Source organism: Chanos chanos, chromosome 1 (assembly GCF_902362185.1).
Source record: "Chanos chanos chromosome 1, fChaCha1.1, whole genome shotgun sequence".
In the NCBI taxonomy this organism is placed as follows: Eukaryota; Metazoa; Chordata; class Actinopteri; order Gonorynchiformes; family Chanidae; genus Chanos; species Chanos chanos.
The window spans coordinates 13,678,975-13,795,274 of record NC_044495.1 but is presented as its reverse complement, the minus strand read 5'-3'; the positions used below and the strand labels follow the sequence as shown (position 1 = coordinate 13,795,274).

General features: G+C 39.6%; 5 protein-coding genes across 6 annotated transcripts; 1 reads left to right on the top strand and 4 right to left on the bottom strand.

The window, feature by feature from the left end:
- Nucleotides 1-8,787: 8,787 nt before the first annotated feature.
- ttll5 (tubulin tyrosine ligase-like family, member 5) lies at nucleotides 8,788-67,102 on the bottom strand. The gene is made up of 30 exons (XM_030794244.1): nucleotides 67,044-67,102; nucleotides 63,656-63,762; nucleotides 63,315-63,397; nucleotides 61,640-61,746; nucleotides 61,042-61,172; nucleotides 60,807-60,889; nucleotides 59,383-59,452; nucleotides 58,988-59,072; nucleotides 57,749-57,850; nucleotides 57,293-57,384; nucleotides 56,763-56,870; nucleotides 46,034-46,115; nucleotides 44,097-44,158; nucleotides 41,674-41,759; nucleotides 38,185-38,280; nucleotides 37,934-38,025; nucleotides 36,303-36,365; nucleotides 35,565-35,716; nucleotides 35,158-35,425; nucleotides 33,360-33,477; nucleotides 32,253-32,399; nucleotides 31,911-32,005; nucleotides 31,588-31,682; nucleotides 30,398-31,177; nucleotides 29,922-30,109; nucleotides 25,620-25,741; nucleotides 17,402-17,594; nucleotides 13,445-13,683; nucleotides 8,977-9,056; nucleotides 8,788-8,804 (listed from the first exon to the last, which is right to left on the bottom strand). Exons 1-30 carry the CDS (start codon nucleotides 67,100-67,102, stop codon nucleotides 8,788-8,790), a joined length of 4,002 nt encoding a protein of 1,333 aa, XP_030650104.1.
- Nucleotides 67,103-68,315: 1,213 nt separating this feature from the next.
- erg28 (ergosterol biosynthesis 28 homolog) lies at nucleotides 68,316-70,861 on the top strand. 2 transcript variants are annotated; one of them, XM_030772223.1, is made up of 5 exons: nucleotides 68,316-68,407; nucleotides 68,700-68,875; nucleotides 69,424-69,514; nucleotides 69,674-69,792; nucleotides 70,159-70,861. In XM_030772223.1, the coding sequence occupies exons 2-5, from the start codon at nucleotides 68,743-68,745 to the stop codon at nucleotides 70,245-70,247; spliced, it is 432 nt and encodes a 143-aa protein (XP_030628083.1). In that variant the 5' UTR covers nucleotides 68,316-68,407; nucleotides 68,700-68,742; the 3' UTR covers nucleotides 70,248-70,861. The 2 variants fall into 2 exon arrangements, with proteins under 2 accessions (XP_030628083.1, XP_030628090.1); XM_030772230.1 differs by lacking the exon at nucleotides 68,316-68,407 and adding an exon at nucleotides 68,433-68,518.
- A 7,559-nt stretch (nucleotides 70,862-78,420) lies between these two features.
- On the bottom strand, nucleotides 78,421-98,904 carry flvcr2a (FLVCR choline and putative heme transporter 2a). Its single transcript, XM_030794132.1, has 12 exons — nucleotides 98,305-98,904; nucleotides 94,014-94,122; nucleotides 93,349-93,917; nucleotides 90,538-90,679; nucleotides 85,932-86,072; nucleotides 84,689-84,756; nucleotides 83,897-84,000; nucleotides 80,991-81,101; nucleotides 80,030-80,135; nucleotides 79,376-79,487; nucleotides 78,652-78,716; nucleotides 78,421-78,441 (listed from the first exon to the last, which is right to left on the bottom strand). The coding sequence occupies exons 1-12, from the start codon at nucleotides 98,902-98,904 to the stop codon at nucleotides 78,421-78,423; spliced, it is 2,148 nt and encodes a 715-aa protein (XP_030649992.1).
- A 3,607-nt stretch (nucleotides 98,905-102,511) lies between these two features.
- Nucleotides 102,512-111,357, bottom strand: jdp2a (Jun dimerization protein 2a). The gene is made up of 4 exons (XM_030788159.1): nucleotides 111,271-111,357; nucleotides 105,244-105,461; nucleotides 103,415-103,519; nucleotides 102,512-102,793 (listed from the first exon to the last, which is right to left on the bottom strand). Exons 2-4 carry the CDS (start codon nucleotides 105,436-105,438, stop codon nucleotides 102,608-102,610), a joined length of 486 nt encoding a protein of 161 aa, XP_030644019.1. The 5' UTR covers nucleotides 105,439-105,461; nucleotides 111,271-111,357; the 3' UTR covers nucleotides 102,512-102,607.
- A 1,780-nt stretch (nucleotides 111,358-113,137) lies between these two features.
- Nucleotides 113,138-115,577, bottom strand: fosaa (v-fos FBJ murine osteosarcoma viral oncogene homolog Aa). Its single transcript, XM_030783306.1, has 4 exons — nucleotides 115,431-115,577; nucleotides 114,343-114,570; nucleotides 113,926-114,033; nucleotides 113,138-113,809 (listed from the first exon to the last, which is right to left on the bottom strand). The coding sequence occupies exons 1-4, from the start codon at nucleotides 115,575-115,577 to the stop codon at nucleotides 113,138-113,140; spliced, it is 1,155 nt and encodes a 384-aa protein (XP_030639166.1).
- Nucleotides 115,578-116,300: the final 723 nt, after the last annotated feature.

Sequence of the window (116,300 nt, the reverse complement as noted above, 5' to 3'; positions counted from 1 at the left end):
AACATGAATGGAGACATTACAATGGACTGCACAGAGAGAAACTACCTTGAAATTTCAGCCTCGTATCATAATAACAACTGCATTTTAACACAAATGACAAATTTCAAAAAGCACTCAACACAAGAGCAAAATCAAAATAACAACTGAAAAACACAAGAAAGGTCATTAAAAAATATCTAATTCCAAATAAAGCCCTGAGAAAGTACAGTGAAATCTGGCAACAAATAAAATTTATTTCTGTAAATGTAAAAGACACATCTTGATCTACAAAAACCTCAGAACAACCACAAAAATTTTTGGACAGTACAAATTTGAGGAGGCAAAAAAAATCAGTGGACAAGATCACAATTGACTGAGGGACCAAAAAAAAGACTGTATTATTATTACAATGCATTTCAGATTCAGCTTGGTGACAGTGTAACAGATATACACTGCACCTTTAGGCATATGAAAAAGTGTAATTAATGGAATTGCTGTGGAAAAAAGACAAACAATTTTACAGTATCTGACATATTTTTATGCGCCATCTGGAATTGTGCGGGGTTATCAAGGATGACTCTAATTGGCATGTGTTTGATTCTCAACATGTTTTTGGTAATATTAAAATGTTATGGGAGAATAATTAATTGTACCTCCTAACTAGCTTTAGATGAGACAGATGAGCCAATGAATAATTTAAAGAACAAGTAGCTAATAACAGAGGAGCAATACATTTAACATTCTAGAAAATATCAATGCAAAAAAAAGGTGGGACAGAGAAAAAAATCTGATGAGCTACATTAAAAACACTTTCCACATGCTCACAAAACATTTCTTCGTATCTGCATGAGGCACTTACAAAGCAACCATGACGAACTACTGTTCATGTATAATTGAGTGTTTCAAGGTGTTCCATTTTTCCAGTGTGGAAAACTGAGTTCTTGGAGGTTGTTTAGGACATTTTGTGAAGTCTTACAGCACTTCAGAAATGCATGATCTAGCTCTCACTTGCATGATCTAGCTCTCACTTGCAGACCAGACTTAAGAAGACCTGAGCAGACCTTACGTGTGCTTCACATACACTGTATGGATGTTTTATGAAGAGCTTAGGCAGGCTACATGCAGGTCTTACATAGGCTTTATGCAGGCCTTGTGGATGCATTTTATAAAACTTATGCATTCCTTATATATTCATTCACACGCATAACTTATTCATGCTTTACAAAGACAACACACAAGCAGACCTTATCATGCTTTATGTAGGACCTCTTGTTAAGTCACACCCACCTTCTCCTAGTTCTTATCAGATGTATTTTTGACACACAATAAGAATTTGAAAGACTAGTATTTATATGCTTTCACTGTATCACCCATTGCATTTATATGCAGCATGTCCCTGAGAACAGCTGCTGTTACCTGTCCATCAGTGCAGAGTTTCAGGAGTGAATATCAGGTCTGGACAACTGCAGCACACCAGAGGGGGAAGGACTGAAGGCCACCGGAAAGTCTAGGGGCCATGGAACAGATCCCAACCAAAGTCAAAGCCAAGGATTTCCAACACTGCAGGCTATCTTGTTGCACACCCACATCATCTCCAGGAAAATAAATAGGGCCAGTTCTGATGTCACGCAATGTCTCCAAACGTTAAAAGCACTGTCAGCTCTTGTGGATGGAAGATACTGAATGAGACAATCTGATCTGCGTGCAATGTGTGGGACTATACACTTTGTTTGGGCAGTGTTTTGATTTTCAAAGAAGCTTCTTGCTTTACTCTTCTGGCTGCAACAGTCATCAAAGTACATCTGAAGCTGTCAGTTTGTCCCAAGAGTTCACTTAAGCAGTTTAAATATGAACTGGTGGTCAAATGTTAAGTGGTCCCAGGGTTTGGTCTTGGTCAACTCTTTTTGGACCTCTGAGTCTGGAACAGCCTGCTATACACAGACAAACCTGTGCAGAGGAAATAAAGATACAAAGCAATAAATAAAAGGCAAAAACAAAGAGTTCAGCACTTATGCACAAGCAGTTCCGGCATGGTTTTGCATTTGTTGAAATATATCATATTACTGAAAGACACTATGGGTGCACACAGACACAGAAACAGACACAAACACAAACCTGCAATGTTTTATTCTGAAATTGTACATGTTTCATATCAGTTCCTGTTCACACTCGTGGCTCTTCAGACAGTCACAACCAAAACATGTAATAAGCAAATATTGACCAGGACTAATCACTTGCCCTCTTAATATCTGCTGAATAAAGTAATGAATCAAGCTATAAATAAACGAATGTGCGTGCATCCCATCTAACGAGGAATGAGAATCTCTCCGAGGTCTTAGATAACGGCTCAAGCAGTAGCAGAAGTCATAGCTCTCTTGACCTTATCCTTTCTCTCCCTCCCTATATGCTCGCTCCCTTTCTCTCTCCGGCCTATCGCCTGGCCCAGCGCCAGCCTTCCAGGAGAAAAGAAATTCCAAGTGCAGTCAGAGCTGCTGTATTTGTGCTCCCAAACAGTATTCCCTTTCATTCTGCCTCGGCAGTCTCTGTTTATTTTGGTGCTCTTTTACACCGTGAGGCCTTACGGCGCAGGAGAACGAAAACATCAGGCCCAACTTCCAATCCAGTGACATGGCTGCTGGAAGCCACTTTTCCAAGCTCAGCAAGAAGTCAGAGGTGGAAAAAAAGAGCGGGGAGAAAATACTTCCCCTTTATATGGTATATTCCATTCTCAACATATCTCAAGTGAAGTTGCTGTGACTAGTTGCAGAATTCCACATTCAAAGAGAATAAAGCAAATAAAGGTGGCTCTGATTAAAGAAACACCATCTCTAACACAATCACATAGGCCACCAAATATCAAACTGGAGACAGATGCATGCAGTTTCTGGTTTGGAAGTCGATACCCATCAGTATTTGCCAAACTCCAGTGAAAAGTTTGAAAACGAAGTGTAATTTGTCTGTTGGATTAAGATTTTTTTGGGGGCTACGTGGTAAATGTTCTCAAATAATGAGACATTTTTTACTGACAGAGGCAGACCATGTCTCCTCTGCCTTCTGGCTGACTCCACGTCCTTCCAGGGGATCGAGACAATCGTAACTAAGTCAATATAAGACTTACTCAGCATCACACAGACCGCAACTTGCGATGACACACTTCAACTGTGGGAGACATAATTCAGTTATATAATTCTGCTTTCTAGTTTAGTTTGTGAAGTACTAAGGCCAATAAGGACAAAAAGGCACTAGAAACAGTATCAACACACCTGCCTCTTTGAAAAACCTCGACATGACTGAAATCTCATCTGACCAGTGGCTGTATACAGAATAGTTTGGCTTATGCTGCTGTATTCATTTCCTGTTGAAATGGAATAAACTCATTTACCTTCTTTCCTCTTGTCTGCTTGCTATGAGATCTTTAGTAGAAAATTAAAAGTGTGAATTCCAAAGTAGAAGAGCTGAGTATATAATGTCAAGCAGGAAAGTAAAAAGTAAGAGAGGTGATACACAGTAAACAAGATGAAATATAGTACAGAAAACAAACAAACAAAAGCAAAACAAAACAAAAAAAAAAAAACTGAACGGCAAGCAAGACAGAAATAAATGAGAGGGATGTATTGAAAGAGGAGAAGAGAGAGACAGAATGGCAGAGAGGGAGTGTAGTGACTGATGCATTTTGACGGCTGATCACAGAGAATGCTGCCTGTATGGATGGGCCCTAACTCGCTGTCACAACCAATCAGGGAAGGGTAGTCATCTTCTCTCAGAGACACTGGGCCCTTTCTCCAAAAGCTCAAGCAAAGCCACGGTCCCTCTCAAAACAAAGCAGCCAAAACACAACCAACAGCACGTAAACACATCCAATGCATGGCTGAGCTGGAGCAGTACACGTTGTTTGGCACATTGTGTTGGTCTCTTTACACTTTTTTTTTTCATCGCGCTCTCTCTCTCTCTCTTTCTCTCGTTTTGTTATTACACAGGGGCCAAGTACCTCCCAACCCCGACCCTGAAATGGAAAAAATGCATTCATGAAATTCAGAAGCAGCTCCCCACAGATCGAGTTGCAGTTATTGATGAGTTTAGAAGACGTCTGCAGAGTTTTGCCAAAGGACATACTTAAAAAAAAAAAAAAAGTGTAATGAAAGAAAGAAGTTATTTTGCTTGCTGTGATGCACAGCACACATTTTTTGGTCAGTACACAACTATTGTCATATTTCTCGCCGAGTTTCTCAGAGCTATGCTGCATTTTTTGTGTGTGTGTGTGTGTGTGTGTGTGTGCGCGTGCGTGCGTGTGTGTGTGTGTGTGCGTGCCTGACATCCCATTGATGAATGGCATTATATGCATACTAACGGTATAGCAGCAGTTTTGGGAAAGGTCCTGATCAGACAAACAGATGTGCAGCAGCTTAAGCTGCTTAATATCACTGTTACTGCCATAAAATCAACAGTTCCTCCCCACGTTCAGGCTCCAGGGTGGAAAGAGTTGTGCAACGCAGGAATAAAAGAAGCAAGCATGTGTGTGTGCGTGTGTGTATTCACATACACACACACACACACACACACTCTCATAACAGAAGGAAGGTGCAGAGACATGCAGAGGACCGACATATCTCAACACTTAAGGGAACATCATAAATAGATGCTAATTATTATTTCATTATGAAAATGACACCTGATTATCAAATCTAATTATCACAAAAGTCGGTGGTAATTTCCAAAAAACATATTTTAAGATCACAGACCCCAGTCCTAATTTAGTCTCAACACGTTCTAAGTTTTTGTGACTTAGGAGGAAGTCATAGATTTGGACGAGGTGTAGCATTTTTAGATTCAAACATCATCCTAAAACAGTGACTACAGAGGGTGGTGTTTCTTTACTGAAGTAAAAAACCAACTTTCCTGCATTAGCTGAAGAGAAGAGAGGATCCAGTAACTCTGTCCTGCTGTGATATGTTAAGCACAACAGGGGTAGGATTTCCATGGTTGTGTGGTGATTACCCTGGAAAGATGTTCCCAACAGCTGAGAATGGCCAACATTTGTGCGTTTCACACAGCCGTGTGTTAGACAACAGTTAAGTCTACGTCCAGCAGGCCGATGACCATTTGACCTCTACCCACACTAATTCGCTTACTCAATATCTCCATTTCAGACTCACTTAAGAATGCTAGGTCTCCTTAGCTTCTTCTCTTGAATTATTAAAAACATATATTTTTTTAATAACTGACCGTAAGAAGAACACTGTGAAGCCAAATGCTTTTAGTCAAAAGTGGATGTTCTGTTAACACACCAAGAACATCTGTTAAACAATTACTTCACAATTAGCCATGATGCTCCACTGCTGTTGTGTCGTATACTCTGACATGACTGCTGTTCTGTTGTATATTCTGACATAACTGCTGTTGTGTTGTATACTCTCACATGACTGCTGCTGTGTTGTATACTCTGACATGACTGCTGTTGTGTTGTATACTCTGACATGACTGTTGTTGTGTTGTATACTCTGACATGACTGTTGTTGTGTCGTATACTCTGATATGACTGTTGTTGTGTTGTATACTCTCATATGACTGCTGTTGTGTTGTATACTCTGACATGACTGTTGTTGTGTTGTATACTCTGATGTGACTGTTGCTGTGTCCTATACTCTGACATGACTGTTGTTGTGTTGTATACTCTGACGTGACTGTTGTTGTGTTGTATACTCTGACATGACTGTTGTTGTGTTGTATACTCTGACATGACTGTTTTTGTGTCGTATACTCTGACGTGACTGTTTTTGTTTCGTATACTCTGACGTGACTGTTTTTGTTTCGTATACTCTGATGTGACTGTTGTTGTGTCGTATACTCTGATGTGACTGTTTTTGTGTCGTATACTCTGACGTGACTGTTTTTGTGTCGTATACTCTGACATGACTGTTGTTGTGTTGTATACTCTGACGTGACTGCTGTTGTGTCGTATACTCTGACATGACTGTTGTTGTGTTGTATACTCTGACATGACTGTTGTTGTGTTGTATACTCTGACATGACTGTTGTTGTGTTGTATACTCTGATGTGACTGTTGTTGTGTCGTATACTCTGACGTGACTGTTTTTGTGTCGTATACTCTGACGTGACTGTTTTTGTGTCGTATACTCTGATGTGACTGTTGTTGTGTCGTATACTCTGACGTGACTGTTTTTGTGTCGTATACTCTGACGTGACTGTTTTTGTGTCGTATACTCTGATGTGACTGTTGTTGTGTCGTATACTCTGATGTGACTGTTTTTGTGTCGTATACTCTGATGTGACTGTTTTTGTGTCGTATACTCTGACATGACTGTTGTTGTGTCGTATACTCTGACGTGACTGTTTTTGTGTCGTATACTCTGACGTGACTGTTTTTGTGTCGTATACTCTGACGTGACTGTTTTTGTGTCGTATACTCTGACGTGACTGTTGTTGTGTTGAATACTCTGACATGACTGTTGTTGTGTTGTATACTCTGACATGACTGTTGTTGTGTTGTATACTCTGACGTGACTGTTGTTGTTGTGTTGTATACTCTGACATGACTGTTGTTGTTGTGTTGTATAGTCTGACATGACTGCTGTTGTTGTGTTGTATATTCTGACGTGACTGTTGTTGTGTTGTATACTCTGACGTGACTGCTGTTGTGTTGCATACTCTGACATGACTGTTGTTGTGTTGTATACTCTGACGTGACTGCTGTTGTGTCCTATACTCTGACATGACTGTTGTTGTGTTGAATACTCTGACATGACTGTTGTTGTGTTGTATACTCTGACATGACTGTTGTTGTGTTGAATACTCTGACATGACTGTTGTTGTGTTGTATACTCTGACGTGACTGCTGTTGTGTCGTATACTCTGACGTGACTGCTGTTGTGTCGTATACTCTGACGTGACTGCTGTTGTGTCCTATACTCTGACATGACTGTTGTTGTGTTGTATACTCTGACATGACTGTTGTTGTGTTGTATACTCTGACATGACTGCTGTTGTGTTGTATACTCTGACATGACTGTTGTTGTGTTGTATATTCTGACGTGACTGCTGTTGTGTCGTATACTCTGACATGACTGTTGTTGTGTTGAATACTCTGACATGACTGTTGTTGTGTTGTATACTCTGACATGACTGTTGTTGTGTTGTATACTCTGACGTGACTGCTGTTGTGTCGTATACTCTGACGTGACTGCTGTTGTGTCCTATACTCTGACATGACTGTTGTTGTGTTGTATACTCTGACATGACTGTTGTTGTGTTGTATACTCTGACGTGACTGCTGTTGTGTCCTATACTCTGACATGACTGTTGTTGTGTTGTATATTCTGACGTGACTGCTGTTGTGTCCTATACTCTGACATGACTGTTGTTGTGTTGAATACTCTGACATGACTGTTGTTGTGTTGTATACTCTGACATGACTGTTGTTGTGTTGTATACTCTGACATGACTGTTGTTGTGTTGAATACTCTGACATGACTGCTGTTGTGTTGTATACTCTGACATGACTGTTGTTGTGTTGTATACTCTGACGTGACTGCTGTTGTGTCCTATACTCTGACATGACTGTTGTTGTGTTGAATACTCTGACATGACTGTTGTTGTGTTGTATACTCTGACATGACTGTTGTGTTGTATACCCTGACATGACTGTTGTTGTGTTGAATACTCTGACATGACTGTTGTTGTGTTGTATACTCTGACATGACTGCTGTTGTGTCCTATACTCTGACATGACTGCTGTTGTGTTGAATACTCTGACGTGACTGTTGTTGTGTTGTATACTCTGACGTGACTGCTGTTGTGTTGAATACTCTGACATGACTGCTGTTGGGTCCTATACTCTGACATGACTGCTGTTGTGTTGTATACTCTGACATGACTGTTGTTGTGTCGTATACTCTGACATGACTGTTGTTGTGTTGTATACTCTGACGTGACTGCTGTTGTGTCGTATACTCTGACGTGACTGTTGTTGTGTTGAATACTCTGACGTGACTGCTGTTGTGTTGAATACTCTGACATGACTGTTGTTGTGTTGTATACTCTGACGTGACTGCTGTTGTGTTGAATACTCTGACATGACTGTTGTTGTGTTGTATACTCTGACGTGACTGTTGTTGTGTTGAATACTCTGACGTGACTGTTGTTGTGTTGAATACTCTGACGTGACTGCTGTTGTGTTGTATACTCTGATGTGACTGCTGTTAGGTCCTATACTCTGAGAAAGGTCACTGGATCCAGTCTGAGCATTTGTCATACATGATGAGAATAAAATCAGCTCTGAATAGTTAATCAGTGTCTCATGCTGCTGTGATCCTTCTGCCAAGCTGAATACCACTAACACTGCCAGGGTAAGCCACCTGGGGAGGGCACACTTTTCATGGGCAGTCTACGCCAAGGCTGCCTCTTAATACACTGCAGGGTATATTAGCATCTTTATAGTCCAACATCTCACTCAGTACATTAGCGAGAACACAATTATTTAGTAATCTTTTCATCTGTTGACACAGACCTTTGGTTTCCATTTTAAAAAGGTGTACAAAGAGAAATTATATCCCATCTTACACAGAGGGATCAGTGAGAATGAAACATAAGTCATTACTTCAGGTCAAAAGTTTCAGGCCCTCAAATTAAATTAAGTATTCTAACTTCAATAAGTTCTCTGTTGCAGCACAACATATCCGCATATTTTCATCAGCAGTTCTCTGATGGCTCTATTTTTTCTCTACAATGAATCACTGTATGTCCTTTCAACACCACAGAGAACTTTTCTCAAAGTATTATTCAGTAAATGCCTCAGCAGGGCTGGAGGTCTGGAGTCAAACCAGCCCATCAGTTAGAAGGGTAGAGACTCATTCTGGAGGCTGTGTTTGCTGTTGTGTGAATTTCAGCTTACACATGTGTGCGCATGTTCATACAAAAGACAGAGAAAGTGAAAGAGGAGAGAAAGACAGAGAGATAGAGAGACAGAGAGTGTCCTCCCACCTGTTTTCCCACACATAGTGTCATATACTATGTGTGCGCTGGGTCCACTGCTGCTTGGTGGACTCTCAGATGGTATCTGCCTGTGAACAGCAAGATAAGAGAACGAGTTTTATCTTTAACCCACCAGTCCGGCGTCATTTTTGCTATTACCAACATACAAGCAAAGATAACTCACTTATCTGCATAAAAGCTGATATCAGCTTTCACAGATCAATCTGACAGATTCACCTATCTCCACAAAAAACATAATGTGCTTTTAAAGATCAGTTTTACAGGCTTAATCTGACTCAAAAACTCGTTACACCCAACTTGTCTTAACCAGATTCAAAGCTCAAAACATTCCAGACCCATAGTGAAGGCAGTTCCAAGTCTGACATTTGAGGCTATGCAGTCCTAGATATCTGTAGGCACTATATGTGGGGGTGCCTGAGATGCAGCCTGAAATGTTAAGGGGGGAGTTTGGAGTTGGTAGACACTCTGAGAAGTAAAGTGTTTACCAAGTGCTTTTCATGAGTGGCTAGTATTGGGCCAGCAAACATTCCTGCTGCTCCTCAAGTCTCAGTTCCCTATACTGACTGTGATCCACTGTAGCTATGTTTCTCTTATGTGCTTGACTAGGAGCGTACAAACAATAGTGCAAACCTATAACTCCAGAAAATAAGAGATATTCTAGATTGGGGAAACCACTCGAACTAATGCCAATCACTCTCAGCTGGGAATAACTCACCACTGCCAGTCTCAGCTGCTCTCTGCACACCAGATTATGAGACCGTGACATAACCCTGTGATCAGGTATCACACGCATAAAAGAAAATGTTCCTGCACATCTGAATTTTTTTGTCACTGCTGTCAGATATCCCAACGCAGGCATAAAAGAACCTGTGACAAGCATCTCTCCACGGCGGCAAGCTGAACAGATAACGTCATTCTCGCCTGCTGCAAAAGGGGAAAATATGCCTCTTTACAGTCCAAGTGAAGTGTAAATCATTATATCTGGATGGGGGGTAGGGAGGAACACGCCTGTAACTCTATACGTTAAATCCTCTAAATATTTTTGGAACAATAAATAAAGCTTAGCTGGTATGAAGCCCCAGGCTCTGAGTAGTGGTCTGCCAGAGGAGCATTAGTTAGGTAATGAGGGTATACAGAGCTGCCTTATAGGGGCCACACAGTTGTCCTTTCATATGATTACGCAACCCCCCCCAGGGCACCACCGTCACCAGAACTGAGCCAATTAAAAGCCCAACTTGACTGGGCAGGAAGCAACACTTTAACCTTGCATTAGCTGTTTGAGAAAGTTGGTAAGTACTTTGAGATGTTGGATGGAGTGGTGGAATGCAGTGACCCAATAAGAGTGTTCACAATCCAAAGACTACCAGAGGGAAATAAAGGATTCACTAACAAACTTAAGAAAGTTATTCATTTTATTTATGTTGAAGCAAAGTCATTTTTGGTTGTTGTCTCTTCCTGCATTGTGTGCTTACCTTTCAATAAGCCATAACCTGGTCCCATACACCCTCATTGTTTCTAAATGAGGATGCTAATTAAACTATTGGAATTCTGACATTCAGCTACAGCAATGAACTGCGGCGACCTCCCATCCGTAGCACTGTTTTACAATAAGCTCGTATTGGGAAAACGATGAAAAACTGGTTAACTTTTACTTTGAGCCATAAAATTTCCTTCGCCAAAAAAAATGCTTTCTGCATGTATAGCTGGTATAGCTGGTTTCTGCTTGTGAAGACTGTGCTGGCCATGCTTGAAATAGCTACAGAAATAGCTATGTGCCTATGTGAATATTGCATAATATTCTCACATTCTTAGAGGAAAGAAATGGGAACAGTTTAGTTTCTTACTCTCTAGGCAACACAAGAGCTTAGCAATTCCTTATGACTTTTCATAGGCATTTGAAGTGGCAGCAGACCAGACATTTACGGTGCTGCTGTAATTGTCACCCTATTAGTTACGCCATCTGCAACCCCTGTTTCCTTAGCTACCCAAAATGCTTTGCAAACAAAACACACACAATCGCGTAATTTATTTTAACAAATTACCCCCTTTAGCCAATGCATGCTGTATGACAATGCAAGCTTGTCTGTGTGTGTGTGTGTGTGTGTGTGTATGTGTGTGTGTGTGTGTGTGTGTTTGAGAGAGAGGGAGAAAGTTTTGCATGAGTGTGTGTGTGTGTGTGTTTGTGTATGCATAGACAGCGCGATACTACATTAGTCATGGACATGTCGCCTGTTTATTTCACTCTATGTACTCACTGCCTTAAAAGCCTTCCAGTGAAATCAAGTTAAAAGCCTATTGATCTGAATTAGTTTCTCATTTGTCTAATTAACTTCTGATCTGTCTCAGAGAAGGATAATTGGTTGGCTGCCTGCACTCAGTTCCACACAGACCATGATTCAGCATCTTTAGAGCCTACTCAGACAATCTGGAGGCACCGGCCATTACATTCATTACCATTCACCCCGAAATCACCAGAACAACTAACAACTACTCACTTTACTTTGTCACGCCAGCCCTTAATATCACACATTTAAAAGTATGGGGATTCAATTGAGCATTGTATTTTAAAAAGTCAAAGAGAAAAACACATGGTTAAGATAAGGACCCAGTGGTTTATAGGCTGAAGATGTAAAAATAATGATGCATATTAAAACATGATGACAACAGGACTAATAGAAGGCTATCTATAAGGCAGCAGAAAAACTGGAACATTCGTTTGCTGTGCCGTTCCAAAAATGGGAGCAAAATTTAAGGAAACAGTTTAATACTCATTTTCTGTTAACAATCATCTGTTCTCTCAGAGGTACAAACCTCCTCTCCCTTCTTCTCTCTTTCTTTGTTCCTCTTTTAGTTTAAAGGGCTCCTTTTCCTTTTCTGCCTGTGAATCAGTTTCTTTCTTTCTTACACGCCAACCTTTCCTCTCTTTACCTCAATCTAACTTTGTTTCTCCTGCTCCTCTCTTTTCCCTTTCATCTCTCTTTCCATTTTTCTCTCTTTCTTTCTTTTCCATCATGCATTTTTGGTCTTTGAGCTTCCGTTTTTCCCACACTCTCCCCTGTCACACAGGCCGACCACAAAAATGCAGGACGGTGGAGAGAGAGAGGGGCTCTGGAATTCCACATGCTGAGGGTAAACACAGCCAGGGCCAGAAAGGCACACACAGAGGAGCAAATACTGCACCTTCCCTCCCCAATGCTTTTCTACCAACCTCTTCACTAGATATGCCATTAACTCTACTCTCCCCAGTGCTGTTCCACCATCCTCTAAACAGCCAACTATCAATTATCCCTTACATAAATTAGTCTTTAACCCTGCTGTTCCCAGTTCTCACTAGCCTCATGTCTCCAGTTTTATACCGCTCCTTCATAAAACCATCAACGGCTACATCAACCCTTCAGTTAAAAGTAATACTATTGAACTTTACTACTAAACTTTATCACTTTATCGACAGGGCTCCATTTTGTCTTCACCAAAACCACAGTGAAATGAGGAAAAATATTCATACCTTATGAGAGAGTCCAATGAGTTCAGTGTACTTTTGAACTTTCCTTCAGTGATGGGTGATATATTTTCTTAAATTTTATACTGATTTTAGTCAATGCTACTTTTCCTCAAGGGGATTTTTCAATCCTAACTATCCTTTGACTCCCAATGCTCCACATAATAATGGTTGTAACTTAGAAATTAACTTTACCTCTGTCTACAAGAATGTTACCAACCCCTCTGGTGCAGTTACTCACAAACTTCATGTTTTCAATACATGATCTATTACGTGCTTATCTGCTCACGCTAATAGCCGAAATTATGTATAAATTGTTTGAGCTAATGAAGGGGAGTAAATGAAAAGGGTTGTATTCAGAATGGAAGGACCAGATAAACACTCAATACATAACACAAACCCCCCCACCACTACTATCACAGTGCCCAATTTACTCTCAGCCAATATTTAAAAAACCACACCACAGCTATCACAGAGATTTGCTATTGTTGTGTAATTTGGCCAGATGTGCTGTAATAAAGTTATGCTGAAGCGTGGGAAACAGATGACAGTTTAGGCTTGTTCTTTCTCCTTTCCTTTCTTTTCTCTTTCTCTCTTTTCTCTTTCTTTCTTTCTTTCTTTCTTTCTAATGTTGCAGCTAACACTCCAGCTCCCACCCCCAAACCCTTTTGACCGTTAATCTCCAAACAAAATAACGTTTCCACAGCATTTATAAACAGTGGCCGGCAACTGAACCACACTCTGTTTACTGAAGCGGCAGAATCCAGAGCACAGTGTGATGTCTACGTGTGTATAAGTGTATGTTTGAGAGACAGAGTCGAAGAGATGCAGTGGGTGGAATGAGCAGGTATGGCATGCTCTCTTTAAGTGGCATTGAATCTATACAGCAAATTATATAAGAGATATGTCGATAAACAAAAATAAATAAATAAATAAATAAATAAAAGCAGGCCTCACTTGTTGAGACGATGCGTGGCTGTTTTCCGTGAAAAGCCATCTTTGGGGGTGCTGCTAGGAGGCTTAGGAGCCAGAAAGGTGCCCCCTTGGGGATGGCTCTGGGGTTTAGTCTGACCCTGGGTCATCTGGTTCTGGATGACAGGGTGTCCGTGTCCATGGCTCATTTGGGGACTTGATATGGAAGCCGGGGTACATGACACCACATCAGGAGCAGATAGAGTATGTGCTGCCAGAATAGCCTGGAAACAAAAACACAAACATGGACATAAATACAGATTTGTGAGATTTGTCCATTCAAAAACACAGAACAATTTTTTTTTGTATTCCAACTGCCCATAGCATTGATAGAACTACCCTGCAATGGTAAATCATGAATGATCAAGATCACTGCTACTTCAGAAAGATAAAAAAAAATGGGCAATAATTGTGGGACTTATTTTCAAATCTTGATCAAATCAAACAAATGTACGCAGCAAAAATGTGTATATGTGTACTTTTAGACCTTACATATTTTAATTTACAAAGCAAAGATTCTTCTGAAAGTATGTGGTCCTGGGTCCCCATTAAACTTTGCCTTCCTGAGAAGAGACTGTCTAACAAGGAGCTCAGGAGATACCACATCATAAGATATCCAGTTGGGCTAAACCCAGTTTTCTCATTAACGCCCAGTAAGAGGGGAGCTCACACCATTTGAGTTCAATATCCATTTGACATTCAGTGATGTAATGCAGAGTTCCGGTAAAAACTTTGAGGAGCACTTCACAATTGGGTGACTCCTCTCATCAAAATTACTGTGCCGGAAAAGTTAGCCAGTTAGCAAACTTACCCTTCAGTATCACTCTGACATGGACTATCAACCATCTACTTTCCTGAACCTGTGCCATTTTTCCATTTAGGCACCATTCACTTAAGTTATAACTGTAGTCATCTTGTTAGCTATCTGAGAGGTTCCTTTTTTCCCCCAAAGTAGATATTTTGGATAGAGTGGGAGCCATCACATATGGACTGAGTTTGAATTTGGACTAATCTACCTAGAGGTGAGTGAGGAACCTTTTCTGAAGGTTACATGGAGGGAAACGTTTCCCAATTCAGAAGTGATATAAGAAACCGATGAACACCAATGGTTACAGAGCTAGCTCTTTGCCATGTTATTAGAGTTGTACCGTTCTGATGGAAAGTCAAGGGGCACTGCGAGGATGGAAATGAATGGTTTTGTTTTGCTAAAGGAAAGTCTTTATTCTTTTATCTTAAAGTTTCTATTATAAACAGAATTCTTCCGGGACGTCACATGAAGTCAAACAGAACTACGTTCCAAAGTGTCATTGCATTTATTTCCACATAAGAAAAGTCATTACTTCTCAAAACAGGCACTAAATGCTTTCTAATCTGACCCACTGAAACCCAGAAATTCTTCACATTTCATGCTTGTTTATACAAGATTTCTAAAGTTGAATATAAAAAAAGAATTTCAACTTGGTAAACACGTTTTCGTACTTAACATGGCTATTTAATGGCTGCTGTTCATTCATTTGCATGAATTAGGAATGCTAAGTATTCCATCCACTTCACATCCCTTTGATTTTAATGGCACTTTACACAGTTAATCTCACAGTCTTGTTTTATAGCTTCTTTAAAGAAATTGCGTGTTTGTGTGAGTACAAGTGTTTATTTATGCAGTGTGTGCGTGTGTGTGTTCAAAAGGAGCCGGCAGCGTGACAGCGAGCGTTTTTGAGGCTGTTTTTGGTTTTGATGAATGAGAGGCCTGGTTTTGCAGGTTGGAGGGTCTGGGTCTACGCTGCAGTTGAGCAGGGCCAGGAAAGGGCACCTTTCTTTGGCTGCCAGGTGGCCCCTGGCCAAGCCTGTAGAGGAGCCGAGGAGTCTGCGCCCAGCAACTGGAACACGCAGCTGAGCACCGGAATAAGAGACATTTGATTACTTTATTCGAATTCACAATGAAACACACTTACACGGCAGAAAGATCCATTTTTCTGATATCATGCTGCATGTGAGTTTGTGCTCTTTTAATCATGGTTCTAGACAGCGAGAGTTTGGTTTTTTGAGAAATGGAATTACACACACACACACACACACCCACTCACTAACACTCACACAAACGCACAAAAAAGAAATGTGATCGCATCATACGTGTGCTCACAGGGAGTGTCTATATGAGTATGTGTAAGTAAACCCTCTCTGAACATACAAAGAATCATGACTGGACACACAAATTAATCAAGACTTGGGAAGATTGCCAGAAAGATGTTATCTGTGACACAAATAGCCATCATTCATGCTCTTGCTCACTAAGCAGGCAAACTCAGAGGAGTCAAGTATACATGTGTATTATTAACAATTCTGCAACAGGTACAAATAAGATACAATGAGAATCAATCTCACAAGACAGTCTTAATCTGGTAGCTCTAAATTCACTCATTTTAGGGTCATTGCTAACAGACTTATCCCTGTCTTCCATCTCTGTTATTTTATTGGCCAGGTTGATGGACGAAGTAACAACACACTGGTTATTAGTAATACAGCATTAGAGAGAGGGGACTTTTGCAGGTAGTAGTGGAGTGAGCTCATGGTTAAAATGTTTAAATGACTCTTTATGTGTAAATGTCTGTCGGGGTGAGGCCAATGAAAACACACTCTTTTAAACAACATTGGTGATGGGGGGAGAGAAATAACAGGCCCATTCTATTCTGGAGAACGCATTACAGAACAGTGCTCTGTGGTTTGATGAATAAGCGTTTGGTCAAACAGAGAGAAAGAAAGAGAAGAGCAGGGGTGAAATCTGGAGAGCTCAGGGAGTATCAACTAGTTGTGTTTCAACTCGGCTACAATACCACCTTCTCGCCACACACACACACAGACACACACAAATGCAAACACACACATACAAAAACAATCTACATGGATAAACAGATAGACATATGTGATGCGCCATTTGCCTGATGAGGAGAAAAGCAGACCCTGTTCATTCTACAATGAAAGCCTAATTATTGTGGGATACTGACAAATGTTCATTGCCACCATTGCCATTGACTATTTCCTGTAATCTAGAATGGTAATCAGGCAATCAGAGGAGGCAAAACTCTCTTGTGCTTTCCACACGGATTCTTCTAGAGAGTTCACGGCGATTCTGCAGTCATGGATCCAATGCCTTAAAAATCAGTGCACCAGGGAGGAGACCTCCAGACAACAAAGGTTGAGGCAAGATGACTTTCACACAAACCATTGGGTAATCCCATACAGCTTGACCAAGAAAAACAAGCCCCCCCTCGATCATATTAATTAAGATGGGGCTTGACAGAGAGCGGTGATGTCAGTTCAACTGCATTTCCAAAGTAAAATAAATGAATTACAAAACTTATGCGAACTGAAACAGAGCAGGCGGATTGTGCAAGGGAAACATCTATAAACCCTCGGGTTTGGGAGAAAAAGACAACGTGTAAATAGAACACACTCAGCTGAATCCCACTCCTCAATACATTCAAAGATACAAAAGCTAGGCAATTTCTGCCAATATAAGTGGTGGTATCTACAAAAGTGAATCCATGTGTGCACTCTTGATAAGACTCATTTTGTGAAGTAGCTGCTGACAAAACTGTACTAATATTTTGAGCCATACGGCATAGGCCAACAGTATGAGTACCCTCACAGCAGAAGAACTGGATATCTATATGAGGTGAAACCATAAAGGCCATTCTTACAGCAACCCCTTACAATGACTGAAATCAGGTTTCATGTCCACCATAACAAGGCCACAGAATCAGATTATTGGCACTGACAGGACATGTTTCATGTTGCTGGAAAGCTAAATTCATGATGGATATCTTGAATCATGCTACTTAACCAATTGTTGTCTCTTTATACTGACATAAACTCATGACCCTGACAGTGAGAAGAGGGGGATTTAAAAAATGTTTGATTTTGACGCAAGTGTGTGAGCCTCACCCTGTGTCGACTGCGGCTCTGGTCCAGCAGCTGTTTGGACTGGAGTTTCTGCTGCCGCAGCTGCTGGATTGCAAACTGAAGCTGGTAACTGCCTGTGGAGGGCTGGTAGCTGGGCTGAGGAAACACACCGCTGATCAGGTTATATGCGTTTTGGACCTCTCGGTCATGGACACTCTTGTCATCAGACGCAGATCTGGGATGGCAGGAGGAAGAGAAGGAAAAGGAGAGATACTGAGTGGAAGAAGTATGGAAAACTGGAAAATATGGATAATTATGGAAAAAACTCTCTCATTAAAGGAAATATACAGCATAATCACAAACACAGCTTTGACTTGGTTGCAGTTTCATAACTGTGGGTTGTTAAAAAAAAAAAAAAAGGGGGGGGGGGGGTCAGACAGAAAGTACTTTGCGTTTGCCTACACATTCTGTGGTCAAATCAAGGTCAACTTTAAACTGAAGTTACACAGTAGCACGCAGTAGCCACAGTGGGCTTTACTACTATGGACTACTTTTCTTTACTAACATGTGTTTCCTATTATATTAGGATGATACAATTCTTATAGGAGGATATTTTAAAAACTGCAAGTATGTGCTAATGAATAGGATTTAAACTGGAGCAATCCTGAATAGTATACATTGTTGGTAAATAACACATCTTGTGACATTGCAATCAAAAACACAGAGAGCTAACAAAGAAACTCCATTTCGTACTTCCTGCAAATGTCTACAATGTGACTGACGAATTCAGCTCAGTTCAATTCAATTTGTATGATCTTTTTTTTTTTTTTTTACAATAGACACAGTCACAATGTAACTGTATAGAGCACCATGCCTGGAGGCAGTGGCAAGAGAAAAATTCCCTTTGGCCGTGTTATGAAGAGGCCTTGAGGGGAAACTGAGAAAAGGGGAGACTGGAAAAGGGGAATCCATCCCTCTTGAGTGGGCACCAGTTCATCCGCATATAAGGTTAAGCTGGTTAGTCCACTTTAGAGAACAAAAGGACAGAAATAAGTAGGAGATACAAGATCAGTCACAGGACATTGGTTGTACAAGTGCGTGACAGCTTGAGTTTACCAAATTGAAACGTATGAACCAGTGCAAAACAGGTAGTTCTCGCAAGAGAGGGAGCCTGGCAAACATGCAGAGAGTCCTGCAACGTTAAAGCACTGCTCTCAGGACCTGACGGCTGAATGCACTGCATCTGGCAGGTTACTCATCACAAAATCCCCACTAAAAACATACAGTTGCCTGGAATAGTTAGGCAGGGCCGATTCTCTGTTTGTAATTTCTCTGGGTATGTGTGTCACAGTCCTCTGAGAGCTTGCATTTGGAACAAAGAAACTGTTATGAGAGAGAGCAATAAAAGGGATATGTCACTATGCACGCACTAACATATTTAAAATGGACTGTAATATAAATATAAAAATGGAAGCATAATGTTTTACCCTATGGCTACAGAGAACACTTTTGACTGTGTAAATCATTTTTCCCATATGTAATTATGATCAGCCGTTCACATCCTATTAAAATCTATTTTGATACAAAAACGTCTAAGCCAATGCCCAATAGCATTGTTGATTTTGTGTTTGAATAATTAAATTCCCTGATTCATTCTCATCCTTTTACTGATTTCTAAAATATTTGTACTTTAGATATCTACATAGTTTTTATATAAAAAAAATAGTGATAGAAAAAAGTTTGAGGGCTATCAACAGCAAGTACCCCATTGTCAACTATACCAACTTACTTAGGTAGTTAAACATGAACTGTGCTATATCTCCTCCTCAGACTAATCAAAAACTTTTCATCATTCACACATAAACTGCTATACCTCCACTTGTTTCACAAATATTTTGAACTGAATTGTGCTTTGTCAACATTATGAACAAATCATTCTGGGTGAGGGCGAATCATTTTATTTTGTAAAGATGGCACTGGTATAAAGTTCTCCTCAAAGGAAACATGTGCTTCATAATCATTCTATAACACGACGACACCACACAGTGGTCAGACGTGCCAAGCGTATCAATCCAACATAACAAAGATACTGGATAAGCTGGCACATGACGCAGAGTAAGATATCCGCTTTAAAATTAAAAATGATGATCCCAGTGCGGGCTGTTAAAAATGATGATTCCAGCGTCGGGGAAAGAGGATGATGTGGAAAAGTGCTCTCTGAACTCTTTTTCCTTTATTTTCTCATTAACATACATAAATAAATGTCTCATTTTCTCGCAGCTAAATGGTTTTTCCCAATGTATCGAGATTTGCACTTTTACATTCATATATTTACTTCTACTCATCCGCGGTTTGTACACTTTAGTATCTATTATATGGTGTTCTGCACTATTAGATGTTTTTGCCATCAGGCTTCCAAAAGAAAAATAACAACTGAAACGCGGTGTTTATGTTAGAAGACAAACACAGGAAAATTTTGCCATTTGTGTAGTAAAGCAAAGTATCCTTGAGGCATCTATTTAGGCTCCCAAAAACATAGTAGAGGCATGAACTAGTTGTGACACCTTTGAATAATGTTTGGCACTAAGAGGTATTGCGAAAGGTCTGGCAGTTCCAGTGTTCACAAACACTGACTCAAACTATCACTCTATTCTCTCACTGACTCTCCGGACTAAACTGCAACTAAGTTAAAGGCCAGTGCTGTGAACCCCACCTCTCCTCTGCAGCCTGTCTCTGTCAAAGCACTGCCATTTAAGAGTCAGAGTGGCGTGTGGATTTGCGGCAAGCACCAGCCGCAACAAAAACACAGCCTCTTACTGCTTTGCTCACAACTTGTCGCGTTCCATCGTCGTCACAGATGAGGTGCCCAAAAAAGCAAATCTTTGAGTGGCTCTGTGTGTTACTAACTGGATTAGCTTTCACTAGAGCCAAGATTATGCCAGTCTTTTGGCTTTTTGTCCACCTCTAAAGCTACAGGGCGTCAGACCAGGCCTCTGTGCACAGGCTCAATGGACAGGCTGTGAACAGACCGGGCACAGAGGCCCCTCAGCCAACATGTCTTAAAGTCATGTTTAAAGAGCAATCCAAGCATACAGAGCAAAGAGAGAGAGAGAGAGAAAGAGAAAGACAGAGAAAGAGAGAGAGAGAGAGAGAGAGAGAGAGAGAGAGTCTGTGCGAGCGTATCTGTGAGGAAGAGAGGGGGAGAGAAAGAAAGACAGAGACAAAGAAATAGATAAAGGATGACAGAAAGACTGGGAAAGAGACAGAGAAAAAGGTTGACAGTGAGCACGAGACAGACAGAGACAGAGGGAAAGCCCCAAGGGGTCAAATAAAGAAAGAAAAAAAAAATGGCTGGAAATTCGTCCAACATATAATACATTTGCGTACACGGTCTGAGTTAAAGAAAACATTATCAGAGCTGAAATACAACAATCTGTTTAAATAATTTTAGAACACAGTCAAGATAAGGTCTAAATTTAGAATTCAATTAATCCTGTATAACAATGCAAACAGCAGAAGGAAAGGCAGTTCCTGTGCAGTAGGCCCTCCATGAGAAAAAAAAAACACAGCTCTCACTGTATTACATGGCCAAACAAAGACACGAGGGATCGCAAAGCTCATGTGAAAGAACCATACGCCCATGCATTTCTCATATCTGTTAATGGTATGATTACAGCAGAAACAACGGGAGACCCAGGGCTTCTCGAACGATCTACCTCACTGCTGCTCACAGACAGACCGCTGAGTGAACCCGCGCTGAAAATAAATAAGGAGAACATGACTCTAAAACAGGTTTCATGTATATCCGTGTCGTGCGTTTAGGTCTTATCATTGAAAGAATCTATTTGATCTTTATTCATTCCAACTCTGCAAATTTCTCCATACATGTGCTTTTGAGCTGCGCCATATGTCAATATGCAGGTTCATTTACCACAAAAGTTCCACATGAGGGACCCCAGCATCCTGGACAGTTAGTTCCAAACACAGTAAATAACACAGAAAGAGTTTAAACAGCTACGCCTGGACTTCCCATCAAAGTAACTGTAGAGGACTGACATGTAAGACCTGTAAGTTCAGTCTAGCTGGGCTCTTATTGGCCAGCTTTCTCTGCCATATGCTGATATGTATTTTATGAATAAAACCATGACTGGCTGCGCATATGTGAAGTTTTCATCCAGCTGAGAGTGCTAAATGTGAGAAAACGACCTCCGCTCTGGGGTGTCTACATTTGGAGCTAGCTCCATGTGCCCTGTAGACTGTCTCTGAAGTTGCTACAATGATCGACAATGACAAACTCACAACCCAAACAATTAATGGTGTGTTCTTTTGTCTCTCTCTCTCTCCAGATCAGAGAAGCCAGACCACAGAGAGTAACAGAGCACCAAACATGAACTGTTGACAGTAGATGAGTCAGAGATACTTGAGAGAGACAGTGAGGGGAGCCTGGGGGTCAGGACAAAGCAGGGAGACCATGCTGATCACAGGCATATGAGACCAAAGAGCCTGTGGATACACCTCCTCTGTGCTGAAAGAATGCAATTCAGTCATCACCCTACTTGTTGGGGATGACCAAGAAAGACAAGACTCAATGAATGTGCGTGCTAGGGTGGTGTGTGTGTGTGTGTGTTATAACTAGGGCAAAGGGAATTTAATTCCACCCCTGCTCCTGTTGCACAGCCCCAGCACTGTCAAATCATTAACACAGTACTGTTATCTTAGAGTGGAATTTCTCACTGACTAAACCCAACAGGGATGCCCTGTGTCCTCCTCTCCATATGGGTCCAATTAAGGTGAATGAAAGCTTTTTTTTTTTATCATTTTATTAAAAGGAAGACATCAGACACTGTCTGGCCTCCAATGACTTTTTTACAGAAAAGTACACCTCATGTTTTCTCCATCTGTAATATTTGAGGGGTTTCAAAAGATCTGAGGATGGATACATAGACAGACAGCCATAAGCCATGGATTACTTTCAAATTCAAGGTCAGATTTCAGAAGATAATAATATCAGGTTATGAGCAGCATACAATCATAAATAGATGTTAGAGTTGACAGAGTCTCTAAACTTAAAATATGTTCTCCTCTGCTGTAAGTGATGAGGAGATTTGGCATTTCAGTTGAGTGAAACGGTTTGGGGTGAGGGGTTCTTTGAATAAATATGTGGAAATCTATTTGTGTAAAGAACATTCTCAACTTCATATGGTGAATGATACCAAAACTGTATAAAAATTAAAAAGAAAAAACCCTCCATAACCACATGCCCCACACTAGGATACATACAGGTCAGATTAGATACATAAAAAAAAGTTCACCATTAATGGGAATATAAAGATATGACAAACTATCATTTCATACCATTTCTTAGAATTTCCTCTAACTCTGCCTGATATATCATACTCTAATTGAAAAATAAATAAATAAACAGTTATGACGACACCCCATGGTAACAATGCAGAGGGAAGACAGCAAACCATCACAGAGCAAAGTCTGTTGGTTTCATGGTTATCAAGATGAAAGACAATCCACTGAAGAGAGAAATGCAGTTAGTAAAAGGAGCCAAGGTAAAGCAGACAGTCAAACTCTGCATTCTCCTCTCAGCTGGGCTTCAAAATTCCTCCTGCCGTGACATACTCCAAAACCTAAATATCCAATAATTATGACATTCCATCACAATCCGAACCCACGTCTATTATTACAGTTTGAGAGAAGTACCCAATAACTTACTGGAAATTAATCTTTACCTAAGCCAAGAGAGAGGGGAGCTGCCCGAGCCTCCTTCCAGACAAAATTACCAAAATATTTCACAGACTTAGGACAGAACTGCCATTAACATGGCTCACTGAACACGCACAGGGGAACTCTGGTGATGCAACGTTGACACTCCATCCTGGTCATTCTTTGCACTATTGGCCATTACTGGTAGAGATCAGTCCCAGAGTCAGTCCCAGATGAGATTGACAGTTTTCCAAAAATCATCAACGCACATGGTTACTGCCTCCTGTCAATAAGTCATGTCAATGCATACTAAATGACTGTGAGGTGACAGTTCATTGAATCAGGCACCGTCTCAGCTTAAAGAAAGAGCTTTAGAGCTAAACAGAAAGGAGGTAATTTGAAGAGTGAAGAGGAGGGGGAGAAAGACAGGTTTTGAAATTGCTGATGCAGCAAACCTGGCCAGTCTTAGTGAGGAGAACTTCAAAGAGCTCCACTCCTCTATGAAAGCAATCACATTTCACTCCACTCACCTCAAGCACCCCCATGGAGCCTTAAAGAAGCCGCTTAACAGCTTCAATGTGTTCGGCGCACATTGCCAGTCTTTGTGGTGGGGTGGGGGATGAGGTGGAATGAAGCAGTTCAGGGAATCTTACACTCAATAAATAACATTTAGTCAAAAAAGCATTCCAATACTTCATTAAAATAATGTGCACGCTTGGCTTGCTATGATTCGTTAAATACACAGTGAAGGATGATCTCCAGTTGGGTTGTGCTCAGATACATCAAAACAAAAGTTATAAATACTTTTTTAAGAAAACGTTCTAACAGATAAAAAGATCTGTTGCCAAACTTTTCTCGGTATGACGGTCCAGGAAAATCCTTAATTTCCTTACTCTTTATCACTGACAGCATTGCAATTAATTACTCACTAATCTTAACGGTGGCAAAAAAGCCAAGGACAGAAATCGACCAAATCACTGCTGTTTTATTTTTGTCAGTTTCCGGTCAAAGCAACGGAAACAGCCCTCATGTGAACTGGAATTCAACTCCACAATTTAAGCTTACAAGATGACACATCAAAAAGATAAGAAAGAGATAGAGAAGAGAGGGAAAATAAAATACCATTATTTCTGTAGGCATCACTGCACAATTATAGGAGGAAAAAAAACCCCAGAAATAAATTGTCATAAAATTGTATTTATTTTTGGAGGAAATAAAAAGGTTTTAAAAAGGGGAAAAAGCCAGACATTCCAGGAATTCCATGACAGTTCCATACATAAGGAAGGGTTGGACTAGAAAAACATAGAGAAGGAGATGAGGGCCAAAGTGTCTGAGACATTGTCACTCACATATCACTACAAAAATAAAGGAAAATCCACATAACTTAACCCTCTGACTGCCAACAACAGCAGTGGATGCACTGGAGTAACTATCATCTATCAACTATCAAGTTTCTGACAGTCGTGTACTGTCAGAGACTTACATGTTTAACTCTGCAATTATCTCTGTCAGCAGGAAATGATTGTGATCGTGTAGGAGAGGGCTATAATTAACTATATAGATGGGAGAGCAATTACATTACATTGCCTACTGCCTAGATGCCTAAATCCGGGCCAGAAAGATGTCTTCTACACCACCACACACAGATATGCAATGCTTACTCTTAGTAAGAACCTACTGAAATAATGCAAGCTTTTTAAAGATCAAATAAAACTGCTTAAATTGTAGGGGTGATAATGAATTTTATTACAAGTCTACAAGTCCCTCAACTTAAATGCCTTCTTTTCCACCCAAACACTGACTTCCAGCTCTCTTTAAAGATTCTTCAGAGACCATTAAACTGGCCTTTAAGTTTTATTGCCTGTGACCGATTTGGCCAACACAAACTAAGCACCTATAAAATTGTCCAAAGATGATTACAGTGAAAAAGCCGACAGAATGTTAATTCGCCCCTCAATGAAGCACTTTAAGTCAGCCACGATAAATTGCGCTTTGGAAGTAAGGAGAGGTTTTTGTGTAATTCTAAAGAGACAAGGCTCTCATTAACACAGACAAGATGGAAGGGGCTTGGGGGCATCGAGGACCAAGCAGAAAAAGGGAGGTAGGGCGAAAAAGTAGTAGAGGATGCAGTTGGAGGATATTTGCCTTAAAATGCTCTCTTTTTGTATCTCTGTCATGAAAGACAAGGCTACAGGGACACAACATGACAACTGTAGTCAACAGACTCAAGAAAAACATAGGCACAGAAGAAGCTTTAATGAAATGATGAAATGTTTAGTCAAATGTTTCCCCCCTCTCCCAATGTTCAGTTACTTAGTTCTATGGGGTAAAAAGTAGAAAATACAATTCACAGTAGAATACAGTACAGAGGATGAGACCTGAAAAGTGACTCTAAAACTCAAACTTTCTGTTGCTCTGGTAGAATGAAAGGATGTCTAAGTGGAGACTCTGAATACCTTCACTGAGCATTACGTTTAGACCTAGTAAGTATCATCCAAGTGTATGATCATGTGTGTGTGTTTGTGTGTATGTGTATAAAACTTACCCCTTGGCGGTAGCGGGGTCTGTATCAGACTGACTTGGTTTATCTCTTCCATGCTGGACCCCTCGGTTCAGAGACAGACCCCCTCTGCTTAGAATGCCATTGGTCAAATTCAGATTGGTCAACTGGAGTAAAACAAAAATGATTCGATTATAAATTAGTAACTTGTAAATATAAATTGTAAATAAACAGCAACAAAAGTAAAACAGTTAAACAAATCATATGATTTCAGATGAAGCATCGTGTGATTACATGCAGTGAAGTGTAAACTCTCGCTCGAATCTTTCTTTGCCTTAACTTTGTAGAGGTAAAACAACTTATCAACTTATAACACCATGTCGGCAGCATGACCTGACAAATAGACATGATCAGTTTCTAAAGGAATGGCTTGACACTGTTCATTTATACACCACATTATCACTCCATCACAAGAAGAAACAAAACCACAGCTTCAGAAATCTGGGCTCACAGCTTGTTACAACCAGAATGTTATAATTAGTGATTAAAAGAGGAAAACACACACAGCAAGTCGTACGTGATAATAAAAGACACGCTGTAAACACACACAATCCATTTTCACCACAAACACATCCATGAAGACGAAGAGAAGAGAACGAGACACAGACAGAAAGAGAACAAGAGAGTATTGGTGGGGCGAGGATCTGGCAGTGTCTGCCTGTCTAGCCTGCAGTAATTTCGAGATTTTTTCAGCAAAAAGCAGGGGGTTTACCCAACAGCCATTATTAAGAACAAATAAAGTGGAAATTAAGAATTACACAGATCGCCCAGGAAGGAGACTGTAATTATACACAGTATTTTCCCTCTGTCTATCTTTCCTGCTCTAATCAGTAGCACACATAAACAAACACAGGGGTCGAGAAAAGCAATTGGACCAGTACAGAGGAAAGAGAGGGAAAAAAAAGATGGAGTGAAAATGTAAAACAGGCAGAGTTGATAGAGAAACAGTAGATGGATTAAAAACTCAATAAAAACAGCTCCAGTCTTATGACTGTGACCTCCTCTTGTGGGTGTGCTGTTTTCTGTAGAGTTGGACCGACATTGAGGCTCTTTTCAGACCCATCTCTCTCTCTCCCTTTTGAACTGACAGGCCTGTTTATTTTCCCAGCGTTCTAAGCTGGGTTTCTGGGCAGGTGGACAGCTTGTTTGTCTGGTGGTCATGCCAGAGAGAGGGAAATGTCAAACATTCTTTAATGACAGGTGTTTAAATTAATGCACAGTCTGACAGAGCACAGTCAGGCCCTGAAAACTTCCCAAGGCCTCAAAGTAAGAAGTTTATTTTCTAACCGTACAGAAATTTGCTCTGGATGCTCCACTCTCTGTCAATAGATATCAAAGATGGGGGCTTCAAAACTCTGATGGCATAGCAGCCTAATGACGTCAGTTTGCCCTATTTTTAGCTATTTATATAAATGTTAAAAAGCGGGGTGGGGGTGTGAGATGGCTGAGTAAAGCTGTATCCTTTTTCCCACTGCTTCCAAGAAACTGTACAAACACTAACCTACATTCAGTTCTGCTGCCATTCGAATCAAGAACCTTTGAACTTGTTCTACTTCCACATGTACATGGCTAAACATTCTTGAGTTAAAATATGAGTGTACAAGACCCATTTATTAAAATGTCCACTTTACAGTTTGCTTCAGGCACACTGCCCTGCTTTGTTTTAGAGGAGATAGTGAAAGAAAAGAAAGAAGGAGTGCAAAAAATAGTGAAAGAAACTGTTTTCTTTACGTGACTGTATTAAGCTGTCTTGGAGGGAAAATCAGTATCTTAGTCTTTTGAGGGAACACTATGCATATGTGATAATGATCTGTGTTGAAGCTGAAGAGCTATTTCACCATGGCTATCATATTACCCTTGACCTCCTATCCATGGACAAAAGGGACCCAAACCGCCTCTTCAGTTCTCTAGTTCTTCAGGGGAACGAGGGCTTTGATTATGTTCTCTTCCCTGTCGACTCATCACTAAAAACTATTACATTCTCTCATACAGATCATACCTTCCCAGGGATGGCTTTGAAGTGGCATCCTGTGGCATCTCCTTGATTTTCTACAACTACCACTACATATACCACTAGTAACACAACTACAGCTACTATTGACACCACTACTACCAACACTGCTGCTGCTATTGCTACCCTCATAATTTCTACTGCTACTGCTCGTTATTACTATTACTATTATTATTATTATTATTATTATTATAATTATTATCAGGAGTGGCAGTAATAGAAGTATTCATCTACTATTAACAGTCAAAGATGACATTATCAATTGTACTCAATTAGTAATTTATTAAAAACGCAAGCTGAATTTTGACAATTGTAGTCAACAAATTAATTCAGTATATTTGATTGTTACTGAGCATATATATCAAAAAGTGTGTCCTTCACCATTTATATCAAACACTGTACCCCAATGTTTTATACCACTGTCAAACACTAGGCTATATTCATATATAGTTTATCCTCATGAACATAACATGAATTAGAATAGCAGTGATGTGACTGTCTCCAACTACCACAATGCCCTGCACCTGAGGTTCTCTGTTACACATTCTTTTCATAGAGGAGGTGAAAAACACTGCTGAGACAGGAATCACTTATGTGAAATGCTTATAACCACAGCCAAGCCTGTCTGTCCAAACATCCAGTATCTTTGGCACACTTTCAATATCTCTAATTGAGACAGAAATTACTTGAATGAGGTGTTTAATATGGCTAAAGGAAAAACACACTGATGGGCTGGCGCAATGCCGTTTTACAACCAGAAACATCCAAAGGACATGAGCTTTCATTCAGCAGGATGATACATGAATTCATGTCAAGCCTGGACAGTGCAAACGATGTAAATCTGGTGTTGTTTACATTCATCCATTAAGCATCAGTGACCATTTATCCAATTTTCAAACAGTTCACCAAGAACTGCAAAGGAAACACATGCATTGAAATTGCATTGAAGCATCCGCAGACTTTCGCTACCCTCGGGGAAAATGTATCTTGTACACTGAACATAAGAACTGCTGTTTATAAAACATTCTATAAGGAATCCAAGATGTTTGATTTCATTCCAGGAGCAAAAAGAATGCAGACGATTAATTTGTTCTTGTGTCTGTTCAAACCACAGGACTTCAAGTTGGGGAGAAAGCCTCTGCCATGACTAGAATGAACTCTCCATGGGAAACAGAGCCAACACCTTTCAGTGTAACAGTATACAGTAGATCGGGGGGAGCCATAAAACACACTGTCTGTGTGGTCTAGTGCCATCACAAAAAAGAAAAGAGTAGGGAGAATGAGAGGGAAAATGAGCGAGGGAGTACAAGCAACTAGCTTCCAACTGAAAACAGCAAAAAAAAAAAAAATAAAAACTACATCAATAGAATGAATGAGAGAAAATGAGAGAGGTAGCACAAACACTTCTCTTATTCCTCCCTAAGATTTAGTGCCAATTTGCCACATTCTTGTATTTATAAGCATCAATTACCAGCACAAAATCTGCCTGCCTGTTAAATATCAGCCCAAAGCACCTCCCCAGAGGAGCATCAGATAATGAGACCGCACACCAAGCTATAGACCTGCCTCAAATTCTACCAGCCTCAGACTCTGAGCAGCCTACCCAAACGCTCAAATCCTCTGTCTCCAGACCCAGGCAGGGAGCTTGTCAGTGGCCAGTGTTCAGGCAGACTGCACACGGCACTTCAGCACTGTGGCACAGGACATTACTCTGTCAACACTGTAAAGACTGGGCCGTAGTGAGCAACGGCAGGACAACCAGTGAACTCTTTGCCCCTTGCAAAGCAGTGGAAACAAGTCATACGTACATTTTCAGAAGACTAGCGGCAGATGTCTCAAGTCAAGTCACGGTCCCAATCATAAGTCATATATGTCATATGCAAAATGATACCCTCCACCAGTTTGATTAGGTCACAGGCAAATACATGGTGACAGCTTTGGAAACCTAAGACCATCCAGCTTATCAACGCTGAATACTAAACAAACTGAAACTTACAGAATCCAGTGCCAGAACTGTGTGCCCACCTAATGAGACTGTAGCATAGCACCCAGAACCTTACACGAGAGATCATCTATATTCATTTGAAAGTCAGTCTGTATTTATTAGAAAATTAGCTTAGAAAATTAGCCCTACCCAGTTCCCAGCAGAGTTTCATTCTAGCCTTGCATTAAGACACCTGATTCTACCATCAGGTGCTCAGACTGAACTCAGTGTGATTCCTATTAAGTCTGCAGGGTTAGGGGAGCTGGGAGACACAGATTTCAAGGGCACTCACATGCTGTGTGAGAAGGCTTATGTGACTGGAGGTGTTGTACTGGTGAGCTGCCTGTTTCTCCACCAGCTTCTGCAGGGCAGATACTATAGCCTTCTGGTTAGACTGGGCCTGGGCTGATAGAGAGTCCAGTTCCTTAGGCACTCCAGCAGAACCGGGCCGTGATTTAACCGGACTGTTTTTACGGATTACTGCAGGAGAGGAAAAGAAGAAAAACAAGTGATGAAATGGAGGAAAAACTTGATTCAAAAAGCCAAAAAAATGGCTATTTTAACATCATAATTTGAGGAGGTATAATGTCACTGGCAATGAGTCGTAGTACATATAAAAGGATCTTTCTTATCTAGAGAGACCTGTCTTTGGAACTGTGAAGCTCTGCATTTATTGTTAACTCCCCCTTGGTTCTAAAAATAACCTTTTTAAAATGTACCTCCTTATTCCCACTGTACATAGCTGTTATTTACAAGGGATTAAACTACCTTGACCTGCAGAGGTGGGGCGAGACAGTCTCTGGCTGTAGATATGCACGGCGCTTGGAACAGATGACGTTAGCACAGATGATGCATTGGTGGTTGCCAGCATTAAACGGGAGGCCTGAGTCCGCTGTTGAGACTCAGAAACAGGTGGCATCGTTGCACTGGCAGGATGGGTAGAAGTCCATATAACACGTGGACCCACTGGGACATTTGTGGATGACGATGACAAGGAGGAGTCTAGTTTGTTTTGCCGTTCAGAAAGCGGATGAGGAGGAGGGTGAGGATAAGGTGGAGGTTGGAGCAATGACTGGCTTTCAGTTATGCATGAAGGAGCACAGTGCTGTAGATGGATGTGTTCACAGTCTAAGGCTGCAGGGTAAAGAGAGGTATGCTGGGAGCCCAGGACTCCAGGTTGGGCTTTGACACCTTTGTGGAATCCTGGCTGTATCTCACCACTGACTTTGACAGCTGGTGACTGGATTTTGTTGATTTTCAGTTCTCCAGTTTTAGTTTTGCTATTACTTTGGATTTTGCTATTACTTTGGATTTTGGTTGGTTTACAGTCTCCATTTTGAACTTCATGGCTTTTCACATCTCCATTTAGAGGCTGGTTGTGTCTTTTACCTTCTCGGGGTGAGGTAATACATTTACTGTCAGCACTTTTGGTTGTACAAATTTTGTGGTCAACCATTTCAGCTGCAGCAATACGGGTGTCTTCATTCTGTGTCTTGCTGATTGGAGAGGAATCAGAGGCGCTAGACATCTCCTTGGTTGTTGAAGGAGCTAAAATAAACCATGTTTTTTTATTAGCAAACGCAACGCCACAGTTATTACATTTTCAAATTATGCAGAACCATTTAGCCTTGATCTCTAACTCGACCCTAACCACTTTCATACTGATAGACACAAATTATCTATTTATAATTGTCTAACTCTGGAATATCTCCAAGAAGACCTCCCAAGCGTTCTGCACATAGCCCTGCCTGAGTTACTGATTTTTATTGTTGATAAACAGTTTAAAATTAATAATCAGGCAAGCATTTTCAGCAACTGCATCAATTAATTGTATTTAATAGTGCATTCCTGTGGTAGCCAGCTACAGTATAACCAAAAATAAAGATTGCTCCAGTCACTATTTCTATTTAGAAGGTTAATTGTTTCTCTGGTGTCTTTGTTGCAATGACTGCTGTTACCTGTTTCGGTGCTCCAACATTTGGTCCCCAGAAATACACTGGCTGACTTGTTTTTATGGGTGTAAAATGTGAGGACCTCTTCTAAATCAATCTCACTTTAAGAGGGAAAAGAATAAACCAGGATATAACAAAAAGAAGACAGATCACATGACCTAAAACCACTAAAATTACAAAATCAGTGATGGGACATTTACAAAGGAAAAGTGATAGCAAAGACAGTGAGCAAACAAAAATATTTAATGCTAGACTGACAGACAAGAGAAAGAGAAAGAGAAAGAGAAAGAGAAAGAGAAAGAGAAAGAGAAAGAGAAATGCATACTGACCTGGCCTCCAAGATAAACTCCTGAAACACATTTGGGTTGATGCATCGATCCTCCTCTTTAAACCTGTCTAGTTTCTTCACCATTTGCTCTGTCTCCTTAATGACAGTTATTGAAACAAATCAAGTTGAGCACGACTCAGAAAACGCATCTACTGACCAATTCCTCACAAAACTCAACACCGCGAATAAAGCACAATCTACGCAATGATAATGTCAGATAAAACATTAACTCAAGTAATTGCAAGGTCTTTTTTTGCACACCTTTTAAAAATTGCTAAATTAATTTATAAAGGCATTTATAAGCAAGTTATTACATATGTGGGGGATACATCTGAAAAATAACCTTGTTGTAGTAGTGGATGAATTCTCCCAGTTGGTGGGACAGAATGCGCCGACGGTCACACAAGGGCAGCTCACTGTTGGGCACCCCTACCCTCATGTCCTGATGAAGATTACCTGCAGCTCGCTTCAGGAAACGGATAACTAACTCCTACACAAGGATAAGAGAGACAGAGACTATGGATCCTCGTATTTCAAGTCTAAAACAAATAGATATGCTGAGGACTCTAGCTGTCAGCCTAAAATCCTTCTTAGATCCTCTATGCTAGAAATACTCCACGTTTCACACGGAGAATTTCTGTAGAAACAGGGAAGACAAAGGTGAAGAAGGAAAGGCACATTTTTTAGCACAGAAAAGGTAGACTTTCCACCTTCCTGCAGGTAAAACAATTTATCTGTGTTTACAGAAGTTAGGCTTTTTTCCTGTAGTGTTACATCCATCAAACTGACCCTGGCAAAATGTATAACTATTACGTGAAGATATTCTATCACTTTGGACATATCACATCACAGAAGGCCAACCTGTCATGATTCATTTTTCCCATATGCCTAGTGAATGACGCTGATTCATTTCTCTGTAGCAGGGAAAAACATTCCAATGGGAACAATGCTGATGCAACAGCAATGCCATGTCATTTTCCCACTGTTGTGACCACAAAATGTATTTTGCAGTTTTATACACTTGCAGCACATCTTATACCAGTAAACGTAACCACAGTTGATAAACGGAAAAAAACGGAAAACCAAAAAAAAATTGTGTGGGAGTGGAGAGTTCCTTTTTTGTTCCACTGTGAGGCATGTTGGCATTAGTGAAATCTGTTAACATTTAAACTGAACAACAGACATCTTCATAGCCTTAAGACCAATCATCTTCCAATAATTTTCCCTTTACTTGAAACTATTCTCCTGGAGGAACTAATGTGTATCAATAGCTTTTTCTGTCTTTTTCCCATCCATATCTCTACCTTATGGGAGCATGAGTAAACTGCATGTCTTTGTTGTAATGGTCTGGTTTCCTATAAACACACTGTTAGCAAATATCAAAAATATTTCTGTATTTAAAACCTAAAAAAATTATCCCATTTGAATGTCTTTAAAAAGCCTCTATTACCATTTGGGCGCTGTCCTTCTCCGGCCAGGCTGAGCTACTGTTTGTTCTGCTCTCTGTAAGCAGTCTCATCTGGACCCGGTGCAGGTAGGAGGAAAAAGCCATTCGTGCCTGCACTTTACTGCAGATGAAAGTGAGAGTGGGAGGGAGAGAGGGAGGGAGAGGAAGAGAGAGATGATTGAGGAGGACATGAAAGACAGAGGTGCAGGAAGGAGAGAAAATGTGGGAGAAAAGGAAAAACTTACAAGTTTGTAAAAGTAAAAATGTGCTAGGAAAGACAAATGAAACATAAAAAGTGACGGTAAATAAAGTAAGACACACACATTCTCGCAAAAACACATGCCTATAAACCTAAATAGAGTAACTAAACTAAAACTTCAGTGAAAATGAAAATAAAAAATAACATTTCAAAAAGTCTTTCCACCAAACAGGAACAAATGTAGACCACACCTTCAGGGACTTCAAACACTTCAGCAGGGATACATACTCTCACTTTTCATACTGTTGAGCATGGCATATAGCATGAGAAATGTAGCAAACACAAGCATATGCCAGTCCACATACAAAACAAACGCAAATGTGTTTGTTCATCTCAATCTGGTATATTCTGGCAAAGACTGATGGACTGTTTTGATGTCCTCGTTGAAGTTGGGACTGGTAGTGCTCTTACAACGCAATGTAAATGTTTTGGAAAAAGCTGTCAAATACAAACAATGATACACTGTACTCTAATTGCCCAGGTTCCGACTCAGCCCTGGCAAGCACAGAGGAATTTCTACAAACCTAGACTTGTCATTATAGTTCTCCACTCAAATTACAATTTCAGACGCACTTTTAGAAGTCAAGGGGAGACTGGTGTCTTTGTTACACTTTCGACAGGAGTATGCAGTATTCATTAATGTCACTGCAGGGGGAAAAAAAGGGTTTAAAGATTTTTTTTGTAGAACTCTTGCATAACAAAATGGAGGAGGAATGTATTTCAAGTCTTTCCAGGACTTCTGCAGAATGTTAAACAAAGGAAAGACAATCTGACTCCAGCAATTAAGTGGCCAATTGCAGCCAGCAACTCTACATGGAGCTCAAGGCTGACATGCAGGGATCTGCTGGCAGAGGAGGGATCCACTTCCTGTGTGAATGAGGTAGACACGGAGGAGTCATGCTAAAAGAAGAGGTGAGAACATCCTGAGGCTTTGAATAAAAGGGACACAGCGGCCATGCCAGAGGGTTTTATTACTTTTTTTCTCCCCTGAGGTTTTTTGGCCTTCTCACTCTGAGAAAAGAGTTTCTCTCAAAAGGTTCTGAAATGGGGTCTTCAAGAAGAGATTTGTAGTCAGTGTGTGTGTGTGTGTGTGTGTGTGTGTGTGTGTTTATACATATGAGAACCTAGTATGTATGCTTTCTTGGCCTCATTTTCTCCAAGCCATTTGTTTTTCCTTAAACATGCTCACCTTCTATTTTCAGAAGGGTAGGGGTGAAAGGGGAAGGAAAGGTAGTCAGTGGAAACGTGGAAGAACTGCCAAAATAGAAGTAGATTCCTGAAATGCATTCAACGAGGCAAACACCAGCGAATATTTACCAAAAATAAGACACACAGTTAGATAATGTTGGTGCAAGGTAGCACAAAAAAACTGCACAAACAATGGTAACTGAGATCACAGTTAACCGTCCATCATAACCTTCCGCCAAAGTAAACGCACTGTTAACACTTAAAACTAGTTCAAAATACAACAGTAAAATGCGAACTTTGGCTCTCCCAGAACATTTGCCTTTTAAAAGTCTTGTTTGTTTTATCCAAACTGACCTGAGATCCCAGCCCTGCTGAAGAATGTGAAGCAAGTTGACTTTGGATTTGGTGATTTTGGCAGGACTGTCTGTTGGTGGCGCTTCTTTCTGGAGCATTTTGACAGAGGTTGTGGTAGTGCCACTCTGTGCCACGGTTGCTGTATGACATGAGTATGATTCAGACGGTCTCTTCCGAAATTCCTCTTCCTCTGGCCTTTGCTCCTCATCTTCCTCATGTCCCTCATCATCCTCACTACAGTCTGGGGAAGATGTCTTAGGTCCTTTACCTGGACACAGATATTTTAGCGTTCTAAAGTTGCTCTGTTATCTCTGCACGAGTACATTCAACTGTTTTCTGTTCATCACTTTTCAGTAATGTGTAGCTGAGTGAAAGATGACGTGGAGCAAATCTGAGAAAAGCAAAACCTGGTTTCTTTCTTCTAATTCCTGCATGTTCGGCCCGGTGTCTCTGTCTTCGCCTCCGTGCCTCCAGAGTTAGCAATTTCCTCTCATACTGTATGACATGGCAACTTTGGATACTTTCCACCTCCAAAGGTACATTACCTTTCTGTTTCTTCCTATGAACAGAACAACAGATGATGAGGGGGTGATACTGTGGTGACATCACAGACTTAAAATAACAGATTCAGCATGGTTTGCACATTTATGCTCTTTTGTTTCTTCAAACTAAAATACAAACCTTGACTGTGATGTGACGTAATGTATCCCTGAATGTAATCTAAATGTAAACACACATACACATGCACACACAAACATGTAAAGGTATGCATAACAAACCCCTCTGCGAGAAAGCTTTAATGTTAGCTGTAATGTCACACATGCATCATACAGTTACGTATCTCTTATGTATCCTTTTACCAAGAGATGTCTAAGCATTTATTTCCAATGCTTGTAAGATAATGTGAGGTTATCTCATGATCTGCTCTGCTTACCTATTCCCAACTATTGAATCTTTATGTTTTCATGACTTAGGGAACAGCCACAGCTAGTCAAGTCCAGAAAACCTCATACTATAATGCTAGCATATTTTTATCATCAAACGTTCACCTGACTTTAATTGAAGACAAAACATCAACTAAAAACCATGAAACCAACCCCACATTCTCTGAAACATACAGGAATGTTCCCAACCACAAAGCTCACCTTCCATGGAAAAGATGATTAGCCAACATGGAATTCATAGATGTCTTGTACTCCAAGTAACCACTGAAAAAAAGAAGTGATACACACAGAATAAAATGTAATGCTATTACAAAATTTTAACATGACAATAGTTTTTAAAAGTCAGTATAGCTCCTGATCAGTCCATGAACCTGTGCTGTGTAACAAATGGCAACAAAAGCCACAGAGTTAATCCAAAGCTACTTTTTGACTCTGAGAGACACACAGGACCAACCTGGAGGAGAACCAGAACTCTTCTGATGTTTACAATACAGTTGTATGAGTATTAGTAGTTTTTCCTGGCATGTGTAGACCTCATAGAATGAATGAGTGAATGAATGAATGGATGAATGAATGCAATGGCTTTGTATGGTTGGCCAAAAAATAAAAATGATGGACCTAATTCAACTGTTCTTAAGAAAAAATTCATTCTTAAAACCCACTTACGCAGTTTTCTGACATCCACCAATGTTTTCTTATTTGGGTTTTGTTCTCAGGTAGGAACAGAATCTACGCACACTCAAGAGCACACTTAAGCACATTTGAGTGCTGACATGTTTGTGCAAAATAATGGTTTATTGTGTTTTCTTTAATTCTAGTAGTATAATAGAATATGATTTAAATTGCAATCATATTTTTAGCATTTACAATTTTTTTTTAATAATTATTTTCATTATTTTACAAAGCATTATGGTCTTTTAAAATGAACACTACACTAACACTTCATGTAACTCTCCAGAATGTAGTGTATATTTACTCACACTTTTGTACAATAAACAAAAATAGCAATATGAGAATGTAACAGTTGATGGAGACTGTGATAAGTGAGCAGTAGTTTTACATACACTACTTATGGGTCATCCCATCTGAAACCAGACAGGTTGTAAAGCAGGTGTGTGAGAAACAGTCAGGTTTACTTTTACATATGGATAAATATTAAAATACCTGGACAGAGCAGATACAGCCATTGTAGCCTTCGCTCCTGTCTGCTACTGTACATGCATTGCATTGAACCATTAAAGTGGGAGCAGAAGTGATGGCTCAAGCCACTTCTTGGCTGTTAGAATAGAACTCAGAATTCCTCGGAATTCCGAGAAATAGACGGAATTGTCAGAAATAAAGCTGGAATTCCATGAAATAAAGTCGAAATTCTGCGAAATAAGGATGGAATTACACGAAATAAAGTCGCAATTAAGCAAACTTTTGCCTTTTTTAAAGTGGCCGAAAGGGGTTCCATAGATTTCTGTGTGTGCACACAACCCTGTAGTCCCATGTCCTTGAGTGGAATTGGCAGGGTGTTTACCTATGCTAACCTGGAACAACTGGCACACGCTTTCAAATTACGAGGACAATGGGATTCATCATTATAAGAGCAAAGATGCGAACAATTCTGCAGTTTAAGAACATGTCATGAATCTGATGTAGACTTTTTCTTAAGACCTTTCTCAAGAACAAATCAAACAAAAAAACTTAGGAAGATATTGGTGAATGAGGCCCGATGTTTTCTTCAAGTTATATTCATAATTATACATTTAATTCTTTCTACGGACTTTTCTCCTCTTCTCTCCTCCTGTTTTACATGCAAATGTTCCTTTGCCTAGTCCCTCTCTAACCTGTACAGTTCCCAAGTTTCCGGAGTTGGAAAGATCCGGATGAATCCGCCTCTTCTTTCATACTCCTCCTGTATCTGCCTGAGGACTTTCATCTATTCAGGTTAAACAATAAAACAGAAAATGATGTCAAGAGCATATTAACAGCTACAAATGTACAAAAACACTTAAGTGAACACAATTATGCAAAAAAAATCCCAACAACAAAAACTTTGAAACATAGATATAACATATTTGTACAGTTGCATGATTACCTCCTCTGCAGTCAGGCCCAACGTGCTTTCTGCATGTTTGCTTCCGTGTTTCTCTTTCTGTCCCTCCATGTCACTGTTGCTGGCAGACAGTGGCCTCTGATATCGGGGAAACAGAGACAGCAGAGTGTTAAACAGCTCAATGACAACACCATCAGTCAAATCAACAACTGAGTCAGTAAATCCTTGTTGATTAGCACTGCACGGATTTGTGGAAGATGTTTTTGAAGGCTACATCAATACACATGAAACAGAACCTCAGTGTGAACTTTAACACTTTTATGCTTTTTACAGTGTTTTTTTGCCTAACAGGAAACATTCTGAAAATACTGGGTTGGTTTTTTTTTTTTTATAAAGTTAAGACCAAATTTTATGATAGGAATGTTCCAAGGATGTTCTGAATATGTCTCAAATTAACAATAATAGACGTGGTTTTGCACAAAACGTTCTCTCAGGAAAACTACACCAAATTTTGTTCCCACTACATTCACCCATGACATTCCCAATACTCCGGGATTCCTGGAACTTTCTCTGGACCAAAAAACTGGGAGCTGGGTGCATTCTTTGGAAAATATTTATTCATAAAATTTCATATGGTAAACTCAGGATTCTAGTCATATGTCAGGTAAGATTTCCAGCCAGGAGAAACTTTAATGGATTGGGTGTTGCTGTTGTATTTTCAGATATGTTTAACCCTGAGTAATGCTGCCTTAAGCACAAATGCATAAATCTGTCACACATAATTCATGCCTACAAGTCCTTGGTAAATAGAGGCAACAACCTAGTGAAAGAGATACACTAAAGTCATTTCAGTATTCAGTATTGTCTGGTGGTTAAATGTATTCAACAGACACAACATAACAATAACAATATTCATCATCATCATCATCATTTTGCTGAACGTCTTTGCTGAAGACTGTCAACACCATCTGACAGGTTCATAGTTCATTTGGGGGAGCAGACACCATACTGATCTCAGATGACTGTTAATTACAATATTAATGAGTTTGTGTGGTTTTGTATTTTTTAGAGAATTATCCAAACAAACTTTTACATCCACTAAATCTAGTCTCTCCCTTCCCTGACTCACTTGGTTAAATAAATGTCACCCATTCCAACTCCCTGGCATTCCTGCCTGGCATTCCTCACTACCTCCCCCACTGATGGCATGCACTGCCGCGGGAGATTGACGGCTTTGGCTCAGGTTTTGAGCAAGCGCCAGGCAACAGCGCCCGAGCCCCTCAGGATCGCTGACTGAATTTGTCATCTTAAATAACAGGAGGATTACATTTAATTTGCCAGACTGGTGCACAGCTATCAGAGCAGCCAAAAGACGGCGGGCCTTAATCTCTTAGAACAATTTTAAAAGAAGTTTCTCTTCAAAGAATAAGGAGACAGAGGCAGGTTAACTGAGAGCTGATGGATTGTAAAGCACCATTTCTATGACAAAAGGACTGGAGGGAAGAACTGAGTTTGAAAAAATTAGTCATCATTTTGCCTTCTGATTCCAGAGCCCTCAAGGGCTTTAAATCATGTTTTCTATAAATATACACACACACTCTCCACATAAATGTATACATTCTGGTTATGAATAGGGTTGGGTGTCATCCATCCATTGTTTTTAGGACTCAAGACCAAGTGATTTGATCCTAATAGAACTTCATTATTTCGCACATTTTGATTCCTCATTTTGACTCTCTGCACACTCTCACTATGTGCTCTGTAATTCCTGTCTATGTCAGATAGTCCTGTGCATGCCCACACACACTTATTTTTTCCTCATGCCGTAGTGATACCTGAAGAGCTGCATATTTGCAGCGCTGACAGCAATGCCTAAGCGAAGCTTTCTAAAGCATGAGTGCATTTTACTCAATATACAGTTGATGGCAATATGTGCCTTAAAGAAATATCATGCATTAACTCTTCATCATATGTGATTGTTCTCCTGCTGCTGTTTCTTTCTGGTAAGGTATCAGTTTCAGAATCGTTTAGGAATCAGAACCATTTCAAAAAATGATCAGAGGTATCGGAATCTGTGAATTTCAAACAACACTCATTCCTAGTTATGAAAATACATAGTGTAATTAGAAACAGCAATTAAACAGCATAAGTCCTGTGTCATGTCGTATTTTGACATGAACAAGAATAACATTAATGGTTTTGTTGATGCCAATATTACATCAAAGCCATGCAGTGAAAAAGTACCAAAATAGTAGTAACAATCTATAATCTGTACACTACAAACAGCATCACTACAGGTCTTCTTTTTTCTGCTACCTGTAATGTGCCATTTGCACAATGAAGCAGTAAAAGAGGACAGAGAGAGAGAGAGAGGGAGAGAGGGAGAGAGAGAGAGAGATTACTTTATATGGACAGGTGACACACACACACAAACACACACACACACACACACACACACACACCTACCCCTTTTCCTTTGGCAGAACTTGACTGTGCTGAAAAAGGGTGCTAAGAGGTAATGAGAGGTGAGACACACAGGACACTTATGATATGACACCAAACAACATCACAGAACATACCAAGCACGCTTTCACTGGACAAGTGATAGAACACACTGACAAAAAACCCAAACACACAAATCACTCAGTTCGACTATGTTTCTCATATGGATAAGTACACAGGGAACACATACATTAATGTGAGTAAGATACATCTGCACTGTATGCACATGCTCATACATCTGTATGGACTGGTGCACCACCTAAGATGGGAGCAGAGTATCAGAAATCTGTCTGCTCTAGCAGTAATTCCTTAGACATAGTTGTCTGGGTGCAGCCATTGTTGGATCAGGCCAAAAGCTTTAGTCATGGTGGCTTCATTAATCAAATTAGGTTTTGTGTTTGCATCAGTCACTTCAACCAAAAATGATACAATAATCACTGACACAGAAAAGCACACATGCACCTAAAAAACATCACAGTTGCATTAACGAGGCCCTTTTCTATAAGAATACAAAGGCCTGACTTAAACAGCTAAAGGCCAATGAGGTAACACTTAACTAGAGGTAGCATGCTGCATACCAGACGTGTTACACATGTTGTCAAAAAAACTATAATGACACGCTAAATCAAGTATGCTTGTTAAATCATGCTTATGATAGTTTTGTGGGCATTACAACAAGCCACTGTAAGGTATTTCCAAATCTTAAGTTCAGTTGTGTTGGGTATTTGAGTCTTCTTGTACTGTAGAAGGTTTGTTATTATTGGAGTGAAAGCAGCTCATGCAGGCCTAGGCTAACAGATCTTAGATAGTGCAGAGACATTTACGTAATCAGATGTTCCTGCCATGTTAAAGTGTCTTCTCCTGTGTTTCAATCATGTTGCAATTAAAACTCTGCAGCTCTCCAGAAGAGTCGAACACTTCAAGCAATATGAAGCCACAGTCTAATGGTCGGGCTAGACCGCCTTCAAACTGAAATTGCAAGAATTTACTATGCGTAGGGCAAGTTTCTCAGAAGTTTGCCACACATACCTTACGGATTTGGTTCTTCAGACCCAGGTCAAGCCCAGCTCGATCAGATCGCAGCTGTCGAAGCAGAGGGTCCTGGCACACAAAGCCTGATGTGGGGAACAAAACGTGTTATATTTCCTCTGCCACATGTAATCAAATGGAAGCAGGTGAAGCTTGGTTCCCGCTTTTATTCTGAGCGGACACTCTGCAGTCCTCGCTTTGGGCATGCAGACCACTAGCTAACCACCAGAAGGGCCAATTTTTTTATATAAAAAGTGCACACACTAATTTTACTGTGCATGGACAGCAGTGGCCAACAGGACCTGTGAACATCGGTCCCTAATCACAAAGTATATCACCCTTTACGTGTCTGCAAGAAATAGACACTGCAGCTCTGTGAACCAGTCACATGGGGAAAAGTAAGAATACAAATATGTTGCTGCTGTTACCGGCGTAAAGTAAAGTCTAATCTCTCTAAGTCCGTGATTGTGATGGAAAAAAAAGTGGAGCCAGGCTGGCAGTCTTAAGCCTTGTCTTGGTTCCATACACTCCACGTGACTGTGGAAAAACAGCACTAGTTACACTTTATTGAAGGTGTCAGCTAATCAAATTTGGTTTGTTTATTTCAAGGTGCTATTAAACCCTACTCAAAGCGACAAACGACTACCTCTTAAATGTTAACAGCTTGTTTTTGTGCTTGTTTCATTGTGGTTCCATCAACAGCAGGAGGAGTGACTTGTCCTTTAGGCTTTGAAAATTTAACATGTTTCATGCCCTACATGTCTGCCACTGGCCTTAACTGTAGGATGTCCCATTTTCTGTGCTCAGGCGTGAGTCAGAAAATTTAAGAGGCAGGAGGGAAGCCTGAAACAAAAACATATCAAAGCAAAGGTTTGTCCCACAACTGGCTATGAATCCTGGTTGTGCCACGATTGTCAGTTGAGCCCATAGGTTCCAATGATATTGTCCACATTTTCTCTAGTGAGCAACAGCAAATTCTTTAACATTTTTACAGAAAAATGTAAAAGTAGTTTCTGATAACCCCACTAGAGACAAAAAACGCTATGGGGTCTAGCAAGCCAATGTATTTCTTAGGCTACATGGCTAAACAGATGAAGTGCTCCACTAACTGGTCACCTATTTAGTTCAAGTGAACCATTAGATGCTTTGTGACTACAGCCAAATATTGCGCAGATTTAAACAGGGCAAACGGGATATAAAATTTTGTTCAGTTACAATAAATACATATTACAGTAGGCTTTCTTCTTTAAAAACCAAGAAAAGAAAAAACATACACAAGCCTCAATATTTCCAAAATGGTGAAACTATATTGTGTAAGCAACAGCTAACTTTGTCATTAGCTATCACTATTTTTGCCTGTGCGCTGGAGAGTTCTGTGAATTAATAAATGATGCATCAAACCTCCTTTTGGCATAACCACAACTGAAAGAAAAATGAAACACAACTAATCTTCTGCTGACAGCTCCGTGATGAAAATAATCATATGTGGATTAACAATACCTGTGGTTTTCTCTGGAATACTGCTAGGCTGTTGCGCCATTCTACCACTACTCCTCAACAGGCAATATTAGATAAATACGAGCTAATCTACACGAGTAAAACAGCGTCTGGCTGTCTCTGCTTTAAAACTCACAGCTAAAAAGTTGGTGACATCCTTTTAAATCTCACATTATGAATTTAAGCACATAGATAATTCAGTAAATCGGAAGCACCCTGTACTGGAAAGACACACATGGCGGAATCTGCTTCAGGCTACATCCTGTAGATCAAAAGAATGCCAGAGCATTTTTTCCATTTGGGTCCTGGCAGCCCTTAATATGTCTTTGATTCAGAGTTATGGGTGAAGTTTTAAAAAAAATGATGAGCATTTGCCATCTCGGATAGCATTTACCATGAATCACTGGTGGCCTCATACTATATTTCCGCAAGTCTAAAATAAAGCACTATCACTGACTTGGGCATGGATTCATGAGTTGTAGAGAGGGACAATCAAAGGAAAAATAATCTATTAGCCAATTATTCCCACACTTGGCACTAAATGATTTGTGTCCAATTCAAAAATTCATGTGTACAACCAGGAAATACAATACTGAAAAGAAAATAAAAACCACATCACTCGACTAACATTATGATTTCCAGAGATTTAGTCCATTTCAGGAGTGCCTCTCAACAGATGTGTCCAATAAATAAGAGTCAGTCCTGAACAGACTTTTAGAAAATCCATAACTGGTTTCAGGTGGTCCTGTGCAAAGATGGCCTGCATTTAAACCTTTGAAATCCTTTATATTTCCAACACTAGCTAACAGGTGGATGGCTAAATTGGAAGCGGGTTAGTCAAGACAGAATGTGTTATGTTATTTGGAAGCTATTGGAAAATAGTTAATAAAGACAGAAAGGAGTGGACTGCTGGCAAGGTCACTCACCCACAAGAGAAAACATGTCTGAAATCATGCTTGCCTTAATCTTCAGGTCAATCGGTGCATCACTGAAACATCAAACAGAGACATCGTCATCTTTACACTGGAAGCCCAAAAGCATAAATCTGAACCACACTAGTGTCATTCCAAAAATACAGAGCCCAAGGCAACAATCAAAACTTTGATTTTAACTATGATCAATAAAGTTAAGTAACAGAGTACGCAGAAAGTGAACACACAGGGAAGAGTGGCTTTAGTGGTTTAAAAAGACTTGAAAGTAACAAGAACAGTTTTAAGAGACACGCACATTTGCCATGAAACAGAATATTTACAAAACTAATGTAAAAGCAAATACATCAAGATATTTATTACACTAATAGATTCAACAGTCTGTGTTCAAAAGACTGCAATGGTGAGTGGGTCAACAGAAGACCTCATGGTTAGATATTCTCTGCTGATATCAGAAAAGAATATAAACACGTAAAATCAAAGATACACACACGGAGACACACCACACACTGAAACTGACAGAAGAGGGAGAAGCCAAAAACAGTAGGCAATAAGGCTGTTATAGTGTAATGATGGGCACAAAAGTCAGTTTACTGCTGTGAATAAAAGGGCTAAGTTGCGTTTTAAAATGGATATGACATAAAAACTTCAATTAGAATTTATTAGCACTTCAAAGTAAAAAAGTTTTACTTGCCCATGTCTTTACATGTGACAAAACAAAAGCCAATGTTATTTTTAGCAACAGCATCTAAAATGTTTATAAGCATGCTTACAGGCAGAGAGTCATATGAAAGTGAGACACCCACTTGACTCATCTGGGTCTTTATTACAAGTGAAAATTTTTCCATGTGCCATTAAATATGGACAGTTTCCCTCAGTCCAACAATCGGATGGAAATTATTTGTCATAGAACTATATTTAGTCACATAACAATGGATCAAAATATACATCTCTGGGAAAAGAGAAGGGCAATTGGCCCACTGTAATTCTTTAGTGTCCTTGTGAAGTGTTGCATTTATTGTCTTATTGGTATGTAAGAAACTTTGAAAAGGCAGTTAGTAAAACAGACTGTTGATTTAGGACAACAACTGATGTGGTGGGCAAGAAAAAAAACAAACTATGGGTTCAAACCCTTTCCAAAACCAACTCAATAAAGCGTTAGTGATTGTGCAAAAACACCACAAAGACAACATGTCTGATGTTAGTGAGGTCTGAAGAGACAGACAGACAGTGAGAGAAAGAGAGAGAGAGAGACAGACAGTGAGAGAAAGAGAGAGAGAGAGAGAGAGAGAGAGAGAGAGAGAGAGAGAGAGAGAGAGAGAGAGAGAGAGAGAGTGTAATTTACAGCCAGGTTTACAAGTGAACTCAATAACAGGTCTTTTTAACAATATTTCTTCAAATTTACCACAAATAGAATAGGGAGACATTCAGTTTACAGATCTTTCTCTCTATAAATCAAACCAGACACAGCCACAATAGGAAGAGTTAATGAATGGAAATTTTAGCAGGTCTTAACTAAAAGTACAGCAGTACTGCTGAGGTCTGTGAGTAACGCGCAACTAAAAAGGAAGGTGAAATCTTTACGAATTCATCTTATGGATACAACAGGCTAAAAAAAATTTGCAAACGAAATAACATTTAATGAACTACAACAACTTTTTACTATAATTGCAGTTTTTAAACCTGTACTGGAATCTGCATTTTTTCCCCCTGATTAGATTTTATTTTCACATTTGAGCTCACACAACATGTCACCGACTCCATCGAAGCATTTTCCAAAAAAACATTTAAACTGAAATCAGACTGTCAACTGAGAATCAATGGGCCAAAGTATGTTAAATGATCTGATAAATTATAATGTGCGATGCAATTAAGCAGTTTCTCATCAATAATATCAATATAAATACAAAACATCAGGAGCGGATTATACTCACCAAGCCAGGGATGGTGAAAGGTTGACTTCAAGGAGCCATGGCTTGAGACTGGAATCAATAAGTACATCAAAACCATACAGCTCTGTAAAAAACACATACACAAAAATACAAACACACAAAATATGAATTATGGGACTACTTAGGCGGGTGAAGGAATAACAGTCTCCCAAACTCCCAAAAAGGGAATCAGGGCTGAGACAGCCACAGTGACTCTGAAGGACCCATCATGGGCCTCACAAGCTATTTTGATGACGATATGGTTACTGTCTGCTACTGATTATGCACATATTAAATATCCAATCATTCGAGATTGAAATTTCCATCAAAGGGTGACGACTGAGAACTGCATGGATTACACTCAATATAACCAATATTTAAACTTTGCAGAAAAAATTAAACACAGACTGTGATGAGTTATGCATTTTCAGACAAACTCAAGCACTTAATAAAAAAATTTATTACAAATATTTATCAAAGCACTGCTGAGCCTACCTTTGTGCCAACTTGTACTAGAATGAATGTTAGTGATGAATTTGACTAATGGGAGCCACCAATGGCATACCAGTGAACAGAAACAGTACTTTCATGGGGATATGAAAAGAGCATCTGGTTCATTAATCATAAAAAAGGATTTATATGTTCAGCTATGAATTAAAGTGGTCTTAATAATGTTACAAAGATTACAATTGCACTAAAATAGCTTTACGATGTAGGAAAACATGTTGTACATAGAACATAGCTTTCACATTGCATACAACTTCATGTGACCCAAAAAAGACCTTACACTGCCTAAAAGTACAAAAAGTGCTAAGCCAGACTTCAGCCTTAAGAGATATAGGCCTACCAACTGCTTATCTGTCAATCTTCCAGAGAACTGGGGAAAAAAAACTCCCAGTGTTTGCATTTAATCTAGAATTAGACTGGAAATGGGGTTACAAAATGGCCATCTATTCTGCTGAAATGAATGCTGAAAGCAGATATATTGCACTTTAAAGGAAGCAAAAAAATAAAAAAATACAACCTGGTGCAGATCTCTTTTAATCAGTGAAAAGCCTTGGAAAGTATTTTGCAAATGTGAAAAGGGACCTGGCAACATAAGACCTCGAGTCAAATGCCGACTACGGCCTATCTTAAAACTTGGCAGAGACAGACATAATGCAGTTCCTCCTTCCTAACAGGGAGATCCCTGTCCTAAGACTTATCCCCACCAACCCCTCTCATCATCACAGCCAAATGAACTCTTGTCACTGAACTGACTGGTGTGTGTATTTACCAGTAATTCAAAGTAAATGTATCCCACATTTGTTGTGTGCTTCAATTTATCATTTAAATGTTAACCATTACACTATTTTATGTCTGTCCCCACCACAAACAGTCTTACAACAATCACTACTTATATTTAAAACAAAGAAGGCAAGAGTAATGTGCCTTAGTTTCCTTCTCTTTTTGGCTTTTAATCTGATATCAAATTCTCCTCAAATATTTATTTTGTAAAAAGTGAGGTTATTCAGAGTGAGCTTGCTGGGGTCAGATGGGTTTTCAGATAGCAAGTGTGATCTTGAGCCAGCTTTTGAAACATTAATGGAGGGGAAAATCCTACTGGAGTTCAATAGGAGTTTTGATAAAACACACATACACAAACAGAGAGAGAGAAGGAGAGAGGGAGGGAGAAGGGGGGAGAGACAGAGAGAAACAGAGAGAGAGAAAGAGAGAGAGAAAAAGAGAAAACACAGAAGCTCTTGTCTGTGTCAGAAGAGCACAAAATGTTGCATGGCCACATATGGTGACACATGTAAAACCACTTTTTTACACATTCGGAGACCCCAGTGTGGGCTAGATATACAAAAAAGAGCCAGAAACTAAGGAAATGTCAAAGTAAACATAAAAACAAACAAAATAAAGTATGGACACAAATCTGCACAGAACCTGTGTGCTCAGGATCTTGTCTTCTGCACACGCATACACACTCACAGATACACACATAGAGCCCATGGCCATGTGCCCTGTACAAAAAGAGTAGCCTGTACACATATTCTCTCTCTCCTATGTGCACAAACAGGCGCGCACACACTCGCACATGCACCCACTGTCATCACTAAACTCTGCCAACCAGGCTCCATGTGCTGTGCATTTTCTCCCAATTAGGAGCAGACGCCGCTTTTCCCCACAAGCCCTCACAAGCAGACATGCACTCTTCTCTCTCCCTCTCTCTTTCTATGTAGCTCCTCAACATGTAGCAGGAGGCCCCATTAACGTCACCACAAAATATTCACAACAAGGAAAATAAATAAATACCATCACAGGGAGATCAAGAGTAGCATGTCATTATGAGCTGCTGGGTTTTTGGAATAGCAGAGAGAGGCGCTACACTTTGGGGGGAAAAAAAAACAACAACACAGAGCAGAAAACCCAAAAACTGGTCACCAAGTTTGCTTCACATGGAAAGCCACAACAACAATAACAATGGCATTATGCATCACCTCACTGGGTGTCTCCAGCGGTCTGCTGTGACATTTTAAACAGTTGCATCATTTCATAATAAATCGTTTTTCGGATTGGCTTTCGCTGCCTCTTCACAAACAGTATGACAAAGGGTGGAGACACTTAGATGAGGTCAGAATCAAACTGTAGCTCAGATATTATTGTGGAAAAACTGCAAATGTCATTTACCATTAGGCAGGTCCACTGGAGCCAGATACTCTTACCTTGTATTCCAGAAAGGAAACTGATTGCTACAAGCAAGTCCACCACAAAACATTTCACATTTTCAATTTCAAATTATGCATACTTCCATCAAAATTCTTAAAATGATCACTTCCAAAATCAAGACTGAGACTTGTGCCACAATGCAACAGACTGCTTAAAGTGAAAAGAAATACTTTGGAGATGCAAACACTTTCATTACTCTGAAGTCTTAAGCTACACAATCTCAAAAATTTGGACTCATATATTATATTCATTGGACTAATCACTCCATCATTTTCCATTTTCCCTAAGTTTCCAAACTGGGACTGTTAGATTACATGTGACATCTCATAGGCCTTCCCCTGACACAGTTAGCACGTAATCTGAATGAATCAGGCTACCGTGACGCCTCCTCTGAGATGCCTGAAGTCAGTTATTGTATCATTTCCACTGCACACTGTGTAACATTGTCCACTGATGCTATTCACTTAGCAATGCAAACAAGTACATAGATGCCTGATTATCAGTGATCACTGTCAAGTAAAGATGAGTGACCCTGATCAACAAGGGAACAGAGCTATTTTGTTGCCTTGGATACTTGGCCACAGCTGGCAGGCAGGCACAGCTGGAATTACAACTATGACTTGCAGATGCAGGACCCACATCTTCACTGTGTAATAGTGCCTTCAGTGGGTGCCAACAGGGAAGCTAATGATATTGTGTTAATAGGAAAGATCCTGATGTTTTGTTCAATGCTGTTTAGTATACCTTTCACAGATATATGATAAAATATACTTATGGGCTGGGGCGAAGGAGTCGGGGCAAGAGTAAAAGGTGAACCACGTAGTTGAGATGTGCACCTGATGGAAAGTGTGTGAAAATGGTACTGAGGCTTGCATGTTGTTTTCTTGTACCTTTGTGTGTATGGTGTGTGCCTGGGACAGAGAGAAAATGCAGGATTGGGGGATTGGAAGGGCTGTAATGTTCTGTTTTGTTTATGAAGGACATTTGGAGCAATTGTGGTGAAGGCTGAATATCTCAAGTTACATCAGATGCAGTGTTCAGTGACTAAGCCTCAATTCCTGTTATTGCTGGCTGGTCTGATATGTGACTTTTCCTTTGCAGTTTACCATGCGGACTGTCTGTATATAATTCTCATTAACCTTTACACAAATTAACAAATCATTCAAGAGGTGTATAACAAGTCTAGTTTTCAAACTTTTAAAAACCAATGTGGCAGAAACAATGAGCTCTATGAGTAAAGCTCTGACTCATGGAAAGACACACATAATGGAGCTAATACTTTTTTTTTGAAAATCTTGAGATATCACACTGTCACAGTTACAACCCAGTTGCCAAGCTTAGATTTTTGCACTGTCCCAACGAACAGGTTAGTCAGCACCTGTCAGTTTTCAAACCAGGGAAGTAGATGAAAACTGACCAAACAGAGGCATAAAAAGAAGATGATGAAGACAACACAGAAGATGACAGTAAAGAAGAATACTGGAAGTGGCTTTGGACAAAAGTGTCTGCTATGATAAAGGAAGAAGAAGATGAAGAAGAGGAAGAAGAAGATGAAGATGATGATGATGATCCTGGGCAGTTACAAAAACACACATCTTTGGTACTCTGAGCCCATAATAAACAAGCCATACTGTTTAGTCGCTGAACTGAAGTCTGACATTGTCCAATATTACTAAAACCTAGGGATGCACGATATATCGGCGACCGATATACCGCTGGCCAACAAGTGAGAAAATTAAAATTATTACCGTTGTTCCGATAATGGAATTTCAGCCGATTATTTAGATTGATAATTTGGATCCATAATTTCCCTCCAATATGCGTGGCGTAGGCCTATGCAGCTAACTGTTGCCTGGAGTACTTGCAAGCTTGGTTCCTCTGCTGTCAGAGAAGTAAACATGTTGGCGGTGTTAATGTATTTCACTGTTTCAAGAGAGGACAACAGACTTGCAATTTGCAATAAATGTTCGGCTAAAGTTCCACGAGAAGGAGAGAACGTGAAGAGTAACAATCCCACTAATCTAATCAGCTATCTTAAAACACGTCATGGCAACAATGTCTTCAAACAATATAAAGCTGATAGCATTACCAAGAAAACCAAACCTGCAGGGGGTGCAGCTGTTTCCATAACGGAGGTATTTCATAAGGGCAGAAAATTTGCCAAAGACAATAACAAGGACTACATGTTAGGTGTTGTAGTGCATCCAGTTAAATGTTGAGGGCTCTCTATAGTCATCCAGTGTTTTACTTTGAATTTATAGCCTATGATCCTGATTTCCTGTTAGTAGGCCTACTTGAAGGTAGAAAATACAATTTATATGATATAGCCCAGAGCAGCACAATGGCGCAGTGGGTAGCGCTTGCCTCGTCTTGCCTCACAGCAAAAGGGTCTCGGGGTTGATTCCCAGCTGGGTGGCCAGGGTCCTTTCTGTGTGGAGTTTGCATGTTGTCTGCGTGGGTTTCCTCCCACAGTCCAAAGACATGCAGGCTAGGTGAATTAGAGACAGTAAATTGCCCCTCGGTATGAATGTGAGTGTGTGTGTCTGCCCTGCGATGGACTGGCGACCTGTCCAGAGTGTTTCCTCACGGTTTGCCAAATGAACGCTAACAGTGGGAAAATAAACCAATCAATCTAAAACGTTAACCTTTTTGTCCTCTTTACAATTTACATATTCAAGAGTAATGTTATCGGTTATCATATTGTTATCGGCAACAAAGAGATAATTATCGGTTATTGTTATCGGCCCTAAAATTCCATAGCGGTGCATACTAAAACCCATACCATTTTTTGACATAAGTCTATTTTTAGGACACATCCAACCAAATGTCTGTACCAAAAGAAATATCATAGAAAAGAGTGGAAAGAGAGGGAAACTGCTGACAGTGCACTCTTCTGGAATGAGAGATGTAGTGTGCAAGAAAAGCCCAGTTAGTGGCATGTTTAGTGTGTAATAAAATAGGCCTGTGGCTTGGCTAATCAGATCTAAGTAATAACATCTCTTAATCAGCATCGCTTCCTTAAACAGCCTGTCGATTAATCATGGGAAAACAGAGGCAAGGAGCTGCTTGGGTGGCATTCAGTCTGCCTCCCTCCTCTCCATACACATACCCACACACATGTATACTGACACATGCATACACGCATGCAAACTCACACGGGCACACTTACTCATTAATATATATCCAAACACACAAAATGTCCAGAGGAAAAGAGACACAAAAACACACGTTTAGACAAAGTAGTCTGTTCCTCCGCACTTGTATCTTTCAGTCACTGTAACTTCTTCTGTTGTTTTATTTATGACCCTCCAGACTGGTGCCTGTTGCTGTATTCTCTGTTATTGGACCATGACACCACAGCCTGGGAGCATTTCCGAGGACAAATGACCAATTTGTTTTGCTCGGGGTTTTTTTGGGTTGGTGCCAAGGGTGTCCAGAATGACAGGGTGTAGAAAGAGTTTTGGGAGGAAGAAATTAAGTAGTGGATGAAAGGGAGATTTAGAAGTTTAAAAAGTTAAAAATCACAAAATTTACAAGTCTGTAGTGCATTCCTCCGATTGTTTGGTTTTGCACAAATCTTAGTTATTCTTGATTTTGCAATATGTAACCTTCTGGCCTGTAACAGTTAAGGTGGTTGATAATGTTTTTAATGTAAAAGGGCTGATTAATATGCAGCAATTACTAAGCACTACATGTTGAATGCTACCTAATTAGTTTCCTATGTAGAGGATGGGAACATAAACTGTGACTAACTCTTCGGGAATTAAAGGGCTTTGCACTGCCACTGAAGAAAAGAGAGAAAGAGGAGTGTCACTGACTAAATCATACCCCAGGGGATGTGTCCTACTGAGGCAACGATACACCAGGGGGTCTATCTTATTGAAGCAGTAATACACCACAGTGTGTGTCTTATTAAAGCAGCGATACACCACAGTGTGTGTCTTATTGAAGCAGTACTACACCACAGTGTGTGTCTTATTAAAGCAGCGATACACCACAGTGTGTGTCTTATTGAGGCAGTACTACACCACAGTGTGTGTCTTATTAAAGCAGCGATACACCACAGTGTGTGTCTTATTGAAGCAGCAATACACCACAGTGTGTGTCTTATTGAGGCAGTAGTACGCCACAGTGTGTGTCTTATTGAGGCAGTACTACACCACAGTGTGTGTCTTATTGAGGCAGTAGTACGCCACAGTGTGTGTCTTATTGAGGCAGTAGTACGCCACAGTGTATGTCTTACTGAAGCAGTACTACACCACAGCGTGTGTCTAATTGAAGCCGTAACACACCACAGTGTGTGTCTTATTGAGGCAGTAATACACCACAGTGTGTGTCTTATTGAAGCAGTAGTACACCACAGTGTGTGTCTAATTGAAGCAGTAACACAAAAGGTGGTGTGCCTTGTTGAAGCAGTAACACAAAAAGCAGTGTGTCTTTCTGAAGCACCGATAACCCAGAAGGCGTGTCTTACAAAAACAACAGCACACTGAGGGTGCGTCTTAGGCTGGGAACTATAACAAAGTATTCTTTGTCACAACTATGGTCAAAAAGAATGTGGATTAATCAAATAAGGTCTGAAAGTCTGTGTAATTCAGGCTGAACATTGAGTCATGGTGATGCTGAACATATCACTGTGGCTGAAGTGTGAAATGGCCTATCAAGACAGTGAACCGGATCTGTCTGTAATGATTAGAGACAAAAGCAAGGTAAATACTGAGGAGAAAGAGTGAGAGAGTCTGAAGAGGGTTAAATGTAACAGAAGAAAGCTTTGATAAATGCAGTGGGAATACGAGAATAGAGCAGAGAAGGCTGTAAAAGAAAGAACGAGAACTGGAGAGACCCATATTTTCACATGGACAGTTTGAGATCTGAAAAGAGGAGAAAGTTGTGAGTGGTGGTGCATACGAACCACTGAACTATCCTATTCACCCAGCCTTTCAGCCTCGCATACATTTAGCAGCTCTGAAAGACGAATAACAAAAAAAACATTTTCATTGGAACATTTAGAAACAGAGGATCAGTTGGATTTATGGGCGTTATGGGTCCCCCATGAGCTAACTGTGTTTCCTTTTGACCACTGTCGGAGCGTTTTCAATTTTTAAATATGTGCAATACCAAACTCTCGGAGGCAAGCAGCATGTCAGAGGCTGAGAATTCACAAAAGTTTGTGAGATATGCAGCAAGGTAGATGAATGTGAAATACTTGTCTTCTATGTGACCTCTGTGAACATTCATATCAATGCTGATGTCCCATTTTTCAAACTGGCCCTTGTCAGACCAGCAGCACAGAACCATACTACAATCAGTATTCTCTTTCACTATGTTTTTTCCAACTGATATAATCAGCATATTTCTACTCTTAGCTCAGCACATTAGCCATTATCCACTCCTATGTGGGTTCAGAACAACATGATAAAACGTCAATGATTTTCACACAAAAAATAAAAAAGAGTCCCTGTGGGGATGTTTAACCACATAATACTGCACAGCACTGACACAGACGCAGACGCAGACGAAGACACAGATGCAGATATGTTGAGTGCTGCGTGTAATTTTCTTACTGATAAGAAATAAAGCTGTGCAGTCACTTAGATACGTTTTTCATTGACTAAATTCAACGCTTCATCACCCGTTCACTAGTGATGCTAAGCCATTAAGACAAGCTGATTTATTTTAGTGGAATGAAAAACACATTATATATAAGGCTTCTATGCATGTACAGAGTTGCAGGATGGCACAAATAGAAGCTACGAAAGGGAAAACAGATGGCGGCATGCTGGGGAAATGAAATTTAAGCTCAATTAAATGATCTCTATGCTGCTTGACCAAGACTCTGTTTTTTCTTTGGGCCAGAAGAATAACCTGAGATCCTCTCATCTGTTCATTCACCCATTCATCCATCCCTCTTTGTGATTTCTTGCCCTCCCTTTCCTCTCTTTATCTCATGTAATTTGACTGCATGGATTCACAGTGAGTAGATAACTGACATGAACAGATTGGCCTAAACAAGAAAAAAGATCCTCTTTAAAGCGAAACATTGCCCACCCATAGTTTCAAATGCACTCAAACTACACTGATTATTATCATAGTACACTGTGGCAGCATGTTTGATATCATATTGCACTACACATCACGTAAAGGTACAGGGCATTACTCTGGCCAAGTAAGTAGACTCTGACATCACAAACATATTCTGTCATTCTACCGTTTACAAACTGTAAACATACCAGGCAAATTCAGAACAGGCCTATACAAATCAACATATCACATCTTCATTCAAAATGCTGTCAGGATTTTTATCTGGAGACCAGATGACTTTCTTACTCCAAGCCCATGTTGTTGAGGCACATAGTTGTGATCTCTGATGACAAACCAAACATTTCCACTAGAACAACACACAGAGATACCCTGGCAGATAGCTACAGCTACTTCCATTCCAAGAACATCCATCACTGTGTGGCTGGATCACTATCACACTCAATGGTGTCATCATTGTGTTGTTGGGTGTACAGATCTCCTATACACATTACAAATTATAGCCCCATACACACACACACACACAACACACACACACACACACACTCCCTGTGATTGTGCTGTTTTACAGACTATGATATGAGGGCACTGGGTGTTTGTGTGTGAAACTACCTCAACTTCAGTTTCAGGTATGTGAATGGCACTGGATACATTCCACTGATGCCTGCACCTGCATGGGCAGCTCATTCACTCTCCCACTCTGAACAACACTGAACTTACCTAACAGTGGGTCTCACCATCACAGTGAAAAAACAAGTGAGAGTGAATGACAGAGAAGCAGAAAGAAAGAGAGCAAGAGAGCGAGAGACAGGGAGAGAGGGAGAGAGGGGGAGAGAGAGAGAAAGAAAGAGAGAGAGATAGTATCTTCATGCAGGTAATTCTCAGATAATGTAACCCAACCCTGGTAAACAACTATTACAGCCTAAACAACCAACACCTCCAGGAGAACTATTATGTCTACAGAGACGTTACAGTGCCCAAGGGGGAAGGGGGGGGGGGGCAGGACGGAGAAAGGGAAAGAGAAAGAGAGAGAGAGAGAGAGAGAGAGAGAGAGAGAGAGAGGGGAGAGAGAAAGAGAGATCACTGCAGTCAGCCTGCTTGTGGCCAGGACCAGGCCCAGCTTTCAGACAGAGGAGGAGTTGGAGAGAGGGACCACATGCCAGGGAAAGACAGAGAACGAGAAAAAGAGAGAGACGCAGAGCAGGCAATTAATGCCAACACTAACAGTGGCAATGGCTCCATAACGCAGTTCACACAAGCCTGCTGCAGCACATGCCTAAGCTTAGAAACCAACAAAGTTGCCTCATGCCGAACTGCAGTGCTGATAATCCCAGGACGTACTCCTCCTTAAACACAGAACCACCGTAAATAATCAGACAAATAGAGTGAAATAGTCAGCAACTTGACTATTAGCCCACACAAAACATTGTATCAAATGCACAGAAAGATATTTGGTAATGGTGTAGAGAAATACTCCCAAGGTATAAAATGGCATAAAACCAGATTCTGGTGTTAGCAAAAGAAGATCAGGCCTTTGGCAAGGAAAACATGAAACTGTACTGGCTGAGACTTTTTAGTCAACATTGAGATTAGTTTGCACACCAACTGAGACTTAGCTCCAGGTCTAAGCAACTCTGTGTTTTATGACTAAGTCGACGAAAACTGACAGCACAAGTTTAGTTGTTGTTACCCAGGACTGTTCAACATTGTCTTGCTTATTGAAGACTGATGATAGCTCAGGACATTTCCAATGAAACCTAATGTTTTTGCTCTATCAGTTCAAAAACAGGGATTAATGAAGGAATGATGAATAAAAGAGTGAAAAAAAACAGGCAAGGGAGAGGAAAAGCTCCAAAGGGATAAAGCGGTTTTAGCAACTTCTTGTGGAACTTGAGATATTTTTAGACATTTTGCATGTTTAAAAGCCTCAAAATGTTTGAATGATTGCAGAGTCATTTAAAGACGCTGTAGGGGAACCTACCAAAGCAGTTGCCTCTGTGAGGGACGAACATCTTGCATGCTGCAGCGATCTGCATTTCGACACTCAGCACAGCTTTAATAATCAGATCCTCTATCTGAGCCATTAGCACTGAGACAAACAGAGAAACAGCACATCACACAAACTATTCAAAACAAACGGTACACATTCCAATCAACTCTCATAACGTTTAAAGAGTCATTTGTTAATACAACTGTCAATTCAAAACTGTTTCCCGGTGGTAGCATTTTTTTTTTTGCAGTGTCATAAATCAATCAACGGCAGATCATATCACAACGATTTCTCTAAGAAAATATTTATAATTCCTGAAGAAAAAGAAAGTCCATTACACACATTCAACCCTTGGCTTTACAGATCTAATATTCAATCATACACCTCTACCAATCCCACTTATGCATAAGAGAGCATTTTATTCCTTTATTTAACCAAGCGAGTTACTTAACGACAATTTCTCATTTGCATGATACACCTTATTTTGTTTATTGTCTAAAACATTCTCAGTCTAAACTCACATGTTGTGTCTTTGCCTTCCTGCCTCAAATACCTCAGCACAGCACTCATGCTCCATTTGTTCCCATAATCCTCTACTTCAGGGTCATCGCAGCTGAAAGGGAAGAGAAGGCATACAACGCATGGCTTTGCCAAAATTGCACTGAGAAACTAAGGACCAGAGTGACAGTGTTGACATGACTGGTAAACAAGGGGATTATCCTGCATCTGAGAATGCATTCCACCCTTGCTAGAGAATGAGGAAGCAGTAGTGAGGGATGGCTGAACAGTCATACTTGTGTGTGTGAGAGACTATATATTACTTATTCCCACATCCAACAGTACTAGTCATAAAGTGATGGTGGGGAGGTGAGTATTGTTCCAAATCTTTCTCCTAAATGTAGTGCACTACATAGACTCCCTGAATGTAAAACAGCTGAGGGGAGGGTGGTTTGAGAAATGAGATTTTTTCACGTTACCTGACGTAGTCATTGCTCTTTTTGTTGACACTGTAATTAGTGAGATGCATGAACTGATTCTTAATGTTTTTGGTAGCGCGGTCGTACTTCACAGTCGCAAACCTGTGGGCAGGCAAACACAATGAGCATGACAATCATTTCTATCGTTTTCACAAATTTTACTCCTATAACTTGGTACCTACACTGTACAGTGAGAGATTTATCAAGTGCCCAGCCTTGAGGACAGAAGGTATTAGCAGATATCTCTTTTTCCTTTCTCTTTCTCCCTCCTCAGTGTACAAAGCCTGATGTATTTCAGAGGATTTGACACCACATGTGGAAGAGTGAGAATTCCTTGGCATATAGCAAGCACCTGAATGCCTTCAAAGCCACTGGAATGTCCAAGATAAAAAACTGATTGGGAATTCTGCCAGGATTTCTCACCCACAGTTAATAATGGCACATGGTGAAAATAAACCCCAATGTCACTCTGTGAAAACCCAGCCTGTGCCAAGGCTAATAGCCATATGCCAAATGTTTCATGCCTCATCCAAGTCATCTCGACCACTGCGCCTCCCCAAACCACACCTAGCCAATATATATTAAGTTCCCACAGTTTTATTTCTAGTGCTGGAGCAAAATGGGGGACAGTATGATATCTGATTCTCCACCAGTTGTCCATATTGCAACACTCTGCATCAAGGTCTCCATATTATCTTTTTTTTTTTTTTTTTTTTTTTTAATCATTTCACTTTAAAGGCAGAGTTATGAAATGCTCCATGAATATGGCTGCATACAGTGAATTAATCAAACACATTTAGATATTAAACATCTTTCTAATGTTGAGTCACTTTGGATAGGGACTAGCTGGTGTTCACTGACTATTAAGAGAAATAGTAATCATGACAGTTTTAAAAACACATTTGGGTCATCTCAGCTCTGTGCCAAAGAGATCTGGGCAAAGAAAAACACCTTTTAAATACATGATTTTTTCTAATATCATCCTTTCCAGCACAACACAACTTACAGCTCATTTAGCTCATCTTTAACACTGGCAACACTGTCAATAACAGTCTGTCTGTTTACTGGCCAGAAACATTCCTGCTGCCATCTAGTGGTCTTTCTCCATTCGAAAGACACACATTTTTCCCAAATATACAAATAGTAAGATCTGCTAATAAAAATTAAGAGGAGAACTTTTCGCTTTATCATGAGGTTCCACTTTTGTGCGTGTGAGAAGACGAAAACATGGATTTGTACCTAGCCAGTCCTTCCTCATAGAGATAAATAATCACAGGGTCATATGAGGACACCACCACGTACAGTCGGACATCAAACTTAAAATCTGAAATCGAAGCAAAATTAACCTGTTATAGAAACAATGCATAGAAAATCAGAAGTAAACCAGTCAGTGACTGTCATAACACTACATGGCTTCTTCCACAATAAAATAGAATCTAAGTAGACACCTATATATATATATATATATACATAGAAAACATATAACGGACTTTTGTCCATTACCACATGAAAACATCTGTAGAATGCAATTTTATATAATTAGCCCCTTTAACAGTACAGTTTAGAGTGAGACAAGATTATATGCATCCGTCTTGGTTCAGACACAGAGTGACATCTTGTCTGTGCACACTCACCATCAATCAGAAGTGGGTTGTTAATGTAGCGTGAAACAAGGATGTTTTCGTCCAGTGGGATTTGACTGGGCTGGAATGGTCAAAGAGAAACAACGGACATCACTATGAAGCAGCACACTAGAAGACCGACACCATCTGTCTGACTGGTTACATAACTTTAAAGTATAACTTCCATCACATCAAATCAAAGGTGGCCATGAAAAGAAGTATTACGTCATTTTAAATACAAATTGAGACAATAGAACACACATATTTCACTGTTGGCACATGTGTTTCTCGTGTGTAATACTGTTTCATTTCCAATCGTTGTTTTAGATTTGAATGCTGAAATTAGTGTCATAATCATACAGATTATTGAGAATTAGTATAACGTGACAATGGAACTTTCTAGCACAATGTGACCAAGGTGTTCATGTGGACCAGTTGAAGTTTGGTCACTCAGGTGACTTAAATGTGTCGCAGGGTTTTGTTTTGTTTTTTTAATCTAAGAGGAGTAGTTTGGTGGGGGCTGACTTCAGATCTGGCAATAGTTCACAGAAAACACGCGAAACAGAAAAAACACAAAGCATCCAAACTTCCAAATATCACTCTCACATTCTTTCCACCCTTTCATAAAAATACTTCAGAGACAGGGAGGGGGTTTGGGGGTAGGAGAGAGACGTATATACTACAGCCAAGGTCGAAAATCACGCAAAGCCCAGCCAAGAGAGAAGGCCTTGATGTGTGTGATTTACTCTGAGATGTAGTAATGTCCATGACACACCGCTTAGATTTTGGAGCCACTGAGCTCATCTCCACATTGGGAACAGAAGAAGAGGCCTGATCGAACAGCCAAACGTGTCTTACTTTATTTGGGCTGAAAGGTTAGTGATGCTGTATTACAGCCATGGGTGAAAGCCTCACTGGAATGGCTGGCTACTGTTAAGTCTATAATAACCTTTAAAGGGCCTGGATTATTTTTACCTTGATCTTATCATAATTATAGTACATGACTGTAGTGCATAGGGAGTGCTTGTCATTTTGGTAAAGATGATGGATTTTTAATCGCCTTACACTTTTAAAATAAAAAAAAGTGTCTGCCACGAAAGATGTAAAATCGATGAGCATTACACTGGGCCAAATGAAGATGACAGTTCTACAATTACCATCAATACAGGAAAACAGCATTGGTGTGATTGCTGTGAAACCATTCAATTTCCATAAATCAGCAATGGCAAACCCATGGCAGGTATATTTATACAGTGAATGAGACAAAACTCCAACCTTCCTAACATTTACTTTTGGATCTCCGTCAGGTGCCCGCACGCTCACTATTGTCCCAAAACACTATGTGAGGGAGTCAAACACACTCTAAACTCCAGAAAGACTAAGTGATGAGGTAACACACACTCCATAAACGCTGAGGACCACCTCTCCTCACTTACACTGCTGACCAGATAGATGCCTCTGCCTCTGGAAGATGCTACAGGTTTGATGATCCATGGGCCTTTGTCCTTACTGAAGGAGCCTGGGGTTCGAATGAGGAGAGGAAGGAAGAGATTAAAAACTTTGGAAGAAATGAACGAGTGCAGAACGCTCTCATACTTTATCGTGTTTATGTTCGGCATGAGCAAAAAGCTAAACAGAGCTCTGCCCTTCTATTTTTTTGTGCGCACTCACTGCAGAATTCCTGGTATTCTGCAGGAAGTACAAAGGTCTGGGGGACGATGTGGAAGTTTTGAAAACCATGAGCCTGTTGCATCCGCTGGATGTTTTTGTAGAGCCGGTCTTTTCGCGTCAGCTCGTACGACCTGGAAACAAACAGGAGCATTGACCGTAAGTGGCGAGAGGGAAGATCAAATGGGAAATAAAGCCATGGAATAACAACATGGCAGTTGAGCTCCTCCCCAGTGACCGGTTTGATCCATTGAGCCTCTTCAGAGAGAGGCAGGCTTCCAAACTAAATGTACTCCACTCAAAGAGCCAATGAACACATACTGTTCACTGCATTGGAGGGCTCGTTCTGTACAACTCCTCACAAAAGCTACTGCTGAATTAAGTTTGACTGACTGTATTAATACACTCTACAGTCTGGGATCCACATGCTCTTATACCCAAACAAACACTGTGACACGGGCATTCAGCTACGGAACACATATACAAGGATCGAGGCAAAAATATCATTGTTATAATGAGCCTTTTTTTCCTAAATAATTGTTGGACAGTCATGCTGTCTGAGTCTGTTTAATCATCTTTGCAACAACACAGACACACAAACCTGGGGAAGTGGTTGACCTTTTGAAAGTCCTGCAGACTGCGAAGCAGGTGAGGCTTGAGGTGGGAGCCTGTCCACATCAGATTAAAGTCACTACTGTTTTGGTGAACCTAAACACACACAAACATTTCTGTGACAAATGCATTTTCTTAGTGTATTGTATATTCTGGCATGTAGCATCATGTCAATAACAGAGCATTTAAATAACTGTAAGTGTCTGATGAATTGTTTTCCCCGTACAGATTTAAGTTTTAACTTTATTTGATAGCGAGTAATATTGCACTAACCTAAAACGCACTAAAATTGGCTTACAAATACCATGATACATAGTGTTCACCAGCTTAGATGGGACTTTTATCACACAAGAAAAAATAATACTTTTAAAAGAAATACAACGGTAAAAAAAAATCAGCAGTCAGCCACTCAAAAATTTTTCCATGTACTGAATATTTCTAAATCTTTAAAGTTTAACCTAACTCCATACACCATATACAGTATCTGGTCTCCACTGCGCAAGCCACATATCCCAAATCTGACCAGAGTCCAGACTGTGACATCTCTCTAGTCTTAGCTGAGCAATCCCTCAGCTCTAATGGCAGCTGCAGCAGGCCTCTGTACTCCAGTTATCTATAACACAGTCGCACTACTCAGTCCAATCTGGTGTGTTTTTTCTCCTCTCTACCCTGTTGTGTGCTCCCTGTGTGAAGAGGCAGATTTTGGCATGGCAGTGCTCACTGGCTATGAGAAAGCCAGATGTTAGCAATAGAAGCTTATTAAAGTTTGGCTGTGGGGCAGCCATGCTAGACACTAGCCCAGCCTTTGATGGTGTTTTTAAGTGGGGGGAGCAGTCCAGCCATATTGAGGAGAAATGAAAAAGGGCATTAAAAGTGCTCGGACAGAGCGATAACGGCGCAAGCGCTCCCTTGTGGCTCGAGAATAACGCTTTTTGGAGGCCGGTCGTCCTGATGGCTTCCAAAGGCTGCATTCCTGAGCTTTGACATGGATGGTGTCAGTGGGGGGGGGGGGAGGGGGCAGATACGGCTCTACTGTAACTCGGTTTGATGGATGTGGGAGAGTTACAGTATGCTGCATGTGGCAGCTGCTTTTAACAGTCAAGTATTTATACGGGGATATGGATGTTAAAATTCGGTATGAGGAGCCTGACTGAAATATTACTGCTGACGGCAGATCTCTTCAGAAGGATCTCTTCTGTTCCATTTTTCTAAAACCTCTTCGATTATAAGCTGCATTTTCTATGGTCAAATTTGAATGACTAGTGCAGACTCCCATTCACAGACTGTCACATCGGAAAAGACCTAATGGAATTGCTAATGACAAAATAAAAACTGCAGTAATCTATATTTCTCTCACTGACGGGGTCAATCAAGAAAAAACTCAAACATTACCAATGTTACAAAAGCCTGAATGCTAATATTTGTTTCTGGATGTCATGTGACCCTTCTCAATGGCGTGTAAGAAGCTTGACTCCTTCATTGTGATTTTAGTCACAGCACACGCATAGAGGCTTGAAACCATATCCAGGTGGCTAACTGACTGTATTGGATATGAGCAAGACGGTACAGAAGTCAGTGAGTTGTAAGAGCAACACGCCCCACTTTGCTGTATCTCAGCTGAAGCACTATGTCAGTGATAGTGATGTGTAATATTGTGTTTTTACCTCATGGAATCCATGATTAACGAGTATTCCACGCACAAGCCGACTCTCTGTGCGCACAATCTTAAAGGCCAACTTGTATCGTTCTGTGCCAAAACAAACAAACAAATGTTATTATTTCAGGGACCAGATATGACAGTGCTATAGACATCACAAAATTCAAGCTCTATAGTCATTCTTGATTGTATCATTTCCCTATTAAGTGATGTGTTAAGTGTAGCACTAACCCAAATATCATTCCCAGTGGGGTTACTGCCACAAAAAGGCTGCTATTCTATTCAAGTCTCTGATGTTACTATGACTTGACTAAGAAAGGAAAAAAATACACAGAAGTGTGTCAGTACCTCCGACACAGCGTGTGTTTGGATCTTCAGAAACAATGGCTTCGGCATAGAACAGCAGGACAGGGATCCTCCTACTGCTACCACACCAGGCAATGCATGGATGGTCTCTTTAGAGGGAAAATTAAAAGGCGTAAAGACAGCAGCAGAGACATAAAGGACAAGTCATTCTTTGACCAAAACAATACATCATACTCACCAGCTCACCCACATGCCGCTGCATATGTTAACCACTGCAGGTACATTACTTCTTATAAATCATGATTGAGCTTCAGAAATTTACTTTAAGTCTCCCATACTGAATACATTCATCAACCATAAACTGTTGACTAGGGGCGCAACGAATAATCGACATAGTCGAGTAAAATCAATGACCAAATTAGACCATTTAATTGTCGATTAGTTGGTGACGTCATCGCGCGTGTTTTTCACGCTGACTCGGAATGCTCTGACATACAGGCATTACCGCTTACTGTACTGAAGTGAACAATAGCGCGATGGCACAACCAATAACCTCCAACGTGTGGGAGCCTTTCACTCTTAATGTTAAAAGCCTTGTTATTTCACTTTATGAGCTGTAATGTTTTCTATTTTGAAATGCATTTTCTCTTGATCAATAAATTGTTAATGGTGTTGAACATACAGAGTAGCAAATAACAACCTGTTATTCACAACGATCCTATTCACACTCAAAATGTGCCCTAACTTTAAAATCTTAAACGTTGCATAGTTGTCATGGCGACATTTACTGCTGGAGAATGTGTTGCTGCCGAGTGCACTAGTATAGAGAACACCAGAGAATTTGTATTTTTGAATGAAGTATTCGTATTGTCTTTATTGTTAGTTAGCATACACCTAAAACAACCTCAAACTAAACCCAAAAGCTGATAGCTAAGTGAGAGCCATTGGGTAATTGTGCAATTCATAATCTGAATAGTCGATTATTCGTTTAAATAATCAATAGATTATTTGACTATCAAAACAGTTGTTAGTTGCAGCCCTACTACTGACCAAAAATTACACTACAACTGAATGAATAATTTGCTCTTAAGTGATGCACATTTCAGACCCACACACACACACACGTATTCGTGTACAAATATGCACGCAGAGACAGAAGTGCGCACACACACACACCCCTCAGTCTGTGGCACAACAGATTCATCACCAACAAACACCTAGGTAACATTACACCAAACATATCTGTCTGTGCCATTCTAAAGCAGCATGAAGCAAGTCGTGAGTGAGATGAGATGGTGTGTTGACAGTGCATCATTTCATAACCATGGCAGTGACAGTGGTGGTAAAGTTGAGAGACTTAAACAATATCTGTGCCACTAACGTCATCTGGACATGTCATATCAACTCTGAACATGTCGTCTATTTACAGAGTGTAAACTGATCTATACCACTGCCTGCAGTGCACATTTTTAAAGATAAGCAAAAAGTTGCTCTCCTTTAATGTGCAGAATAAGTTAAGCTAGCATAGCTGCCTAAAAATGCATGACTAAAGTTAAAAATGAGTGAACAAACAGCGCCAGGAGACAAAATACAAACACCACCAGCCTTGTAATCTACGTCGTTAGTTTTAATGGCTAGATGTTGATCATCTTCACGTGCATGGAGGTGGTTTGGCTTTGAGAAGACGAATGTTGCTCAGAAGATGGCAATCTACACACTACGTCAGAAATGAAGGGGAAGTATCTATTTAAAATGCTCTCATTATAATAGTTTTTGCTGGTCTTTGTGCACATTTTCTACAAAGTAAATCCTGTAGGCCACTTTGAAATGGTTTACTCATACTTGCACTGTTTGGTCTCAGTAACACTTGCACTGGTGATTTCAATGTTTTTGTATTGTCTTTACTTGAATGCTTCAGTTTTAAGTAAATAAGAAAGACCTGTTTTTCCTTGAATATGTTGTTTCCATAAATATCATTGCTAAGCAACAATTAATATCCTATTAACAAGAGTGAGCTAGTACAATATAAGACTTTTACAAACACATTTTTGAAGGATGCAAAATAACGTCTACTTATCGTTACTGATAAAATCCCACAAAATATCATGGTATCATTTTATGTTAATATCACACATCCTAACCTCAAATTCAGACTGAGCTCTTTGTCCTCTGATAACAAATACTGGAACATTTTCAGGTCTGACTTTCACTTGTGAATGTTTCATGACAATGAGCAGAAATATTTTGGTTATGACAAATGTTTCGGTGATGTCAAAGAATTATGACAATATTATAATTATGTTAGAGGACTGAAAGTTTGTAACAAGTTGCTGCAAACTCAATCAGTCCTGTAAAACCGTATTAAAACGTAAAAAATACCAAGAGGCCATGGTGTAAAAGTATAATCAAAATTCAGTACAGTCATTCTCACAAAACTGTGCCCTTATTGCAGGAATTCCTCGGAGGCAGATGTCCTCAGCTAGACTTCTCAAGCACCACAGCCAGACTCCTTACACATGACTGTCCAAATATAGGCCCATGATTCAGGTAAAGGACAAGCTCCTTCCCACTTTAGCCTCAGTGCTAATTCAGTCAATGAGCGATAAAGAATAGACAAGAGTAGACGAGAAAACCTTAAGCCAGCCATTCACTCATACAGACATTCACTGGCTAGACACAAGGTTATATTAATAGTCAGAGGAACATTTCAGAGCAGGGAATTAGACTCACGTTACAGGAATGAAAAAGATATTACATTCAGTTTAGATCTATTAGAATCCCAAAAGGTATACCTCTCTAGTAACAAGCAACTGTTTTCTTAACAATTCAGTGCACTATTTGTGTTGAGTTGAATATGTATTCTTGTGCATGTCTGTCAGACATTTAAGACATAAGCACTGAATAATTCAACACTGACTCCTACAACTACAATTGTCTTAAAAAAAAAAAACAGACCTGCCTGCTGACATCAGACTTCATTACAGTTTTTAAGATAAAGTTTTTCTTAACCTAGACCTGCAATATTTACATGAAACGTGGTGTCACATGCACTGTAAAAGTTTCTGTTATGTTACATCACACAATATATCATGCAATATGCAAGCGTATAAGGTGTTTCCACAACATTTCACTTGTATTTTTAAGAAGCTCTACAAACCACTGCTGCAGTGCTACATGCTATTTAAAGACAGACTATAATGGATGAAAGCCATTATCCAATCAAGTATCAAGTAGTCTTTACAACCTTAATACACAGGGTAATACCATGGTATTGTTTGGCTGTAAAAAGCTCTGAGGGTCTTTCCTTAACATACATCTTGTCGTGATACAAATATAGGCTAATTGCGACCGTCTTGAAAGGGCTTTCCCCACCCCCAAGAGTTACTTATATGCGTTGCAGAGTTTGATCACAGCAAAGACAGCCACTTACTCTGGCTCATCTTCTGAGGGGGATTCAGAATCCTCTTTAGCCCGGGTCACAGCTGGCATCTCGACCGCAGAGAGAGAGGAAGATCTGCTTCGTGTCAGCTATCCAAGGTTATGACAACGCACATCTCCACGGCCACCACTGTATGAAAAAAAATTGCTGAAGTATTTCTGTGAAAAGCATGGGTTATAAACTAAAAGCACAGCAAGGAACCTATTTGTCATCTTTGTCCTTTGTCTTGTTACTTGCTACATTTAGAATCAGGTGGTTACTCGTTGTCTTTTGCGTGACTTGTTAACGGATTTCAAACTGGCGTAAAATGCTCAGTGAACAATACTTATGGACAAGCATTTCGTGATAAATGGCGCAAGACGAGCAAACTCTTTACTAACCCTAACGTTGGCTTCCTGGTTATTTAACTTTCGATGCTCACAATGCCTTGCAGGAGACATAACGCTGGTAACTAATATAAACGATGACTGGCTTGCCTGGTTGATTGTAATTTATCCAGTTAGCTAGGGAGAGAAACTTTCTAATGTTGCACTAACGTCAAAGTTCGTTGCTAACTTGTCAACAAGCAGGTTTTCACCGAAATCCTCATTCGCAAGATGCACCTGAAACTGATAATTAAGGAACGAAACGTACCGTTTGGCATCACAGTACAGGGTTCATCGAAGAACTGTAGGGCCAACTGAAGCTAGTCGGTATGATAACATTCCTATAAGCTCGCCAGCTAATTACCAAGGCTGTTCCATAGAGGTCTGTATCAACTGACAGTAGCTAAGTCTTTCCTGTGATACTGTTACTATAACAACCAGTAGTAACCGATTTTAAGCGCATGCGCATCAGTCGTATCAGTGGATTGTACCAGTCTTAAGGGGTTGTTGCTAGAGTCAAGTTGTCACAACACAGAAGGTTAAAATGCATATTAACTGAATACATTTCACTGTGTCATACGAATAAGCACCGTTCTAACTATACTGTGGACAGAGTCTAGAAATTTAATCGGGCGGTAACGGTGTCACACATGAGACAAACTAGTTAGTGTATGCTTATACGCGTCGTTTGGCTTTGAACATGCCCTCGACAGTAAATCGTCAGATGGTTGTAGGTTACTGATTGGTGAAACAACAATAATTGGGCGGTATCATGAGGAACACGTTTTCAAATAGGCCAATGACACAGTGATACGACAAGATGGAACCATTGTTTTTGTCCTGTAATTGGCCAAAATTAACGCCCATATTATTTTATTCAAGTAATGAGTGACAGTACTTTGTTCAGTGAGGTGCTTACAGCAAGTGCGCTGCTGTCATTTTAGTCCATCTATAAATGTAGTGACGTTTTTATCTGTACACCTTATCCAGGTAAATGCAGATGAGCAGATCTCTTCGATAATTAATCGTTTAAGATTTCGTTGCTCCGAAGAGAAAGTGGGTTCAAGACCGGACCTTAACGTGTTGTCAACATTTGACAAAGTCTGTATGCCAGTCAGTTTAATCGACAAATTCTTACCTAGAAAAACATGTTGTCATTTAACTAGTCCGTCTGGCTTCATATGTTTAAAGCTGCCTAGGCTTGTGTTTTTAGTGTGTTCTCATACCTAAACATTTGTGCTTAAATACAACCAGCTAATCTGTTCACTTCTTGTCTCTGCAGGTGTGAAGTCTTGGTGTACTGGTGTGGCGTGCTTGTGTGAAACATGAGTCGATTTTTGAATGTACTGCGGAGCTGGCTAGTCATGGTATCAGTAATTGCTATGGGCAATACTGTACAGAGTTTCCGAGATCACAGTTTCCTCTCCGAGAAACTGTACACAGGAACGCCAGATTTTGGTGAGTTATGTAACTTTGTTGCTGCAGTAACTAAAAACTCATATTAAACACTGATTGAAATTGTATTTAAGTTCGACATTGCTCGACTGATGTAACAGAGCGATAGCAGTTGCATTAAATCAACATATTGTGTTGGTAAAACTGTATCTCAAATCCACTGATAAAATGCTATAATTTGTGTAAACGGGCCATATCACAAGTAATAGTATAATATTTTCTATACAATAATCTTACAGCTTTTTTCTACGTGGGAAATATCCATACTTTGTTGTACAGTTTACTTAAAGGAGTGTTAAAACACACAGTAAGAGTTACCTGTCCAAACCTCCAGGCAAAGATACTCCAAATTGCTCTTAGCGTGTAGCATCTGACGTTAGACAATATTAATTGCTGTTGTACCTGAGGACATTTTATCATTGTTTGTTTGATGCTTGACCACGTTATATTCCCATTCAAATCAGACCACTGGGATATGGGCATTTTAATTTAAAAATGTTTTAAAACACTCACAGTTGGAACACTGACAACACCGCCTTCTCATTCCACAGTGAATGGACTTCAAGCCAGAACCTTTGGAATATGGACCTTATTGTCATCCATCATCCGCTGTGCCTGTGCCATAGACATCCAGAACAGAACGTAAGATTCTCAAAGTCTCTCACTATGATGGATGTTTTCAAATTGAATTCTTCTGGGTCTGCACAAAACTGGCAGGCCATATCATGTGATAACTCAGCAAAGACCAAATTCACTACTGTTTCCTCTGTTCTCTCTCTTTTTTCTCTCCCTTCATCTCAGACTTTATCACATTACCCTGTGGACGTTTGTTTTGGCCCTGGGACACTTCCTGTCTGAAGCCTTCATTTATAAAACCGCTCCCCTGACAATTGGAGTCATGGCCCCGCTTATTGTGGCAAGTAGGTAACAACTTCAGAGACACTGCTTGTGACCAGATTTGTCCTCTAGGGAAAGCAAAGTTCCCAAAATGATAGTGCCGTCTAGTACTGTATGAGTTGTTTTTTTCATAAATGAAGTTTACTGTCCCAAAATGATGTTCAATTTCATAGTATGGTGGGGTCTTTTTAGGTTTATAAAACCTGTAATTTTGGTGCCAACGCTTCCTCTAGTTGAACTCTCAAGGACTAGGCAATGATTGTAAATTGGCTAAAATGTTACACTGAGTGTACACTACTTACCATACACTATCACCATCTGGGACAGTGTGTAAGCTCTGAAAGGTTCTGTATAGTAATTCAGTGATGCCTCCTCTCTTTCATTCTAAGGTTTTTCCATAGTGGGAATGTTAATCGGGTTCCAGTGTATCACCGAACCACAGGAAGTAATTGGAGCACGACAAAAGAAGAGGAACTGAGTCCATGCATGAGTGACTCTGTGCCCTACCTCTGTGTCTCTCAGACTTGACCGAGAGCTTTGGCCAGGCCCACCAATTTTGCTTCTAGGCATAAATGGCTTATTTGGGCCAGACTGAACAGTTCACTGTAGGGACTGTACATTGCATCAGATTAAAACTTGTGCGGCAAGTAGACCACTATGTGGTCTACCTACTTAATATTTTACAATGCAGAGCACTGTCAGTCAGTGTTGTGTGGCAAAACAGGTAGTGGATGGTCATTTCCCAGCAAATATTACAGCTCTTACAACAACTGAAATTCCTCAGCCTGCATTTTTTTATTTTTTATGACAGTTTTCCCAGAACAGCTACTGTTTTTACATATTACACATTTTCAGGGAGCAAACACATTGCAGATATATAAAAATGAATCCTGTTGTCAGCATAATCCTCTTCTGTATACCTATATCTAAAATACTTTTGTTTATAAACACAGAAATTATATGGTCACTTCAGCAGTTATATTTGTTTCATGGAAATATGTCTGACACATTAAAAAGATAAAGAAGGGCTGATGAAAAGAAGGACACATAACTCAACTAGCTTTATGATTTTCATAGGAATTGGTTTGAAAAGTAAAAAAAAAAAAACTACTTGTCTCACACCAACATATATCTAATGGTAAGCATTAGTTTTTGACTCATTGTAATCTTTCCCCAAAATAACTTGAAAATTCAGTAGATGTCACTTTTTCTCTCTCTCATTTAAGAGGGACATCAACTGCTGACAGTGCTGCACACTAGAACATTGAGAACTGTTCAGCATAACTTATCGCTGCTGAATAGTACTTTGCATGTCTGAATCGGGTAAAAAAAAAGTGCTTGTCATAAAACTAATATATATATATATATATATATATATATATGAAATGTTAAATCACTTCGATCACTTTATTAATCTCTCTCATGACAGCAACTACAATGAAAGACTTCACCACATTGGTTAACAATTAAGATTTGTTATTGGTACTTCTCTCTCACTAAAAAATTATTAAGATGTTTAACCAGACTGTCTCTGTATCAACTCCAAAGTGCAAGAGCAGAGTGATGAGGACTGAATAATAAATGCTGTAATTTAGGGTTTAATATGATACTGACACAACTCATACTAATGAAGAATTTGCATAACTACAAATAAAAACAATCACTTCTTTGTCATGTACAGTTTCATCAAATTATTGACTCTCTGGGATTCAAAGCTGCAATTTTATAATTATGTGGTACACAGAAAAAATATCAATTTTCAAATCAATCAAATTTTCATCAACTTTATGTGCTTTAAAAGACTAAATGTTACAGTAATTCAGACCATCTGAGAATAACGCTCACCACAGATTTATGAAAGAATCGTTAACTTAAAATTTCAACACTTTTCTAAACAGAATAAATACAAAATGATCCAATAACAATTGTAACATAACTGAACCATACACCTCACATGATCAGATCACAGTGGAGATCATTTTTACAACATTATACAAAAGTAAAATGCACAGCGCTACAAACATTTAATAAGAAATGTCAAAGGAGAAATTATTTTCAGTGAAACTGACGTGTAATGCATTGTAAGGAATGTTTTAATATCAGAGACAACATGTTTACTCTCCCATTTTCAAATGGATACTAAGTCTAAAACTTACCAAAGAAAATTCAAGGATGTGCCTTGTCTCATGATCGATTACTATAAACTGTTCAAATGTCAAAGCCTTTCTATTCAAAATATAAACAAAATAATTCAGTGAAAAATTACAATATAACTATACCCTATACCAGGGGTGGGCAAATCCAGTCCTGGAGGGCCAGTGTCCTGCCGGTTTTTGTTTTCACCTCTTAGCTACCTGTTGATTTTCACTTTGAAAACAGGTGTGCATGCTCTTCAGCCAATCAGAGGCTGGATTTAGTTGGTCGACAAGAAAAACAGCAGGACCATGGCCCTCCAGGACCGGATTTGCCCACCCCTGCCCTATACCATACGTCATACAGATCAGATTACACAACAGCATTATGAATAAGGCTATTAACAGTAAATAAAACAAGCCAAAGGAACTACCAGTAAAATTATTTTCAGTGAACCCAATGCATGATGCACTGTAAGAGACATTAATATCCATAAACACATGTTTACTCTCCCATTTCCAAATGCATCCTTTATATCCAGCACTTAGTGAAGAGAATTCAAGGATGTGCCTCTTCCCAATCATTCAAACTTCAGAAGTACTGTAGCTGTCTGCAGCCTTTTAAAAACTCACTCTAAAACCATGACTCTTCATTGCCATTTTATATCATTTGTCAGTCAGGACAATGGAAGACATAGGCTGGTAATTCCACCTGAATTGATAGAGGATTCTAAGTATATCAGTAGTGTATCACGGGATAAATATTAGACTGCACATACGTCTTCACTGCAAATATATTTTTAGCACAGTCACAAATATGGGCCTCACTAAAATTGCAACGATACTCTTCTTTAAAAAAGGAAAAGGAAAAATATTATAAATACACAGCCAATACGGCACTATGCAAAAAGAGGTAAGGAGAAAGGTAAAATAATTATTACAGACCCATCTCTGACAATCTAAGGAAACTGCTCAGGATGTGCAGATTGTCAGCCAGATCTTTGTGCTTTCAGCTGTGCCAAAAAACTGCTAACTTTCAAGCACCTGATTCATTCTTCAGCAAGGCTTTTTTCATCAAGCCCTGGCAGACAAATACCAGTGCAAACCTACAAACCATTTATAACAAAGAACCTCAGTTACAAAAATGTGCTAAAATCAGGTTTCACAGTCACTTTTTGGTCAAGTTATAAGACACTTCTGAGATCATACTACATCTACCTTTGCCATCATCTAAGTTGTAGTCAGTGGTACAGTATTGGGAATCCTCAGCAACTTTATCATTATTATTATTATTATTATTATTATTATTATTATTATTATTATTATTATTACATTGAAGCTAGAAAAGTCAACGTGTTAACAGTCCAAAGAGCTGCCACTGAATCTGGCATTTGAATTCTGTTTTATATGTATATGCATGTACTTTTAATTTTCATATTCTAAAAACATAGAAAGCACAATTAATGCCCTTAATGTATTAAAGCCTTCATTTGTGCAAAGACTTCGCTCAGCTACACAATGTATAACTAAATCCAACTGGCATATGCCCAATATTCTTCATTTTAGAATGCATAGGGATTGTTTGTGAGAATTCACTGGAAATTAAGAATTTCGAGATTGAACATTTTAAGGGAAAGAGGTAACTTCAAGAATACAAGAGGCATTAACCTCTTGAGCTTTTCATTCAAAGTGCACAATTTCCTTATCCAGCCTCTTTTTAAATAAATAAATAATGTGCAAAATAACATAATATACTGTACTTAGTTGTACTTAGGAGGGAAAACCCACATTCCAAACTTCCAGGTGTTTTTCCAGCATCATTTAAATGTAAGACATCACAGGATGTAAAGGTTACTGTAATGTACAACTATTCTCATCCAAAACCATAAGACTCATTTTAGACTCATTTAGACAAGCAGCATATCACAGTATTCTTACTGTCCTAAAGTCATATAATAAGTGTCATGCTGTCACACCACTCTTCTGTCATCTCTGAAATTATGTACTAAAAAAGATGTAGAATTGGAGTCCAAAATTGAATTAAGAAAGAGAAGTGAATTAAGTTAAATAAAATCATGTTCCAATGAGTCCTCTATTCAAAAAGAGATATAGATTATACAAATATATAATGTTATGTTTTCTACTTCAAACATAAACATATTATTATGTGAAATCATTATTGTAATATATAAACTATGATTTATAACAAAGAAATATAAATTTTATTAAAAATTTAATTTACATCCTGTCATTCAATGTCACATTCAAATTTTACACCCTGTGATGTATGGCCAATTCAACTGAACAGAAATCGATTAAATCCCAAAATTCCGAATTGAGCACAATTCAGACTGATTGTCAGACAGTTCTCCAGTCTTACTCAAGTCTTGTGATGTCTTACTGCACGTGTGTGTGTGTATGTGCGTGTGTGTTTGTGTCTGTGTGTCTATGTGTATTTGTATGTGCGTTTTTGTGCACGTGCTGAGCTTCAGGAGACTGTTTCACTACATCTTGACCTCCTTAATTATTGAAGATCCTCCTCCCTCTGGGTGTTCAGACTGTTTCTGTGCAGTAAAAAAAAAAAAAAAAAACAGAAAAAAAATGTTAAGTACATATACACTCTCTTTCCTTAAGCCCTCCCGTCTCAGTATATGTTACACTGGTTCTAATATGGGTATTATTTGATTTTGATGAGAACAACACCCTCAATGTCTTCACAAAACTTACATATTCAATCAATGCAATTAAATCATATTTTCAGTCAAGGACTTTTGTTATCAGATAAGAGTGTTCTCAATCTTCAGATATAATCATCAGGACAATATTCATAGTCCACAGACAATTACCTCTAATAACAATATTTTATGGAAAATATTTTTTTAAAATAACAATATACAGAACTGATAACCATCCATCCATAAATAAGACTGAAAAGTTACACTGATAAAATTTACTGTCAATTTCTGAAGTAAGATCTGCTTGTGATTGGTGTACCCCAGTTAAGACACTGTCAAACAGAGATAAGTCTCACTTTCTGAATCTTAACTATGCCACACTTATTGAGCATAGCTGGGAGTTCAGAATACCACAACTGAGTAGGTGGGTGCTTGGGTGGTGAGGGACCAAGGTATCTCTCCCCTCCCCGCTCAGTACTGACCAAGGCAGCAAGATGACCATGTGGCCACAGGTAGAGTCAGACCAATAACACTCTCCGAGTGTATTGTATCATTTAACTATACTACACACTACTTACTACACAATACTATTTCCACACTTAGTTTGGAAATAAGAGAACAGTTTAACATTTGACAGAGGAAGCGTGTGCTGATTTCATTCATTTCAACTCAGTTGACTGGGGGGGGACTTGCGAATTTATGAGTAAATGGGCACTCCAAATTGGCATTAAAAAATGGTGAAATCTCTTGATTTGTACAACAAGCCCAAGTTAGTTTTTTTTCTAAGCTGGAAAACATTCATCCATGTCCTTTTACTCACCTTACACTTGTAAAATGGCTCATCAACAGCAATTCCTAATTTCTCTCAGTGCCCAACGCATTCATTATTAAAACCACTGTTGTGACTACATGACTAAATACCAGGACTTCCAGAAATATCATATCCATCTCCAAGTGTCACTATTTCAAAATATGTTATATAATATTTAAAAGTGAATGCAAATGTAAATGTTTAGTCTGACAGTGACTAGCCGCACAAACATGGTTCATTACGGTTACCAGTGGCGGATCTAGCTTGAATGGCGCCCTGGGCGAACTCCCCACCCCCCCACCCCGCATTTCGTAGTGTGACTGATTTTTCTTTGTATTAGCAGCTACTATACAAATTTAGAGGTGCGGTATTTGATAGATTCCCCTGCTCCCCCTGCCTCGGGCTTCCAGTGGGGAGACCTGGGGTCAACCAAACCCCGTCCCCTCCCCATCTCATACTTCTGAGTGGGAGACCTTCCCAGGCAGTGGCCTACCTAGCTCACAAACTAGAATCAGGGCGCCTACTCCGACAAGGTTAAATGACCCACACAGTGGTAGATCATTGACGTGACATGCAGATAAACGATAGAAAACCGATCACGCAAATGTCATCATTGCCGATTTTTTTGTGCGGGCGCCCCATGCCGCATCCAGTGAAACGCAGCCCTTGGCGGCTGCCCCTGTCGCCAATGCCTAAGTCCGCCCCTGACGGTCACAGTCGTATACCCTTTGATATAGAAGTAAGGTTAATGTGACCCTGTTCCTAAACATAGGCACATTATCCTCACACCTGTTCTTTGGTTACCGGCAAATAAATTCCCCAAGCTGTTTTAGTTGAATCCCGTATGGTGACTCAACCAACATCAAGGGTCAAAACCATTAATGAAAAAACCTGATGGTAAGCATTTAGCACAACAGAGGGACAAGAAATAATCCCCTTTTTAAATATGCTTATTTCTAGACCTTTTGTTCAGGAAATACGTGTCTGTACAAATGACTCATAATTTCATCTCACTGTTGCTCTGATTTATTCAACCTGCAAAGAGGCACAGCAATGGTCTTCGAACTTTTTACAGTTGTGTTATAGACATGTATGTAAATATGTGAGACAGAGAGACTAAGAGAGAGAGAGAGAGAATGACTGATGGTAGACCACTGTGTATCCCTACCTTGGCAGTGGAGTGTGTGGGTTTTAGTGAGAGAAAGTGAATGTTGGGTGCTGCTGTGGGAGAGGGTGGCAAGGCAGCGTTGCCCCATAGTCCTGCCCTGACGTCCGGATTTTCACAGTCTGGAAAAACAGCTAGGGATTATGTACAAATGCCAATCTTCCCTTAAACCCGCCCACCTGGCAACCAGGAGAACCTACCACTACCACTAAATATATAACCACCTTCCCAAACGAGGCCTTTACGGTCTCTTTTAGCTTACTTTAACTCAGTCTTTGACTGGGCCTTGGTCAGACATGTATTGAAGTTCACAATAATGATGCTACCATAGTAATGTTGTTCATCAGATGTACTGTACTTAGTGGGCATATACACTATAGCATTTAATATATAAATTATTAAAGAAGGAGAAACAGAAATACCTAAAATATCCATATCTAAGATCTGAGCTTATCATCTATAAACAATACCCCTGATTTTACTTTAGTACATCTAGTACAACTGCCCCATAATGTTTCCATTGCTATCTCTTTCATACCAGTGTGACACTAAATGTCTCCTAATAAGTACTCTTAATATACACATAGCATATCTGCAACTATCCCACACACAAAGTCTCCAGGAGGGCTTCTCACAGTTCTGTCTCAATTATAAACAGCATAAGAACTCATCTAAGAGGGAGCGTCACCATACATTCCCAGTTCCATGTTTCTACATGTTTAAATCTATCTGATGCTACTACAGTATTATTGTGGTGATAGCTGTTAGCTCTCATGGAGTAAAACTGTAAATATGAAAGGAGAGTATGAATGTACTGATTTCATACTGTTTCACTCAACGTGATATGAAGCAATATGAAACCATGAGAAAATCAGTGGCTAAATTAGTAGTGCAAATATACACCATCACCTCAGGTACATGCACATATTCTGTTAAAAAGTGTTTGTGTGAAAATATTGACACGTCAAAGAGAGGGTCAGCGTGTTAAATTCCACAGTTTCTTGTACAAACAGCCCCCAGACACTCCAAACTCCTGAGGACATATTGTTAGCTTTCATAAAGATATAACCCCACACCAGTATCATGTCATGAGTAAGAAAACAACAGAAAAGAGTGTTAGTACCATAAATTCTCAAATAGTGACTGGGGCCTTTATTTACCTCAACTGAAGAAAGAACCCAGCCTTTATTTGAGACAGGTTATTATTAGAGACAGGCCATCATTTAATGTGTTACTATGATCTGTGAGATCATAATGCAAATGAAACAGTGCAGATTGTTTTAAGATTGTGTGCTATTGTGAAAGCTACAATGTGACATTGTTTAATTGTTTAATTAAGCTGATGCAATATACATATCTGTGTGCAATGCACAATGAAGCTTAGCATACAGACTGCACATTGTCAGCATCATCTGCAAATGGTTGAGCAGTTCAAATGTTTGTCACCTAAACAGTGTAATATAAAATAGCCCCTTTCCTAATAGGAGCTCACAAGCCCAATTGCAATAGCTTCTAACGGCTCTGAGACTGATCCTTAACTCTTCAGAGACCTGATGATGTTATTGCAAAAGTCACATAACATACATCAGTAATCTTTTGGAAGTACAATTGTTTCTCCTTATACAGACTATATAGAATATAGGAGAAACAGGAAAACATTCCAGTTAGTTAGACAAGATCCGACAAGTGTTAAGGGTCATAGAGAAAGACAGAGAGGACCAATAGGAGATGCTTTAGCCTCACTGGCTTGCCCATACCTTCACATACACAAAGCAGTGACATGCCCAAACTCAGTCTCCACAAAACCATGCCTCAAAAGGAACAGCGTGTTTTCTGGTTCTTCCAAAAATAAATGTGTTCATTAAGATTTAATACGCAGTGCGTAAAAGCTACATGGAGAACAAACATGTTTAAAATGGCTCTAAACATAAACAAATCTAAATTAAAACCGGCACACACTGATCCTCAGAAGCGGCAGAGGTAAAAATACAGCGTTAACCCAGGCCACTCCATGCCCAGAAGCCCTGGAGTATGGTCGGAGAGGAGAAGAGCAGTGAAACGCCATGCAAAGAAGGAGACGATTAAAAACAGGGACTTACTGGATCTGCATCTGTTTGACACTGCTGGTTGGCCCTCTGTCGCTTAAGGTCGGATTTAATTAAAACTGTAAGAAGAAGAGAAAGATCAACAAAACAAATAAATAAATAATTCATATAATTCATTCACTTTATAACCTTTTATTCAAATTTGTCTACCAGGAACTACAATAATGAAGGACACACTAGTTCACTGATAGAAAGATAGATAGATAGATAGATAGATAGATAGATAGATAGATAGATAGATAGATAGATAGATAGATAGATAGATAGATAGACAGATAGTTAAATAGATAGATAGATAGATAGATAGATAGATAGATAGATAGATAGATAGATAGATAGATAGATAGATAGATACATACATACATACATACATACATACATACATAGATACATACATACATACATATATCACTTTTTGCTCAACCTGCTTCTCAAGCAGGTGCTTCTTAAGTACACTACAGAGACTCTTGCTAAATGGAAACTTATTTCCCTCCCAAGCCTTTCTTTCAGAGACTTAAAACCATGCCTGTGATACACCACTAGATGGTAGCACCTCCACATCTTCCACTGATGAGCGCACACAACCATACACAAGTGTGTGTGGCTCATGAGCGTGTGTGCAGCGTAATCAGGGGAGAGATATTATGGGTAAATGGACTAGAGTTTGGTCTTGTACGGTGGCCTGCTGCGTTTGTGTGAGTGAGACAGTCTGCCTTACCTGTCAAGATAGCGCCTATGAGAAGAAAGCCACACAGGAAGATGTTCCCATACACTGTGCCAAAACGGTCCATGATCTTCCCTCCAGCAATAGTGAATATGATCCCAAACACCTAAACACAGGGGAGGGAAAAGGGCAGGATCTTTAAAACCCTTTTCTCTGGAATTTCCATTCTCAAGTTTCACATGCGTGTAAAGCATTCATGTCAAAATAAAGGCACGATCAGTTTGCTTTTCTTTCCGTTTCTCTGTGTACTCTTGTCTCTCTCTCTTACACTTCCCCTTCACAGATTCACGTGATGCATGGCAGCTAACAAACTGCACCCACTGATGTTTCTTTCTGTTTCTTCATTTCTCTCCTTTTTTCTCTCTCTTTCACTCAAGCCCTCTTTCTTTTCCCTGTGATCCATACACTGTAAGTGTACTAATCCATGACAAAAAGTCATATGTGGTTTCTATTGGTAGGAATCTGTTTAAAAATGAAAACGTTTACTTTTTTAACAACTAAAAAAAATTCATGTAAATCAGAAGAAAAAGAGCTAGACGGTATAAATTCGGTGATTATAAATGTTGTAAAAAAATGGTGAAGCCTGTGAATAATGATGGAATAGTAAAATACATAAGTCTGATGCTTATTACATAGTCCTGAACATACCTGTGCTGAGCAGTTAAGGAGGCCAGATGAATTTCCTTCACACTCAGGATAAGTGAGCTCAACACCAAACTCAAAGCCTAATGGCAGGTACCCCGTCATGAAGAGCCTGTAAAAAGGACAGAACAAGGTGGAAATGTGGGGTGACTTTTCAGTTTAATCGTTTTTAAACTCACTGAGTGGTATGAAGTACGCTACAACATGGTTATTTGTAACAGTACCGCAATACAGTTAACGCGTGTCTATGTTTTTATCTCATACATGACTGGGACCAGAAGACTTCCCTTAAAGGCTTGCTTGACGGATTCAACTAATTGTAAATTCAGACTGAGGTGGATAAAATCACACAGTTAAAATCACTATTTTCCAACCTGACAGAACCAAATCAGAAATTATACGGTGCCTGTGCAAAGTTTAAATGTGGGTCAAGGATTTCATTTCTCCTGCTTTCATAATGAAAACTGTTTAAGATTTCATACATCCTAAAAGACATTATTTAAAAAAAAAAAAAAAAAAAGCAGGTTTACGTATTTTAACACTTGTCAGTTTGTCCATGTGAGAAGGCACATTTCTATCGTTTGCTAGTAAAGAACACCCACGGAAAAGACTCAAGAGGAGTAACACGTGAGAGTCACACAGGGTCAGATATAACAAGGCTGATGTTGACGCTGTGTCTCAAAATTCTTATAATAAATAAAGACCGAGGTAACTAAGTCTCTCTGTTCATCTCCAGCATGGTGTTTTTGTGCAGATTCAATTCACCAGAGAAGTGGCCACAAAAAATCAGAACATCATGTTTCACAAACAAAGTGAAATAAAGCAATAACACATCTCATTCTGGAAGCTGAAGTATCATTTGCGTGTTTAAATGTTTTTATAGCTGCCATTTACGTCCACTTCCAAGCAATATTCATATAACAAGCTGTATCAAGGGAGATTGTGAAGGCACATTTGAATGGCTTACCCAAGAGCCCCAGCCGTGATAAAAACCACCCACAGGTGTCCCAAGTCTAGGGTGAAAGTATAGACCAGCATTCCCACAAAGGACAGGACATATAAAGCAAGGGTGGTCTGTCTGTGAAAGAGGAGAAACATACAACATGCAGTTCAATCATGTATGAGTTTCACTGGGTACGCATCCATTGTAAACTTGTTTTTGTGTGTTTGTTTCTTGTATCACAGTTTCACGGTACAAAATCATAAAATTTAATTTTATGACCTGTTATCAGAGATAGAGTGAGGTTGATGAATGTGCGTGTGTGTGTGTGTGTGTGTGTGTGTGTGTGTGTGTCCCGGCTCAAGCATCGCTGATATTTAAACCTTAACTATTGCGATGTGTTATGTTATACTCTACTGAGATTTACAGGTGTCTTCCTTAGTTCACTAAATAGCTCATTTCCACGCTCAGAGATCAAAATTAAACATGTCTGCTCCACGTACTACCTCCAAAAACCTCATAAAACACACTCCTCTAAGAACTGTTGTCATTTCCACAAGTGGGCAGAATACTGATGCAGTCTCTCGCGTTCCCTAACATCCACTATTCATGTTCTCATTCCCAGTATTACATAGCCAACACATCAAGAACAATCTTGCTGGAAAACACTTTTTGTGTGTGTGTATCTGAGAGCTCCTTTAACAGCTCTGGCTCCTTTTAAACAAACAACTGCATTATGAAACAGTGCTATCCTGTACAATCACGCGTAAGAAAATGTCCCAGTTCACTTCTGCTAGTGCCTGAGGCTCTCCAACATACACCAAACTCACAATCAGTTATGGACAGCTGAATGCACTGTGCTGATTTATAATGGCAGTACTTTATTCTGGATAGTTTAGAAAGGAGAAGCACACGGAAGGCGTTTTAAGTAAAGGACAAATTCACTGATGAATTTAACAAGGACATCTTGATCTACTTCATGTGCTGGCTTTGTATGGCAAGATCCTTTAATCCAGACTTTGTACGTTTGGGAGATGTCATTTAAGATAGCCCATCAACTTAACTGATAAGTAGCAAGATACAGTGATGACAGTAGATTAACTAGGATATTAAGAAGATACTTTGGAAAATATAAAGGAATGTAGAAAAGAAAAGAAAGGAACAAAAGGAACAAACCAAAGACTGGCAGTAAAAATCAGATGACAAGTAAAAGTTATTGAGTAAACCCTTTATATGAGGCTTTCATGGAAAGATATTTTTCAGCATACATTTATCAGAGTAGACAGTAGATCAAAGCTTGTCACTTTGGCCCAGACGAGACATATCTGATGGGACATCTCAGTTTTTCAGCAGTCCCTTCTTGCCCTGTACAAAAAAATCTAAACCTCTTTCATGCCTGGCTCGGGGGGACAGACTTAGGGGACATTCCTAGAGGCCTTGCCACAGGCACAGTGCTTCCTGCAGAGCACCAAAGTAAAAAATAATTACATCCGCATCAGGCTCAATAAGAGATGAATATCAAAGATTAGTCCTGACAGTTTGTCTGTCTAACCCCGAAACAATTAAACAGACCAAAAACCTCAGCTATGGGACAAGGGGCATTGCGCTATGGAAACAGTATTCACAGTCTGGAAATGAGGTACACAGCAGCCTCTGACGCTGTCTGTTCTTCCTTTCAACATCTAGAGCGAGTGAAACACACGTGCTGGAATGTTAAAACAGTCAATAGTTACTGTGTAAATCCAAATCCGCTCAGAAGCAAAGGGACTGAAAAGAACAACATGTTCATTGTGACTCAAAGCTTATTAGTCTTTGAGGTATTTTTATCATGTAAAGGAATAATAACTGCAAACTTCAGCCTAAGTGAATACTTTAATAATCCAAAGTATATCCACATATATACACTCATACGCAAACTCTGAAACCCAGTCCTGGAAATCCAGTCATCCATCCTGCTGATTTTTGCATCATATGAGTCCCATTGGGTTCTGTTTGTGTCTTCTGACAACAGCAGCCAGATTAGACCCCTCGGCCGGGAACAAAGACAATTACCCCCTTGGCTCTCTTAACCATCCAAGTAATGGGTAAGTTTGGGTACACTTGAGGCTTGTCTGAGATCAAAGGGACAGGCAAGGTTTGTTTGTGAGTCTTAGCAAAGCAATATGGTTTTGTTTTTGTTTTTTTTTTCAAAGAGACAGTGCTTGAACTGTGGAATGTCCCATGGAGACTTCAGCCCATAGGTACAGTCTAAACATAGGGGCTGTTTGTTTTCAGTCAGTCACATTGCTTTTATGAACCTGACATTCAGCTGGCTCTGATCCAAAATCCATTCAAAATCCAAAATCAGTCCTTTGTGGTAAGTTAGTATAAGCCAATGGACCAGTCACAATAGCTTGGAAATACTCTACCTGCATTGAATGAGTATGCTTGGAAACATTTTGGGGGCCAAACATTTTCTGTGTTCGTATTCTATGTCTATCTGTCATAGCCTGCACCTTGCTTTGAACTTTTATTTTGAAATGTCTTGTGCTCCTGTTCCGTGTGTGTCTCCGCCTTTCACCTGATTCTGTTTATTCCATTTATTAACCTCGTTTTACCCTTGTTAATTTGAACCCATCATGTTGGCCCTGTTTAGTTCTCCTCTTGTGTTTAAGCCCTTGTGTTTGATCTGTCTCTTGTCTATCGTTGTTTGTGTTTGGTTACACTCTGTTTGGCTGCACCGTTTTGTTGCTGGTCTTTGCTCCTGTTTGCACCTGTTTATTTATCTACATTTTGTAAGTAAAGTCCTCCTTTTTTTGTCACCACCATCACTGTGTCTTGCGCTTGGGTCCAGCTCCACTCCACGCCTGACACTATCATTGTACTTAATTTGTAGTTTTTCCCCTTTTTGAACTGTAAACGCGTCCAGTCAGGCCCAGAGAGAGTGTGCTTACTTGTATGATTTGGTCTTGTCCAACCATACTCCACATATGAGGGATCCCACCATTCCTGCAATCACTATGGTCAGTCCAATTCTCCCAGCATTCACTTCTTCTCCCTGTGGATTGGAGAACATGTTAAAACATGACAATTAAAGCAATTTAAAACAGTTCCAAGTTTTTCTAAATTTTGTCCATCATTTCAGATCCTGTTAGTACTTCAGCTGACAGCTAAGAGGAAAACGTAATAAAGCCAGTATTGTAAACAATGTCTGGTAAACACTGGGCAGGCATATTGTGTAACCACCTAATTAACATATACTTTGCTCAAACACTTGCCATAGCATTATTTCTGCACAAGCTGAAGGAAATCTACCCATACCAAGTAAATCATCCACCATTAGAATGTAATCCTGTCTCAAAGCTATAACTAATTGGCTTAATCCTTTTTTCTATCCTTTGTGTCAGACGACAAAAAAACAGCATGTTGTATTTCCACAGATACATACATAGATTTGGCTGCTCTCTTACACTATCATTTATGACAAATTAAAAATTTCTAGTTTATCTGAATTACTGCAATTGGCCACTTATGCAGCTCTTTGCCAGTTTTGGGCAACATCATTGCAAGTAACACATTTCAACATTTCAGAATTCTAAAGCTGAAAATGATGAATGGTAGATAAATGTGTTGAAGTGACATTCGCTGTGCATGTTCACTGGTAGATAAACTGGTAAAAGCACCATTTGCTGAGGATATTGACAGAAAGGTGATCTAAGAGGTGGATTTGGATGGCGGATACTCACTGGGTAATAATCAATAATCATCCGATTTAACAGAGTAGAAACAGCATAGAAACAGCCAACATTCAGTCCTGTGGAAGTAAAAGAGTCATGTTAGCTTACATTACTTAGTTTACTGTTCGCCGTTGGTGCAAAAAAAAAAAGATTAACCTCAGTTTGATGACGTCTACAAGGTCTTGAGGTATTCTATTTACGTTAATTCAAAACAAGCTACTATTGTTGTCCAGTATCAGTTTAGATTAGATGCTCCTTTCAGTTCCACAATCCCAAACCATCACCCATGTGGTCGGCCTGTTCACTGTAATGTACCGTCAGCAAAATGAAGAGTGAGATGAAGAATATACAGTACTGGTGAGATTTAAATGGCCTAGTGGTGAGAATTAAACAACCTGAATATGATATTCTGGATTTCAAACCTTGTTTTGTCCCATCATTGAAATTATATTCTTGATTTCTGTTCTTGTTGATAAAGCTCTGCATTTCTCTCCAGTAAGAGAAGATGATGTTTTGCAATTAATCACATTTCATTATGGTAAAACTGCTAACAATATTTAGAAAACAGGCCAGTAAAACTACAACACTCTATTATAACACTCCTTATATCTTTAATGAAGCCAACCAATCAACCATGATAACAAACAAGAAGCCAAATCAAGTTATCTGATGAAGCATGAGACAGTCAAAGAACTGTTTTCTCTAGCAGCAATATTCATGTATGAAATACACACTTAAGAGAGGAAAGTTTATGCATAAATACTTGCTAGGTTCCCTGGACTTTAAGATACAGTTTTTTTGTAAAAAAACAAGTTTTGCTTTTACAAGAACTGTACATTCTAAGACTTCATAATAATGACCTTCCGAAGAATACCTGAGATTAAATACTGTGTTCACGGCCTACAACCTGAGATTTGATTTATGAGTAGGCGATATGAGTCCGACAATGCTTTTTACTTTACTACACTTGATATTCTTACCTTCGCACAGCTGTTAATTACTGTTAAATAAAGTGGGTTAAATAAAATATCGGCAGAGTTTTAAAGATAACAGTGTGAAAAGGGCATGCTGAAGTGAATCTGGACCCAACTACCCTTTTGATTCATCCCTCTGTTGGACTGTCTTATGGCTTGCTATGCTATAAGCCATGTTTCGTCCAATAAGAACAGACTGTTTATTGCAAATGTGCACAACCACTACCACTGCACACATTTTACACAGATGTATTAGCTCAACAATGGACAAGACCCACCATAGCTGATCATAAGCAGAATGAAGTTCTTGTTCCGGAGAATGCTCTTAATGGAGTCAAGGTAAGAGTAGTCCTCTAAAGACAGGGCTTGGGCTGCAGCCTGGGCCTGGGAAGGAGGAAGCTCTGGCTTCTCTTGGAAAACTGAGATGAGTAAACATAGATATAGTCAGTGGCATTCCACAGAAAAGTTTTCTGTTCTATAGTTAACAAAAGAAAGCCGGTTTAGGCAGGCAGAGCCTGAGCACAGTGTGATTTCCTCAGAAATCTTTTTTATGTAAAACAAACAAACTACAACTACTGCTACAACTATGACTACATGTGCTTATGGAAAAATGGGTTTTGAGGGGTTAACAGAGGTAGGTGATGTTAAATTTGTCTGAGATCTGAGTTGTGATCAGTTTAAATACTTAGCAAATAGGCAATGGCCTTCTTTAATTTCTGAATCAAAGATATCCAAAAGTGTAATACAATGGATCATATGCAAGTGCACCAAAAGGACATAAAAGAGATAGCGTGAGACTGCTAGCCAAGGCATTCCCATGCAAGAGATAAGATAAAACATGATAAACTCAGTTAGCAATCATACCATGGTTACCCTACCCCCAACACCGCAGCCGGCAGGATATACACAGTTACATGAGAGTGTCATGTCAGTTAACCTATGTCCCAGATCGTCCACTGGCTTTGGAGGACAGGGGCAGACAACTGTTAAACCTTCACACATTTCCTTATTCTATCAACAACCCCTTTACTTTACTGTCCAATTTCTACACACAGCCCTACCACCCATCAGGTGTACAATGTGGTAATCAGCAATAGCTAAACCTGCACTGCGTAAGCAATCCTTTATCTCAAGGCAGCTTATAAAGTAAAATGTTTTATGCACCACACATTACTGAAGCCCAACACAGACTGTTTTAAAGGAAGGGCCTTTCACCGTGGTAGAAGTGCTGACGGGTTAAAAGTGAGTAAGAATCAAATGACGTTAAGAGGAAGTAGTCAGGTGACAGCCTCTTAAAAAAATGCAGCAGCATGTTTAGCTATTAAACACACAGTTGCTGAGTCTGACAGTATCTGAAATCAGCGGAATTTTTTTGAGGTTTTTGAAAATTTCAGCTGAAATTTTAGGTCTTTTTGCTTGGCGTTGAAGTGTTTAGGTGAATGTTTAGGTTTTGAGATTTTTTAATTTTTAGGTCTTTTTGTTCAGGGTTTAGGAATTTAGATGTTCGGATTTGTTATTTAGGTAAGGTATGTTCTAGTTTTCCTGCTATATCTCTGTATATGAGACTATTAACCTCCTCATAGCTCCCAGGAATGTGAGAATTACCAGACAAGGAGGAGAAAAAGACAGAGGCTGTATGGAACATTATCTTATCAGTGAAGTTAGACTAAGGTTACTCCAACCCTATTTGCAATAACATCTGTAATTAAAGTACTATTAAAATACTGTTTTAATGAGATATCATCCTCTGGTACTGCTTGTAAATAATTCCTTAAGGAATGTCTGAATACATACTTCAGATTAAAAATGATGAGGCCAGCATACCACTTTATGTGAAATGATGCCAACATACCACTTTATGTGAAATATCAGTGCACTCCTATTAAGGTTTCAGTCCATATGGACAACAGAGAACACTGTGTATTGTGACATACACAGCTTGGAGTAGCTCTTCAGCCAATGCCCCATCCTAACTCCTATTTGGAACCTGCCCCTCTCCAAAGAATCCCAACAAAGTAAATCCTGGGTTGTGGATGAAATAGTCTGTGAACCCAGGGGCACCCCCATCAGGAGAGGAAAACCAGGCAAATGTTTGAAGCCCCCAAAAAATTTGGGAAAAGGGGCCCCTGACGGCCACTCATATTGGCACATTTTGCAATAACAACTATAAATCCCCTTAAACCTCCCATAAAGGCACTACATATTGCACCGCCGCTGCCCCAAACCCCCCCTAAGCGAGGCCCCTTCCAGTTACCGTACGACAGTTAGTTAGGACAGTCAGCTAGCCACCTGTAACTGTCATACATACAATGAAAGGTGTGACCGTCAGCTCAATGAAATAAGCATACCTTTCTAGCCACCAGAAACAAAAGAGAAAAAACAAGACAAGGAGGAAAAACAACACCAGTACAGTGGTAAGTGGATATCACTATGACAAATAAATGCACCATGATTATATTGATTTTACTTAATACTGTTTGTGCAGGCAAATGTACTAAGATTAGCTAGGTGGATAATATGTCAGTTCATCTTAGTAATTATTACTGTTTGAGTCACAGCATTACTGTTCTGACGAGTCACAGCTTGTGGGACCATCTCTAAAAACACTTATTCTCTAATCAGTTGCCAAGTGTTATTACGCTATTTGCAAAATGACACACAGATATAAGCTATAAAAAAGCAAGTCACAAGCTAATTTAGGTTTTAAGAGGTCCACCATGAGCAAGGAAAAGATTTCAGGGCTGGCTCAAATGTCTATAGAACAGGAGGTCAGAAGATCTTTGGACCTGGAAGATCTGGTGGCAGCGTTTTCTAAAAGGTTAGGGCAGGGTTCAGAGTGATCACACTCACTGTCACGTCTGCTTGCCAATCATCACTGTGTGTGTGTGTGTGTATAAACCCTGTGCAAAGAACACCAGCTGTTTCAAAGCGTGAGAGTGTGTTACAGAGTTCTAATAAGCATTATTGTGAGTGGATATTTGATGTTACATATTTACCTGTTGCTCCTCCTTTGTTGATCAATTAATCAGATGCGTGTGTGTCCATGGCGTTACTTATTCATCTTATAATAAATGATTGACGTTTCAACATGCAAAACTGACCGAATGTATTTTTTTGACTGAACTGACCGAGTGCATTTTTCTGAGGGAGTGAGGCACGGCCTCAGTAAAACGGTCTTCAACGGGCTTCTTTGCTTGGGGCCCCCCACAGTCTAGGTTTCGTCACTGTGTGCACCACTAAGTATGGAAGAGGGAGACAGGACGGGCTTGATAGCAGTGATAGTGTGTAAAAGAGAGATAACACATGACAGTTGAGGCAATGGTGCCTTCCTTTCAAGCATTCAGAATGATGGGGAGTACTGTTTTAGCCCAAAAACCCTTGCTTCCAATTTTGGATGTCTTTAAACAAATGTGCTGATTTTCTGTTATTTTCTGAGGAACAGCATTACTAGCGCAGACAGAACACCTGCAGTCTCTAAGTCTTCAGACAGGATGCAAAGCAGTTACTTTTTCACTAAAATCAAATTGGTGGCCCAAAGCCATTTAAACTTTAAGCTCAAAATTTATCTCTCTCTTCCTCTTTCCAAACTACCTGAAAAGAGATTGTATCAAAGCTTGCCAATTCTGATGATTATTACAGCTCTTGCCATAGTTCCTTTTACTGAGGAAATCTGTAGTGTACACAAAACCACTCCCCAGAGCATGGACCACAAACACATATGTGCATATTTGTGTGTGTACTAAAACGGTTATTATTTCTTCAATGTTTTTGAAATACATATTTTACTTACCTCTTACCATGCTGTCACTTGTATTGGACTAGACTGAAAAAGGATGGAATTGTAACAACATACTTCTGATTAAATTTTTTTTGTATTTTAAATCCTCAAAATCCACTATTGGAACAGTATCGACTACATTAAGACCACTCAAAGTCTGATGCTTTGCTTTAGTTTGTTATCCTGTTGTGCTCTGTTTACGCCAGCTGTTGTAGAGGCGACACAAACGAACGTTATCCAGAGCCAGTGGCAGTGAAACACGTTTGAAAAAGTTAACACTAATGATCGGACTAAATGTCTATAGTTTGGAGCTATTTTAAAATGGAAATGAAAACAGCCCAAGGGCCACTTCTAATATTTACATTGCCAGTGTTTTCCGAGGTGGTAGCATCATTTAATATGACCTACTGGATAAGGCATCTAAAAGAAAAACACTCAAGGAGTTTACACAGATCACAAAGAGAAAGACACTGAAACCACTAACACTTGAGCATGCTTTCAAAAGTATTATCTGCCCATCTGTGCGTGTGTGTGTGTGTGAGTGTGTGTGTGTGCGTGTGTACATGCAAACTCAAAGCTCTCATGACAAGGTCTATCAGGCACTTAAGAACTACATTCTCTCTTTCTAAGATGAGCACATCTAGGTACATTCTGCTGCATTAAAGCCACCAGGAAGTTAAGTTGAAGACTCTAGTAGGATAGTATGAAAGTATTTGATTGATTTACTGGACTCTCATGGATATGGAAAGCAGTTATGCTGTCCTCCTATCAAAGACTTTTCATATGTTTAAACTGGTTCACTGAAAAACTTTAATATTTATTTGCAGCATTACACTAGTTCACTTGTACTTACAACATGCTCTCAAAAAGCATTTTTTTTTTAACTTTTATTTAGTTACAGATGATACATTGAAAACTAGCTCACCCTGCACAAGACAGAGTATGTTGGACTTGAGTACTGAGTTTGATCTATAAAGATCTAGATAGATCTATAAAGGTTTGATCTAGAAAGAAATTTGTCTCTGAGTGAACTATAAGTGAATACACACACACACACAGACACACTTATACACAGTCAATATGTTAAAAAGAGTAGAGGGACTTACTGAAGACAATCAGAACAAAGATAACGGTGACCACGGCGGCACTAATGTAAAACATTATGCTGATGTGGTGAGCCAGTTCATCCATATCATCTACATTGGGAACCAGAACAGGCGGCACCAGAAAACCAAGGGCGATGCCCAGCTGTGGGTGAGAGTGAAAGAAAACACTTACTTATCCACTAAGAACAGCTTCAGGGAACCTAAGACAACATTCACTTCAATTTGAACACAAGACAAATTTGAGAGAATAAACTGTGCTTCAGCATGTAGAATTATAGCACAGACATGAAGTAAGGAATAATACACATTTAATGGCTTAAGTTCTGTTGACAACGATACCTTTTTAAAGGTTTGATGGCCTATTAAAATGACAAAGAAAAAAAAAAAAACAGCAAGCACATGACTTCTTACACAGAGCACAGCGTAGCAATAATACAACCTTACTTCAAACAAGACAGTGGTCTAAAATTATGCCTGAAGATAAAGGGATTTGCCAGCAGCCACCAGTCCTTTAACTACCTCTAAGGTGGTACACAGAACTAGCCCTCAGGTGGTGCTGGATGGTACACAGAACTATAGCTTTTTGTTCAGTGACACTTCCAAGTGCCGCCCAGATGTACCCTCAGGTGTTCCTTAGTCCTTCTGACCACCCAATAACTGCCACGGTATGAATATCTGAAACAGGCACAATCAAAGCTGAACACACATTTAGCAGCACCCACATTAACTACCTCCTAGAGACCCCGAGAATGGTCGAGAAAGGGGTACTTCCCAGGTCCCACAATGCTGAGGGAGAGGTGAAAGGGAAGTCAAATTTATGAGAAAACAGCATACGCCTCTCAGAGTGAGGAAGGAAGTAAAGTGTCTCTATGCATCTGAGGTGTGCGGTGCCTTTGACTCAAGAGACTCTATCCTCTATACCCTTTCCTGTGTCAAACTTCCAACATGCTCTTCCCATGTTTCCAGAGGAACTGACCGGGAACTTCTTCTTTCCATTTTATCCTTTTGATTTTGTCACTACAATTGATATTCAAGCTGTACTGCTTCCCAAAAAACCTGATTTGAAAACAATGTAGTGAAATTTCCAACCTCATTTTAAACCAAATATAGCCTGAGAGCAAAACAAGGGGAAACAATCTATGCGAAAACAAACATTGATGACAAATGCCAGACACTGGTGTGTATGTGTGTGAAACGTTGGCTGAGGAGTGGTGGAGAGCGTTAAAAGCAGTTTTTAGCAGCACTTGTGCAACCATCCACTGAGGAGACAGAACAGCCCCTTGGGCAGAGGGGGGCAAAGGGCCTTAAACACATCTATACAAATATTTTTTCCAAAGGTGTACTCTAGCACACCAGACCCAACCTGAAACATAAATGACTGCTGGATGATGAGTGACTGAAGCTTACTCCTGATCATGTGAACAAATGAGAACATTTTCCACACAATAGTTAAACCTTTATCACATTTTCATTTTAGAGCCAATTTTACACCAAAAAAGTGTTTGTTTCTAAAGGGTAGATCTAAATAGCTTAGAGAGTTCAATTATACTAAAAAATAAGTGTTTAAGTGATTGAGATACAAATACACAAGCTTGAAATGCCCCCATTTCCACTCTTTTCAGTGTATGTTGCCATAAAATTGTCATATCAAGCCAACGGGACATTAAAGTTTACCCAAGCTGCAGGTGCTTGAACATGGTGGTGGAGGAGTGCGAGCACTGTAGCCAACCTCCATTACCCACAATTCTCTGGAATAACAAACTACACAAACAACACACACACACACAGAAAATCACTGTAATATGTTCTCGCCATTATCTCACTGTTATTTTTCTGCTCAGAGGTGCTAACCTGATGCCCTTGTCTCTGCCAATCTGCAAAACAGAGGGTTTTGTCTTGTGCTGTTCCTTCTGTATTTTACATGTCCATGAAGACCCGTTGCAGTTCAATGTGTTGTCTGAATCTAAAAATACACTTGTACCTATACCTCTTCAGTTAGGAAATGCCTGCCTTTTCCAGTCAAAGTCGTTACGTCCCTCTAAAAATCTTTGAATAAATCATTCAGAAAGGGTCAAAAGATTCATGGAGATGTCACAACAAGTTAAAATTACTGAGGATCAGCAATAAATAAACTGACTGTGGATCAGAGTTACACTACCCACTCTCTCAATTAAATTACAACTTGTGACTGTATAATGACTGCATCCTCTCAAGGTTTAGGAGCACTTGAAAACGCGTTATCTTAAAGCTGTAAAAAAAAAAAAAAAAACAGCTTCCTAGTCAGAACTCGCATCTGCAAATCCCAACTGACAGCGGATTTTGCTGGCAGGCACATGACGTGGGAGGAGAAAGCATAAATCCTGCAACTTCAAACTGTTTCTAACATGCAAAAGTCCACCAAGTTAGAGGAACATGTGATCTGTGGACTGGCATTTCCATTAGTGCAGGTGGAGGGATCTATGCTGATTTATCTATAGGTTAGAGACAGTAAAGAGTACACATGTGTGTTCTCATAAATGCTGGGGTGATGGGATTCCCTAGAGTGAAGCTGTCTTAATCTGTAAAGATCTGCACATAACAGCTTTATGAACAGGATCAATAAACTAGCTTTCCGAAACAAACCTGGAAAAAGGATTTGTTCAGAGTTTCAAGTTGACCAAAAAGCGAGAATCCACAGCATTTACATAGTGGGTAAAACCCTACGCTGTTCTAGCTTCAATGCTATTTCTCTCCAAACAGCATGTATAAGCACCTCTGCTCTATGAGAAAGCACAAAAATGTATATTAAAAAAAAGATATATATAGACACACCTGGTTTCCCAGTACTCCAATGGAGCAGGCAGTGGATACTTCTTGCTGGCCAAACCAGACAGAGGCTAAGCGGGAAGGAATCCCAAGAATGTACACAGTGGCCACAGAGCACACAAACTGGCCCAAAAAAGTGACAGCGAACATGCCTGGGCGCGCAGTGCCAGTCTTGATCCAGGCTCCTATGCAATTGAAAGCTGATCCAACAACCACTACGTCCCTGAGACCGCGGGTGTCAAGGACCCACATGACAGGCACAACAAGAGGGATATAGGTGAGCATATAGATCATGGAGAGCCAGTCAATGGTGAAGGTGTCAGTGTTGTAGAATCGCATGAAGATATTGCTGATGATGCCATATTGGAGCCACATGAATGCATTGCTCATGGAATACACACTAAATAGGAAGAGCATCACCCAGCGACGCTTGTAGAGTTTCGTCTCCACCCGAGGAACCAGCATCGTCGTGTCTGACGACTCAGCCTCCGCATCACCTCCAAGGTCTCCAGGCAAAGGGTGGCCGCTCTCCTCTGTAAAGCTTCTCCTTGGGCACCTGCGGTCAGTCTGCAAGCCTGTGGGTTCATCCACATCACACTTTACAGCTGAGATGTAGCCATCCCCATACTGCTTCGAACCAGATTGAAAGCTCATTTTCTCCGGTCACTAACAGTCTCCAAATCGTCTTTCCCTTCTGCCCTCCGTTTCATTTAGAAGCTGAGGGAAAAGAGGAGGTTTCTTCTTGTGGCTGAGGTCCGTATCTGGAACGAGCCTTTCATGCTGTAAAATTTCGCAAGCAAGCAAATAAAAATCGTCCACTGCTTTACCTGTTTTAGTCACTATGTCTCCTGAACATAAACCCTCCACTGAATGGACTGATACACTGCTGCTGTTTTTGTAAAAACAGAACTCCACATAGATACAGTTACTGCAGAAATAATTAATGGTTGCTAAAGTAGTTGTTGAGAGCTGAGAGGAGATGCATTTGACTTACAGTATGCATAAATGCACAGTCAAAGAGAATGGTGTTTGACAGTTACTCTTCTTATTCTAAGCCGAGCCCTTTCATGCCAGCATGGTCATTGAGGAGGTTCTTGTAAATCACGGGATTTATTATTGTGATTTTGACTTGTGATTCTGGCGTAGTTAGAGTGCTGCTCCTTTTCTCAAACACTACCTTTCATCTTTGACCGAGTCATTCCCTCACTTTTGGGTGTTCATGATATTTGGGAGCCTGAAAATTTGACAGATCAAACATTTTATGCTTCTTACACCAAACAAACAAAGAAATAGACCTAGGATTTAACTACGCAACAGGTCCTTTGTGTAGGAAGAGGGTACCAGCTGCTGGTGGTCCTGATTTGCATTTTTACAATGGCAAGCTCTGTGGCTTTGCCACCCTAATTATATGAGAAACACACTGTAAATTTTGTTGACTTAGAACATTTAAAAACTATTGTTGATGAAGATTATTTTCTAGTTGTCCTACATCACTTACATAGTGTGTTTTGCAGCTAGAAAACTTTATTTTCTTTTCAGCTTGAAGCAAGCATGTGATGCACCACCAAATCACTAAGCCATGCTACCAATTCAATACAAGTCACTATACCTAACCAGTTTTCACTTCAACAACAAAAGTTAAAGTTATGTGAAATATGAGGAACTCTAAACCCCTACTTCTGATACAGTCACAGTGCCTACACAAAGAGGCTACAGTAGCTGACACTGTCTAATAGGAATTTTCGCATTCATTTTAAGTAACGGTCATGATGTTGTGAAGTTATTGAGAGTCATCTCATTCAAGTCAATTTATGAAAACAATCTGTAAAATGAACAAATTGCTTTAGGCTTGGTTACACACAATCAGCTATTTGTTAATGAGCATTTTCCATTAAGAAAGTACAGGTATGTTTATATGGGTTTTCTTGTTTGTTTGTTTGTTTGTTCTTTCACAGTACACTGTGAGCACCTTCAGTGAACTAAGAGTGCATTCAGAATAAGGCCTCTTTACCACCAACTGCTTTGTGAACAAATGTTGCTTTGTTTGTTCTTGTGTCCAGTGACTCTTATGCTCCTTGGTTACTTGATATTTGTGATCATAATGCTTTGTATTTGCTTTTCTCTGCACTCTCAATCAAAATGAAGGACTTTTTTGGAAGGAGGTGTTTCACATATCCTCCTAAACCGGATGAGTGCCTTTGTTCGTTTAGTTCAGCCCACAGATTCATACTGTTTCTTATTTGACCATGCAAATGCAGATTCTTCAATTAGATCATAAACTATATTTTCTTATGGAGCATACATATACCTTCCTTCAGCCCAAAGGGTCTATCTGATACAAGGACCTGAAGCTGTGCAGTTTTCTGAATTTTGGTATGTGTAGTTTTAAAACGGGTCTACACCCATTTATCTTATATTAGAAGAGTTTTAGTATAGGTTCGCTTACACCTATTCTGCCTGTTCTTACATAGGCCTTGGGCAAGCTCAAAGCAAATAGTTGCACCCACTTCTTTCTTCCAGGAACAATGAGGTGAAATATTTGTGTGTGGAGGAAAACTAATAAGATTAGCAAATACAAGAGCTATCACAGCTATTGGGTTTAGTATGTAAAAATTACATGGGACTACAAGACTTCAAACTGCAGCAACGGCCTGAAAGTGGTGAACCTACCGTGAAACACAGTATAAAACGGCTATTAGGCTGTTCAAGTTGCTTAAGTTACGCGGGGGTTAAGTGCAATACTATTACATAATATTTTACCGTGGATTTCGTATGGGAAAGCGTGCGAAAAGTTGAAAGGAGTGGAAAATTCCAACAGACTATTACTGCCCCTATGGTAGTCTAAAGTAAATCAGTCTGTAACTTAAATTCAACAGTAGCGGAGAAAAACATTCACGAGTCTCATAAAAAGCTGGTCTAACACAATTCTCTTTACGTTAGCGATAAAAATGTAACTGCAAATGCATCCTCATTCACCCACTCCGCATAATCTGAAACGTTTCTCTTCGCCATACTTTCTTACGGATGTTTCATGTTACATTTCTAGAGAGACAGCCGAAGCATTGCAAATCAAACTTGAATCTAGAGTAAGTAAAGTCAGCTCTCTTAGTTGAGCAAATGTTTTTCAATTAGCTTCGTACTGAAAACAACTGATGCAGCTGCCCACATTTAGCAAATAGAAATCAAAGTATACGTAATGGCAAGATTTAGAACATCACATACATGCCATCTCTGGATCATCCAGATCTTGAGACGAGTTCCAGATTTCTACGGATATGCAGATTTCATCTATAGTTAGCCAACACAAATGGTTCGTAAAAATACGGAATATTACAACACAACTTCAAAGATATGTTAACGAAACGACAGACTTACCGCGAACACACGAACAGGAATGACTCAACCTACCTGCCATAAAGTAAAGAAAATCAGACCATGTGAATTGTAGCCGTAGCTCATTCACAAAATTATCAAATACTGTAGTACTCTACCGGCAAAATATGGCGGAGTGCAAACCATACGCATAGACTATCTTCACGTCATTTCCCTTCATTTGCGCAAAAATGTAAGGAATTTCATTTGCTGATTTTAGGCGAGAGCGCGAGAAAAAAGGACAAATAAAATATGGGTGAAATGTAAATGTTGAAGACACATTCTATGACTTGATTCGTTCATTATCCAAGCTTGCCATATTGGATATACGTAGGGAACAGTAATTCTCAGTGAGGCTTAGTTTGCAAACTTTGTCCACGACAGACTGTCATTTTAATTTTAAACTGAGGGCTGACAAACATTCGTCTACAGAAAATGAGGTTATATAAAAATGTAATGTGTGGTTAAAGTACTGTTTGGGGCATTGGTAATTTTTTTTAATGATGTAAGGCATAATTACTTGTAACATTCCTGAAATATAGACACTTTGTATCAAAAAGCATCAACCCGCACCTCCAAAAGTGAATTTGCTTCACTTATGTGTCAGTTTGTGATGCTCTAAAGCACAGGGCCTGACCTAAAACACTTGAAAGACACAATACTGAAAGGCTTTATCTTATTTCTCTTCACAAATTACGCAGGTTGTCTCCCTCTGTTTTACAAAGCGGTATGCCTATTTTTCTCTTATTGCCCTAGGTTCAGCCTGTCAGCTGAGCTGAACATAACGCTCCTGATCCCAACCGCTTGTGCTACTATACGTGTGTGAGCGTGCGCTTCCTTTATCACACACACACACACGACAGGTCCTTGAACTGAGTTCGACTTAACTGACAGAAACACTGTTCTGATCACTGACAGTACCCTTTTCAACAGAGGACCTTCAACAAGCTGGAAAATATGCAGAAATGCAAGGCAAACCCTAAACACATTAATCGTCTTACTAGTGTAATTATACTTTAACACCCCACACGCATGCACGCAAACATGCATTATTTCCTATGCATTGTTTCTACGGCTTTGAAAAATGTAAACACGGCTTTAACAACATCACGCGACCTATCAGTGTGAGATAAAAGATAATAGCAAATTATCATTGTTCAAAACATTTAACTCTAGCGAAGCCATTCCACTTCATGAAAGTGATGAGAGACAACCTGGTAAATGTATTTGCATGGAGACCTACCGCCCGAGGCGCGCGTCGTGGTCAAAAGCAAGGGGCAACAGTTTTGTAGTCATAAACCTGTGAAATATCTAAATAGCGTTTACTACTATAAACGTTATGAGTCATTGTTTAAGTCAGATAAAAGCTTTATGCGATATGGCTCAAGTGAGTGAAACAGCAACGGTGCGTAATGCGCAACGAATCCGTTAGTTCGTAGCTAACTCAGTGAAATTCACTAAATCCAATTTAAACTGGTTATAATCAAAATGTATTTGTGGTGCCGTTTCAGGAATGTATTTATATCCCGAACAAGTGGCACCGTCCCCGTCTTCTTCACAGTGATTTTTGCGTTACGCGTAAGGACTTACCTGGTTGCCAAATACGCCGATGGAGCAGGCAGTGGACACTTCGTCGCTACCGAACCACACAGAAGCAATGCGGGATGGCATTCCAAGGAGAAAAACTTGGGCTATGGCACACACAGTCTGTCCAAGCATCGTCACCCAGAATAGGTTCGGGCGGATACTTGCCACCTTTGCCCAAACCCCCATGCAGTTTAAGCCCGCTCCCATGAGTGTTACAATCCTGAGTCCCTTCTTGTCCAAAAGCAAAGAAACGGGAAATACTAAGGGTACATAAACCAACATGTAGACCATTGACATCCAGTCTATAACGAAGGAACTCACACCATAAAATTTCATGAAAATATTGTTGATAATTCCGTATTGGATCCACTGAAATGCGTTGCTAAGCGAATAAAAGCTGAAGAGAAGGACCATGACCCATCGTCTCTTGTACAAATGGATAATGGGTCTTGTGGCAACTTTGCCCACTGAAATTTCAGGGAATTCTAGTTGCTTTTCAGGCTGATCATAATTTGGGATCTTTAGCTTCCCAAGGTCCGATCCGTTTTTTCCCTTCTCCATGCTGCTGCCATCGATGCTGTTTCTTTTCTGGCTGTTCCTCATTTTACCATTTAAGTAAATACCAATGGACAGTACGTTTATCTACCAGTGTTTCGATTTGGCAGACACGAAGCGTGAATTTCCAACAACTTCTTCCTGTGGTCCTGTTTTAGGCTTGCATTCAAGTGAGCATTCAGTTGTCAATGTGAAAACGGAAACGAAAAATAAAAGCAGACATTTAATATTTCCAAGCTAACCTCATGTTATAAAAAAGGTGCAAAAAGTGCAAACTACTCAGGTCCACTGTCTTTCAGTAGACATTTCACATCAATGACTATACAGTCTATCTATAACACAGCATATTAATTTAGAGCTCTGACGCCACAAAGAACCACGCGAACTTTGAAAGATTAAGACACTGCACTGTCAGCACAAACACCATTCGTTTCAAGTACCAGTAACTACCGATCTACAATTAGCCGAGACCAACAGCACCAGGAGCATTTCGTGTAGTCTCCTAAGCGCTGTTCACGAGAGAGAGAATGTGAATTGACAGGGTTTACCGCTTCCATGTGACTGTCATTGCTCCTACTCCACCCAACTCACGAATCTCAGCAAATGAAAGTTAAAAATGTACATCACATGATTCTTTGGCGTTTCCCAAGAAGAGTCCCTAATACGCCCGCACAGAGCTTGCATAGTTGTATTATCTGATAGTGACTGAGGTGAGGCAACCGTATTCTTCAGAGGGAACAGTATTTACTGAACATTACGTAAAGTGGAGGCGAAGTCACTAAGGATAAAAACTCTAATTATTGTTTCCAGCCGAAAACCGAAAGTCGTAAAAAATGCAACCTGAACCACAAAACTCAGCTAAATATGAGTCATTTAATTTGTAATGTTTAGCATTTTCATTTTCTACGCTTTAAATGAAATTTCTGTTGGGAAGCACGCCTAACATTTCTTGTGATAACAAATGCCTACAAGGGGACATACCTCGCAAAGAGTGTACGTCTTACAAACATTACGCATTAGGTCTTTTCTGACCTCACCACTCGCGGAGGTATGAGTTTGACGCGACAAAAACAGAGAAACAACGCTGAAATTTTCTGATCCAGCCAACTGCTGTGAACACCCCAAATAACTTGCTATTATACAATATCAGTTCACATTTGAAATCATAACTGAACGATAGCTCTGACGCGCAGAAAGACACGCAAACTGTGCAAAGGTTAAGACGCAATACTAATAATGTGTTACGTGTAATATGCCAACATTTCCTGTGGTCTTTATGGCTCATGACTGCCAACTGTTCTGAAAAATTTAAGATGTGTCTTCATATACAGAAAGTACCCTACATATCTTTTGTCTTGTTGAGGTCTTGTTCAGAATCTTGCATCCCTTATCTGAACTCAAAGTTTAAAAGTTGTTTTTTCTTGTAAAGGAACAGATCAACTTGTGTGGCAGATATCAGCCAGTAGATATCATCCAGGTCAAACCTCTTCTTATCCTTTTACTGAGTGCACACTCATAACTGAGAAGTTATAAACTTCGTTTATCGAACTTTGCTCTTATATACTGGATGAATGAATGCTTAAGCAGCTTACAACTATCCTACCACATAAGCCTCTTTAAGAACAGGCCTTGTAATATCACTTCTATGAGACCTGAAGAAAAATCCAAATGAATTGAATGTGCAAAGATCTATCCTATAAACAAATACACACGCTTGGATGAATTCCTAAAGTCAGCGTTTAAACTAAGACTTTTTAAAACTAATTTCATTTTAAACAGTGATCATTTGTTTATCTGGCTTATCTCACAGTGATAGGTCACATGAAGTGTTTAAATCAATGAATAGATTTTTCAAAGAAAGAATGGCTAATGAAAAATGCACTGCGAGCGTTTGAGTGGGTGGTGGGGGTGATGTGGGGGGGTTGTTGAAGAGCAAGAGACCATGAGTTATTCTTTATGTACCTGGCCTCTAACGTACTGATCAAAAAGGTTAAAAGTGAACCTCTGAATCCCTGACTCACTAACTACTCGTAACTATCATACAAGGAATGTACATTAGAGAGAGACAACTCATCTCAGGAGAAGTCAGTTAATGTATCTATGGTTTGACATGCAGTTCTTCATGATGTCCCAACTGCTGAAGGTATTCTGTTGAAGGGAGTACTGTCAGTGATCAGAATATGCAATGGTCTCCTGAGATCCCCCCCCCCCACCTCCCACCCATTCACCCCCCCCCCTTCTACCTGCCACATGGACACAAACGCCACACACACACTGTATACAAATAGTGCAATGCAAATAACACATGACAGGGATGTAGTCACATCAGCAGAAGTTTATCTCAGTACACATGATGATGTAGTGAAGGTTTCCCCCTGAGGCCTGTCTTAAAGCCTGGGTGACATATTTGGGAATTTCCACACTTCTCTGTAATTACCATGACTTCTTCCTTCACTTGCTCTCTCTGTGAAACCCCACACAGATGGGAACACAGGATGGAAATAAGTGGAAGCACACTGTTTTTGTCATACATACATACTCTCATTTTATTCTTACTTAATTAGTGTATTCAAACATTATGTTAATAGTGCTGTATAGAAGAATATTTGAGATGAAACATTGTTTGTATTTCACGTGATTTGAGCAGTTCTCATCTGGAATTCAACACTTTTGCATCACAGAATGGATGAAATACTGTGAAAAATATTTGCTTCTATTTTAAAACATCATTTTGATCATCAAAAGGTCTTCTATTCTGCTAAGTGAAAAGGAAATGGTAGCCTACTTTCTGTATTTCATGGCCCCGAATTAGTGACAGAGATCAGGAGAATGACATTATTATACGGCAACAGTTCAAAATAAGAGACCAGCTATGGGGCATAACACTGTTGAAAAATAGTATTTAATCTTCTGTAAAGTATGTCATCCAAATGCACTTTGCATGTTGTAACAAACATTTAGGGGATCAGTATTGTTGAATATTTGTTTGCAGTTTTCACAGCCATGAAACAAATTATCACTGTTTAAAAAAAACAGATTATATAAGCACTTGCGGAATATAAAATGTATCACATCTAGTGATAAGTCCATATAATACAATGTACAAGACATACAAAATATCATACATAGAAAAAAAGAAAAAATATATATATATAATTGTAGATAACATTAATAACACAGCATGGATGTAAACAGTTCATATATATGTGCATACATGACGCCAGCGTCAAAAGAAGAAAAGAAAAAACACTGAGGGACAAGTTATGAATTGATATAAAAATATGAGTGTTCTTCTCATCCAGTCACAGTGGTAAGCTGATGAAAACAGAGAAAAAATATGGTTTTTGGCTTTGGGTGAACCTGTCAGGACTGCAGTTAAGTGTTTTGTCAATAACCAACCTATGAAATGTTGTTGTTTTTTTCAGTTAGGTAGTGAAGAAAACTAAAACCATAAGGCACTGGATGATAATGCACGAAAGTATAAAGAAAACAAAACATTAGGCAAAACGAAAAAAAACAGTAACAAGATAAAGTCCTAACTGCCAGCACGTGACCCAATCTGATTGGGCTAACTCTGTGTTTAGTGATAAAAAAAAAGGCTCTTAAACTCCAAGCTTACAGGTTGGAGCGTGCTCCTCTCATACCTTCATCAAGGTCCAAGAAAGAGTTTTTTGAGCTAAGTGCTGCTAGCTAGCTAGCTGTACAGAGGCTTAGATGTAAACAGTAACCATGGCAACACGTCAGTCTGAGCTCACTTGCCCTCCAGCTGCTCCAGGAGAGGGTTGGCTTCGCTCTCGGGGGTCTTCACGCTGTCTGTCCGCACGATGCAGGTGGGCCGGTGGCGGTTCAGCATAAGTATGAGCTGTTGTCGTTCATGTTTGAGCTCCTCAATCTGAGCTTTGAGTTCAGAGTTCATCATCTCCAGACGCTCCGATTCCTGAAAATGGATAGGGTTTAAAAGGTAGGTTCAATGGCATTGCATTTTATGGTGCCTTAAGACCACAGATAATTACATATTAATTACATATTTCAATTGTAATACCAAAATAGTACCTACAGGGTCAATATAGTCCTCCTCTAATTAAAACAACCTATCATGTATTACCGTGAAATTTTGTGATCTAAATGAACTGTAACATGAACAGATAAGAAAGTTTTTCACAAGGATATCCCTGTAGGTCACACTTTCACAAACCATAAAACGTAGCATTGTTCTGTTTTACACCACTATCTCGACCCTTACCTTAAATCAGATTTTTATAGAAGTATAATGATTCCCAGCTTCCACACTCGTAATGAGACGAAAGAGAATGTTTTGACTGGTAAGTTATCATGGATAAGACCATTCAAGATTTTAAATGTCTCTCCTCTTTGTTGTGCCTCTCCTAAATTCAGTTTTCCCTTACTGATAAAAAATACTCTCGGGGCAGTGTCTGTTAGTGTATCACAAGGTAACTTGCTGTTATCATTGCATAAATTGTGTGAGGTCTTCTATGTGCATATATATGTATGTGTACATACACACACAGTGACAGCCGTTTTCAGAGGGGTTACTCACCCTTTGTAAGTATTCTGTTCGCTCCTTCTTTTTGTTCCGACATCGTGCTGCGGCGACTTTGTTTTTCTCTCTCCTTCGTTTCCTTCTCTCCTCCTCTTCATCTTTCTAATTGAAGACATTGAGCGGTAATCATTTATGCCTTCACACTCTCTTTCACAAAAAGTACATAACTGTACAATATCTGTGATTTTAAATATGGAATTATTAAATCAAATTATTTCATAATCAAGCCATCCACTGTTTTTGAATGTGTGTAATTCAGATCTCCAACATCAAGGGATCTATTGCCTAATTTGGTCTATACCCAAACAAACAACTTGTTGAACAATTATCCTACTTAATGTCTTCGACCGTTGGAGCTGATTAAAGCATTACTTAATCACAAACCACAGACACTCTAAAGTGTTCAAATTAAGCCTACTACGAACTATTTAAAACAAGACAGCATGTATATGTGTCAAGTGTTTTGTGGTTTATTTTTCTTTAAATGCTGGCCTACTGTCGTTTTGTATTTGTGATTTATGGTACACCGCAAATTAAAACATTAACTCTGGTAAATACAGACTACCACTGTGTGCTGTGGGGAAGTGAATATTTCTGACTGCCATATGTAAATGCATACTTTGTCAAACCAAATCTTTTTTGGATGATTTCTAAATATTCTTTCCATGATTCCTCTCTACTTCCTGTTGGCCAAATCATTACCTCCAAAAGCCCAAATCAAACCTAATTTAGTCAGTGACTGTTGTTTAAATCACTGATTTAAATCATGGTGTCTGAAGCAATGAATGGGGAGTGAGAACTGCAGGTAAATGTAGGTAAATACCTGTGGTAATTAGTGTGTGAGGAAAAAATGGACACCCCAGTCATAAAAATTAAAGAAATACCCCACCAAATTAATTTTGATCATCTCCTGTGTGTCAAAACTGCTGCTAAACATTGTTAGCATCTCCAAGATGACCATGTAGGGAGATGGAGTGATGAAGCCCAAAAAAGGGCATCATATGTTCATTAAATATGAGTAAATATGTGGTGCAGCTCAATTCAGGTTATATGAAGGCAAGCAATAGCACAAAAAATGTACATTTAATCCTGTATTTAACATGAACTTCTACTGGTATTTCTGCCCACTTTTACACAAGGATCTGATTGGAACTAGAGCTGGAGGAACACTCCTGTCACCTCTTCTGTTGGCTTAACAAGGATGTTAGTTACACGTTTTTACAGTGAGCTGCTCAGCCAACAGCAGTTACTGCTTTACAGAGGACATGAATGAAAAACCCAAAACAAGGTTTTTGACAGCCAAAGACACAAGTGAAAAATTAACTTCAACTTCATTTTCTTTGCTCTTTGTCTTTCAGTATGAAACCCTAATGGTGGTACTGTTTTCAGTTCCTCCACTGGATGGAGCCATTGACCTTTGTGGAGTCTACGAATTTCATCTTTAAAAGTGTATTTATGAATGTATAATTAATCACATGTCCATAATACAACTTATCAAAACTATTTCAAAATCTTAGAAAACAGGCTATTGTTCTAATCTGTCATTCAGCATCTGTAAAGTGTTGTGCATACAGAATCTATTGATACCTTTGGCGAAAATGAAGAAAGCAATCAAACATACAACTGTGTTGTGTGTACAACAGCTGTGTTGTGTTTCATCCTTGAATCATGGAAATGTATCTTATGAATAAAAGCTCTTGTCTAGCCATTTTGCCATATGCATTTTTCAATTTCAACTGAAACTGAAGAAAAACAGACAAGTGAGCAAAAAAAAAACCTGTCCCTCTGCTTGTGTTCACCATTTCATTTTCACCAAGTCTTCTCACCTCAGTTTTAATTGGCAGGGTTCGTTTTCCTAGTTTGCCCAGTAGATGAAGTGGGGAGAGCATGGCACCCAGGCTGCAGAGGTCTGCGTATTTGAGCTGGTCGGTCAGCGTGGTAGCAGAGATTCCCGCCAGCGGGCCTAGACTAGGCAGAGAGCCGGCCGTCAGAGATGGGTCAGGAATCTGTCCGGGCATCATGTCACACACGCCCACGCCCACAGCTGCGCAGGGGAAAGAGAAAACAGAGGACATGTTTAATATTTAGCTTTATAGCTTCCCAAAAAATCATAACTCTTGATGTGAAGGCGTGTGATATTTTGATGATGTTTTTCTCAATGGTTGCTCCCCCTCTCCCTTTATTTATCTGGGTTTTTTTTTTTATGAGAACAGTTTCTGGTGTTTGTTTGTTTTTTCATAATTCCTAAGAACCAGCTGTATCTGTCTGAAAAGGCAAACAGAAATTTGGGTGAAATTGAGAACATCTGGAAATTGCCAATGAAACATCGGACCTCGTTTTTAAGTGCTGATTTTTTTTCTTTGCTCTAATTTCTTTTTAGTGTGATACATCTGACGGACCCAACAGTTCATACTTCTCGCAAACAAATGTGTTTTTTACTTAATGGAGGAGATCAATTCTACATCACATGCCTTACTGGTGCTCCTTTTCAAGAAGAGTGTGGACAGACTTGTTCCCAAGACACCAATACAGTATCTAAATATGAACTACTGACACATGTAAACAGTGAGACAATGTAGTTTAATTACTGTTTCCATAAGACCCATGGTCTTTCGCTTAAACTTTTCCTCAATACCACATTTTCTATTTCTGCTTTTCTCTTAGTCTCTACTTTTCACACATTCTGACTCTCCAATACTACTTGTTGAAATTCTCACTCTTTCTCTCCCTCCATTTCCCCACCTCTGTGGTGTGGTGTATATTGTATAAGCTCATACAGGACTCTTGGCAAGGATCCTTCTTTTTTTTTCTGCTGCTCTGGAAGAGCTAAAGGGAGAGGCCCTCAGCCATAGCGCACAAAAGTAGACCCAGACGCATTCCATTTTATCCCGTTGAGAGAGAGAGAAAGAGAGAGAGTGAGTGAGAGAGAGAGAGAGAGTGTGTGTGTGAGAGAGAGAGAGAGAGAGAGAGAGAAGGAGAGAAGACTGGAGGACACCCCAGCCAAGAAACGTGTACTGCCCATGTATCCCTCATCCAGGCCCATTGCTGTCCACCCGTCTCTCTCAGACTAGTGGAATGTGGCCACTAGAGACCTAGACAATGTCGTCAGCTTCGAACCACCGCTCCTCCTCTACTCATGTTTCTCTCAAAAACTAACCCTTTTTGATTCAGTAAATGGTTGCAAAAAAGAGTTCGTAAAAATTCTCATAGACTGTTCTTGTTATTGTTAACCCTTTCTAGGTTTAAGTTGGTTGCACTGCAGATGCCGAAGCCCCCCATAGCTCATACTATGGAAAAGGAAAATGTGATTAAAATGAGATCTTCAGTCAATTTTGCTGGCTTCTGTGCCTGAAAACACATTATCCAGTACAATATCATTCCACTGTGTCAAAATAACTGTATTAATAAATGACAGGGGAATTGACATTATAGTTGATATAAATATTTCTGCATCTGTGCGACGTGTTTGCATTTTACGAAAATATATATATAATCAAACCTCATTTGTCTGCTTGCAAAATCTGAGAAATTCTTCTTTGCTCCACTTATTAATTAGACTGAGGGCCATATTGGTAGTGCAACATATGAGTTACATCACCCTCTTCCTCTGCAGTAGGCCTAATTGTGTCACGTTTTAGAGAGGTGTCATGAAGTGAGATCTGCGGACACATTCCAAAGCTGAGGCCATCGCCACAAGTAAACTCCAAATTTTAAACAAGTATACAGTAATGGCCAAGTCACATTAACACGTACCGTAAAAATGAGACATCGAGTGCACTGTGAAGGCTTGAATTCACACATGTTTACGAGTCTGAATTAGACTCTCAATACACACACAGACATGCTTTATCCAGTAATGACATTTTGCCACTCCAGAACAACAAATTTGCTCCATCTTTTGTAATCTAATATTGGCTGAGTTTGGTGAAAAGAGACATAACATTAAGGCTCTCATGCAACCGATACAGATCACCTTTACATCCTTCATCTAACTGTATTCCCACAATGGAAAAACTAGATTGTGGGTTAAAAATCTACCCAAAACCTTCATCTCTGGAACTTGTAGCACACGTCCAAATAAAACTACACACAGGCCAGTCAGGACAAGCATGTATTCAAGCGATGACAGCATGAGCAATTTGGAAAAATAAACGGAATACAACAGTGTTCTCTTTGTTTGGATTTTCACTGGGAAGCTCCAAGGAGCACCGTAATACAGTGGAATCCACTCAAATGGTCTATGATTCCAAAGGCCAAGCTACAGTCATTCAGTCTAACTTTGACTATGACTCCCTCAGTGACATGATTCACTGGCTATTTAAAAAAGGAATGACTACTTCATACAATGAGGAAGCACTACAAGACTGAAATGATCATTACGAAAAAGAAACCATCTCAAATAATGGTTGTTCACCTCAAGAATAACAGAAATGACCCAGCTTTCACAAGCTATGTCCACTTGCTTGTGCAACAGTTCATATAGCTCACTCTAGGCCCACCATGTGCCTAAACGTGCGCCAACAGTTTTTTCTCTGTTTTAACCCAGCATGAGTCCTTATCGGGCTTCAATTCATGCAGATGAGACACACTCTCCAAGCAAAAAAAGAAAAAAAATTGTCTCTTTTCTCTGAGTACAGGTACAGGCCAAAATGGCTTACAAAACCAGGCAATGTGCTGTCATAAAATGGCAATGAACATTAATGCAAGGCTGAAAAGAACACAAGTTGTTAAAGTATATAATAGCATACAGCATAAATGCCTCCTCAACAGCACTCAGCTTAACTTTGCCCATACTTTTCTTCCACCTCCTCCTCTTTCCTACAGCCTTGATCAAAGCATGTGAGTTTGGGACAGTCAAACAGAAATCCTTTTGCATTTTCACTTTCAGAAGACAACAATTGTTCCAACATAATATAGATCACCTTACTGAACTCCTAATAAGGAATAAAGAGGAGCAAATTTTTAATTTAAGTAGTTAATACCAAAAAATACATCCAGCGTATCAAAAAAAAACAAACAAACAACCTCTCCAAGAACAAATGAAAATAAAAACCTGGCATTTTGGACTGGTCTCTGAGATAAGGATTGAGATCCATTCAGAATGTCACAGACTCCTGGTCGTGTCCCAGGAATTGAGAGAATAAGGTTTTCATGAGGAGTAAGAATGAACAAAAGAACCTGGAGAGCCCTAATCCACTGCCGAGAGTCTTTACAGCTTGATGCACAATTAAGAGAATATTATGTCTGTATTAGGATGCTGTTCTAAGGGCATGTTACTTTTGTTTACACAATGTCCCAGTACCTCAGATATCAAAGAATCCTCAAAGACACAAACTATCTGCAGGATTTTCATACAACATTCGTCAATAAACTAACATAAACTGAAAGAAAAAAACAACAACCTCGAAACAAAAATTAAAAAAACAAAGAATACAAGCACAAGCAAAGCATTTTCAGTTAATCTTCCAATTGGTTTCAGTTCCGAAAAAAAAAGTTTCATGCAATGAAAGAGCACAGAAATCTGGAAGCAATATGTGAAACTCCACTGGCCCATGTTGCATAATACAGCTATTATGACGATAGCCATAATGCTACATAATGACTCTGACTTATATGGTATCAAGAGACTTGAACCAGCCCTCACTAAAGAACAGTATTGTAGGCCGTCATATGGACTTAGTGTCTTATCTCTATATAGGAATTCATATGTGGTTTGAAGCATATTGGAAAATAGAACTCCAGTAAATAGCATGACTCCAAGCTTTTCACATGTAATACACTAGACTAAAGCTCTACCAGGAAGATACTTTGGTGTGGTTGTTGCAGGTTTGCATAAACAGAAAGGAGAAGAAAAGGCCAGAATTAGTGAAATAAATGAATGTCACTTAAAAACTTTTTCTGTCACAAATATTCACATTTCTCTTTATTGACTAGTAACAAATCTCATTGTAAGTCAAAGCACTGCAATCTGTGAATGATATTTGTCCCCGCAGATTTTACTTTTAAACCATCTTATTACCAGCATTGTTCAATTGTTGCTTAGTGGAGTTTCAAGAAACTTGTTACAAGGTTTAAATTTATATCAAAATGTTTCCATTGACTGACCAAGCTAAATTAATCCCTATTTTGTTTTTGATACTACATTCAAGCAAATACAGTGCTTGAATGAGGACTGAAATACTTATACCAAATATTAAATAGTAAATATGTAGTACCTCCTGTCTTATGGTTGCATGAGGGTAATTGGACAGGCAGTAAACAACAGTTGGTACATACAAACAGAGGTGTATTAAAAGTGTTATCAGTCTCAACCATATGCTGTCTCACACCCTAATTGTTTGTAAGCAGATATCAGTGTTGACGTAACATTTAAGGATCCATTAATTAGATAACAGCCTTTACATGAACAAAACTGTAACACTAAACAGGAAACTTTCCAACATCTACAGATGTAATGTTTTTCCACCTTAAAGTCTTTGATGTGCTATACTGTGCAGTGAGGACAAAAGAAAGCCATATCTGACAAGTTAAGGTGTAAACTAACAAACAAAAAGAAATAACTTTCAAGTACAATCTATAAGTATTTCTGCACCAATGGAAGAGAAAACAATTGCTCAGTTTGTTGTTTGAAGTATGCATACAAAAATGGCTCTCCAGTCATCACATCAGCCAGGTACCGTTCCTGAACTGCTTATAATAAACAGCTTCTCTAGTTAGTACTAGGTCCACTGCGAGGAAATACCCAGGCACAAAAACATCAAAATGGAGACTTGAGGAAACGAACACAAAACTAACAGAAAATGTTGAGCATTAACATCTATGTCACATGTAGCCTACGTGCTAACAGCACAAACATATTAAAACTGACCCTCTACACCTCAACTTTAGATAATCTGTAATGCGTCTGACGATCAAAGGCCAATAAACTGTGCACGGACTACCGATAAACTTCGCAGATAATCTATATCATTGAGACACCATGGCAGTCATGAATAAACCTGGAACCACTTTGTCATACACTCAAACTAAAGACAAGCAAGCATTTTGTATATATATTGATGTATCACTATTTTATTTTCAAATGTATTTTGTCTACGTGCATTTGTTAATTCATCCATATTAAATTTCAAACCGTAGTGTGGCTGGAACACAACTAATAGCGGTTATAACATTTCTGAATCTAATCGAAACCCTGGAGGAATTTCAAACTACAGTGCATTTAAAAACAATACCAACCCGTCCATGCACAAACCTATAATTAGATGCATTTTTTTAACATAAACTAAAATGTTAGAATGTTAGAATGTGCAAGTCACACACCCTGGAGCCGTGACACAATTTTAAAGCGGAAGTTGTTCGTCAGAACGGCATGTAGCCTATCTTACGTAACACAATGTTCAGATGAGAGAACGGTAATCAAGCGTGATGGGAGATATGCTCAATAGTCGACTGCAACAACTTACTATTTTAATATGCCATATGTTATTGTCGTTTCGACTAAATGGGATTCGTCATGGAAAAAAGAGAAAATGTATCATCGCGTGCAAGTAGCTAAAATAACAGAAAATATGAATATCTCGCTTTGGAAAAAAATCAGTGCATGGTAGCTACAACTTCAGCAAATAGTTACAAGTAAAAGTGGAGCATCAAGTATGCACATGATAGCATGATACATCCAACTCCATGCCGAACGAGCTCACGTACTTGCAAGTTCTCTCTCTCGCTCGCTCGCTCTCTCTCTCTCTCTCTCTCTCTCTCAGGGAAAATGAAAAATGCCCTTGTCGCTGTTCACATTGAGTACGGCCCCTTTGCAAAAGATTTCCCCCCTCAAGTTCACAAAGTTTTCTATTTACCTGACTTCGATCCCAGGCTCGCTTGATGTCCCTTTTTCAGGTCAGCTGAAGGTCGCGAGTAGATTTTAAAAAGTGGAAATCGTTGCATCAGCTCGTTTATATACCCGATCCCTATCTGGGAGGATTTGGGAATGCGGAAATCAGTTTGCTGTGCCAGCCAGACGTAAGCAGGGATGCAAAAGTCCTGCACTGAAGAAAGAGGCAAAGAAGTGAGAGGGAAGTCATACTCGCTCCACCCCTTAGAAACCAGAAAACAAACAACTCGTTGACCCTTCGTAAATTGGGAAGACCTTCGCGATAGATATGTGGCTCACACCGCATGCGACTCTCTGTGAGCAGACAGTCCGAAGACAGATTTTTTATTTTTTTTGCGAGCTTGTCGACTAATTTATTGTGCGTCTCCAAAAAGGGATCAGAGACTTTTGGTGCCTGTGGCCTCACTTTTCAAAAATGCTCTCGATACAAGAGGAAGTATCACAAGGTACAATGTGATGTAACTGCACAAAACATGCGCAAGTTGTAGTATCTGAATAATTTAATTCGGTAAATTTACATTTGAATGGATCTGATTAAGTAGGTGTAATATCAGTAATTTACAGTTTTATTGTACGATTTCTGTAGATATGACAGCCAAATGAATCATAAGATATTTATGTGATAACACTACAAATTCAAATATATCTGCAATGAAATTTGCGCTGTTGTTGAATCAGTTCTCAAAGATGATTTCAGTTTTGACAATGTTTTCGAGTCAGCATATACAGAATGGCTGGTTTGAGGCTGAGTACATTAAAATGTTTGTCATGAAGTTCATGAGACTGTGTGGACTGACAATAAAGGCAAGTATCTGCTTCTATTTTAAAGGAAATTGTGCTATTCTGTATCTTAAAACATGTTTTATTATCATACACTCAAAAATAGCAAGTAAGGCAGGAATTACATTGTTTATTCTCTCACTTAATTTTAAGTGACTCCAACAAACTGTTCTTAAAATTGCTGGACATATTTATATTGGAATCATTAGATTCTATATCCTCTATTACACTGTTGTAATGAGATTTTGATGAAGCTGTATGTAAATTCATGATGTAATGCTCACATGGTTTTCATTCCAATTTATATCATAATAACATAAAAACACCGAAAAACATTGGTAATTGCATATAAACACAGGAGACAAATGTCACACTGCATGATTTTTTTTAATGTGAATATTAATTCATAAGCAGTCAATGCTCATCTCACTTTTCATTTGACGAACAAGTCAAAATTTAAAAGGTAGAAAAATAAATTATCATTTAATACATCTTGATCGATATAGCACTGGATGTTTTCATGGAAAACTCTAAACTTTCTTTTTCAACGATGAGGGAAAAACACAGTCTGAACAGTGATGCTGAGGTATGTAAGGTATGACAGTATGTATATATGTAAGCACAACATTCAGAGCCACTGATATACACTAGTGCCATCAAAAAAACACAGAAAAGTGCACAGTCAGTTCCACAATACAGCATACAGAAGACTAAGCACCAGATCAAACAGTTATGAAATTCTGATACATATATGATTACATATATATATATATATATTTATTTATAATTATAAGAAATTTGTGTGCATGCTTTTCAAACCAGAGAATACTTCAAATCATGAAGTTCCATGCTCTTAGCTACATCAAATATATCTGGAAGAAGGATGATACAAGCTCAGTCACATTATACACTTCATAAGATGCAGCCATCGAACCACTTGGCCACACATTAACACCACACGTCTCAGATATCAAAACACAATGATATCCAACAATAGAGACCATTATCATGAAACCAACCATGGGCTGTTTTTCTTTTCTGAACATTAGCTCTTATAAGGCTAAAAGAGTTGGAGAGTTGAGGATGTCTACGCTGGATTCAGCTTTGCCCACCCCACTTTTACGTCCGTCCAGTCCCTCAGGCATGGAGTCCAGCTCTGGGCAAGCGAAAGTGAACACAGACAGGTAACTGTTACAGGTAGGGGTGGAGGTGGTCACCACAGGGGTAGTAAGGGGTTCCAAGTCATTTGTCACTGACTTGTAGAGGGTCTCCCAGTCTGTGAAGCCCAGGGACCCACTGAGGTCAATATCAGGTACTGATCGGGCTGTTTCTACTGAGATCTGGTCCTCATCACCATTGGCAAGGATGTTGTCTAGAAGTTCTTCTTTGATATCAAGTGTAGGCTCAAGGTCACAGAGACTGACCTCAGCACTGGAGCATAGCAGGATGTTGGAGTTCCCTGAAATGGCTGTTGATGGCACAAGGGGTGTCTCCAAGTCCTGAAGTGAAGGGGCTTCCTGTGGACTGTCCTCTTGGAGTTTGCCAGGAGCATCTGGGGTGGAAACAGACTGAGGAGATTCTGGGAACATGCCATCTAGTTCCTCAGGCAGTTGGCATAAAGGTTTGTGAGTGGCTAGGATATACTCAAGCCTCTCCTTTTCTTTCAGGAGGTTGGCTATCTCTGCCTGCAGTGCTGCCTTGTCTTCCTCTAATTTGTCTGTCTCCTGAGGAAACAAAATAAGCAGAGTGGATATTAGATAGAGTTGGCCTAAGATATGGCCAGATGATTTTTTAAATGGATTCTGAGGTGGTTGGACAGGGTTTTGATGTTTTTACTTACAGCCTGCAAGGTGTCTGTGAGCTCACGTCGCCGGTTGCGACACTTGGCTGCAGCCATCTTATTTCTCTCTCTCCTTATCCTCTTCTTCTCCTCCTCCTCGGGAGTAAGCTGAGCCTGAGAAGAGAAGACTGTTGGTTATCACCTTGAGAAATCTGTTTTGATTCATCTCTAAATTTTCAGACTTCTGCTGCCAAATGCATCTTTCTCTGCAATGCGTCTAAAAATAGCTCATTGTTGCAGACTCTCCGTGACCTGAATATAAAGTGGATGCCTAAGCTAGGCATACAGCCAATCTAAGGCTCTTGAATGAACGTGTCCTTAATTGCTGCACCACTGTTTGCAGAGACAGTGCCACAGGAGAAAATAAAAATACTAATCTTTTCACTGCATAAGGTAGGAGAAACGCCATCCATGTACCTGCTCGACTTTCCCCTTTCTAGCGGCGCTTTTCCCCTTGCTTCCTCCTGTTCTGGATGTTACCGAGAGAGAATTCTGCGCTTCATTGGCTCTTGCTTTGCCCAGAGACGGCGAGACGGACGTGATGATAGTCGGCTGTACCATCCACTGCAAATCTGGGGTTGTAGAGATCGCGGTCACAGTCGGAACAAACGGAGCCGCAGATGTCTCAATACCGTTGCAAGATTTCTGTAAAATGTGAGAGCAGCTCGTCAAACGGAAGCTCACAACGGGCATCCCGTTTTAAAATAGCTGACATTTCAGTATTTGATAATATAATACAATTAAATTATTAATTTCATTATTCTGAATTTGACATAAAAAGACGTACGTATGTGTGTGTGTGTGTGTGTGTGTGTGTCTCTCTGTGTGTGTGTGTGTATCGAGTGACAAAATATTTCATATATTTCACAGCTCAGGCACACTTCATCGGCATGCATATCTTTTTCTTTAAATACATTCAGGCATCCAAAAATAGTCTCCTCCTGATCAATATTTGACTTCTTCATTGTTGCTGACGTCAACACTGACGCAGGGCAGCTGTGGAGTCTCCTCAATGGGTTTATTTTTCTCAATGAACCGCTGGATTGGCACTCACGATGATTAGATGGCGTGAGCGTGCCAATATTTTTCAAATGTCCAAAAAATGTTAACTCCAAACATGTCCTCCGACCTTTTTGATGATGGGTGATGACAGTATCACTGTTCACTCATTGTCTTTGCTCAGTTGTATCCTATTGCATTTCTCTTTATCTGTGATTCGTATTTCCTCTCAGGTCAATGCACTAAGCTCACTGAAAAGGGCCAGAATTATTTTAACTTCTATTTTAATGTTTAACAAAATAGCAAAACTTCACTAATTTTAGTCATTTCAACATCACAACATCATTACACTGAATATATATATATATATATATATATATACACATAGTGTAATATTGAAATTCGCCGCATTGCAAATGCTAAGGATTGTGTAATCGTAAAGAGCTCCCTTTTTCTGATCGTATATCGTGGTCCCATTTTGCACGTTTTGAAATATCTTCCCCTACCTGTGTGGTCTCCATCGGTGAAGCGGTGGTGTCCGGTTGCGCTTCAGTCTGCGACTGCTGGTAGTACGCGAGGGTGTCCCCGGCAGGAGATTCGGAGCTGCAGCGAGACGAGGAATCGATGTCGGTACTCATGTTGCTAATAAACATTTCTCCACAGACAGCAAAAATAGACAATAGGTCACGGACCCGATTCACGGATTTTCGTGTCTTCTGATGGTTAGTCCTTCGCTGCCTTTCCAGGTTTATAAAACCTGGTCACTGAGACTGCTTTGCAAGCTCCTCCTATTTATAGTCTGTCTGAATTTTATGAATGAACGGAGGATGTACCATCTCTGTAGCGGGGAGCACGGTTAAAAACGCATAAAAATAAAACATATTTTTATGCAAAAAATTATGCAAACGAAACATGCTGACAGCTGTTGATAATGTCGTTTAACCAAGGAACATTTTAACAAGTCAGTTATCGCCACAACAGCTTGAAACCCCCTGCGGGAGGGATATTTGGCACGTGCAACATGTCCATTCATAAAATACTGTTATATGGACCTTGCTATCTTTTTCTGCACAAAGGCTAATTATAATATACGATATCCGAATCATAACATAGTATAAGATATACTGTCACTATTGCGAAATACATTTTCTCGAGCCTGAGAAGCAATATATAAACCACTATTATTCCAAAGGCTGAACTGTGGCAAACATTTAGCTCTCCGTGCTTATCTGTTTCGTCATACATTTTTTGTGCCGGGGGTGGGGGTGCAGTTTGTACTTAGCTAAGTCAAAGATTATGAAAATGATCAAATCGGCAATTCTGTGAATATATATCCTCTAAATTGAAGGATTGGAATACTACATGTATGGGATATG

What these genes read in the sequence shown, in the direction of transcription:
- ttll5 (XM_030794244.1), bottom strand. Translation starts at nt 67,102, where the DNA reads ATGCCAGCTGTGACCCGGGCTAAAGAGGATTCTGAATCCCCCTCAGAA. An exon ending in AATCATCTTTTCCATGGAAG is followed by an intron (nt 35,717 to 36,302) that starts GTGAGCTTTGTG and finishes TTCTGTTCATAG; the next exon opens with GAAGAAACAGAAAGGTAATG. An exon ending in TAAGCCTTCTCACACAGCAT is followed by an intron (nt 25,742 to 29,921) that starts GTGAGTGCCCTT and finishes GTTTTACTCCAG; the next exon opens with TTGACCAATCTGAATTTGAC.
- erg28 (XM_030772223.1), top strand. Translation starts at nt 68,743, where the DNA reads ATGAGTCGATTTTTGAATGTACTGCGGAGCTGGCTAGTCATGGTATCA. An exon ending in CACAGGAACGCCAGATTTTG is followed by an intron (nt 68,876 to 69,423) that starts GTGAGTTATGTA and finishes CTCATTCCACAG; the next exon opens with TGAATGGACTTCAAGCCAGA. An exon ending in GGCCCCGCTTATTGTGGCAA is followed by an intron (nt 69,793 to 70,158) that starts GTAGGTAACAAC and finishes TTTCATTCTAAG; the next exon opens with GTTTTTCCATAGTGGGAATG.
- flvcr2a (XM_030794132.1), bottom strand. Translation starts at nt 98,904, where the DNA reads ATGAGGAACAGCCAGAAAAGAAACAGCATCGATGGCAGCAGCATGGAG. An exon ending in TTGGAGTACTGGGAAACCAG is followed by an intron (nt 90,680 to 93,348) that starts GTGTGTCTATAT and finishes TCTCACCCACAG; the next exon opens with CTGGGCATCGCCCTTGGTTT. An exon ending in TCTGCTTATGATCAGCTATG is followed by an intron (nt 84,757 to 85,931) that starts GTGGGTCTTGTC and finishes TTACTTCCACAG; the next exon opens with GACTGAATGTTGGCTGTTTC.
- jdp2a (XM_030788159.1), bottom strand. Translation starts at nt 105,438, where the DNA reads ATGATGCCCGGACAGATTCCTGACCCATCTCTGACGGCCGGCTCTCTG. An exon ending in CCCTGCCAATTAAAACTGAG is followed by an intron (nt 103,520 to 105,243) that starts GTGAGAAGACTT and finishes GTCTTCAATTAG; the next exon opens with AAAGATGAAGAGGAGGAGAG. An exon ending in GAACAGAATACTTACAAAGG is followed by an intron (nt 102,794 to 103,414) that starts GTGAGTAACCCC and finishes ATCCATTTTCAG; the next exon opens with GAATCGGAGCGTCTGGAGAT.
- fosaa (XM_030783306.1), bottom strand. Translation starts at nt 115,577, where the DNA reads ATGTTTATTAGCAACATGAGTACCGACATCGATTCCTCGTCTCGCTGC. An exon ending in GAAAGGGGAAAGTCGAGCAG is followed by an intron (nt 114,034 to 114,342) that starts GTACATGGATGG and finishes TCTCAGGCTCAG; the next exon opens with CTTACTCCCGAGGAGGAGGA. An exon ending in TCACAGACACCTTGCAGGCT is followed by an intron (nt 113,810 to 113,925) that starts GTAAGTAAAAAC and finishes TTGTTTCCTCAG; the next exon opens with GAGACAGACAAATTAGAGGA.